At 58.4% G+C, this 133,352-nt stretch overlaps 9 protein-coding genes across 14 annotated transcripts in view; 6 read left to right on the top strand and 3 right to left on the bottom strand.

Moving 5' to 3' along the window:
* The window catches only part of PNPLA6 (patatin like phospholipase domain containing 6), a 24,351-nt gene extending 2,156 nt beyond the window's left edge, over window positions 1-22,195 (top strand). For both annotated transcript variants that reach the window (XM_004614783.2, XM_004614782.2), the window contains 30 exons: window positions 1-57; window positions 1,032-1,172; window positions 1,258-1,417; window positions 2,954-3,034; window positions 3,232-3,360; window positions 3,982-4,062; window positions 4,174-4,336; window positions 4,659-4,745; window positions 5,187-5,299; window positions 5,391-5,558; window positions 5,656-5,733; window positions 9,880-10,085; window positions 10,267-10,398; window positions 10,487-10,610; window positions 11,060-11,173; window positions 11,393-11,468; window positions 12,307-12,447; window positions 12,646-12,709; window positions 13,743-13,911; window positions 14,087-14,269; window positions 14,382-14,500; window positions 14,987-15,143; window positions 15,699-15,815; window positions 15,921-15,990; window positions 16,475-16,591; window positions 19,631-19,932; window positions 21,218-21,334; window positions 21,540-21,636; window positions 21,728-21,837; window positions 21,925-22,195. The exon at window positions 1-57 is cut by the window's left edge and continues 41 nt beyond it. In XM_004614783.2, the coding sequence (XP_004614840.1) occupies window positions 1-57; window positions 1,032-1,172; window positions 1,258-1,417; window positions 2,954-3,034; window positions 3,232-3,360; window positions 3,982-4,062; window positions 4,174-4,336; window positions 4,659-4,745; window positions 5,187-5,299; window positions 5,391-5,558; window positions 5,656-5,733; window positions 9,880-10,085; window positions 10,267-10,398; window positions 10,487-10,610; window positions 11,060-11,173; window positions 11,393-11,468; window positions 12,307-12,447; window positions 12,646-12,709; window positions 13,743-13,911; window positions 14,087-14,269; window positions 14,382-14,500; window positions 14,987-15,143; window positions 15,699-15,815; window positions 15,921-15,990; window positions 16,475-16,591; window positions 19,631-19,932; window positions 21,218-21,334; window positions 21,540-21,636; window positions 21,728-21,837; window positions 21,925-21,999 (3,748 nt within the window). In that variant the 3' untranslated portion in view covers window positions 22,000-22,195. The remainder of the gene's footprint in view (window positions 58-1,031; window positions 1,173-1,257; window positions 1,418-2,953; window positions 3,035-3,231; window positions 3,361-3,981; window positions 4,063-4,173; window positions 4,337-4,658; window positions 4,746-5,186; window positions 5,300-5,390; window positions 5,559-5,655; window positions 5,734-9,879; window positions 10,086-10,266; window positions 10,399-10,486; window positions 10,611-11,059; window positions 11,174-11,392; window positions 11,469-12,306; window positions 12,448-12,645; window positions 12,710-13,742; window positions 13,912-14,086; window positions 14,270-14,381; window positions 14,501-14,986; window positions 15,144-15,698; window positions 15,816-15,920; window positions 15,991-16,474; window positions 16,592-19,630; window positions 19,933-21,217; window positions 21,335-21,539; window positions 21,637-21,727; window positions 21,838-21,924) is intronic.
* Window positions 22,196-48,190: 25,995 nt separating this feature from the next.
* On the top strand, window positions 48,191-71,542 carry CAMSAP3 (calmodulin regulated spectrin associated protein family member 3). Of its 2 annotated transcripts, XM_055125040.1 has the most exons (19): window positions 48,191-48,419; window positions 55,867-56,120; window positions 57,037-57,159; window positions 57,261-57,356; window positions 57,532-57,564; window positions 58,487-58,534; window positions 58,846-58,984; window positions 61,968-62,107; window positions 62,218-62,311; window positions 63,615-63,669; window positions 63,752-63,825; window positions 64,088-64,157; window positions 64,281-65,763; window positions 68,322-68,461; window positions 68,563-68,843; window positions 69,878-69,977; window positions 70,213-70,325; window positions 70,461-70,579; window positions 71,017-71,542. In XM_055125040.1, exons 1-19 carry the CDS (start codon window positions 48,272-48,274, stop codon window positions 71,320-71,322), a joined length of 3,816 nt encoding a protein of 1,271 aa, XP_054981015.1. In that variant the 5' UTR covers window positions 48,191-48,271; the 3' UTR covers window positions 71,323-71,542. The 2 variants fall into 2 exon arrangements, with proteins under 2 accessions (XP_054981015.1, XP_054981016.1); XM_055125041.1 differs by lacking the exon at window positions 58,487-58,534.
* Window positions 71,543-72,877: 1,335 nt separating this feature from the next.
* XAB2 (XPA binding protein 2) lies at window positions 72,878-79,592 on the bottom strand. Its single transcript, XM_055125044.1, has 18 exons — window positions 79,513-79,592; window positions 78,785-78,933; window positions 78,419-78,542; window positions 78,062-78,259; window positions 77,513-77,647; window positions 77,263-77,427; window positions 76,364-76,508; window positions 75,950-76,101; window positions 75,746-75,865; window positions 75,266-75,397; window positions 74,907-75,152; window positions 74,224-74,386; window positions 73,954-74,144; window positions 73,747-73,869; window positions 73,466-73,637; window positions 73,250-73,379; window positions 73,055-73,164; window positions 72,878-72,966 (listed from the first exon to the last, which is right to left on the bottom strand). The coding sequence occupies exons 1-18, from the start codon at window positions 79,561-79,563 to the stop codon at window positions 72,896-72,898; spliced, it is 2,577 nt and encodes an 858-aa protein (XP_054981019.1). The 5' UTR covers window positions 79,564-79,592; the 3' UTR covers window positions 72,878-72,895.
* A 173-nt stretch (window positions 79,593-79,765) lies between these two features.
* On the top strand, window positions 79,766-81,689 carry LOC101556911 (protein PET100 homolog, mitochondrial). Of its 2 annotated transcripts, XM_055125102.1 has the most exons (5): window positions 79,790-79,907; window positions 80,418-80,569; window positions 80,680-80,766; window positions 80,896-80,928; window positions 81,530-81,689. In XM_055125102.1, the coding sequence occupies exons 2-5, from the start codon at window positions 80,483-80,485 to the stop codon at window positions 81,611-81,613; spliced, it is 291 nt and encodes a 96-aa protein (XP_054981077.1). In that variant the 5' UTR covers window positions 79,790-79,907; window positions 80,418-80,482; the 3' UTR covers window positions 81,614-81,689. The 2 variants fall into 2 exon arrangements, with proteins under 2 accessions (XP_054981078.1, XP_054981077.1); XM_055125103.1 differs by lacking the exon at window positions 80,418-80,569 and having other exon boundaries at window positions 79,766-79,907.
* PCP2 (Purkinje cell protein 2) lies at window positions 81,689-84,238 on the bottom strand. The gene is made up of 4 exons (XM_055125099.1): window positions 83,822-84,238; window positions 83,596-83,710; window positions 82,882-83,018; window positions 81,689-81,896 (listed from the first exon to the last, which is right to left on the bottom strand). The coding sequence occupies exons 1-4, from the start codon at window positions 83,822-83,824 to the stop codon at window positions 81,777-81,779; spliced, it is 375 nt and encodes a 124-aa protein (XP_054981074.1). The 5' UTR covers window positions 83,825-84,238; the 3' UTR covers window positions 81,689-81,776.
* A 4,290-nt stretch (window positions 84,239-88,528) lies between these two features.
* Window positions 88,529-99,560, top strand: STXBP2 (syntaxin binding protein 2). Of its 2 annotated transcripts, XM_004614778.2 has the most exons (19): window positions 88,532-88,582; window positions 90,476-90,525; window positions 90,702-90,783; window positions 91,344-91,420; window positions 91,725-91,803; window positions 91,898-92,001; window positions 92,263-92,411; window positions 92,563-92,647; window positions 92,735-92,865; window positions 92,966-93,073; window positions 93,392-93,449; window positions 93,566-93,631; window positions 93,724-93,804; window positions 94,515-94,653; window positions 94,968-95,077; window positions 96,111-96,206; window positions 97,026-97,111; window positions 97,224-97,381; window positions 98,457-99,560. In XM_004614778.2, the coding sequence occupies exons 1-19, from the start codon at window positions 88,546-88,548 to the stop codon at window positions 98,540-98,542; spliced, it is 1,782 nt and encodes a 593-aa protein (XP_004614835.1). In that variant the 5' UTR covers window positions 88,532-88,545; the 3' UTR covers window positions 98,543-99,560. The 2 variants fall into 2 exon arrangements, with proteins under 2 accessions (XP_054981031.1, XP_004614835.1); XM_055125056.1 differs by lacking the exon at window positions 90,476-90,525 and having other exon boundaries at window positions 88,529-88,582.
* An 11,506-nt stretch (window positions 99,561-111,066) lies between these two features.
* Window positions 111,067-114,203, top strand: MCEMP1 (mast cell expressed membrane protein 1). Its single transcript, XM_004614867.2, has 7 exons — window positions 111,067-111,160; window positions 112,101-112,190; window positions 113,004-113,141; window positions 113,287-113,337; window positions 113,437-113,583; window positions 113,777-113,839; window positions 113,966-114,203. The coding sequence occupies exons 1-7, from the start codon at window positions 111,067-111,069 to the stop codon at window positions 113,989-113,991; spliced, it is 609 nt and encodes a 202-aa protein (XP_004614924.1). The 3' UTR covers window positions 113,992-114,203.
* A 1,184-nt stretch (window positions 114,204-115,387) lies between these two features.
* TRAPPC5 (trafficking protein particle complex subunit 5) lies at window positions 115,388-118,051 on the top strand. 2 transcript variants are annotated; one of them, XM_004614776.2, is made up of 2 exons: window positions 115,388-115,472; window positions 117,440-118,051. In XM_004614776.2, exon 2 carries the CDS (start codon window positions 117,448-117,450, stop codon window positions 118,012-118,014), a length of 567 nt encoding a protein of 188 aa, XP_004614833.1. In that variant the 5' UTR covers window positions 115,388-115,472; window positions 117,440-117,447; the 3' UTR covers window positions 118,015-118,051. The 2 variants fall into 2 exon arrangements, with proteins under 2 accessions (XP_004614833.1, XP_054981073.1); XM_055125098.1 differs by having other exon boundaries at window positions 115,442-115,572.
* A 990-nt stretch (window positions 118,052-119,041) lies between these two features.
* On the bottom strand, window positions 119,042-125,975 carry FCER2 (Fc epsilon receptor II). The gene is made up of 10 exons (XM_004614775.2): window positions 125,954-125,975; window positions 124,468-124,575; window positions 124,155-124,208; window positions 123,558-123,620; window positions 123,296-123,358; window positions 122,971-123,033; window positions 122,785-122,874; window positions 119,771-119,925; window positions 119,458-119,564; window positions 119,042-119,231 (listed from the first exon to the last, which is right to left on the bottom strand). The coding sequence occupies exons 1-10, from the start codon at window positions 125,973-125,975 to the stop codon at window positions 119,093-119,095; spliced, it is 864 nt and encodes a 287-aa protein (XP_004614832.2). The 3' UTR covers window positions 119,042-119,092.
* Window positions 125,976-133,352: the final 7,377 nt, after the last annotated feature.

Raw genomic sequence — 133,352 nt, 5'->3', positions numbered from 1 at the left:
CACTACTTCCCGGCCACGCATGAAGAAGAAACTTAAAATGCTCAACATTGCCAAGAAGTAAGGCAGGACTGAGTGTGTGTGCCTGGCGCCGGAGGGGGTGAGAGGTGGAGCGGCCCCCGGGATGTCTCGGGATGTCTCGGGGATCAGCCCACACAGGGCAGATCTAAAGGTTCTTTGAAGTCCCTGGGCTGCCTTGGGAGCAGAGGAGCTGGGAGTCTCAGGGTGGCAGAGACCGGGGAAGAGCTTGCTCACTGGGCGCAGACCTCGGCAAGGAAGCTGGCACTGGCTTTTCTCTGATAGGAAGCTGTGCCAGAGATTTGCCTGTGCCAACAAGGCCATTTTCCGGGGCTAGAGCAATAGCACAGCAGGTAGGGCATTTGTCTTGCACGCAGCCAACCCGGGTTCTATTCCCAGCATCCCATATGGTCCCTTAAGCACTGCCAGAGGTAATTCCTGAGTGCAGAGCCAGGAGTAACCCCTGTGCATTGCCAGGTGTGACCCAAAAAGCAAAAAACAAACAAGGCCACTTTCCTAGACTGGACTCTAGGGCATCCTCTGACACACAAAAAAGTGACATTTCTGGGGCTCTGTCCTCATCTTGGAAAGCTGCTGACTTAGGTCTATCTCAGGGGCTTAGTGGAAAGGCCATCCTGGTGTTCTCATTGGGGATTTGGCCTTTTTTTTTTTCATTTACTTTTTGGTAAAATCCAGTTAGTAAATACCTCAGGCTGCGCCAACTATCTGCCACTCTGCCACAACGACTCAGCTCTGGACAATGTATACATGAGTGAACAGGAGTTACTAATAAAACTAATAAGACAACAAGTGGCAGGCCTGATTGGGAAGAGGGCCAGTGTGCTAATAAAACTTTTTTTGTAGAAACATGAGGCAGGCCTGATTGAACAGAGAGCCAGAGGCTGCTGCCCCCTGCACCATGTGCCTGTCAAGAAGGACCACATTGTGGGTGTCCTAAGGGTGCCTGAACATCCTTCTTGTTCCCTCCACATACACCTGTCCTCCCCTCCTCCCAGGATCCTGCGCATCCAAAAGGAGACGCCCACACTGCAGCGGAAGGAGCCCCCGCCCTCAGTGCTGGAGGCCGACCTGACCAAGGGGGACCTGGCCAACTCCCACCTGCCCTCCGAGGTGCTTTACATGCTCAAGAACGTCCGGTTAGTGTCGGGGTTCCACAAGGGGGAGGGCCCGGGAGCCCCCAGGGGCCAGCCTGACCTCGAGCATGCCTGGCCCTGCCCGCAGGGTGCTGGGTCACTTTGAGAAGCCTCTGTTCCTGGAGCTGTGTCGTCACATGGTCTTCCAGCGGCTGAGCCAGGGCGACTATGTCTTCCGGCCAGGCCAGCCAGATGCCAGCATCTATGTGGTGCAAGATGGCTTGCTGGAGCTCTGTCTACCAGGACCCGTGAGTGGGTACCCCAGGGTGAGGGGGCAGGGTGGGAGGCGCAGTAGGAAACCAGCAGGGCTGGGGGCCACGTGGGTTGGTGGTCTTTATTTATTTATATATTTATTTATTTGTTGCTTTTTGGGTCACACCCAGCGATGCACAGGGGTTACTCCTGGCTCTGCACTTAGGAATTACCCCTGACAGTGCTCAGAGGACCATAAAGGATGCTGGGAATTGAACCCAAGTCGGCCGCATGTAAGGCAAATGCCCTACCCGCTGTGCTATTGCTCCAGCCCCATGGTGGTCTTAATTTTTAAAAATTTTTGTTTTGGGGCCACATCCGGTGACAATTAGGGCTTACTCCTGGCTCTGCAGTCAGGAATCACTCCTGACGTGGGGTGCCAGGGATAGAACCCGGGTTGGCTCTGTGCAAGGCAAGCGCCCTACCTGCTGTGCTATCACTCTAGCCCCTTATTTTTGTGTTTTGGGGCCCCCACTTGGCTGTCCTCAGGGTTTACCACTGGCCCTGTGCTCAGGGATCGCTCCTGGAAGTGTTCTATTGACCATATGGGTTGCCAGAGATTGAACCTGGTTTGTCTGTGTGCAATTTAAGCAGCCACCTGCTCCAGCTCCATGCCTTTTTTTTTTTTTTTCTTTTTGGGTCACACCCGGCGATGCACAGGGGTTAACTCCTGGCTCTGCACTCAGGAATGACTCCTGGCAGTGCTCAGGGGACCATATGGGGTGTTGGGAATCAAACCTGGGTCGGCCATGTGCAAGGCCCTACCCACTGTGCTCCAGCCCCACCCCATGACTTTTTAATTTTAGTAAAGAACCGTGATTGATAAAGCTACTGAGGGTTGAGTTTTAGACATGTATTCTTTAGCATTAATTCCACCACTAGTGCCATCTTCCCTCCACTAATGTTCCTACATTTCCTCCTGCTCCCCAAGGGAGCCAAGGACTTTATAAATTTTTTGTTTAAATGTGTGCATGTGTGTGTGTGTGTGTGTATGTGTGTGTGCGCACATATGCGCCATACCAGGTTTGGGGCAGGAGACCACATCAGTTCCAGGTATCTGACCTAAATCTTCCACCAGCAAAACCTGCACAAGGAGCGCTTTGTGTTTTGTTTTGTTTTGTTTTTCTTTTTGGGTCACACCCAACGATGCACAGGGGTTACTCCTGGCTCTTTACTCAGGAATTACTACTGGCGGTGCTCAGGGGACCATATGGGATGCTGGGGTTCAAACCCGGGTCGGCCGCGTGCAAGGCAAACCCCCTTCCCGTTGTGCTATCGCTCCAGCCCCCAAGGAGCGCTTTGAATCTGCTCCCCAATGGCTGTGTTGGCTTTCTAAACGTGCAGACAGGCAGGCGGAGGGAATGTGGGGCGCTCAGAGAATCCGGGGTGCCGCTTTTCATGTGTCAAGGGGTTTAGGGACCATTGCCTTAGTGATCAGTAACTTACAGGGGAGAGGGTAAGGGGAACAACTCCAGGGGTGGGGGGGTAAGGGCGGGGGCAACGCAGTTCAGCAGCGCCCCCTGGTGTTTCAGGACGGGAAGGAGTGTGTGGTGAAGGAGGTAGTCCCTGGGGACAGTGTCAACAGCCTACTGAGTATCCTGGACGTCATCACTGTGAGTGGCCAGTCGTGGGAAGGCTGGATAGTGGGGGTTCTCCCAGTGTGGGGAGGGGTTTTGGAGGGGGAACCCCTGGGAATCCCTGTTGCTGCTGGTTATCCGTCATGGTCCCGTCTTCTGCCTGGGAGACTGGACTGGGAGGAGATTGCACGGCGGCACCCGACCTTGGTCCTCTCCACCCCATCCCGCCTCAGGGTCACCAGCACCCCCAGCGCACCGTGTCCGCCCGGGCTGCCCGCGACTCCACGGTGCTGCGGCTGCCGGTGGAGGCCTTCTCCGCCGTCTTCACCAAATACCCGGAGAGTTTGGTGCGCGTGGTGCAGGTGCGTGCGCCTCCCGCCCTGTGTGCGGTGTGTCAGCCTGGGGTTGGCACCCCGCAGTCTGCGGGTGGCCTACCCCCGAGCATCCCGCCCGCCTCCCGCAGCTGCCTCGGGCCCCCTGTCCCCTCTGCTTTCAGGGGTCTTTCAGGCCCTGCCTTTCACTGCCAGCGGCTTTTCGCCCGTCCAGGACCCACATTCTTTTTGCTGTCTTGGGTGGGGGGTGGGGGAGCGACTCTGGAGGTTGAAAATGGTTCCTTGTATTTTGGGGGGAGGGGGTGGAGGTAGACCATGCCATACCGGGCGTGGAATCATAGGACCTCCTGTATACAGATGTGCAGAGCCTGTGCCCCAGCGCTTTGAGCCAACCACCCCTTCCTACCCATTCTTTCTTGACCACGCCCAGCCACACCCTTCCCTGACCACGCCTCCACCTGGCCACACCTTTCCCATCCTCACCCCTGACCAACCCATTCAAACACACCCTCCCCTAACCACGCCTCTGACCACGCCCTTCTGGCCACGCCCCCTTAGCCACTCTGGGCCAAACCCATCTTGCCACACCCAGGACCACCTCCCCTTTTCTATCACACCCCCTGTGACCACGCCCCCACGCCCACTTCCCAGATCATCATGGTGAGGCTGCAGCGGGTCACTTTCCTTGCGCTTCACAACTACCTGGGACTCACCAATGAACTCTTCAGCCATGTGAGTTGTGGGGAGACCCCGTGCTGGTCCAGGTGTGTTGCGGGGGGCCAGGGGCGTTAGATGGCCCTGTCCTGCCCAGATCTGCCACTGAGGCCACTGTCCGCCCCGCAGGAGATCCAGCCCCTGCGCCTCTTCCCCAGCCCTGGCCTGCCTGCCCGCACCAGCCCTGTGAGGGGCTCCAAGCGCGTGGTCAGTACCTCGGCCACTGAGGAGCCCCGGGAGAACCCAGGCCGGCCGCCAGACCCCACCGGGGCCCCACTGCCCGGACCTGCAGGTACCCCAGCAAACGCCGGCTCCCAACACGTCTTCCCAGAAGTCCAACTCCCAGCCCCCATTCTCTCCCAGATTCCGATTAACCCGCCCCTTCCCTTCTTAGCTAAGTGTCCCCTGCCCCAGTTTGAGCGTGCGCATCCCATGAGAACCCCTGGACTGGGCCCCACAAACCCGTTGGAATTACTTTGCCTTGTCCCAGGTCCCCAGGGACTCAGAGCTTCCCCCTCCCAATCTCCCCACTCCGTCCCCCTCTCCATCCCTTTTTTATATCTGGCGACTTGGAGGCAGAGGGGCACAATCGCCTGAACCCCTCTCTCCCACAGGGGACCCTGTGAAGACGCCCACCTCCCTGGACACCCCTTCCGCCCCCCTGCTGAGTCGCTGTATCTCCATGCCTGTGGACATCTCAGGTTTGGGGTGCTGGATGGAGGGGGTGGGGGCCAGGCATCAGGCTTCCAGGGCTGAAGTGTAGAGCCCTCAGTCTCCTGGGGGGAGGGAGCCGAGCCACCCCCAGCGGTGTTCAGGGCTGACGCCTGACTTTGTGCTCAGGGATCACTCCTGGGGACACTTGGGGACCTTGTGTGGTGCTACAGGTAGAATTAAGGCTGACAGAGCTCCAGCCCTGCCTGTCTCTTATCACTGGTTTTTCTAATCTGAGAAATCGACCAGCCGACAACGATCCCAGCTCTGTGGGGCCCAGCGAGCTGTGGCACCAGCCGGGCTCCATTAGTCATGTCTGCAGGGAACACAGCCCTTGGCCCCAGGTGGAGGCCGTGCTGATGAGGGTCAGCCCTGCAGCCCGCACGGTCCTCATGGCTTGCACGCTGTTCCCCACCCCCTACCCCAACTAGGCTTGCAGGGCAGTGGCCCCCGCTCCGACTTTGACATGGCCTGTGAGCGTGGCCGCATCTCCGTGTCGCTGCAGGAAGAGGTTTCCGGGGCGCCCCCGGCAGCGCCCGCTCGGGTGAGACTCTGCCCTGTGCCCACGCCACCCCACGGTGCCCTCTCGGCCCCAGGGAGGAGCAGGGAGGTGACCCATCCCGCCGTCCCTGCAGACCCCCACCCAGGAGCCCCGCGAGCAGCCGGCGGGCGCCTGTGAGTACAGCTACAGCGAGGACGAGTCGGCCAGTGGCGGCTGCCCCTTCGGGCCCTACCAGGGCCGCCAGACCAGCAGCATCTTCGAGGCGGCCAAGCGGGAACTGGCCAAGCTGATGCGGATCGAGGTGGGAGCCCCTGAGCAATACCCGGGCTGCTGGGAGGGTGCAGAGGCTGGCAGGACCCCCGCCTCACCGCCCCACTCCCCTGCCTCGCCCTCCCCAGGACCTCTCCCTCCTGAACAGCCGAGTACTGCTGCATCACGCCAAGGCTGGGACCATCATTGCCCGCCAGGGGGACCAGGTAGGGCCGACCTCTGACCTCTCTTTGCTCTTCGACCTCTCTTTGCTCTTTGACCTCTCTGCCTCTCACACCTTCCGCCTCTGGACCTGTCACCCTTCTATCTCATCCCTAATACTTTTTCGTCTATTTCTTTACTTGGGGATCATGCCGGAAGTGCTCCTGGCTCTGTGCTCAGGGATCCACTCCTGGTGGGGTTCAGGGCACCCTCTGGCATGCCTTGCATCTAACTGAGGTCTGTGCAAGGCATGTGCCTTAAATCCTGGACTATCTCTCTGACCCTCTTTCTTTTATTTTGGGGACACCTCTGGGGGTGCTCAGGAGTTACTGTTGGCTTTGTGCCCAGTGATCACTCCTGGCAGGCTTCGAGGATCATCTGGAGTGCTGGGGATTGAACCCAGGTCTGCTGCGTGCAAGGCAAATGCCCTAGCCACTGTACCATTGCTCTGCGCACCCTCTGTTTTTTTGGATTGTTGTGGGGGCATCTCACCTGCAGGTGCTCTCCGAGGTATTAAGGTGCTGAGGGTCGAACTTGGGAGTGTTCATGTGCTAGGCGTGAGTCCCACTGCTTGAACACATACCTGGCCCCAGCCCTAACGCTGTTTGCCACCCCTGACCTTTCCCTTAATCTCTTATTTTATTTTCTGACTCCTTGGCATCACAGTCAGCGTTGACATTCTACTTCTGGTTGGCATTCTGCTTCAGCGGCCCTCAGTAAACACGTCCCAGTCAGAATTCAGTCCCAAAGGCCATGAACCAGCTCCAGGAGTTGTATTCCAGGAGGTACAGAAAGTCATATCTCCCAACCCTTCAACCCTCCAAGAAGGGAAACTGAGGCCTTCTAAGGGAAGCAATTTGGCCAGGATGGCACAGTCAGGAAGCACCAGAGGGAGGGTACCAGAGCGAGAAGACCCAGTATGATATATAGGTCTCACCTCCTCTGCGCTTCCGGTGTGAGCTCTGGGGGAATCTTCTCGAAAGTTCTAGAAAGTTCCTCAACTGGCAGAATGGCGGTTCTAATCATTTCCACCTTCTTGAAGGGTCTGGAGGATCCAAGAGGCTCAGTTCTGCGCTGTCTGAGGGCTTGCACGGGTGGCAGAGCCAGAGAGGGGTTGGGGATGGACCACCAGAGCTGGGGAGGGGGCTCCCAGAGGAAAGCCCCGGGCTTGGGTGGGGAGGGGGCCTGCTTATATGCTTAGATACTTGGCAGCTTGGCCCGTCTGATTCAGCCCTGGCCTTCTGCTGCTCATGGCAGCTTTGCAGGGCGGCAGCTGGGAGAAGCCATGCTAATGGTGGCATGTGGCAGAGGCAGCCGGGAAGGGAATTCTTGTCACTCTTGCCTGTGTGGGAGCCCAGCCTCCCAGCCTTTCCCTTCTGGACTTTTCCTCCAAGCCTGTGGTGCATCCCACCCCCAGACACTTTCACCACCCCGTTCTCCTAAGGCATTGGGCTATGCCCAGAACTTCTTTCCGCCTGCCTTTTCTCCCTGTTCTTGTGGGGGGTAGGAGGGAGGCACACACTTATTGGGGCACCAGAAATCACATCAATAATACTGGCTGTATGGCCAAGAGATAGGACAGAAGGAGGGTGGCTGGCCTGGCACACAGCTGACCCAGGAGTGATCCCTGAGTGCAGAGCCAGGAGTCAACCTGAGCACTGCTGGGTGTGGCCAAAAATTAAAAAAGTAAAATAAAAACAATGCTGACCAATGGGCTGGAGCAATAGCACAGCAGCAGGGCGTTTTCCTTGCACGTGGCCGACCCAGGTTCAATTCCTCGGTCCCTCTCCAAGAGCCCGGCAAGCTACCAAGAGTATCCTGCCTGCACAGCAGAGCCCGGCAAGCTCCCCGTGGCATATTGGATATGCCAAAAACAGTAACAACAAGTCTCACAATGGAGACGTTACTGGTGCCGGCTCGAGTAAATCGATGAGCAACAGGATGACAGTGACAGTGGCTGACCAATAGCCCTTGGAATGTGGGGTGGGGCTGGGGATGGAGCTCTTGTCCTCCTGCCTGAGAGTTCGGGGCTCTCCTAGTGAGCCCCCGCTGCAGGTTGGGACCTCAGATCCAGAGTTTTGTTTGGGGGCCACACCCAGTGATGTAGGGTCCCAGTGCAGCTTGGGGAACCACTGTGGCATACTCAGGGGACCATGGGGTGCTGGGGATCGAATTTGGGGATCCTGCATGCAGAAAGCCTGCACTCTGACCCCTCGAGCTCCCCTGACCCCTCGAAATTCCTGGAGATCAGCATTAGCAGCGTTGGGGCTTTCTGAGATCCCAAGAAGGAGAAATCCGCTTCCCCAGCGGAGACCAGAGGGCAGCCGGATGTGCCTGGTGCCCGTGGTGCTCTCAGAGGCACATGCCTGGGTTCAAGCCATAGGAACAGTGGGGAGGGCAGTCGCCTTGCACATAGACCACCCGGTTCCATCTCCAGCACCCCATAGGTTCCCCGGAGCCCCACCAGGAGTGATCCCTAAGCACAGAGCCAGGAATGTCTGAGCACCACCGGGTGTGGTTCCCTCCAAACAAAATAAAACCAGGGATGGAGCGATAGCACAGCAGGTAGGGCATTTGCCTTGCATGTGGCCGACCCCGGTTCGATCCCCCAAGCACTGCCAGGAGTAAGTCCTGAGTGCAGAGCCAGGAGTAACCCCGTGCATTGCTGGTATGACCCAAAAAGAAAAAGAAAAAAACCCAAAAAACCAAACAACGTAGCTATGTCTTGGGTGGTGCCGGTCGGCTCAGCATTCCCTGGTGCATACGGCCCCACCCGCTTCTGTGTTGGGGCATCCTGCTGGTGCATTGCAGGGATGGGGAGTCTCTCCCCCTACGGCGCCTTTAAGAGACCTGCCAGGGTGGGACTGGGAGGTGTTCGTTGGGCACTAGCCAGAGAAGACGTGGGTGCCCCGTCTGCCCCCCACAGAGGCAAGCAGCAGCAGTGAGGGGGTGGCAGCCCTGGGGAAGCCAAGTCTTGCCAAATCCCGGCTGTTTCCGGCAGCAAAGATGAAGTATCTAAGTCAGACCCCACTGGGCAGGTCTCTGAGGAAGTGACCACAGCGGCGGGTGTGAATCACCCAGGACTGGGGCTGATAAGAGTCTTCAGGGCTTGGGCTTGAGCGATAGGACAGTGGGGACGGCGCTTGCCTCGCACAGCCGATGGGGTTTGACCCCTGGAACCCTATAGGGTTCCTGAGCACAGAGCCAGGAGTGAGCCCTGAGCACCACCGGGTATGGAACCCCCCCAAAAAAAAAAGAAGCATTGGGGGTTGAGGACAGAGCTTGTGCAACTTTGTAGGGGTTAGAAGAAACAGGGGAGATCCATCCATCCATCCATCCATCCATCCATCCATCCATCCATGAATAAGTAAACAAACGAATCAATCAATCAATCAAACAAAAATCAAATAAAAAAAAAGAAACGGAAAAGCAAAAGAAAAAAAGGTAGTTTCTCGGAAACCAAAGGAAGTCCACAGACCTGGGGAGTGAGAGGGACAAAGGGGTGTTCATATATATTATAGTATTATTTACAACACTGTATTTATATCATATAGTTTACATTATGTATAACATTTATATTTATATTCAATTGTAGTAGCATTATATATAACACAAACAAGTTTAATATATTAAATATAGTATATAACATTTATATAATATAAATTATATAAATACTATTATAATGTAAATTATAGTAGTATAATAACTATTATAAATAATATAAATATAATACATGTGAACTATGTAGCTTATAATATGAATTATTATATAATAGTTATAGATTATTATATAACTGTTATATAAATATATTTCAATACATATTTTAAAATAATATATTTGAATATTATATTGTGATATAATATAAATTACATACAGAATAGTTTATATATATAAGCTAGATTTGGTTTCAAGGCCACACTCAGCAGTGCTAAGGGCTGACTCCCGGCTCGGTGCTCAGGATCACTCCTGGCGGGCCTCAGGGACCCTACAGGGTGCGGAGATCGAACCTGGGTCTGATGCATGCCAGGCAGGCATCCCGCCCTCGGCCCTGTGGCTCTGGCCTCCCCCTCAGAATGTGTTGCTCTGAGCTGGGGGTGTGTGTCTTGCCCAGTGACCATCTCCCATGACCCCGGGCCCCCGTGTCTCCGCAGGACGCGAGCCTGCACTTCGTGCTCTGGGGCTGCCTGCACGTGTACCAGCGCATGATCGACAAGGCGGAGGACGTGTGTCTGTTCGTGGCGCAGCCGGGGGAGCTGGTGGGGCAGCTGGCGGTGCTCACGGGCGAGCCCCTCATCTTCACGCTGCGTGCCCAGCGCGACTGCACCTTCCTGCGCATCTCCAAGTCCGACTTCTATGAGTACGACTGGGGGGACCCTGGTGCAGGGAGTTGGTGGGTGGCAGCACCCCAGAACCCTCACCTCAGAGTCCATCTGGTCAGGGCAGTTTTGAGTCCCCGGGTCCCCCCTCCAGGCCTTTTCCCGGGCCTGAGGGCTGTGCCCAGGAGCCCCCCCATCCATGCACCCCTCCCCCACCCGCAGGATCATGCGCGCCCAGCCCAGCGTGGTACTGAGCGCTGCACACACGGTGGCCGCCAGGATGTCGTCCTTTGTCCGCCAGATGGACTTTGCCATTGACTGGACCGCCGTGGAAGCTGGCCGCGCCCTGTACAGGTACGGGGGGGGGGCTGGTCCTCCCTCGCGGCCCAGGACCCTGCCCCGGACCCTTCCCTGTCCCCGGCTGACCCAGCCCCTCCCCCAGGCAGGGCGACCGCTCGGACTGCACCTATATCGTGCTCAACGGGCGTTTGCGCAGCGTCATCCAGCGGGGCAGTGGCAAGAAGGAGCTGGTGGGCGAGTATGGCCGAGGGGACCTCGTGGGCGTGGTGAGCCCCCACCCCACTGACCTCTGACCTCTCCCAGGCAACTCTTCCCTGCTTTTTTTTTTTTGTTCAGGGGGTGGGTTGTGGAGTTGGGGGCCACACTTGGCAGTGCTCGGGGCTGACTCCTGGCACTGCACTCACGGATCACCCCTGGCAGGGCTCAGGGGGACCCATGGGGTGCCGAGGATTGAACTTGGGGTGGCAAGTACCTCCCAGCCCCTCTTCCCAGCTCTTTTCCTGGCCAGTGGGGGCAAAGGCAGGGCATGATCCCTGCGCTGAATGGTGATTCCATCTCGACGTCTCCATCACTGTGGGGTGAGGGTGCCCAAAGAAGCCCCCTCCACGCCCCTTTTCCAGAGCTCTGCTATACAGCAGTACCTGGCTTCTGGGTGTCTGCCCCTGACCTGGGCTCCCGCGGCCCAGGAGCCCCGTTGACACCCGCGTTCCCCCAGGTGGAGGCTCTGACACGGCAGGCGCGTGCCACCACGGTGCACGCAGTGCGAGACACAGAGCTGGCCAAGCTCCCCGAGGGCACCCTGAGCCACATCAAGCGGCGCTACCCCCAGGTGTGACCCCAAGGGAGGCAAGCGGGTGTGAATGCGGCGGGGGGGGGGGGTGGGGGTCTGGGGTGAGGGGGTGGAGCCCTAAAGGAGGTGGCCACACCTGCTAGCGGGGACAGAGCTTTTGGGGAGCCCAAGTCACGGGGGACCCCAGGACTCTGGGAGAGGAAGGGAAAGTGGGACTGGCATAGTTGCTTCTCCAGTCTTATTGGACCAACGCTACAGGTTGTGACCCGCCTCATCCACCTTCTGAGCCAGAAAATTCTGGGGGATTTGCAGCAGCTACAAGGACCTTTTCCAGGTGAGAGCTGGCCTGGTCCATAGCATGCTGGGAGATGTAGTCCGGCACTTAGCCCGCTCGAGGGGCAGGGCTAAGCAGAGCAGAGCATGCTGGGGATGTAATCCAAGGCAGTCTGGGGCGGGGCAAGGCCAAGTGCATGCTGGGGAATGTAGTCCAGTACCCGGGAAGGGCCGTGGACCCAGAGCATACTGGGAAACGGGCGTCTGAGCATCCAGCTCTTGCTCTGGGGGTGTTTTGCAGTCTGAGGCAGAACCTGTTTTGGTGCTTGCTGGGGATGGGGATGGAGCTCAGGTTCCTGATCCTGTCAGGAAATGGGAGTTCTAGACCCAGGGCACCAGTGCTGGTGAGGTCTAGAGATGTTGTGCCAAGGGGCTGGCCATTAATAGGCGAGCTTGGTTGTTCTGGGTGTCAGGGCTTGCCTGGGGAACAAAGTCCAGCCCCTGGACAGTCTGGGACAGCGAGTCCCAGAGCACAGAATGCTGGGAAATGGAGTTGCTAGTTCACTCCTAGCTCGGATATGATTGTAGGGCAGCAGAATTTTTGTCTGGGGTCATGATTTTTGGCTTTTGGCTTATTTTGGGGTCACACCCAGAGATGCTCAGAGCTTACTTCTGGCTCTGCACTCAGGAATTATTCCTGGTGGTGCTCGGAGGTTCCCGGTATGGGATGCCGGGGATCGAACCTATGTCAGCTGCAAAAGCTCCCTCTCCACTGTATTATGGCTCCGGCCGCAAAGAACTCTCATTCGGACTTTTTCCAGTATTAGCTGGGGAACTGGGGGTGGAGGCGTCAGGACCCAGAAGTGCCCCGTTGATCTGATCTGTCGTGGTTTCCACAGGTTCCGGGCTCGGTGTCCCCCCTCACTCGGAGCTCACCAACCCGGCTAGCAACCTGTCGACAGTCGCGGTCCTACCTGTGTGTGCCGAAGTGCCCATGGTAGCCTTCACACTGGAATTGCAACATGCCTTGCGAGCCATTGGTCAGTGAGGGGGCGGAGCATGATGAGAGGGGCGGGGCATGGGTGGGCGGGGCATTGGGCATGTCAGTTGGTTGGCGATGGGGGTGTGGTCAATGACAGTGGAACCTTAACCCGTGGAATGTGCGGGTGATGTTCTCTGATAGAACTCCCGTGCCCCTCGGGCCCGGGACTTAACCTTGCTTCCTAATCTCTCCTCAGGTCCCACACTACTCCTCAATAGTGACATTATCCGGGCCCGCCTCGGGGCCTCTGCACTGGATAGGTATGCTGTTTGGGGGTGCAGAGCAGGGGGCGGGAGAGGGGAAGGGAGGACTGGTGGGGGCTTGAAGCCTAGATTCTTCTGTTTTTTTTGTTTTTTTTTTTCTTTTTGGGTACACCCGGCGATGCACAGGGGTTACTCCTGGATCTGCACTCAGGAATCATCCCTGGCGGTGCTCAGGGGACCATATGGGATGCTGGGAATCGAACCCGGGTCGGCCGCGTGCCAGGCAAACGCCTACCCGCTGTGCTATTGCTCCAGCCCCCCATGTTTTTATTTTGGGGTTCCCACCTGACTGTGCGTGGGGCTTACTCTTGGCTTTGCATTCAGGGATCACTCCTGGTAAGCTCGGGGACCCTCTGGGGTCTCACCGTTGGCCATGTGCAAGGCAAACTCCCTCCCCACTGTGCTTCACTCGGCCTCAACCTATGATTCATTTCTTTGCTTCTTTTTTTTTTTTTTTTTTTTTTGCTTTTTGGGTCACACTCAGCAGTGCTCAGTGGTTACTTCTGGCTCTGCACTCAGGAATTACTCCTGGCGGTGCTCAGAGGACCATATGGGTAGCTGGGGATCGAACTGGGGTCAACTGCGTGCAAAGCAAATGCCCTACTCACTGTACTATTGCTGCGGCCCCAGCGTAGAATTTTCTTTCTTCCTTTTTTTTTTCCTTAATTAGTTTTTGGGCCATTTCCAGCGATGCTCAGAGGTTACTCCTGGCTCAGCGCTCAGGAATCACTCTTAGCAGTGCTCAGGGGACCATATGGAGTGCCAAGGATCGAACCTGGGTCCTGCCCGCGTCCTATGGCTTGAACTCCCTGGATCCTAGGTTCTTCCGGCCCTGGTTCCAGTTCTAGGTGTGACCGGAGCAGTAGGGCGTCCACTCATTTCATCAATGGGTTGCCAATGCAATGAGTATTTCCCCGGAGGGCGCAGACTTGTGGGGGTCCCTCCCTACTCCACCCCTAGCAATGAACATTTGTTTTTTGGGGGGGACCCCAGAACAACCTCGAGATGACAGGCTCCACCCCCACCCCAGTATCCAAGAATTCCGCCTGTCCGGGTGGCTGGCCCAGCAGGAAGACGCGCACCGCATTGTCCTCTACCAAACGGACACGTCGCTGACGCCCTGGACCGTGCGCTGCTTGCGTCAGGCCGACTGCATCCTCATCGTGGGGCTGGGTGACCAGGAGCCAACACTCGGCCAGGTTCAGAAGGCCTTTAACTACCTTTCTGGGGCCCTGGGACCCCATCTTTCGCAAGCCAAGCATGCATCAGGCCATGCGTACCCTCACCATGGTCTGGGCAGATGGGGCGGAGCTGGGTGGAAAAGGCCCGGATTGGTGACTTCTGTTCCCCATATCTCCCCCTTGTTCCCCGTAGCTGGAGCAGATGCTGGAAAACACGGCAGTACGCGCGCTCAAGCAGCTGGTGCTGCTGCACCGGGAGGAGGGCGCAGGGCCCACGCGCACCGTGGAGTGGCTCAACATGCGCAGCTGGTGCTCAGGGCATCTGCACTTGCGCTGTCCCCGCCGCCTCTTCTCACGCCGCAGCCCCGCCAAGCTGGTGAGGGCTGGGGTTCTCTTAGGGGCTGCCTGTTTGGAGAGCTGCGGGGGTGACCCTGGAGGGGACCAAGGAGGTCCACGGGCTGCATCCTACACCATTTTACCCTCCCTAGCATGAGCTCTACGAGAAGGTCTTCTCCAGGCGCGCCGATCGGCATAGCGACTTCTCCCGCCTGGCGCGGGTTCTCACAGGCAACACCATTGCCCTGGTGCTGGGCGGAGGCGGGGCCAGGTGAGGGGTGGGGTCAAGTCGGATTGGTGGGACCTCCACGGGGGCGGGGGCAGTGTGAGGGGCGGGATCAAGTTGGATTGGTGGGATCCCACGGGGGCGGGGCAGAGTGAGGGGCGGAGTCAAGTCGGATTGGTGAGGCCCTCCCCGGGGTGGGGCATTGTGAAGAACCCAGTGGGATTGGGGGGCCCTCTTACAGGGGCTCCGCGAGGGGTGGGTTGGTAAGATTTGGGTAGCCCTGAAGGATTGGCTCATATTGGGGGACAGTGTCAGGGTGTTTTAGCAGTGGGGGTGGTTCTCGGGGAGGACCTGGGACAGGGGCTGAGGGCGGGGCTAGTGGAGAGGCGGGACCATACTTGAGTAAGGGTGGGGTTTGCCCCCAGAGCGAGGTCTGAGTCCAAAGCTATGGGTGCAGCCCCAGAGATGGGGAGCTCCTGGGATCCAGGCCGCAAGGATCCCAGTGGTTCACCAGGGCTCCTTCCCTTGTAGGGGCTGCTCCCACATTGGGGTGCTGAAGGCTTTAGAGGAGGCAGGGGTCCCAGTCGACCTGGTGGGCGGCACATCCATCGGCTCCTTCATTGGTGCCCTGTACGCCGAGGAACGAAGCGCCAGCCGCACCAAGCAGCGGGCCCGGGAGTGGGCCAAGGTGTGTGTCCCCCCCACTGCCTCCTGCTTCGTCCACACCCCCAGTTCCCCCCTCCACCCCCCTCCCCCGGTTCAAATAAACAGGCCCTAGGCCCAGAGAGATGGTATAGCAGGGAGGGCACAAGCCTTTCATTTGGCCCATCCAGGTTCAGACCCCGGCACCCCATAGGGTCCCCCAGCCCCGCCAGAAGTGATCCTGGAGCACAAGCCAGGATCTCAGCCCTGAGTACCCCCGGGTATCAACCCAAAAGCAAATCAAGCATAGGGGCCAGAGCGGTTTCCGGGTTGGATCACTGGCACCCCATATGGTCTTCTGAACACCACCAGGAAAGATTCTGGAGTGCAGAACCAGGAAAAAAACCTGAGCATAGCTGGGTGTGGCCCCCAAACAAATAAACAAGACAAATGACCAGGCCCCTTAGGCTGAAACCTGTGGGGACCCCACTCTTCATCCTGGCTCCCCACCCAACCTCAGTGGGCGTGTCCTCTCGTGACCACGCCCCCGAGGCTACCACGTGACATGACCGGTCTCTACCACCTCCTACCTCGATTCTAGAGGATGACTTCGGTGCTGGAGCCTGTGCTGGACCTCACGTACCCGGTCACCTCCATGTTCACCGGCTCCGCCTTCAACCGCAGCATCCACCGCGTCTTCCAGGACAAACAGATCGAGGTGCGCCGTGGCCCCCCACCTTGCGCCCTGCCTGGCCCCGGCCCCGCCCAGTCCCATCTCCAAACCCACAGGCGTCCCTCTCTCCCCCTCCCACCCCACCCGCAGGACCTGTGGTTGCCCTACTTCAACGTCACGACAGACATCACTGCCTCAGCCATGCGTGTCCACAAAGATGGTGCGTTCCCCACCCCCCCCACGCTCCCCGCGCCCCCGTCCCACCGCCAGCCCGGAAGGGCCACAATGATTTGCATGGGGTCGGGGCGCAGCAGGGGCGGGCACTGGGGACCGTTTGTTAACACGAGTGACCGTCAGCCCCGCGGCCTAATTGCCGGCCACTAACCTCCACCCACTAATGCCCCAGCGGCCCCCAGGTACGTGTGTCCCCCCCCGGGGTGGGGAGCCGGCCGCCGAGCTGGGTGCCTCATGCCCTGCCCGCCGTCCCCGCAGGCTGCGTGTGGCGCTATGTCCGGGCCAGCGCCTCCTACTGCCCTTACCTGCCCCCACTCTGCGACCCTCAGGACGGGCACCTGCTGGTGGACGGGTGCTACGTCAACAACGTGCCAGGTCAGCGAGCCCGCCCGCTGGGCTGGCCGGGGACCTCCGAGCGAGTCTGAGCGTGTCTGCGCGTGTCTGTTGTGTGTGTCCCCCCCAACGGGCAGGCTCGCTGTGGCGGTACGTGCGCGCCAGCATGACTCTCTCGGGCTACCTGCCCCCGTTGTGTGACCCCAAGGACGGGCACCTCCTCATGGACGGCGGCTACATCAACAACCTGCCAGGCAAGTGTCTGCCCGCCCCTGCCCCACCCCGGCCCTGACCCCCTGCGCCCACGAGCCCCCCCAAAGGCCCAGCCCTGGAGAGCCGCCCTCCTCCCCACTCCCTTCTGCAAGCCCACATCTGTCCCCCACAAGCATACACAGGAGCCCACCTCGAGGTGCCTCCCTCCCCTCCCCCCACCCCCAGCAGCTGGCACCTGCCTGCACCCTGTGAAATGAACCTGTGAACCGAGCCCTCTGGGCCTATTTTTAATTTTTTTTTTTTTTTTGCTTTCACCCAGCAATGCTCAGGGGTTACTCCTGACTCTGCACTCAGGAATTGCTCCTGGCAGTGCGTGGGGGACCATATGGGATGCCGGGGATTGAACCCAGGTCCCCCGCCTGCAAGGCAAACGCCCTACCCGCTGTACTAGGCTCCGGCCCCCTCTGGATATATTGTCAGGGACACCAGCAGCCGCCTGGCTGTGCCCGAGGCTCATGCCCCTGTCAGACAGAAACTGCCCGGTCTAAGGGACCAGGAAAATGGTTTATGGGAGCGGGAGCACATGCCTGGCATGCCCCGAGGCCCCAAGTTCGATCCCCAGCACCAGGTGCTCCCCTTGCCCTCACCAACACTGCTAAGTGGGACCCCGGTGACCCCCAGCACCGCCAGGCCCAAAGTGACTGTTGAATTTTCACCGCCCTGGTCTGTGTAGGTGGGGTGATCCCTCCCTGCACCCCTGGGGAGCCCCAGCCCCCCCCCAAAAAAAACTAGTGGCAGGCACATACAGCAAGTCGCATACAAGTGGAAGAGGGACACCTTTGTGCGTGGGTCCCAGCCACGCCCAGGCAGACCCGCCTACGTGCTCACAGAGGCTTCTGGGCAGGGCTGGGGCGTGGGGGGGGGAAGGGGCGCATGCGCAGAGGAATTGGGGCCCTGGGACTTCGGCCTCTGGCGCGGGCCCTGCGCTTTCGCGCACACCCGGCGCACACCTGCAGGTGGGGCGCCTCAGTGACCAAGGTAAGTGTTATCACCCTCTTCTCCCCCTTCGCTCCACCCCTGCTCTGGGTCCATGGGTTTCCTTTCTTTTATTCATCTCTTTTTGGTTTGGGGGCTCTACCCAGCGGTGCTCAGGGCTCATTCCTGGCTCTGCGCTCAGGGATCACTCCCGACGGGGCTCACGGGACCCACTGGGTGCCGGGGATCGAACCTGGGTCGGCGGCATGCAGGGCCAGTGGCTTCCCCTGCTATCCTGTCATTCCAACCCTAGGTTTGTGTTCTGAGACTTGAGGCAGCTGGGAGTGAATGGACGCACGGGATCAAGTTTCCTTGCCTGCCTGTTGACTGGGGGAAGGGGAAGAATGGCCAGTTCCTGATTGGGGGGGGGGAGGGTAGGGGTGAGACATTCTGAGAGCCACTGAAGCAGCCCCATCCACGTGAGCAGGCATGTGAGACGCTGGGAGGCATGCTCAGAAACCCGCGCTTAGCCGGAACTCTGCAGCCAAGCCTGAGACCCCCAGGTCCCATCCCAAGATGTGACACATGTGCAGGAGGGGGTGGGGGGTGGCGCAGGAGGACGCGGTGCCCATACACAGACAGGAGGCGTCTGGCAGTGACAGATGCCAGCAGGTCCTCTCAGGTGTTGGAGTTTGTGGAGGTCACGGGGCCTGGGTCTGGCTTGAAGCACCGGGCACCCCAAGTTCTTCCATGGCGCCAGCAGGGACATACCCTCCATTGGAACTGTCCTTCCACCTTCCCCCTCCCCCCATCCTTCCTCTTCCTACTCTACACCATTTCCACCCAGATTATTGGAGGGGGGGTGGTTTTTATTTTTTCTTTTTGGGTCACACCTGGCGATGCACAGGAGTTACTCCTAGCTCATGCACTCAGAAATCACTCCTGGCGGTGCTCCGGGGACCATATAGGATGCTGGGAATCGAACCCAGGTCAGCTGTGTGCAAGGCAAACGCCCTACCCGCTGTGCTATCGCTCCAGCCTCGGGTGGGGGTGTGTGTGCTTTTTTAGGTCACATCTGGCGATGCTCAGGGGCTCCTCCTGGCTCTGCATTCAGGAATTACTCCTGGCAGTGCTCAGGGGACCCTATGGGATGCCGGGGATTGAACACGGGTCGGCTGCGTGCAAGGCAGACTGCCCTCACTGCTGTCCTATCACTCAAGCCCTACCACCGAGATCCTTCTGTTACCTCATCTTTGTTCCCTGATCTGTTTTCTCTTCCCAAACTCTCCTTGACTCTTGTACTCTCTGTTCCCGTGTCTGTTTTTGTGGGTTGATTTTTTTTATGGGGGGTTGGGGGACACACAGCCGTACTGAGTTTACTCCTGGCTTTGCGCTCAGGGATCATTCCTCACAGGTTTAGGGCACCCTGTGGGACACCGGGGATCGAATCACATGTAAGGCCAGCACCCTCCCTGCTGTACTGTCACTCCAGCTCCTGTTCATTTTTTTGAGGGGGGGCGGGATGGAGGATGAGTTTGGGCCACACCCAGCAATGCACAGGGGTCACTCTGGCTGGCACTCAGGGTACCGCGCAGTGTCAGGGATCGAACCTGGGTCAGTCACAATCAAGGCGCATCCTTCCTTGTCATCCCCTTCCTCGGTCCCCTCTTCCTGTGCCCCTGGTGCCCTGCCCCCTCGTCTCCTGTTCCCGATCTGCTGATTCTAGCCACGTTGCTGCTTCCCCACGTGTCCACCCTTCCCTTTCATCCCTGCACCTTCGCCCCTCAGCCTCCATCGCCTCCATCCCTCAGAGCCCTGTTCTGGGAACCCCCAAGGTTCCCCCATACTCCCCCCGCCCGAAACCCTTATATCCTGGATTTCCACTTTTGTGCCATTCCCATGTCCACGTGGTGGTGTTTGCATGTCTGTTTGTCTTTCTGTATCTGTGTGTGTCTATGTGTCTGTGTGTGTGTGTGTGTTTGCACGCGTGTGACCATCCCCATACCAGTCTCTGTGGAGTCCGGTGGAACTGGCCTCAACCCGCCTGGGGGTGAGGGGGGGCAGTGGGGGGGACCCGGTCTGCTGACCTCGCCCTGGCCCCACAGCGGATATCGCCCGCAGCATGGGCGCCAAGACGGTCATCGCCATCGATGTGGGAAGCCAGGACGAGACGGACCTCAGCACCTACGGGGACAGTCTGTCGGGCTGGTGGCTGCTGTGGAAGCGGCTGAACCCCTGGGCCGACAAGATCAAGGTGCCCGACATGGCGGAGATCCAGTCCCGCCTGGCCTACGTGTCCTGCGTCCGGCAGCTGGAGGTGGTCAAGTCCAGCTCGTACTGCGAGTACCTGCGGCCGCCCATCGACTGCTTCAAGACCATGGACTTCGGGAAGTTCGACCAGATCTATGTGAGCCGGTGACACCGGCCCCGGGGCCAGAGCGGGGGAGCGGGTCCCAGGGCTCCCTTCCCAGAGGGGCGCCAGTTGGGAGGTGTCTGCAGGGACAGCGGCTTTGCAGGTGCTCTGTAGGGATTCACATAGGGTGGTGTGTGGGGGTGCTGGCTGGGGGAGGGTCATGGAGTGCCAGGATGAAACCTGGAGCTCTTTTTTTTTTTCTTTTTTTGGGACACACCCGGTGATGCACAGGGGTTACTCCTGGCTCTGCACTCAGGAGTTACTCCTGGTGGTGCTCCGGGGATCATATGGAACGCTGGGGATCGAACCCAGGTTGGCTGCGTGCAAGGCAAACGCCCTACCTGCTGTGCTATCGCTCCAGCCCCAACCTGGAACTCTTGAATGTAAATCGAGAGGGTCTGTTTGTGGTGCCAGGGATGATCTGGGTAATCCCTGCAGTGCTCAGGATCCTTCGGGGGTGTACCAGTGATGCTCGGGGGACTCTGTGGTGCAGGGGATCAAATCTGCTTGGCCAGGTACAAGGCGGGAGCTTTCCCTTCTCTACTGTCTCTCTTGCCTGTCTGCCCTTCCTCCCTCCCTCCCTCCCTCCCTCCCTCCTTCCTTCCTTCCTTCCTTCCTTCCTTCCTTCCCTCCCTCCCTCCCTCCCTCCCTCCCTCCCTCCCTCCCTCCTTCCTTCCTTCCTTCCTTCCTTCCTTCCTTCCTTCCTTCCTTCCTTCCTTCCTTCCTTCCCCTTTTCCTTTCCTTGCGGTGCTCAGGACTTCTTTAATCCTGGCTCTGTGCTTAGGGACCACTCTTGGTGGAGCTCGGGGAATTCAGTGGACTTCTGGGGATCAATCCAGCCCGGGTCAGCTGCGTGCAAAGCAAGCGTCCTCCCTCCACACTGTACTCTCTAACTCCAGCATCAGAGTTTTTGTTTGTTTGGCGGCCACACCCCACAATGCTCAGGGGTTACTCTTGACTCTGCACTCAGGAATCTCTCCTGGCAGGGCTCAGGGGACCCTATGGGAGGCCAGGGACTGAAATGGGGTCAGTGGCCTGCACGGCAAGTCTCTAACTGCTGGGCTATCTCTCTCGCCCCTCCAGCATCAGACTTGTGAGGGCTCAGGAAAGGGGTCGGCAGAGGATGTGCCTTCAAAGAACCTGGGCCGGGGAGGCGGGGCCAAAGTACTGCCGGGGTTAGAATCCCCGGCACTGCAGGGTCCTCCCCTCACCCCAGGTGTTGCCCCGCTCCCAAGAGGGCGTTTGCAGACCCCCACATCCCCTCTTGGGTCTCCCGCAGGATGTGGGCTACCAGTACGGGAAGGCGGTGTTTGGGGGCTGGAACCGCGGCGACATCATTGAGAAGATGCTCAGGGACCGGCGCTCCGCGGACCTGCAGGAGAGCCGCCGCACAGACGTAAGCCCGTGCCTCCCCGCGCCCCCTGGTGGCCGGCCGCGGGGCTGCAGGTCCCACCACCCCCACAGCCCCGCCCGGCTCCCTTCCCTGCTTCTGCAAACCTCCCTGGGGGGGGGGGCTCTCTGAGCTCCTGCAGCCGTCGCCTTCCCCGCCCCTGACCTCAGTCCTGAGACCCTCCTCCCCACGCGTCTCCCTCGCCCCCCAGCTCCTGGCCTTTCCCAGCTCCGGCTTCACCGACCTGGCTGAGATCGTGTCCCGCATTGAGCCTCCCACGAGTTACGTGTCCGACGGCTGCGCCGACGGTGAGAGGCGGGCAGAGAGGGGTGTGGGGAGGCGTCCCTGGGGCTTGGACTCCCCCCACCCCTCACCTACCTGCGCCCCCTGCATCGGCAGGAGAGGAGTCGGACTGCTTGACGGAGTACGAGGAGGACGCGGGCCCCGACTGTTCGCGGGACGAAGGCGGGTCCCCCGAGGGCGCGAGCCCCAGCACCGCCTCGGAGATGGTGAAAACTGGGGGTCGGGGATGGGGGGGAGTGTGGCGGGGTGGCGGGCAGGGGCGACGCACGCTCAACTCTGGCCCATCCCCGCAGGAAGAGGAGAAGTCCTTTCTGCGCCAACGGCGCTGTGCGCCCCCCGACGTGCCCAGTTCCTCGGCTGAAGCCTAAGGACCTAACACGGGCCCCCCAACTCCCACCCTGCCCGCGCACGCCCCTGGGGCGGGGTTGGGGGAGGGCCTCTGGGGTGGCGCGCGCCCCTCCCCCCGCTGCCTGCTGCTCTACCTGCGACCCTCGTGGGGTCCCCTTACTAAAAGGACATTGCACTGAGACCTTGGGTCCTCCCAATAAAGTTGCCCTCTTGGAAGCGGCCTCCTGTGATCTTGGGGGTCCACGGTGGGAAAGCTGAGCGCTGGCGCGCTCACCCGCTGGTCCACAGCTCCTCCCACCGGCGCGCTGAAGCCACCGCCCCTCTCCGTGCCTGGAGTGCTACTGGTTTCACCTGGCACTCCTCATTCTCCTGACTGGTTCCCACCACCCTTTCACGCGGGCTTTGCATGCACAAGGAAGTGCGCTAAATTCCCCCAGAGCTCGCCTTTGACTTGACTCCCCCCCCCAACACACAAAGCAACACAGCTCTGAACCCCAGCATGGAACCCTTTTGTCTGCTTAGCCAGAAGGGGGGCCCCCACGCCCCTTGTGCATTGCTTGGGAGCTTCCCCCTAGTCAAAAGAAAAAAAATGAAGGGCCCTAATGATGGTACACTTGCCTTACAAGCTGCCAGCCCCATCCGATCCTGGCACCCCGTAGGGTCCCCCTAAGACTGCCAGGAGTCCTCCCGGAGTTCAGAGTCAGGAGTAACTCCTGAGCATCACTGGGTGCGCCCGCCTCCAAAATTAAATGAATATAGGGCTAGGGGCTGGAGAGATTATACAGGGAGAAGGATTTGCCTCGCAGGTGACCAATCCTAATTCGATTCCTGACACTGCGTAAGGTGCCCTGAGCACTGCCAGCTGTGGGCCAAAACAATAAAAAGGAAAGAACCTGGAGCTGATAGAACAGCCTTGCATGCTGCCAACTGGAGATTGATCTCTGGCACCCCGTACGGCCCCTGGGCCCCGCCTGGAGTGATCCCTGAGTTGGGAACCAGCCCTGAGCACCGCCGGGCGTGGCCCATAAAATAACATGAAGGAAAGAAGAAAGGAGGAAGGGAAGAAGATAGGAAGTCTAAAGGGGGGGAGAAGTGAAGGAAAGGCTAAAGTGGGGGTGACAAGGATGAGGGCATCCAGGCCTGGGGAATGGCAGAGATTTTTTTTTTTTTGCATTTTGGTTCAGTTTGGGGGCCACACCCCACGGTGCTCGGGGATTATTCCCAGCCCAGTGCTTGGGGGTCACCCCTGGTGGTGCTCGGGGGAGTGAGGCCTCAAGCTCGGGGTTCTTGCAGAGTCTGTGCCGCAGCCCTTTGTTTTTTCCTTTTTTGCTTTTTGGGTCACACCCGGCGATGCTCAGGGGTTACTCCTGGCTTTGCACTCAGGAATTTCTCCTGGCGGCGGTGCTCGGGGGACCCTATGAGATGCTGGGAATTGAACCTGGGTCGGCTGCATGCAAGGCAAACGCCCTACCCACTGCACTATCGCTCCAGCCCCTGCCGTGGCCCTTGGAGCCCTCTCGTGGCCCTGTTTCCTTTGAAGGATTCACACTGAGGGCCACAGCCACAGCACAGCGGGGAGGACATGCTTGCATGCGCTACTGGCCCAGGTTTGATCCCCAGCATCCCACCGGGTGCCCCAAGTACCACCAGGAGTGACCCCTGAACATCCTTGGGTGTGGCCCCCAAACCAAGAACAGGATCCACACAGCGGGTGTGGAGGGCACCCTCCAGCCCGACACCCCAGGGAAATGCTCCAGCTTGGGGAGACAGTGAGAGCCTGGGCCGGAGTCAGGCCCCTGAACCCAAGTCCCTTCTCGCAAAATTCCTCGATTTCAGGAGCAGAACATCCACCTGCCCTCAGCCTTGACTCCTGGCCCGGTTCCTGCTGCTTCTGTACATTGTGACCCAATCTTGGAGGTTTCATGCAGCCCACGTTGACATTTCCGTACAGCCCCGAAGTCAGACCTGGGGGCTGAGGATGGGGCTCAGTGGGGGAACTTCCTGCTTTGCAGGTGCAAGGCCTTGAGTTTGACCCCTGGCACCGGCCCACATGCGGAGTGTGATCTGGGTGGTACTCCTCTTGGGGACCCCTGGTGCCACCACCAAACTGTGACACCTCCCCGTCTAGGGAGTATCACAAGTCTGCAACCTCTGTCCAGAGCAACAAAAACAAAGGAAAGGATGTCGGGTGTGTGTGTGTGGTGGGGGGGGTGTTAGAACAATGTATTATGGGATGGAGAGTCTGTCCTGGGATTTAGGCACTTTTTTTCCCCTTTTTGGGTCAGACCTGGCGATGCACAGGGGTCACTCCTGGCTCTGCACTCAGGAATTACTCCTGGCAGTGCTCAGGGGACCATATGGGATGCTGGGAATCGAACCCAGGTCAGCCGAGTGCAAGGCAAATGCCCTACCCGCTGTGCTATCGCTCCAGCCCCAAATTTAAGCACTTTTCTTTGCATGCAGCCAATCTGGATTTACTCCGACACCCCCATCTCCACCAGGAGTCACTCCTGGGTAGAGCAAAGATTAGCCCTGAGCACTGCTGATATGGTGAAAAATGACACAAAGTGGGGCTGGAGCGATAGCACAGCGGGAAGGGCATTTGCCTTGCATGCGGCCAACCCGGGTTCAATCCCCGGCATCCCATATGGTCCCCTGAGCACTGCCAGGAGTAATTCCTGAGTGCAAAGCCAGGAGTAACCCCTGCGCATTGCCAGGTGTGACCAAAAAAGAAAGAAAAGAAAAAGAGAAAGAAATAGAATGCATCTCTTCTTTTTTTTTTTTGTTCTTGTTTTTGGATCACACCCAACAGTGTTCAGGGGTTACTCCTGGCCCTGTGCTCAGGGATCGCTCCTATGCCAGGCAAGTGCCCTCCCTGCTGTGCTATCGCTCTGGCCCCAGGGAACATGCTTTGGTCCTTTGCAACTTGGACAGGTGACCATGGTCCGTGGTCCTGGTTCTTCCTTCCACCTTTCAGAGCAGCCGTGACCAGCCATTTCTCGCTACTGTGCTCCCCCGTCCCTCCATCCCCTGCGACCACCGTTCCTGGTTCTTCTACTGCTCTCAGCCACTCGCCCCTCCTCAGCAGGGATCACTACAATGACACAGCCTTCTCGGATAAATCCGGATAATCTCCCCTGCCTGGAGCCTCCTTTTAATCACCGTTAGTGGCAATATTCCTTTTTTGGTCATATAGGTTAACAGCTTTGTAGATTTTTCTGGGATTAGCATGTGGACATCCTGAGAAAGTTCCCTGATTTCTCTGCTCAAAACTCCCTCCCAGGGCTGGAGTGATAGCACAGTGGGTAGGGCGTTTGCCTTGCACGAGGCTGACCCAGGTTCGAATCCCAGCATCCCATATGGTCCCCTGAGCACCACCAGGAGTGATTCCTGAGTGCAGAGCCAGGAGTAACCCCTGTGCATAGCTGGGTGTGACCCAAAAAGCAAAAAAAAAAAAAAACCCACAAAAAACCAACAACTCCCTCCTGACCCATCCAGAAATGATTCCTGAGTGCAGAACCAGAAGTAAGCCATCAGCACCACTGGTATGATCCACAAACAAAAATTGGGGGGGAGGGGAGATCCTTAGGGATGCTCAGGAGCTACTTCTAGCTCAGGGTCATTCCAGGAGGGGCTCAGGGGACCCTCTGGGGTGCTGGATATTGAATCTAGGCCAGCCACATGCAAAGCAAACGCCCTCCCCATATACTAACTCTCCGGCCCCAGGCTCAGCATGTTTTTTTTTGGGGGGGGGTAGGTCACACCCAGTAATGCACAGAGGTTACTCCTGGCTCATGCACTCAGGAATTACTCCTGGGAAGTGCTCAGAGGACTATTTGGGATGCTGAGAATCGAACCCGGGTCGGCCACGTGCAAATCAAACGCCCTACCCGCTGTGCTATTGCTCCAGCCCCTCTCAGCCCGTTTTGAGCCGTTTCGCTGGCCCTCATCATGTCTACACTGATTATTTGGTCACAGTTGTCCTGGCCCTTCACTTCAGTCTGCCATCGAATGAAAGGTGGGGGCCCAGCCCCTTGCCCCCCAGATCCTCTTCCAGCCAAAGCTCTACCCAATTCTCCAGGGGACCCAAGTTCGGGAGAGTCAGCACCATGGACAGTGAAGAACGCTGTCCGCTTTTCTACCAAGGCCTCCTCTACCTTCCCCACATCCCAGCCCCCCTCAGATCCCCGCGGTTTGTGGGGGCACAGGAAGTCAAACATTCCAGCCAAGCAAGCCCTCCTCCTCCTCCTCCTCCACCCTCCATCTGTGCCTCCATCCTACTCGCCTTCCCCTCCACGCCCTCTTGCCCCCCAACCACACCAGGATTCTTAAACTGCATCGGTTTCTATCAGCAAGTCCTTTTATTTTTCCTCTGTTCTGTGTTTTTCGTAGTCGTTGTTGTTTTATTTGTTTTTTAGAGGGCCACACCCAGCGGGGCTCAGGGTTTACTTCTGGCTCTGAACTCAGTGATCAGCTCCCAGTGGTGCTTGGGGACCTTATGGGGTGCCGGGGTTTGAACCCAGCTGCCTGCGAGGCAACCACCCGGCCTGCTATGCTCTAGCTCTGGCCTCTTGTTTTGTTTCGTTTTTGTTTGGGGGCCACACCCAGCAACACTCAAGGACCCATGAGGCTCCGTGCTTAAAGATTTCTTCCAATGGAGCTTGGAGACCAAACCTGAGACTACTGTATGCAAAATCTATGCGTGTATACTGGCCAGGTGTGGCCCTCCAACCCTTCCCAAAGTTTTAAAATTATGCAGAGGGACTGGAGCGTTAGTACAGAGGGTAGGGCGTTTGCCTTGCACGCGGCCAACCCGGGTTTGATTCCCAGCATCCCATAGGGTCCCCCGAGCACCATCAGGAGTAATTCCTGAGTGCAAAGCTAGGAGTAACCCCTGTGCAACACCGGGTGTGACCCAAAGAGCAAATAAATAAATAAAATTATGCAGAGAGATGGAGAGATAGTGCACGGCATGTGACCAACCTGGGTTCAATTCCGAGCACTGCACAGTCACCCAACCCCCACCAAGAGTGGTTCCTGAGCATAAAGCCAGGAGTCAGTCCTGAGCACCACCTGGTATGGCCCAAACCCTCCACCAGAAAATACTGAGATTTCTGTTTGCTTACTTTGGGGTTCTTTCCACTTTCCACTGATAGTGGAGTGTTGAACATCAGACCTGGGGATCTCATGTGCAAAGAGTGTGCGTCTGGCCCTTTGAACTATTTTTTTTTTTTTTGCTTTTTGGGTCATACCTGGCGATGCACAGGGGTTCCTACTGGCTCTGCACTCAGGAATTACTCCTGGTGGTGCTCAGGGGACCATATGGGATGCTGGAAATTGAACCCGGGTCAGCTGCATGCAAGGCAAATGCCCTACTCGCTGTACTATCTCTCCAGCCCCTGTCTGTATTTATTCTTTTTTTTTTTATTTTTGGGGCCACATATTTTTTTATTTTGGAGGCCACAACTAATGGCCCGAGGCTTCCTCCTGGCTCTGTGCTCAAGGATCCCTCCTGGTATGGCTTGGCAGAGACCCTGTGGGTTGCTAGGGATCAAACCTGGGTCAGCCACATGCAAGGCAAGTGCCCTCCCCATTGTATTATCTCTCCCACCCCTATTTAATTATTTTTTGTTTTGTTTTGGGGGTATGAGTGGTGATGCTCAGGGGCTACTCCTGGTTCTACCCTCAGGAATTACTCCTGGCAATGCTTGGGGGCCCATATAGGATGCTGGGGATCGAACTTGGGTCGGCTGCGTGCGAGGCAAGAGCTCTACCTGCTGTACTATCACTCTGCCCCTGTTGTTTTAAATTTTTGAGGAACCTCCATTACAGTTTTACCATCGTGGCTGTGCCCAAAATCTGGGGTAAGGGACTCCCAAGCAGTGCTCAGGGCTGGAGGAGGGCACCAGAAATTCTCAGAAAACCGGGCTAGTGTCTCAATGTAAGGGTGTGGCACTGTTTGAGCCCTACGGGTAAGACATGATTCTAGACACGGGGATGGAGTTCAAGGCCTGCAGGCAAACCCCAGTGATGCTCGGGGGACAGTGATGACACTCGGGGCTCACACACACACACACACACACACACACACACACACACAAACACACACGCTCGCCTTCCTGATTTCTGGGTCGATTAGTTTTACTGCCACTAGGGGGCGATGCTGCCGCGCCAATCAGGTACCAGGCCCGGGAATAGAGGTGCCAGGGGCGGAGCTTGCCCAAGTTCTCGGAGAAGGTTGGACTTGCTAACTCTGGTACTTTTATTATTATTATTGTTATTTTTAAGGGGGTTGTGTGGTGGTGGGGGGAGGGAAGTGTCTTTTAAAATTGGGAAAATTGTACAATATGTAGGGCGTTGGCTTTGCCTGTGGCTGACTTGGATTCGATACCTGGCATCCAGTAGGTTCCCCAGAGCACCGCTAGGAATCATCCCTGAACACAGAGCCAGGAGTCAGCCCTGAGAATCACCGGATGTGGCCCTGGGCCGCCCCCCCCCCCCGGCAAAAAAAAATCAGCGGTTCTCAATTTAGGGCCCCCCTTGAGCTTCCAGGATAATCCAGGATTATCCCAAGAGGACGCAGATGAAAGAAAATCCCGTTAAGAGGGGCACAGAGACAGGGCAGGGGAGACTCAGAAACACACGTGTCTGAGAACTGATAAAGTTTGCTGATCAAATGCAGCTGAGCCTGCCCCCGCGTAAGGTCCACCGAGCACCGCCAGGAGAACGCCCTGAGCAGACAAGAGTCAGCCCCGAACACCGCAGGGTGTGTTCGGAAAATAAAACAAAAAGATTAAGAAACGCTGCTTAGAATAAACAGCATTTATGGGGGGGAGGGGAGGCACTTTTTTCATGATGTAATAATTACCCGGGTGCTTAGAAGAAGTTAAACAATAGAGCATCATAAAAAACAAGCGCAGGGGCTGAAGCAAGAGCACAGCAGGTAGGGCGTTTGCCTTGCCCGCGGCTGACCCGGGTTCGATTCCCAGCATCCTATAGGGTCCCCTGAGCACCGCCAGGAGTAATTCCTGAGTGCAGAATCAGGAGTAACCCCTGTGCATTGCCGGATGTGACCCAAAAAGCAAAATATATAATATATATATATATTTTAAAGTGCAGGGGCTGGAGCGATAGCACAGCAGATAGGGCATTTGCCTCGCATGCGGCTGACCCAGGTTTGGTTCCCAGCATCCCATATGGTCCCCTGAGCACCGCCAGGAATAATTCCTGAGTGCAGAGCCAGGAGTAACCCCAGTGCATAGCTGGGTGTGACCACCCCCCCAAAAAAAAAAGCAAGTGCAGGGGCTGGATGCCACAGGGGATTAGACTGAGATAGGTTTGATCTCAGCAGTGCATGTACCCCTGCCCCCCTCCCCAAGCACTGCCAGGAGTGACTCCTAGCACCACTGGGTGTGACGGCTCCCTCGCCAAATAAAAGGACTCCAGTTCCACTGGAAGTATAGACAAGCAAGAGGTGCTTCTTGGTGCACGGGGCAAACAGCAATGATAAGGAGAATGACTCATTCCAGTTTTCCCGCCCAGACATGACCATGAATGACACTTTCTTCCTTTGTTTCATTATGGTTCCCTGAGCCCCGCCAGGAGTAATTAATGAATGCAGAGCCAAGAGTAACCCCTGAGCATCACCGAGTGTGACCCAAAAAGGCCAAAACAAACAAACAAAAAAAAACAAAGCAAAAGACTCTGTTTTGGATCCAAAGAGATAGTACTTGCCTTGCACATAGCCAACTCGGATTTGATCTCTGGCATCCCATAGAGTTCCCTGAGCTTGCCAGAATAATTCCTGGCTGCAGAGCCAGACAGAGCCCCTGAGCATTGCTGGGTGTAGCCTCCCAGACAAAAATTAATAATAATAATAATAATAATGTAGCACTGTAGCACCGTTGTCCCACTGTTCATCTATTTGCTCGAGCGGGCACCAGTAACATCTCCATTGTGAGACTTGTTGTTACTGTTTTTGGCATATTGAATATGACACAGGGAGCTTGCCAGGCTCTACCGTGAGGGTGGGATACTCTTGGTAGCTTGCCGGGCTCTCCGAGAGAGAGAGAGAGAGAGAGATAGAGAGAGAGAGAGAGAGAGAGAGAGAGAGAGAGAGGGAGGGAGGGAGGGAGGGAGGAATCGAACCCAGGTCGGCCATGTGCAAAGCGAACGCTCTACGCACTGTGCTATTGTTCCAGCCCCAGCCAATAATAATAATAATAAATTATAAAATAAAGGCCCTGGTGGGAGAGAGAGAACTGAGCTGGCACAGGTTGGCATACAGAAGCCCTGATTTTATTTCCTGGCACTGCACAATTGCCACAAGCACTGAGCCAGGAGCAACTCCTGAGCTGAGAGTAGCTCTGTGGGTGTGTCCTCAAAACCAAAACAAGAAGCTAGATGTGGGGCTGGAGCAATAGCACAGCGGGTAGGGCATTTGCCTTGCACTCGGCCAACCCGGGTTCCATTCCCAGCATCCCATAGCGTCCCCCAAGCACCGCCAGGAGTAATTCATGAGTGCAGAGCCAGGAGTAACCCGTATGCATCGCTGGGTGTGACCCAAAAGGCAAAAAAAAAAAAAAAGAAGCCAGAGCTATAGTCCAGCAGGGAGGGTATTTGCCTTGCATGTGGCCAACCTGGGTTCGAACCCCAGTGTCCCATAGTGTCCCCTGATCACCACCGGGAATGATGCCTGAGCAAAGAGCCAGGAGTCAGTCCTGAGCATCACTGGGTGTGTCCCAAAACGAAAAACAAAACCAAAGCAAACCCCATAAAGACAAATAAATAAGCAAGCAAATAAATGAGAGTCCTGGTTTTGCCTTCATTGAAACTCAGAGGGTCGAAGTGACGATACAGCGGGTAGGACGCTTGCCTTGCACGCAGTCAACTGGGGTTCGATCCCCAGCATCTGTACTGTCTCCAGGGCCCGTGGGGATCAGAGAGCCAGGAGTCAGCCCTGTGCACTGCCGGGTGTGGCCCAAAAACCAAAAGAAAAAAGAAAAGAAAAGAAGCTCAGAGCCATGAGAAAGAAAAGATGGGTGGATCAGGCGACTTGAAACTATACCGAGCAAAAGCCCTAAGACCAACACTCCAAGGAAAACAAGCTTAATTACAGGGGGAAGAGCCTGAGAGATGGGTCAGCAGGCAGGCACTGGCCTTCCACACGGCCCACCTGGGTTTGAAGGTCCCCCACGCACTGCCAGGAGAGATCCCTGAGCACAGAGCCTGAAGCCCAAACCAAAAAAAAGTTTAAATAGCCCCTGAATGCCAGAGTACTATGGGCTGGGGAGAGGGTTCAAAGGGTGGAGGGTTTGCGTCCTGGAACCCCAAGTTTGGTCCCCAGCACTGCATGGTCCCCTGAGCGCTACTGGGAACAGCACCCAAGACCTGCTGGGTAAACCCTGTCCCCCCAAAAATAACTTCTCTAGGGGACTGGAACGATAGTATAGCGGGTAGCGCGTTTGCCTTGAACGTGGCTGACCCGGGTTTGATCCCCAGCATCCCATATGGTCCCATGAGCACCGCCAGGAGTAATTCCTGAGTGCAAAGCCAGGAGTAACCCTAAGCATCGCTGGGTATGACCCAAAGAGCAAAAAATAATAATAAATAAATAAATAAATAAATAAAGTAACTACTCTAAAAATCAGACCAAAAAAGTAATAACTTCTACAGGGCTAGAGCAATAGCACAGCAAGTAGGGCGTTTGCCTTGCACGCGGCCAACCCGGGTTCGATTCCCAGCATCCCATATGATCCCCTGAGCACCGCCAGGAGTCATTCCTGAGTGCAGAGCCAGGAGGTAACCCCTGTGCATTGCCAGGTGTGACTCAAAAAACAAACAAAAAAATAATAATTAAATTAAATTTTTAAAAAGTAATAACTTCTAGTATAGTGGGGAGAGTGCTGACCTTGCACACAGCCATCCAGGGTGCGTCCCTGGCATCCCATAGGGTCCCCCAAGTCCACCAGGAGTAATTCCTGAGCAAAGAGGCAGGAGTAACCCCTGAGCGTGCCTGGTGTGGCCCCCAACAAACAAACAAACAAACAAAAACCAAAGAAACCCACCTCGAGTGCGAGGGGAAATACTCGAGATTCAGGGTGTTTAGGGCCTTTGCCTGGCATGGATCCTTCTGTGTTTTGGGGGGGTTCATTTTGGGGTCACCTCCTGGGCTGTGCTCAGGAATATCTCCTGGCGGGCTCAGGGAGCCAGATGAGCTGTCAGGGACTGAAGCCAGGTGGGGAGCGCGCATGGCAAGCGCCCTCCCTGCTGCACTATTTCTCCGGCCCCTGACCCTGGCATCACACGGTCCCTGAGCACTGCCAGGATGATCCTGGCACCATCGGCCTCAGCCTAGCATCTGGAAGCCTTAGCACCCAACACCCTCAGATTGGTCAAGTATCACAGGTAAAGACGCCCCAACCTCCCTGAGCACGGTTTGGGAGGGCCCCCCCAAATGATATCGGAATTAGGGGTGTGGCTCATTGGTGGAGCGCGTGCATTTACGGATTGGATCCCTGGCAGCATGAAAACGCACCCCTGAGTTACATCCTCAACCGCCCCCACCCCCCGCCCGCCGTTGCCAATTATTTTGGGGTGCACCTCCCCAGGGCTGATGTTCAACCAATCGGGCTCAGTATGGAGAGTACCCGCTGTTCGGTGGAAAGAGACACTGGTCTGGAAAAAACATGTGCTGGCAGCCGTGGAAATCCGTCACTCTGTCGGGTGGGGCAGGTGTAAATCATGGAACATTTTTTGGGGGGGCGGGGAAGGACTCTGACGGCAAGGAAATCAAGTCTCGACCCAGCCGCCTCGACACCCAACAATCGATCCCATTCACAAATGGCTTCGCTCATAAAGAGGGGAGCGCGTGGGCGCCCGCCCGGCCACTCAGGACGCCGACGGCTTGTAAAAGCCAGAGCCGGGCGTGTGGGCGGGCACCGCGGGGGGCGTGGCGAGGGGCTGGGGGGCGTGGCGGGCTCTGGGAACCCGCAGCAGCCGTGAGAACAATAGCTCAGGGGCCGGAGGGACTTCAAAATGCTGAGCCTTTGCAGGATTTGCAGGCGGGAGCAGCCAGGTTCCATCAACCCCCGCCCCTCACTCCGACACTGCGTGGTCCCCCGAGCGCCACCAAGCGGGGCCCCTAAGACCGGAAAAAGAAAAAAAGATCAAACAACAATGGGTCAGATCTGTGTTTACAGACATGGAAAAATCCCACGTTCCCTGGGGGTGGAAAAACACAGTGGAACCTGGAGAAGAGCGAGATTCTGCCAACCGAGGGAGACGGACGTGCAAGCAGACGCATGCCTGCCACACCCTGGGTGCGAGTTGCAAAAAGCCAACGGAACTGTGGGTTCCCACTCCCGGGAGAAGTGACACGGCGGGAATGTGTTGGGGGGAACGTGTGTTTTCGTTCCTTTTTTTTTTTTTTTGAGGCATATCTACCGATGCTCAGAGGTTATGCTCCTGGCGGTGCTCGGTGGACCCTCAGGGATGTCGGAGATAAGAATCGGGGTCCCCTGTGTACAAAGCAAACACCCTCCCCGCTGTGTCACCATCGCTCCCGCTAGGAACTTGTGTATTTTCGCCTTGATTGTTCTGCTGCGAGGTCTATACATTTCAGAACTTCAGGGAAGGAGCGTGTGGTGAAATAAAATAGCTTTTGGATTGGGCCCGAACGATAGGACAGCCTGGAGGGCGTTTATCTTGCATGATGTCCACCAAGGTTCCATCCCGGCATCCCAGAGGGTCCCCTGAGCTCTGTCAGGACTGATCCTGAGTGCAAATCCAGAAGGAAGCCCTGAGCACCGATAGTGTACCCCCTTTCCCTTCAATAAGAATCTTTTTTTTTTTTTGCTTTTTGGGTCACACCTGGCGATGCACAGGGGTTACTCCTGGCTCTGCACTCAGGAATCACCCCTGGTGGTGCTCAGGGGACCATATGGGATGCTGGGAATCGAACCCGAGTCGGCCACGTGCAAGGCAAACCCCCTACCCGCTGTGCTATCACTCCATCCCAATAATAAGAATCTTTTTAAAATACCCTCTGGAGGGACTGCACTCATTTGTGGAGTGTGGGGTAGCATCACATGAGGCTGATACCCAAGGACGGTAGATACAAGGGCCAGGGGGATTGCCCCATAGCTGGAAGACTGCTTCATGAGCGGAGGGGAGAAGGCAGATGGAATAGAGAAGGGATCACTAAGAAAATGATGACTGGAGGAACCAGTTGGGATGGGAGATGCATGCCGAAAGTAGATAATGAACCAAACATGATGACTTCTCAGTGTCTGTGTTGAAAGCTATAATGCCCAAAAGTAGAGAGAGAGTATGGGGAATATTGTCTGCCTTAGAGGCAGGGGGAGGTGGGAAAGGGGGGATATACCCGGGATATTGGTGGTGGGGAATGTGCACTGGTGGAGGGATGGATGTTTGATCATTGTGAGATTATAACCCAAACATGAAAGCTTGTAACTATCTCACGGCGATTCAATAAAATTAAAAAAAAAACCCTCTGGAGGGGCCTGAGAAATAGTACAGTGGGCGGGGCACATGGACAACTCAGATTTATTTGGGGTGTTTTTTTTTTCTTTTTGGGTCACACCCTGTGATGCACATGGGTTCCTCCTGGCTCTGCACTCAGGAATTACTCCTGGCTGTGCTCGGGGGGCCATATGGGATGCTGGGAATCGAACCCGGGTCGGCTGGGAACAAGGCCAGTCCCCCAACTCAGATTTGATTCCCGACATCCCCTCTGCTCCCCTGAGCACCACCAGGAGTGATTCCTGAGTATAGAAGGAATGCCCAAACCCTTGAGCATTTGGGGTGTGGTCCCTAAAAAAAAAAGTACCCTTTGGAAACAGGATTCCTGTGTCCAGGGATGTCTCAGGGTGGTGTAGCTGCCCACTAAGCACAGCCCCCAAGCTTGACCCCTGGCACTGCCCCCACAGGCGCTGAGCGTGCTATGGCAGAGGACCCCCCCAGAACCTTACGGGGTTTTACTGCTAAGCCATCTCCCTTAGGCCAACATGATTTTGGGGTTGTCCCTTGGAAACTGTAGTAAAGATTCCAGAAGAGTTGCTGTGCTAAAGGGATGGCTTGGGGGCCAGAAAGATAGTACAGTGGGTAGAGCACTTGCCTTGCACGCTGGGTTTAATCCCTGGCTCCCTATTTGGTCCCCCAAGCCTCGCTAGCAGTGATCCCTGCACGCGGAACCAAGAGTCGGCCCTAAATACTGTGCGGCCGAAACACGGCCCTAAACACTTTAAATAAGAATTTAAAGATGTGGGGCTGGAGTGATAGCACAGCCCATAGGGCGTTTGCCTTGCACGCGGCCGGCCTGGGTTCAATTCCCAGCATCCCATATGGTCCCCCGAGCACTGCCAGGAATAATTCCTGAGTGCATGAGCCAGGAGTAACCCCTGTGCATCACTGGGTATGACAGCCCCCAAAAAATGGATAAAAAAGAATTTAAAGATGAAGGTGATTGGGGAGAGGGGCCAGCAGCAACACCATGCTCTGAGCTCCTTCCAGTTCTGTGCTCAGGAGAGCATGTGGTACCAGTGTCGAACCCAGGACTGGCCTAAGGAGCCAAAAGGCCCTGAGTTCCCATCTCTCTCACAGCCCCTGGGCCCTGAAACTCAACCTGTCTGGGGCGAAACTCATCCTCCGCCCCTCCTGCACCCAGTGGGCCCCTCATCTCCTGTCCCCATCTGAGCCCAATTTCGAAAGGGCATGATTTGAGTGTCTTCCAGAGACACCGCCGCCTCCTCCCCTCACCCTTGCCTCCATGTTTTGACAAGTCCTCGGGAGCAGGGAGATAGCTCCCAGGGCTGGTGACCCCTCCTTGCTTTTAATAAATAAGTTTTATTTATTTATTTATTTTTGCTTTGGGGCCACACCCAGTGGCGCTCAGGACTTACTCTTGGCTCTGTAGTCAGGAATCACTCCTGGGGGGACACAGGGAACCCTGTGGAGTGCTGGCATCAAACCCAGGTTGGCCGTGTGCAGGGACAAACAACCTACTAGCTGTACTATCGCTCTGGCCCCTGCAGCAACCCCCCCTTTTATTTTCTTTTTGGGTCACATCTGATGATGGTCAGGGGTTCCTCCTACCTCTGCACTCAGGAATTACTCCTGGCAGTGCTCGGGGGACCATATGGGATGCCGGGGATCGAACCTGGATTGACTGTGTGCAAGGCAAACTTCCGACCTGCTGCACTATCGCTCTGACCTCGGGAGCACCCCCCTTTGCAGGAAGGAGGCTGAGATTTGATCCCCAACATCACACTAGTCCCTTGATCATTGAGCAGAGGTAGTCTATGAGTACCACTGGGTGTGCCCCCCTCCAAAAAAAATGGGAAGTCAATTCTCTCTCTACAACTTTTTTTCTTTTTTAGAAACAGAGGGTCACACCTGGAGGTGTTCAGGGTCTATTCCTTCCCAGCTCATTGCTCTGGGGTCCCTCCTGGTGGTTGCTGGTGGGGTGATGGGGGTGGCCCTGCAGGGCTGGGGATCGAACCCAGGGCTCCTGCATGCAAAGCTACATTCAAGCCTTGGAGCTATCTCCCCTGCTCAGTACATTTTTATTTTGATTTATTTGGGGAGGGTACATCCCACAATGTGCAAGACTGACTACTACTGACTCTGTGCTCAGGAAGCACTCCTGGTAGGCTTGGGGGAAACCTATGGGGTGTTGGGATTTGAACCCGGATCAGCCCCATGTAAGACAAATGCCTTCCCTGCTGTCCTAGCTCTCTGGCTTCCAACTCATTTTTTTTTTTGCTTTTTTTTTGGTCACACCCAGTGATGCTCAGGGGTTACTCCTGGCTCTGCACTCAGGAATTACTCCTGGCGGTGCTTGGGGGACCATATGGGATGGTGCTTGGGGGACCATATAGGATGCTGGGGATCAAACCCGGGTTGGCCACGTGCAAGGCAAACGCCCTACCCGCTGTGCTAACGCTCAGGCCCCGCTTCCAACTCATTTTGAATCCTGTTCTCTGCACCCACCCTGCCCCAAATCCCAGCTTTAGGGGCTGGAGGGATAGCACAGCGGGTAGAGAGTTTGCCTTGCACGCAGCCGACCCAGGTTTGATTCCCAGCATCCCATACGGTCCCCTGAGCACCACCAGGGGTAATTCCTGAGTGCAGAGCCAGGAGGAACCCCTGTACATTGCCGGGTGTGACCCAAAAAGAAAAAAAAATCCCAGCCTTAGATTGTGCCTCTCTTCCAAGATCTTTCCGAGCCCAGCTGGATTGTACTGAGACCCCGGCTTCTCTGGCTGCTCTGAAATTCACTAACCACCAGACTCTTCCAAAAAGAGTCCCATGGGGCTGGAACGATAGCGCAGCGGGTAGGGCGTTTGCCTTGCACACGGCTGACCCAGGTTCGATCCCTGGCATCCCATATGGTCCCCCCAAGCACCAGGAGTAATTCCTCAGTGCAGAGCCAGGAGTAATCTCTGAGCATCATTGGTGTGACCCAAAGGCAAAAAAAAAAAAAATAAAACAACAACAACAAAAAGTGTTCCATGTCTGTGATCTGCATTCCTGAGGGAATCGGTCAGTCTGCTGGGGGACATGTGATGAGGTCTGGGGACAACTGGGTTGCCTCAATGAGGGGGACAATGCGTGATATCTCCAGGGGAGAGCTCAGGGAAGCTGCTGATCACTGGGATGTCCGGAACAGTCCTCACAAGCAAGACATGTTCTGTCCCCAGCCCCCCAGCACCCAGGGGGAGATAACCCAGCTTGAGGAGGGTCTCCCAGGCACCCCCACTCCCCAGCGCTGGCCCTGAACCACTGATTACACCAGGCCCCCATCACTGAGATAGGACAGAAGGAATCAACCCGAGAGGCTGAAACAATAGGACAGCAGGGAGGTTGTTTACTGTGCACGTGGCCGACCCAGGTTCGATCCCTGGCATCCCATATGGTTCCCCCAAAGCACCACCAGGAGTAGTTACTGGGCACAGAACCTATGAGAATTGCTGGATGTGGCCCCCAAAAAACAAAATAAAAAAAAGAAAAAAGGAATCAGGCTGCAGTGACCCTTTGATCACTTTTGGACTTTTTTTTTCTTTATTTTGGGTCACACCCAGTGATGCTCAGGGGTTACTCCTGGCTCTGTACTAAGGAATCACTCCTGGCGGCGCTCGGGGGACCCTGTGGGATGCCGGGGATTGAATCCAGGTCAGCTTTGCGCAAGGGAAATGCCCTCCTCGCTGTGCTATCGCTCTATCGCTCCGACCCTGGCCCCTGCCCCAACCGTTGGGCTTCTGTTTGGCCTCCTTTGCCTCCTCCTCCTCCTCCTCCTCCTCCTCCTCCTCCTCCTCCTCCTCCTCCTCCTCCTCCCTCTTCTCTTCTTCTTTTTTATTGGGGGGGCCACATCCAGCAGCAGTGCTCAGGGGTTACTCCTGGCTCTGTGCTCAGAGATCACTCCTGGTGGTGCTCAGGGGACCCCATGGGATGCCGGGGATCGAACCTAGGTCTTCCATGTGCAAGGCAAGTGCCCTTCTCGCTGTCTGATTGCTCCTTCCCCCTCTGCCTTCTTTTTATTGATTTCACTTGGGGGAAGGAGAGTCAGGTCAGGTCATATCCAGGGATTCTCAGTGCTGACTCCTGGCTCTGTGCTCAGAGCAAACTCCTGGTAAGGCTCAAGGGACCATATGGGGTGCTGGGGATCAAACCGGGCTTGGTGATGGTACAGCAGGAGGGATGTTTGCCTTGCACATGGCTGACCTGGGTTCAGTCCCAGGTCCCCCCAAGCCTGTCAGATGCCATGAATCAGCCCTAAGCACCCTTGACTGTATCCCTAAAACAAAAACGAAACAAAAATGAAACAGGCTTGCATGCATGCAAGGCAAGTACCGTAAATCCGGTCTTTTTTTTTTTTTTTTTGGTCACACCCAGTGAATCTCAGGGGTAAATTCTGGTTCTGCACTCAGAAATTACTCCTGTCGGTGATCAAGGGACCATATGGGATGCCAGGGATTGAACCTGGGTCAGCCACGTCAAACCCTACCCGCTGTACTATTGCTTCGGCCCCTGTAAATCTGGTCTTGCCCTCAACCCCCACAAATAAGCTTTCTAAAATAACTACTGGGGCCACACCAACAAAAAATTTTAAATGGTGGCTCTGGAAAGACGGCACAGTGGCTAGAGTGCTCCCCTTGCACACGGCTGCCGTGGATTGGATCTCCAACACCCCACTGGGTCCCCCCCGCCACATCTCCCCTGGAGTAATTCCTGAGTGCGGAGCTGAGGAGTCAGTCCTGAGCACTGTGGGCCCCCAAACCACAATAAATAAACAAATAAATAAACGAGGAGGCTGTTCAAGACCAGTTTTCATTTCACAGGAACGGTGAGCAGATTGGGTTTCCCTGAACTCGGGGACAGGTCGCTGTCTCGGCAACCGCCTGGCCAGCTGAGACATTTGTTGCAACCAACCAGCCTGGACTGATACATTATTAACAAGAGTACCTGTTGCATTCACATCTCTTCTGTTATCCCCCTGTGCCTACTTGCTGGCCAGCCCTCCTCCCTCCCTCCCTTCCTTCCTCCCTCCTTCCCTCCCTTCCTCCCTTCCTTCCTTTCTTCATTCCCTCCCTCCCTCCCCTCCCTTCCCTCCCTTCCTCCCTCCCTCCCTTCCTTCCTCCCTCCTTCCCTCCCTTCCTCCCTTCCTTCCTTTCTTCATTCCCTCCCTCCCTCCCCTCCCTTCCCTCCCTTCCTTCCTCCCTCCCTTTTTCCCTCCCTCCCTCCCTCCCTCCCTTCCTTCCTTCCTTCCTTCCTTCCTTCCTTCCTTCCTTCCTTCCTTCCTTCCTTCCTTCCTTCCTTCCTTCCTTCCTTCCTTCCTCCCTTCCTCCCCCCTTCCTCCCCTCCCTCCCCTCCCTCCCCTCCCTCCCTTCCTTTCTTTTCTCCCTCTCTCCTTCCCTCCTCTCTCTTCCCTTTTTTTTCTCGGGTGGGGGGGCACATCCAGAGGTGTTCTGTGCTCAGGAACTTCTCCTGGCAGGGTTCAGGAGACCCTATGGGGCGCTGGGGATCAAACCTGGGGGTAGCTGAATGCAAGGCAAGCGCCCTACTCATTGTACTAAAGGCTCCACCCCCCTCCTTCTTTTCTCTTTCCCTCTTTTCTTTCCTTTTTTCTTTTTTTTGATTTTGGGCCACACTGAGCACTGCTCAAGGCTGAGTCTGGGATCTGCCTCTGGGATCCCTCCTCCTGGTGGTGGGATCCTGAAGACCCTGTGGGGTGCAGGGGATGGACCCCAGGTTGGCCTTCCTGCCTGCATTTTTTTTTTTTTTTTGCTTTTTTTGGGTCACACCCAGCGATGCTCAGGGGTTATTCCTGGCTTTGCACTCAGGAATTGCTCCTGGCAGTGCTTGGGGGACCATATGGGATAATGGGGATGGAACCCGGGTCGGCCGCATGCAAGGCAAACGCCCTACCCGCTGTGCTATCGCTCCAGCCCCCCTGCCTGCATTTTCCTTCTGGCCTCTGAGTGAGTCTTTGTAAATTTCCTTTTTCTGGAGAGAAACTTTAATGGGTCACACCCAGCAATGCACAGGGGTTCCTCTTGGCTCTGCACTCAGGAATTACTCCTGGCGGTGCTCAGGGGACCCTATGGGATGCTGGGAATCGAACCCGGGTCGGCCACGTGCAAGGCAAATGCCCTCCCCGCTGTGCTATCTGTCCAGCCCCTGTAATGGCATTTTATACAAAGCCTAATGCTTTCTCACTGGAAAGAAGATGGGAAGTTTCTCTGACACCTTCCAGCTTTCTTCTCTCCAACCTTGACTCTGCCCCACACCTGCAGAATCTTGAGTGCCCCGGGCCTGTGGGCGGGCAGGGCCCCTCCTGCTGCCTGGAATGTCTCCCCTCCTACTTCTTACCCAGTCCTTCATTCCACTATGGGGCCCCACCTTCCCCAGCTCCTGGGCTGATCCATCTCCCCCCAGCCTGCCCCAAAGAGTTTGTTCTTAGGGTCTCAATATTCTGTTGGACTTGGGGGTCACTTTATTTCGGGGCCACACCCAGCAGTGCCCAGGGCTTACTCCTAGCTCTGCAATCACGGATCACTCCTGGTGGGCTTGGGAGAACCTGTGAGCTGGCCGGGATCAAACTCACTCAGGTCAATTGCATACAAGGCAAGTGCCCTACCCACTGGGCTATCTCTGTGGCCCTTATTACATCCCCTCCCCCCTTTTTTCCTCTCATGTGCAATGTCATTCATCTTTTTGTAGTGAATGCTCCAACCTGTGGGCAATTTTTTTTTTTTTTTTTGCTTTTTGGGTCACACCTGGTAGTGCTCAGGGGTTACTCTTGGCTTTGAAATCACTCCTGGCGATGCTCAGGGGACTATATGGGATGCTGGGAATCAAACCCGGGTCAGCTGCATGCAAGGCAAATGCCCTACCCGCTGTGCTATCGCTCCAGCCCATCCGGTGGGCATTTTTGAGGATTGAATTCTCAATCTCACACCTCTAAGATGAACACAGTACAACTAACCTATATTCCCAGGTTCCAAGTCTCAATGTATGTGTTTTTGTTTACTTTGGGGACCATACCTAGCAGTGCTCAGGAACTACTCCTGGCTTGGTGCTTGCAGAGATGGCGGGGGGCATTATTCCCAGTGGTACCGGGGGGACCATGAGGTTCTAGGGATCAAACCGGAGACTTTGCATTGAGTAGCATGTACCCACCCAGGGAGCCATCTCATTGGCCCCCAAATAGACTTTTCTTTCATTTTGTTTTGGGGGCCACATCCCTCAGTGCTCAGAGCTGACTCCTGGCTTTGTGCTCAGGGATCACTCCCGGTGAGCTCGGGGGAACTTAAGGGGTGCTGGGAATTAAACCCTGGGTCTGTCACACGCAAGGCAAGTGCCCTACCCCACTTCTATCACTTCAACGTCTGAAAATAGATTTTTATTATTTTTAAAATTATTTTTGTTTTGTTGGGGTTGCACACCTAGCATTGCCCAGGGCTGACCACTGGTTCTGCATTCAGGGATCACTCCTGGCGGTGCTCAGGGGAGCCATACGGGTTGATAGGGATAGAACGTGGGTCACCTGCTGTCCTATCGCCCCAGTCCTAGTTTCGAAATATTTTAGACTCCTTGAAGTCCCTGGGGGCCTGATAAGATCTCTTCACTCTGAAGGTGGAACTTCAGATCAAGGCAGATGGAAAGGTACCTGTGGGTGGGGCTGCCAGCTGGAAGATAGCACAGGGCCAGAGACATCTCCCAGGGCCAGAGAGATCTCACAGGGCCGGAGAGATTGCACAGGGCTGGAGAGATATCCCAGATCCGAAGAGATCTCACAGGCCTGGAGAGATCTCCCAGGGCCAGAGAGATCTCATAGGGCCAGAGAGATCTCACAAGGCCAGAGAGATAGCACAGGACTGGAGAGATCTCCCAAGACTGGAGAGATCTCATAGGGCCGGAGAGATCTCACAGGGCTGGAGAGATAGCACAGCAGTTATGGCACTTGCCTTGCCACTAACTCGGGTTCGATTCCCAGCACTGCGTAAGGCCCCCGGAGCCACACCAGCCGTGATCCCTGAGCACAGAACCACAGGAGTCATCCCTGAGCACTGCCAGGTGTTCTCGCCCCAAATAATAATAACAGTAATAATAATAAGAAAAAATTAATTAAGAATTTTTTTTAAGTAAATAGATTTTATTTAGAGGTTTCTGAGGGAAGGAGGAAGGGATAAGTGGAAAAGAAAAAACAGTAGGAGTAACGCGCTCAAGAGAGAACGCGGGCTTCTCCAAGGGTGGAGGAAGCTCTACACACATCCTAGCACTGGACACGAAAGCATGAAAGTACACATCTCAAGGGGGAGATGCGGGCGACACATGTGCTCAGGTACCACATGTGCTCGGCCACGTAGGCACAAGCACATGGGCTCAGGCAGCATATGCGCTAAATTAAGAATTTTTAAAAATCAAATAAGGATGCTGGAGGGGGGCTGGAGTGACAGCACAGCGGGTAGGGCATTTGCCTTGCATGCGTTCCGCCTGTGTCCGATTCCTACCATTCCATATGGTCCCCTGAGCACCGCCAGGAGTAATTCCTGAGTGCAGAGCCAGGAGTAACCCCTGAGCATTGCTGGGCGTGACCACCCCCCCCCAAAAAAAAAGGATGCTGGAGGTGGTGGTGTTTGCCTTGCATGCAGCTGATCCAGGTTCGATCCCTGGCATCCTCTAAGGTCTCCGGAGCAAGGCCAGGAGTGATCCCTGAGTGCAGAGCCAGGAGTAACCCTTGAGCATTGCTGGGTGTGTCCTCCTCAAAAAAAAATTAATTAAATAATATAAAGTAAGAAAAAAACATCCTGTTCCATGATGAGGGTGAAAGTTCAGGCTTTGCATGTGGCCGATCTGGTTTCTATCCCCGGCATCCCATAGGGTCCCCTGAGCACTGCCAGCGTCATTCCTGAGTATAGAGCCAGGACTAAGCCCTAAGGATTACTTCATGTGACCCAAACCACCACCCTCCCCCCCAAAAAAAAACCCACACAAAACAAAACAACAAAAGAAGAGCTCGGGCCCCCTCAGTGGGTCTAACTGATGATGAGGGCTGACTCCTGGCTCTGTGCTCAGGGATCACTCCAGGTGAGCTGGGTTTTTGAGAACTCTTTGTTGTCGTTATTTTTGTTTCTGGCCCACACCTGGCGGTGCTCAGGGCTTGGCTCTCCGCTCAGCGACCACTCCTGGTGGTGCTGGAGGGGCTCTATAGGGCCCGGGGATCAAACTTGGGTCCTGTGGGATCAAATCCAGTGAGCAAACCCCAGTGATCACACCGGGGCCAGGCCAGCGTCCTTCCCCCTGTACTTTGGCTGCAACCCCCCTACCCGGCCCCCCCCCAGGCTGGAGTATTCCAGGGCTTCACACACTCTCCTGCCCCCCAGCCAAATCCTGAACCCTTGAACCCTTGACCCACAAACTTACAAGTCACCTCCACCCCCAGCTTAATAACCCAGGTGGGGAAGGAGATGTGACAGCTCAGGGAGGGCCCCAAGACTCAGACGTGGGGGTGTGTGGGGGGGCTGGGGCCTGCAAGCAGGGAGCCAGTATGTCTGGAGCTCCTGGGCCCCAGGAACAGGCCCCGGGGGCCGGGCGGGCCGTGATTCCAGCCCGTGTGGGTGGGGCGGGCCAGGCGGTCCGGTTGGCCCAGTGTGGGGGCTGGGCCCCAGGAGGCTGCTGGCGCCTGGGGGGGCACTGTGCCCAGATGGGGGGGGAGGCACCCTCTGGTCTTTTCTGAGGAGGGCTGGGAAGGGGAGTGGTGGGGGCATCTGCAGACAGGACCCCCGTCCCAGGGAACCCACCCCTACGTCCCCCTGCCTCCCTCTGCTCCGGTCCTGGGGTCCACACCCATCTTGCCCAGGAAGGGCAAACACACCTGAGAGAGGCAGGACACCCGTGGCTTGCCCCAGTGTCCCCAACGGTCACAGCGGGGGGGTGGGGGGACTGGAGTCACAGCATAGCACCAGGGGTGTCAATCCCTGGCCCCCCCTTAGAGTCCCTGAACCCCACCAGGAGTGATTCCTGAGCACCTCTGGGTGTGGCCCAAAAATTGAAGGCTCACCCCAAAAAACAAAACCCACAGTCACCAAAAAAAAAAAAAACAACCCAAACACTCCAAAAAACAATAGCACAGAGAGGGAAACTGAGGCTCAGAGGGGTGAAAGGAGCGGGTTTGGGTCTTCCAAGGGAACAGAGGCAGGTACAGGCCCCACCCCTGCAACCTAGCACACACATGCAGACACTGTGCATACGTGTCCAGATGAACATACGCTGTCACACATGCACACCCAGACATGCACGCATCCCATGCGCATGCACATCACAGAGACTCACACATGCACACACAAAAACACAGAAAAAGACATGCAGAGGCTGTGTGTGCACAAGACACGTGCATACCACCTGCACAAGAACAAGACATGCACAAACCACATACAGTCACACTACACACGTAAGCATAGACATTCACACATGCACAAACTCACACGCACACACAAACACATGCATGCATATCCTTACATGTGCGCGCAGACACACACACACACACACACGCATACACACTGACCGTCTTCTTGTGTGCCCACACCCTGACTGGGCACATCCAGACACGCGGGCCCACGCCCCAACTCTGCTCCCTGGGTCTGGCCACACCCGCCCCTGCCAGGTCACGTGCCCTGGGATGTGCAGGAACAGTGGGGCCGAGGAACCCTAGCGTGGGGGCTGCTCATAGCCACTGCTTTTTGGGTCACACCCAGCAATGCGCAAGGGTTACTCCTGGCTCTGCACTCAAAAATTACTCCTGGTGGTGCTCGGGAGACCCTATGGGATGCTGGGAATTGAACCCGGGTCAGCCGTGTGCAAGGCAAACGCCCTACCCTCTGTGCTATTGCTCCAGCCCCTGCCAGTCACTTTCAGGCAGCAGAGGAGGAGGCCAAGTCTGGAGAAAAGCTTCCCGCTTTTTCTCTCATAGCTTTTGCTATTATTAATGCTATTATTATTATTATTATTATTATTATTATTATTATTGTTAGAGTTTGGGGGCCCCACCCAGTGCTGCTCAGGGCTTACTCCTGGCTCTGTGCTCAGGATCCCTTCTGGAGGGGCACCCTGTGCAGTGTTGGGGATTAAGCCTGGGTCAGCTACTTACAAGGCAAACGCCTTAACCCCTGGACCATTTCTCCAGACCCTTCATCTCACAGTTTTTAAAAACTTTATTTTTAGGGCTGGAGTGATAGCACAGTGGGTAGGGCGTCTGCCTTGCATGCGTCTGACCCAGGTTCGAATCCCAGCATCCCATATGGTCCCCTGAGCACCACCACCAGGGGTGATTCCTGAGTGCATGAGCCAGGAGTGACCCCTGTGCATCGCCGGATTGCCGGGTGTGATCCAAAAAGCAAAAAAAAAAAAAAAAAAAAAAAAAAAAAACCAACCCAAAAAACTTTATTTTTAGTGAAGCAAGATAGGTGTTTTTTTTTTTTTTTTTTTTTTTTTTTTGTGGTGGGGGGACTTTTTGGGTCACATGCAGCGATGCTCAGGGGATACTGCTGGCTCTGCCTTCAGCAATTATTCCTGGCAGTGCTTGGGGAGTCATATGGGATGTTGTGGTTCAAACGTGGGTCAGCCACGTACGAGGCAAATGCCCAGCCTGCTGTACTATCATTCCAGGCCCAGATTTTTTGTTTTTGTTTTGGGGTCACACAGAGTGATGCTTGAGGTTTACTCTTGGCTCTATGCTCGGGAATTACTCCTGGCGGTGCTTGCTCAGGGGACCCTTTGGGATGCCGGGGGTGAAACCCAGGTTGGCTGTATGCAAGGCAAGCGCCTTAACCGCTGTACTATGGCTCCAGCCTCAGAGGTGAGATAGTTTTTTAGTGACCAAAGCTTACTTACATGAGGGGAGATCATGAGAGGAAAATACGTTCCAGAGAGAATAGGTGCTTCTCTAGAGTGGAGAAAAAGCAACTCTAGAGAAAAACCAGCCAAACTCTTGTTCAAAGAAGAACACGGGCTGGAAAGAGCATCCCATCTCATAATTTTGAGTGTTTTAGCCACACCTGGCAATGATCAGGGCTGACTCCCAGCTCTGCACTTAGGAATCATTCCTGGCAGTGCTCAGGGGATCCTATGGAATGCCAGGGATCGAACCCAGGTCGTTCACATGCCTTAGCTGTTGTCCTATCTCTCAAACTGCCCATCTTGTAGTTTTATAGGGTCAAGGAAACTGGCCAGGGCTGGGGGTTTGTGGCAATATAACGTCTCGCCTGCATGATAATGAGATTGGGTTTGGTCCCAGCATTGCAGAAAAAACATTGGGGGGAGGGTGGTGACTTGGGGCCACACCCCACAGTACTGACTCCTGGCTCTGAGCTCAGGGCTCACTCCTGGCAGAGCTCAAGGTACCCTGTGGGTGTCGGGGATGAAACCTGGGTCAGCTACGTATACTCTTGCCACTGTATTATCTCTCTGGTCATACAATTATTTTTCAAATATAAGGAGGGCGGACCAGAGAGGGAGTAACAGAGGGAGTAACAGTAACTTGCCCTGCCTGGGGCCACATAGGGTCCTGCAAGCACTTCTAGAAGTGATCCCTGAGCACCACCTGATGTACCTCGACCCTCTTCCCCCAAATGAAAAAAGAGACCCGGGAGATGGCTCAGTGCACAGAGCATGCGCTGTACATGCAGAAGCCCTGGGTTGAGCCCTGGCTATGCACAGTGCCTTGAATATCACTGAGCACTGAGCCTGGAGTAGCCGCCAGCACTGCCATGTGTGACCCAGACACACACACACACACACACACACACACAGGGGCCAAGGAGGGGATTCAGTAGTTGTGTCTTTGTCTTGTGCCTGTGATGTCATTGCGTGGATTTGCCTCCTGTAAGGCAAGGCTCTTCCCATCTATACTATCTCTCCCTTCCCTTTGTTTTCTCTTTTCCTTTGGTTTTGGGGCCACAGTGCTGATTCTTGGTTCTGTGCTCAGGGCTCACTGTGCTCGCTGGGGGTCCAACCGGACACGGCAGGGTGTAAGCATGCACCTAAACCCTGTAGTGTTTCTTTTATCTTGGAGCCACACCCAGCAGTGTTGGGGACTCCTCCTGACTGAGCTCAGGGAACCCCACTTCTCCAGCGGTGCGGGGTATGTGTGAGGGGGGGCGGGGAGGAGGGTGTCCAACGCGGGGCCTCCCGCTTGCAAACCACGCGCGCCTTTCAGCGACCTATGAGCCACCTCCCCAGCCCCGGGCACCTCCTAAACACCCCAATCAGCTGCAAGCACCGTGGCACACGCTCCCTCTCGCCGCGGCCAGACGCATTGCGGGGGTGCGCGCGGCGGGAAGCGGGCAAGGAGGGGGGCGCACTCCCTCCTAAGGATACCCACTTGGCGGGGCACGCCGTAGCCCGCCGTCTACCCCACACCGATTCCCCTCCTGCCTCCGGAACGGAGCCAGACGCGCGCGCGCGCACACACGCGCTCTACCCCAGCCCCGCAGCGGGGGCGCGTTTACCCGCAGACCCACCCGGGGCCACCGCGGCGGCGGGGCCCGGCGAGGGGCACCCGGGCAGAGGGCGGGGCTCGGGGCGTGGCGTGGGTGGAGCTCACCTGGGCTCCGCCCCGGGGGCGTGGCCGACGCAGCGTCGCCGGCGCGGGTCAAGCGGCCGCACCTGGCGCGGCGGCGGCGGCGGCGGCGGCGGCGGGCCGGGCCCGGGCACGAGCGCGGCGCAGCGCGAGCGAGCGGCGGCGGCGGCGCCCGCAGCCCCGGTGCCGCCATGGTGGAGGCGGCGCCCCCGGGGCCCGGGCCGCTGCGCAGGACCTTCCTGGTGCCCGAGATCAAGTCGCTGGACCAGTACGATTTCTCGCGGGCCAAGGCGGCCGCCAGCCTGGCTTGGGTGCTGCGGGCCGCGTTCGGGGGCGCAGGTACGCGGGGTCCCCGGCGCCGGGGATGCGGGGCCGGCGGCTGGAGATGATGCTTTCTTAGGACGGGAGGGGGGTGCACGGCAGGTGCGGGGGGGCGGGGCGCCGGGGCCGTGGGAACAATAGCGCGGCCGCCCCGACTTGCCCGCGCCGGGGTCCCCGCCGCGCCGCGTCGCCTCTCGGGGTTTCCTGCTCGGCCTCCGGGCGCTGGACTTTGGCCGGGGCGGCTGCGGGCGCGCGCGCGGTGGGGGTGGGGCCGGCCTCGCCCGCGCGCGGGGAACCCCGGCGTTCCGGGACCCCCTCCTAGGTGAGCGGGGCGGGGTCTCGGGTCGGCCTGGGAGAGAGAGAGAGATGGTGGGGGGCGGGGATCGCTTTCCGCCCCCCTCCCCCCTCCCCAGGGCCTTGGCTGGCACGTCCCCCGCTTCTCCCCTTTACACACATAACGCTCCTGCCAAGACCTCGCCACCCCGCACTCCAGCCAGCCCGGACACGCACGCACACCCCGCATCGTCTGGCCCGAGCTGCGGGCGCCCCCTCTGCCCCCCAGGGAAACGCCTGGGAACCCCTCGTTGGCCTCTAGCGCCGGGGCCCGGGCAGCAGCTTCTGACTTATGGCCCCATTTTGCCAGAGGCGGGTGAGCCGCCAGGGAAAAGGTTTGGATGACCGGGTCCATATCGCCCGTCCACACCCCACCACCACCAGCGCCGCCGGCCCCAGGTGTCCCCCGCACATGTGGGAAGAAGTCGGGACGTCTCGAGGGAGAGGGTGCGGTGGGCCCCTAGGTGGGGCGGCCCCCGAGCCGGCGCCCCAAGGCGTCTCAGGCAGAGCTGAGAACCCGGGGCCTGGCCGAGGAACCAGGTTAATTAAGGTCCCCAAGCCTTGCCCCGGGAGTATTGAGGGGGGTGCCGTGGGGTGAGGACGCCCGGCCGTCCTCCCACTGGTCTTGGCAGGGCCGGGCGCCGCCCATCCCCCCCCTCCAGCCGCCTTCCCAGAGGAACCAGTTCTGGGTGTGGGTCCCCTGACAGCTGTCCGTGTCCGGTCGAGCTGAACCTTCTCTTTCTCTTTCTTCCTGTACCCTCCTTTTCCCCCAAACCCTGCTATGGGCTGTACTCACACCCAAGGATCTGTTGGAGGGAAAAAAAAATAGCAGGGGGATGGGGGGGTAGGGGGACGCACAAGGGGAGACATCCAGATGTGTCCCCTGCCCCTCACCTCCACCCGCTAGAGGGGACTGACCTCCTGGTTACAGATTTGAATTGGGGTTTGGAGACCACCGGAGCAATAGTACAGTGGGGAGGGCGCTTGCCTTGCACGCGGCTGACCCAGCTTCAATCCCAGGCATCCCCCCAGCACCCCAAGCTCCGTCAGCAGTGATCCCTGAATGCAGAGCTCTGAGCACCACCACATGTGGTCCAAAAACAACAACAACAAAAAAAATAGATTTAGTTTAGTTCTACCAGATCGGCAGAAGTTATCTCAAAGGCAGAGAAACTACTGTTTGCCCTTATGGACAAAGGCAGTCTGTCACCTTTCTCTTTTTTCCTTTTTTTTTTTTTCCTGGTGCGTGTAGGGGGGTAGTTGACTAATCAGCAGTGCTCAGTGAGACTGGGGGGCCCCTCCGGGAAGTCTCAGCCCCCCAGGCTGGCCAGTGGAACTAGAGGACCAGAACAGGGATACCTCTGGGGTTGCCGGGGTGATGGCCCTGGGTGGGGGGGCTACTGGCTGGGGTGCTGGGGGCCCGTGGACCCCGGGCTCAAACCCAGGTCAGGCGCATGCGTAACTCCTGTACTTTCTTCCCGGCCCTGGTCACCCACACGGCCTGGGTTTGGGGGGAGTGTTCACCAAGCACTCCTGATGGTTCTTAAAGAAGGGGACGCAGCGCCTGTGTCTTCCAATTACTGGGACTTTGTCCCTGATCTGGGAGCTGGTTCTCCTGCTCAGCGGACACGCCGGCTCCCTGCTCTGTGGAATTTCGATTAATCATCTTTTTCAGGGAAGAGGGCACTGCTAGGGGCCGTAGCTGGGCTCAGGGCTGACTCCTGGCTCTGAGCTCAAGAATCACTTCCGGCCGGGCTCTGGGGACCCTCCGCAGCGTGCCAGGGATGGAACCCGGGTCGGCCCAGCGCCAGGCAAGCGCCTTCACATTATCTTGCTGGCTCTGTTTGTTCCTTTAGAGAAGATACATTTCCTCGGGCCGAGGCGTAGTGATTTTTTTTTAATTCTTTTTTTTTTTTTTCTGGAAAGGGGGCGGGCAGCTAGCTCAGTCTGGGGACTTCTGGTCTAGTGGTTCCCAGGCTGGTGCTAAGTTGAGAGATGGTGGAGACCAGGGAGAGAAAGTGGGGTGTGGGCGGGGGACTAGGCGATTTCTGCATTGTGGTGGTGAGGCATGTGGGGGGGGGTGCCCCTCCAAGGGCTGGGGGTGGCCGGGTCTGATTGCACGTTTGGGAGGGCGGAGCTGAGGGAGCGCTGGAGGGAGACTCCGAGGGAGGCGGAGGGAGCCGTGGATGGTGTTTGCAGGTGATTGGATAGAGTTTTTGTGGGAAAGGTAGTTGGGATGGGGCGGGTGCCTGCAGGGCACATGTGAGGGGCTAGGCAGACCCTCGGATTCACACATGTTGGCATTAGGTTGGCATTTCAGGGAAAGTGACTTTGGCCTGGGAGATACCCTGGAACCCCGAATCCTTCGGAACCTCCGTGAGAGGGGCCGGCGCGATAGTACAGCGGGGAGGGTACTTGCCTTGCACGCGGCTGGCCTGGGTTTGATCCTGGGCATCCCATAGGGTTCCCTGAGCACCCCCAGAAGTGATGCTAAGCACAGTCGGGAGTCAGCCCTGAACACAGCCAGGGGAGGCCCCCACATCAAAACCAACAAGAACAAAAACACAACCGTCGTTCGTGTGGGTACAGCCACTGGGATCCGATCTCAGCTCCCTGGCCTCGGTTTGCTCATCTGTACAGTGGGGCTAAGAATAAGGGTCATGGGCTGGGGGTGGGGGTGGCACAGAGTGAGCACACATGTGTCCCCGGTGGGAAGTCCAGAGGCCCACGGCAGCAGCGGGAAGAAAGGAATCCTGGCGGAAATGCACACCCGGTGGTCACAGTATCAGCAGATTGTAGCTCTGGCTGGGCAGTTGGCGGGAAGGGCTGGAGTGCAGGCTTGGCATGTGAGAGTTCCAGGTTCCTGCCCTGGCATCGCATGGTCTCAAAAGAACTACGGGGAGTGACCCCTGAGCACTGAGCCTGGAGTAGAGCCTGGTATTAAAATATAGAAGGAAAAGGAAGCGAAGGAAAGAAGGAGGGAGGGAGGGAAGGAGGGAGTGAGCTAGTGAGTGAGTGAGGGAAGGAGGGAAGGGAGGAAGGGAGGGATGTCAGCTAAGTCTTGGTGCTGTGCCCTGGCCACTGCTGACCCCGTGGCTGTGGCTGCATCCCCATGTGCCACCAGTGGGCAGTCCAGAGTGGACGGAAGTCTTGGTACCTGGGAGAAGGTCCGGATATCTCATTCGTGTGAATGGCGTTTCTCCCCCTTCTATTTCATGTCAGCCCGGCACTCCTGAATGTTTCTCTGTGTGTCTCCAGATAGATACTGTTTTGTTGCACTGCACATGCATATTTTGTTGCATTGGAGGGGTCGTAGCATTCCCAGGCTGCCTGGGACCATGGTCCCCTCTGCAACCCCCACCTATGAGTTACTCCATGGATGTTCTGGAGTAACTGCGTTACTGAGTACGGGGACCGTGACGATCCTGCACCTCATGGTCTGACTGTTCTGCGTGGCTGTGCACCCCAGGGAACGGAATCGCCCTCTTCTTCCTCCTCCTTCTCTTCCTCCTCCTCCACGTTACATCTGGCAGTGTCCAGAGACACAGTTTGGTTCTACTTTTGTTTTAATTTTGTGTGTGTGTGGGGTGGGGGGGAACCACACCCCCAGTGGTGCTCAGGGCTCTGTGCTCAGGGATCTCTCCTGGTCTGGGGATTGAACCTGGGTTGGTTGCGTGCATGGCAAGCGTCCCTTCCTGCCGCACGGTCTGTCCAGCCCAACGGGGCCTTTTTGTTTCTAATCGGGGAGGTGGGATTCCCAGCAGTGCTCAGGGACCACTCCTGGCAGTGCTCAGGAGCCGCTGCTGGGTGCCAGGGATTGAATGGGGGTCGGTGGCTTGGCTGCATGCAGGGTGAGCACCTTCATCCCTGTGGCATCTCTCAGGCCCAGGTTTTATTTATTGGACTAGGGGCCACACCTGGCAGGGTTTTCTACATGGGAAGCATATGGTCGGCCACTTGAGTAACCCCCCCACACCCCTCCTGTCCCTTTTAATTTTTGGTGGGCGGGGTGTCTTTTTTTTTTTTTTTTTGCTTTTTTTGGGTCACACCCAGCGATGCTCAGGGGTTAGTCCTGGCTCTGCACTACTCAGGAATTACTCCTGGCCATGCTTGGGGGGAACCATATGGGATGCTGGGAATCGAACCCTGGTTGGCCTCGTGCAAGGTAAACGCTCTCCCCGCTGGTGCTGTCGCACCAGTCCCAGATGTCTCTCTTTTTGTCAGTATCCAGATTCTGGGCTTTCTCCTGGCTTTCACTCGGATTATTCCTGGTGGGGCTTAGGGGGACCTTATGAGTGCTGGGGATTAAACTCAGGTCAGCTGTGTGCAAGGCAAGCGCCTTCCTTACTGTACTATTGCTCTGGCATCTCAGAAACTCTTATTTTTTTTCTTTATGGGTTGCACCCGGTGATACTCAGCTGGTTACTCCTGACTCTGCATTTGGGAATTACTCCTGGTGGTGCTCGAGGGACCCTATGGGATGTTGGGGATCGAACCCGGGTCGGCCGCATGCAAGGCAAATAAATGCCCTTCACACTGTACTATTGCTCCGGCCCCAATTTTTTGTTTTTCGGTTGTGGGGGTCAGTCACACTGAGCCGTGCTTTAGGGCTTATTCTTGGCTCTGTGCTCCAATCACTCCTGGGGTCCCAGTGGAGGGGCCAGTGCAGTGTCAAGGATGGACCCTCCCCACTGTACTAGAAAGAAACTAGTTTTCCGGTCTGGTTTTGTTTGTGGGCCACGGCTCGGCTGAGCTCACGGATCACTCCCGGTGGGGCTGAGGAGTGGGGTGCCGGGGATCGAACCCATTGCAGAGGCACGTGTCCTCCCCGCAGTGCTAGAAACTCATTTTCATTGGGAACTCTGGGAGGGGGACCTGGCCGGGCCTGGTGGTCAGCAGGAGGAGGGGGGGAGGGTTTGAGGGTCGTGGGGGGTGCACGAGGCCCACAGCCTTGACATCCTGGTCTGAGCTCTCACTGAGACAGGGGGCACAGTGATTGGGCCACCTCCTCATGGCCCCTCTCCCCAGAAGACCCCAACCTTGGAGGCATCCGGGTAAGCGGCTGCCCTGGAGTGGCCGGAGGGCAAGATGGGACACTGGGAGGGCCTGGGGGAGGAGGTGCGAAGGGCGGGTTCCGGAGGCGCTGCGTAGAGAGCAAGGGGAGATACTGGGCCATGGGCCACTGCTGGCCTTGGGGCAGTCAGGGGAGGCGGGCATGGGCAGAAGAAGGAAGCCACGCCTGGAGTCTTGGTTTTTGCCCACACTTGGTGACTTAGAGCTCAGGGGTCATGCTTCCTGGTGGGGCTGGGCTGGGAGGGGGGTACTCTGGGGGATGCCCAGGGTCAAACCTGGTTGACGTGTCAAGGCAAGCACCCTCCTCCTCCCCCTCCCTGTACTATGGCCCAGCCCAGAAATTCTTTCCGGCAATGCTCAGGAATTACTCCTGGCCGTGCTCAGGGAACCATATGAGATGCCGGGAATTGAACCCGGGTCGGCTGCGTGCAAGGCAAATAAATGCCCTACCCACTGTGCTATCGGTCCAGTCCCAGGAATTCTTTCTTTTTTTTTTTCCTCGAAGGGACCAGAGACGGGGTAATAGTACCAAAGGTGGGGGGAGGCACCTAGGAAGGTTCAGTGTGGGTAAGGGAGGGTGCAGTAAGGTACCCTCCTGTGCAAGGGGTCACTGAGCCCGATATGGTCCCCCACTGGAGTGCCTGTAAGCAACAGAACCTTCATACTTCCATTTGTTCTTCTTCCTATTAAAAAATTAATCTTATTTTTGTGTGTGTGTGTGGGGGGTGGGGCACACTTGACAGTGCCCAGGGATTACTCCTGGCTCTGTGCTCAGGGATCACTGTATGGGGCTTGGGGAACCTTATAAGGTACCAGGGATCAAACTTAGGTCAGCTACATGCACGGTCTTCCCCGTATTATTACTATTATTATTATTTGTTTACCGAGAGTATCTTGCCCGCACGGCAGAGCCTGGCAAGCTACCTGTGGTGTATTCGATATGCCAAAAACAGTAACAAGTCTCACAATGAAGACGTTACTGGTGCCCGCTCGAGCAAATCAATGAGCAATGGGATGACAGTGAGAGTGATAGTTTGGGAGTCACTCCTCGCAGTGCTCAGGGCTTGTTTTGTGCTCACTCCTGGACTTGCTCTGGGGACTCTTTGTGGTGTCAGGGATCAAACTTGGGTCTGCCCAGTGCAAGGTCACCAACCCCCCTGGACTACCTATCACTGCCTTTTCCACGCTCATAGACCCCACCACCACCCCAGTGTGTAAAACGGCTGCTCAGACCCAATTGAGGGTCCTTGGAAAGCTCTCCCACCAGTTCCCTCACCCTCTCTAGGTCCTTCTCATGGTTTCCTCCCCCACATCCCTACCATCCTGGGGACCCTCCTTAACCCCCACAGCCCCAGCACCCTCAAGTGTTCTCCCACGCCACCCTTGCTAGTCTCCCTGTGGGGCTGAGATCTCCCCACGGGTCCCTACCCTCTCTGCTCCCACTGCCCCCTCAGCCCCCCCTGCCCCCCCCCCCCCCGCCCCTGGGGGCCTCCCTCTTCCACTTCCTTTCTTGGGCCCACCAAGCTCTGCTCACTCACACCCCCTCAGGCTCTAAGGCGCTGCCCTCCCCCCTACTTCCCCCTCCCCATTCCTGCCCCAGGCCACACAGCTGTGCCTGCCCCGGGTTAGCCCTGGAGTAGGGAGAGAGGGATGTGGGGTCCCTTTATATTTAAGGCCGGAGTTTGCATCCCAGGGGCCCCTTCCCAGATGCCTTGGGCTTCTCTATCGGAAAGCCTAGGAAAGCCTAGTTACGAGGCTACCTGCCAGTAGGACACCCCAGAGGCGCTAAGCTCTGGATTAAGCCCTATTGTTAATGTTATTGTCCTCGCTGGGGGCCTGGGGACCACTTTCCCCTGCACAGGATCCCGCCTTGCAGCCCTGCTGCCCCCGGGTCCCAGAGTCCGCCTACTCCCCCAGGCCCCGCGCTGTCTGGCCCCTTCCTGCAACTCTCCCTCGCTGGTGCCCGGCACCCATGTGTACCCCGCCCCCTTACGTGGAGGCCAGGGCAGAGGATGAGCTGAGGGTGCCCTGACCCGCCGTCCCCCGCCCCCTCCTGCAGAGCATGTGCCCTCGGAGCTGTGGGAGCCTTTCTACACCGACCAGTACGCGCAGGAGCACGTGAAGCCCCCGGTGACGCGGCTGCTGCTATCGGCTGAGCTCTACTGCCGGGCCTGGCGCCAGGCGCTGCCTCAGCTCGAGACCCCGCCCAGCCCCGCTGCACTGCTCACCCTGCTGGCGCGGAGGGGCACGGTGCCCGCGCTGCCCGAGCGCCCAGTGCAGGAGGCAGACCTGAGGCACCAGCCCATCCTCATGGTAAGCCCCGCCCACCAGCCGGGCCGCGCCCCGCCCCAGCTCCGCCCACAGGCCGGGCTTCTCCACCTGGAAGCCTAGCGGCTCTCTGGGTCAGGCTCCTCCCACTGGATCTGACTCCTCCCCTAGGGCCACACCCACCAGGATTGACTCCTCCCTTAGGGCCTCACCCACCAGTACTGACTCATCTTCTAAGACTCCACCCACCAGTCCTCTTGGCCCCACCCACCAGGACTCACTGCTTCCCTTGGGCTCCACCCACCAGGACTAACTCCTCCCCTTGGGCTCCACCCACCAGAACTGATTCCTTCCCTTGGGTTCCACCCACCAGGATTGACTCCTCCCCTCGGGCTCCACCCACCAGAACTGACTCCTCCCCTCAGACTCCACCCACCAGACTGACTCCTCCCCTCGGGCCCCACCTAACAGGACTGACTCCTCCCCTCAGGCTCTGCCTACCAGGCCTGGCGTCTTCTAAAGGTGTCTCCCATGGCCCTGAAAGACTGCCCACCTAGGGGCTGGAGTGATAGCACAGCGGGTAGGGCGTTTGCCTTGGACGCGGCCGACCCGGTTTGATTCCCAGCATCCCATATGGTCCCCTGAGCACTGCCAGGAGTAATTCCTGAGTGCAGAGCCAGGTGTAAACCCTGTGCATTGCCAGGTGTGACCCAAGAAGCAAAAAAAAAGACTGCCCACCTAGCCCTCAGATCCTAAATTTGTGATGACAAAATCTAACTCACCAGTAGGACTCTTCCAGGATCCCTCACCTGTAGCCTACAGTGAGACCCCGCCCATTGATGCGTAGCCCCGCCCCTCAAGCTCCTCCCACTCCTAGATTCCGTCCATCCGAAGCTCCTGGAGCTCCCAGGGGAGCCTGCCTGCCGCCCCTGGCCTCACCCTGCAGCCTTTGCCCCCACAGGGAGCCCACTTGGCGGTCATTGATGCCCTCATGGTGGCCTTCGCCTTTGAGTGGACAAAGACGCTGCCTGGTCCCTTAGCCTTGTCCAGTTTGGAGCACAAACTCCTTTTCTGGGTGGACACGGTAGGTCATTGCAACTGGACTGGGGGGCTTAGGTGGGGCACTCTGGGGACTGGGTGCCCCAGTGGCCAGAACACTGACCTCTCCCTGCCCTGCTTCCCCAGACCATCCGACGGCTGCAGGAAAAGACGGAGCAGGAAGCTGCCCAGAGAGCGTCTCCCGTGGCCCCTGCCGATGGCGTGGCCCCAGCACAGCCCTCGGTGAGGCTGGGACCTGGGCCAGATGGAAGACAGGCAGGCCTGACAGTGGGGGGGCCGGGGGAGCCCTGCAGGGCTGTGCCTCGCGGCCACGCCTGCAGCAGGGAGGGTGGCTGGAGTGACGCTCTCTCTGCCTCTCCCTCCCCTCCTGCTGCCCTCCTCTGCCTCTCTGCCTCAGTGCCCCACACGCTGGTACTGGAAGCTGGTTCCTGTAAGTGGGGCTCTCTGTCTGCCCCATCTGCCTGCACGCTTGTTGCTTTGTCTGTCTGTCTGTCTATCTGTCTGTCTGTTCCGCCTGCCTCTCTGCATTGGCTCATACCTCCGCCCCCAGCTGTGAGCAAAGTGGGTGGGACCCCAGCCCTGGAGTGTGGGGGGTCACCAGAGGAGTGAGCTCTCCCTTGGTAATGGAGGAGTCCCCTCCCCACCAACTAGATGAAGTGGGGTGGGGGGACCAAAATAAACCTTTGTGTAATCAATCAGTTCATCAATTAGCTCCTTTGTCCCCCTGAGCTCACCCCCAGCTCATCCCATATGTGAATCCTGAGTCGCTGGGCAGGGCTCACAGAGAAACAAACTCCTTCCATTCAGGCCCCCTCCCACCCCAACCCCCCCAAAGAGGTTGCAAACCCCAGCTTTGAAGCAGTCCCCGCTTTGGGGGGGAGGGGCTCCCATGCCCCAGTCCCGGAAGTGGAAGTGTGATAAGGTGACAGCGATCAAGACGAGTTGGGTGCCTTGGGGATGGGCCCCCCCCCGCCTTTGCTCACGAGGGGACCTCCTTCCCCTCCCACCCCCCCCACATCCTGGGGCCTGGGTGGACAGTGGGGGTGGGTGGGGTGTTCCGTCACCGAGTGCCTGCTTGCTCCCCTGAGCTGGGACCTGGGTCTTTGGGTGGGTGGGGGGCTGGTGAGGGTTCCCTGCATGGGAGGCTGCTGTTTGAGGGTCCCTCTGGGACCGGGCGGAGCTTGGGGTCCTGCAAGCCGGCCAGAGCACAGTCAGGGAGTTGGACCTCCAAGGGCTCAGGATATGGGGCTCCCACCCCGTTCCCCCTGACCCCTCGGAGGTGTGCCTGGGGACCCCAGCTAGTCAGCACCCCAACCCCCCGCCTGCTGACGGCTGCTCCTCTCCCCCCCCAGCACGCAATTGCCTTCTGTTTGAAGGAGTCGGGGAACAAACCCCCTATGGTAATGTATTCCTCGCCCTGGGCTGCCCGGGGGGGCCCCCCGCCCCCGCTGCTGGCCTGGCTGCTCTACGCCACCTGCCTTCTGCCTTCTGCCGCTACTGCCCACCCCTCGCTCCAGGCTGGCCCCCCATCCCCACTCTGGCTCTGGGATTAAGACAAAATGAGCAAAGACAAGATACCACCCGCCCTAGCTTCAGAGCCCCCGACTCTTGACGGAAACCCCCCAGGCCTCCCTGCCCAGCCTGCATGCCCTGGACCCTGGGGGCCAACCCGGCGGTTCCCCCCGCATCCTGACTGGGCTCCCATCCGCAGATTCGTTACCGGAAGGACCGCGCCGTGGCCCGCCGCGCCCCGTGTTTCCCCGCCGTGACCACACTCCAGGACTTGGCCAGCGGCGCCGCGCTGGCGGCCACCATCCACTGCTACTGTCCGCAGCTGCTACGGTTGGAGGGTGAGTGACCGCGGTCCAGGGGCGGCGCTGACCGGAAGTGCCAGTCCAGCCTGGCCCCGCCCCCTTGAGGCTTGGTGGGGTGACCCGTACGTGCTCCCAGAGGGGCCCCTCGTGTGGCGGAGGGAAACTTGGAAATTCAGCAAGAGGCAGACACAGGAGCTTATCAAATGAGGAGCTTATCCTCATTTTTTTTTCTTTTTTTGGGGGGGTCACACCGGTGATGCTCAGGGGTTACTCCTGGCTCTGCACTCAGGAATTACACCTGGCGGTGCTTGGGGGACCCTATGGGATGCCGGGGATTGAACTCGGGTCGGCCGCGTGCAAGGCAAATGCCCTACCCGCTGTGCTATTGCTCTGGCCCTCACATCCTCATTTAGGGGGGATAAACTTAACACAGATGAGGAACCCAACTGTTCTCTGTCCATTGGTAGGGAGTGGGATTCCTGCCACCGTGGCAGTGCTCAGGGGCTACTCCCGGCTCTGTGCTCAGGGATCACTCCTGGTGGTGCTGGGGGCCACACTGGGGTCAGCTACATGCCAGACAAAGACATTTTATTTGTTTTGGTCTTCAGCTTTGGGGCCAATCCTGGCAGTGCTCAGGGCTTAAGTACTCCTGCCTCTGTGCTCAGGATCACTCCTGGTAAGGTTCAGGGACCATCTTGGGTCCCAGGAATAGAAACTGAGTCAGCCGTGACCAAGGCCAGCGTCCTGCCTGCCAAATTGTCTCTCCAGCTCCTACTTGGTTTTTGGAACCCACCTGGAGGTGCTCAGGGGTTACTCCTGAGTCTGTGCTCAGGAAAATGCACGTGTTGCCAGGATTCCAGGCAGGCTCACTGCATCTAGGCCAGTGCCCAATCAACCTTTGTACTGTTTCTCTGGCCCTTCTTTGTTTTCCTGGACTCTGCCTTGTTGTGTCCTCCTCCGGGGATCCCCCTTCTCTTCAGGTCACCTTTGTTCTGTCCTCAGTGTCCACTGGTGCATCTCTTTATTTCGTTTCATCCCTGCACCAATTCATTTGCCTTTTATTGCACCGGGGGTGAATTTATCCAGTGCTCATCTTTTTCCTTCTGGTTTATTCGCTTTGCTTCATCTCCTCTAGCTCCTTCTGTTTTTGCTAGGTGTTGCAAAACATTGGTTATAAATGTTGTGTGGATGTACATGTGAGAATATGTATGTGTGTATACTGTATCACTGTCCTCCCATTGTTCATTGATTTGCTCGAGCGGGCACCAATAATGTCTCCATTGTGAGACTTGTTACTGCTCTTGGCATATCGAATATGCCACAGGTAGCTTGCCAGGCTCTGCCGTGTGGGCGAGATACTCTTGGTAGTTTGCCGGGCTTTCTGAGAGGGACAGAGGAATCGAACCCGGGTCAGCCGCGTGCAAGGCAAACGCCCTACCCACTGTGTGTATATTTTATGTGTGTAATGTATATGTTTGTATATATGTGTATATTTATGTGTATGCATGTGAGTATATGTGTATAAATGTATTTATGTGTATGTTTGTGTATGTGAGTAACTCAATGTGAGTGTACGTGTAAGTTTCTGTGTATATGTGTGAGTGTAGGTGTATATGTTGTACGTGTTTGTGTATGTTTATGAGTTTGTGTATACGTGTGTATGTGAAGTGCATTATGTGTATGTGTGTGATTGTATGTGTAAATGTCTGTGTGTGTGTTTATGTATATGTGTACGTGTGTATTTATGTGTATATGTGAGTGTGTGTATGTGTCTTTTGTGGGGATCGATCCCAGGATTCACTCCAGTAGGTCCTGTGTATCCCCACCAAGCTGTATTCCCATCCCCAATTTCATTGATATTTTGTTTTTTGGGAGTCACACCTGCTGCTGCTCAGGGCTTCCACCTAGCTCTGTCCTCAGGGATCACTGCCAGCAGTGATCAGGGAACCACAGGGATGCCGGGGATTGAACCCCACTCAACTCCGTGCAAGACCAGTGCTCTCCCCACTGTGCTGTCACTCTACCCTCTTGGTCTTCAGCCTCTTCAGTATGCTTCTTGGCGAGAAAAAAAACATTCTGTTTTTTTTTTTTTTTTGGGTCACACCCGGCGTTGCACAGGGGTTACTCCTGGCTCATGCACTCAGGAATTACTCCTGGCAGTGCTTGGGGACCATATGGGATGCTGGGTTTCGAACCCGGGTTGGCCGCGTGCAAGGCAAACACCCTACCCGCTGTGCTATCGCTCCAGCCCTGGGAAAAAAAATTCTTGAAGGAATAGAGCTTCGAATCCGTTGGTTTGAAAACTTTTCCCCGCCTGCAAGCCAGTGTTTGTTGGGACACCAGGGCTTCAGAACCATGCTGAGGCCAGAAAGATAGCACGCGGCTGACCCAGGTTCCATCCTCAGCACCCCAGAGGGTCCCCCAAGCCCTGCCAGAAGTGATCCTTGAGCACAGAGCCAGGAGTCAGGTGTGGCCCCTCCAAATAGTCAAGACAGAACAAAAACAAAACGGCCAGAGTGATAGTACAGCAGGGAGGGCGTTGGCCTTGCAGCGGCCAACCCAGGCTTGTACCCAATACCCAGAGGGACCCCCAAGCCCCACCAGGAGTGATCCCTGAGCATGGAACCAGGACTAAATTGAGCACTGCCCAGAATGCCCCCGACCCCAAAAAAGGACAGAAAATGAAAAAATATACCATTAAAAAAATCTGAAAAGCCCCATCAACTTGGGTCAAAGACACAGTTCCAAGGACATGCGTGCCCTGGGGTCGAGCCCTGTAATGCAGGTGTCCCCACTCACTCCCCACCCCCCCAGCACTGCCAACGCTGCGCTAAGGGCATTCCCATGTTTTGTACTTCAGGAAATTTCAGGGGTGGGGGTGGAGGTTCCGCCCCAGGCTGATGGCATGGCACCTGGGGCTTCCGGTCACCGCATCCTGTGGGAGTGGGAGGTGTTGCGGGGTCCCCAGGTGTGTCTCTGCTCCGACCAGGCCCCCCGATCTCCCCCATTTCCCCGCCAGAGGTGTGTCTGAAGGACCCCATGTCTGTGGCCGACAGCCTGTACAACCTGCAGCTGGTCCAGGACTTCTGTGCCTCCCGCCTGCCCCGGGGCTGCCCCCTGGCCCTCGAAGACCTGCTCTATGTGCCCCCACCCCTCAAGGTAATGCCTGTCTCGGGGCACCCCCTCCCCCGCACCCCGCCTCTCCCCCGACCTTGCCAGCTCTGCGAAAGGTCCCCGGGCCAACCCTGCCTCCCACGCCCCCGCTGCAGGTCAATCTGGTGGTGCTGCTCGCCGAGATGTTCATGTGCTTTGAGGTGCTGAAACCCGACTTCGTGCAGGCCAAGGACCTGCCTGACGGCCATGGTGAGCGGGGGCCCGAGGGTGCAGAAGGCCACGCCCGGCCTGACCCTTCTCTCTCTCTCTCTATGTCACATTTTTTTTCTGGGGCAGGCGGTGTCGGGTCCTACCAGGCAGTGCTCAGGGCTGACTCCGGGCTCTGCACGCAGGAATCACTCCTCACAGGGCTCGGGGGACCCTATGGGGTGCCAGGGATCGAACCCGGGTCCACCTCGGGCAAGGCCAGTGCCCTCCCCGCTATCTCTCGCAGGCCTGCTGACTGGTAGCTTAGCAGTCTGTAAATAGGAATGCTCAAACTCTTGTTGTTGTTGGTTTTTTTTTTGCTTTTGGGGTCACACCCAGCGATACTCAGGGGTTACTCCTGGCTGTGCACTCAGGAATTACTCCTGGCAGTGCTCGGGGGACCCTATAGATGCTGGGAATCGAACCCAGGTCAGCTGTGTGCCAGGCAAACGCTCTCCCTGCTGTGCTATCGCTCCAGCCCCCTCGAACGCTTATTCTTGGTATACCTGATCCTTTTTGTTTGTTTGTGTGCTCTGGGTTTGGGTTTGGGGGCCATCCTCAGAGGTGCTCAGAGGTTACTTCTGACTCTGTTCAGGGATCACTCCTGTTGGGGCTCAGGGGACCCTACAGAGTGCCAGGGATCGAACCCAAGGAAGCCCCATGCCAAGCCCTGAGACTCCCTGCTCCAGCCCCATCTTGAGTTTTTATTTTTTTTTGGGGGGTCACACCCAGTGATGCGCAGGGGTTACTCCTGGCTTTGCACTCAGGAATTACTCTCGTTGGTGCTCAAGGGACCATATGGAATGCTGGGAATTGAATCTGAGTCAGCTGCGTGCAAGGCAAACGCCCTACCCGCTGTGCTATCACTCCAGCCCCCAATCTTGAGTTTTGTTGGTTTGTTGGGTCCTGTCAGGAATCCAACCCTGGGCCTCAGGCGTGTAAGGCAAGCGCTCTCCTGTGCCCCATCCTGACCTGGACCATCTTTTTTCTTTTATTTTTTTTCTTGGTTGCACCTCGCCATGCTCAGTGCTCACTCCTGGCAGGGCTCTGGGGGACCCTGTGGAGAGCCGGGGATTGAGCAGGGGTTAGCAAGCGCTCTCCCTGCTGTGCTCTTTCTCCAACCCCCAGGCACGGTAGTTTTCAATCAAGTCACAATTTTCAGATTGCTCGGTTGCACCAAGCGCTACACCCTTGCCTCTGAGTCCCTGTCCTGCGCCCCCCCGCCCCGCCCCCTCCCCAAGCTCCGCCAACCCAGTTCTGTGTCGATCCATCGGGTTCTCTCCCCTGACCCTTTTCTCCTCCGCAGCCGCCTCCCCCCGGGCCGTGGACACATCCAACCCTCAGAACCGCAGCGGGGGCAGGTAACACCCCACTTTGGGGTTCAGGATGGGCAAGGGGGCAGAGGTCGGGGGGAACCCAATGGCTGAGTCACTTCCTTTTCAGTTCTCCAGTCTTCAACTTCCGCCATCCCCTTCTGACACCTGGTGGCCCCCAGTCTCCCCTCCGTGGATCCACAGGTGAGGGCTGGGGGGCATGTCTTGTCATGAGAGGACCCCCTTGCCCCCCCACACACTCACTGCTCTTTCCCGCCACTTGCCAGAGGCTGAGGTCAGGGGGGCCCTCTGGGCCATTTCACCTAGTGGCCTCAGAGGGTACCCCCCATCCCTCCAGCTGCCCACTCACATAATGACTCATCGGTCACTCACCCAGTCATACCCCTGGCTGGTCTCAGTGACCCCATAGTGGCCACTCAGTGACCATCCCCTGCCCCCTCCCCAGGCTCGCTCAAGTCCTCGCCCTCCATGTCTCATGTGGAAACCCTCAGCAAAGTGTGGAACCGGCAGCTCAGGTCAGCGCACCCCCAGGGCCCCCCCCCCGCCGAAGGTCAGGGCTGGCGGGGAGGCGACACGGCCGGGCTCCCGGGAGGGACCCCTGCTCATCCCAGGGGCTGACACCTCCTCCGGCCGCCCAGCCGTCCCCTCTCCCAGGCCGCGTCCTTCAGCACCCCCTTTGGCCTGGACAGCGACGTCGACGTGGTGATGGGGGATCCCGTCCTTCTCCGTTCTGTCAGCTCCGACAGCCTGGGCCCCCCTCGCCCCGCGGCAGCCCGGACCCCCGGCCCGCAGGCCCAGGAGGCGGCAGACCTGCCCAGCATCGAGGAGGCGCTGCAGATAATCCACAGCGCGGAACCCCGGCTGCTCCCCGACGGGGCGGCTGACGGCAGCTTCTACCTCCACTCCCCCGAGGCGCCCTCCAAGCTGCCCCTGGCCTCCCCGTCTGCCTTCGAGAACCTCTCCAAGTCGCTGCCCGACGGGCCCACCAAAGCACCCCTCTACTCGCCCCACCCCCAGAGCCCCGGGAAGGCCACTGGGGAAGGAGCCAAAGCGCCGTTGCCGGCACCCGCCCAGGGGTCCCCGAAGGCGTCGGCATCCACCGCCAGCAACAGCCCGGAGGTGAAGATGACCAGCTTCGCCGAGCGCAAGAAGCAGCTGGTGAAGGCCGAGGCCGAGGCCGGAGCGGGGGTCCCCGCCGGCTCCCCGGCAGCCCCGGAGACCCTGAGCTCTGAGATGAGCGAGCTGGGCGCCCGGCTGGAGGAGAAGCGTCGCGCCATCGAGGCGCAGAAGCGCCGCATCGAGGCCATTTTCGCCAAACACCGCCAGCGCCTGGGCAAGAGCGCGTTCCTGCAGGTGCAGCCGCGCGAGGCAGTCGCCAACTCGGCGGACGCCCCGACAGAGGCCGAGGCGGGTCCCACCCCCGGAGGCGAGCGGGCGGCCGGCGAGGGCCAAGGGGAACCCACGCCAAGACCCAAGGCGGTGACCTTCTCGCCCGAACTGGGCCCGCTGCCCGCCGAGGGCCTGGGGGACTATAACCGGGCGGTCAGCAAGCTGAGCGCGGCGCTGAGCTCTCTGCAGCGGGACATGCAACGGCTCACGGACCAGCAGCAGCGGCTCCTGGTCCCCCCCGAAGCCCCGGGCCCTGCGCCGCCCCCAGCAGCCTGGGTCATCCCGGGCCCCACGCCGTCCTCGTCTTCCTCTGGTCCCAAAGCCGCGTCCCCCAGCCCCGCCCGGCGCGCCCCCGTGCCCAGGCGCACCCCCGGGCCTGGCCCCAGCCCGGCGCCTCGGAGCCCCAAGCACGCGCGGCCAGCCGAGCTGCGCCTGGCGCCGCTGACCCGGGTCCTCACGCCGCCCCACGATGTGGACAGCCTCCCTCACCTGCGCAAGTTCTCGCCCAGCCAGGTGCCCGTGCAGACGCGCTCCTCCATCCTCCTGGCCGAGGGGACGCCGCCCGAAGAGCCCCCGGCCCGGCCAGGTCTCATTGAGATTCCGCTGGCCAGCCTGGAGGAGCCCTCGGCTGACGAGGAGGGAGACGCGAGTCCCCCGGGTGCTGAGGACTCCCTGGAGGAAGAGGCGTCTTCCGAGGGAGAGCCCCGGGCAGGGCTGGGATTTTTCTATAAGGTGGGTGTCACCCGCGCGTGTGTGGGGGAAGGCGCAGGGGGGTAGAAGGGGCAGGTCAAAGGGTAGGTAGAGAGGATACGCAGGTCTATGGAGATGGTCGGTGAACAGACTGAGGGGGGTGGGTGTGTAGGTGGGTGGGTGGATGAATGGGTGCATGGGCTAGTGGGTGGGTGGATAGATGCATGGATGGGTGCGTGGGTGGGTGAATGAATGGACGGATGGATGGGTGCATGGCTAGGTGGAAGGATGGATGGATGAGTGGATGGCTGGGTGCATGGGTTGGTGGGTGGATGGATGTGTGCGTGGGTGGGTGTGTGGATGATGATGGATGAATGGGTGGATGGATGGGTGCATCGGTGGATGGGTGGGTAGATGGATGGGTTGGTGGGTGGGTCATTGGAAGGTGGATGGATGAGTACATGGGTAGGTAGGTGGATGAGTGGGTGGGTGGGTGGCTGGATCATGGATGTGTGGGCAGGAAAATGAACAGGTGGGTGGATAAATGGATGAGTGAGTGGGAGGTGGGTGGATGGTGAGTATGGAGAAGCGGATGATGATGAGTAGGTGGATGGAAAAATGAATGGGTCAGTGGATGGATGGATGGATGGATGTTAGGTGGGTGGGCGTAGAACAGATAAATGGATGGATGGGTCCGTGAGTGGGTGGGTGGATAGAGGGATGATGAGTGTGGGTGGGAATAGTCAGACGGGCTGTATGGACCATTTGAAAGGTGGGGCCAGTGAGTAAAGGGTTGGCTGATGGGCAGACTGGGCCGATGGGAAGCCAGAGCTGGGGTCTTCCGTGGCATCTCCCCTGCCATTTTCTCTACCTCACTCCACGACCCATCACACACGTGGTGCTGCCAGTTCCCAGTTCGCCATGACACTCTCCTGCACCACAGTATCCAGCCCAGGCGCCGACTCCTGCAGCATCCCCTTATCTCTACACTACCCTCGCCCGCCACTCCCAGCCCTGGACCATTTTCAACTCACTCTTTTTATTTTTTTCTTGCTTTTTTTTTTAGGGGGGTCACACCTGGCGATGCACAGGGGTTACTCCTGGCTCTGCACTCAGGAATTACTCCTGGCGATGCTCAGGGGACCATATGGGATGCTGGGAATCGAACCCAGGTCGGCCGCATGCAAGGCAAACACCCTACCCGCTGTGCTATCACTCCAGCCCCTCAACTCATTCTTAAAGGGGCTAGAGCAGTAGTACAGCAGGAAGGGCACATGCCTTAAATGCAGCCAACTTTGATTCTGTCCCCAGCACCACGTGGGGTCCCTTGAACCCCACTAGGAGTGATCCCTGAATGCTAGGCCAGGAGTAAGCCCTGAGTGCCATGGGTGTGGCTCAGAAACCAAACTAAACAAAACCAAAACAAACCGTTATCAATTCAGCCTTCAAGAAGCAGGACAGCAATGGGCCCTTGTCACTGTTTAACCCCCTCCTAGACTTTGTTCCCCCTGGAATTCCTCCTACGCCATTCTTCTCAGTAGGCCTGGTCCCAGCCTCCTGCTGTTCCCCACCTCTTCCGTGTTGGTTCCAGCCCCAGGACCTTTGCCCTGGCTCTTTTCTCTGCCTGACACATGCTCTTCCTCCCTCCTTCCCTGCTTCTCTGGGGTGAACCTCTGGGGAGATGGACATGGGTGGACAGCTGCTTCTGCCTGCCTTCTCTGTGGCCAGCACCCCCGCCCTTTTGTGTCCCAGATCCAGCCGTGGCAGTGTGTCAGGCTGGTGCCCCCTAAATGCCTTTCAAGCTATGGTAATGGGTTGGGGGGTGGGGGTGGGCAGCAGTATGCGCTCCCTGCACCCCCTGGAATAGTTGTGGGCTGGGAGTGTCCAGGTTGGGGTGTCCTTGCTGTGAAAGGAGCTCTGACTGGGAGTAGCCCTTGGTAGACAGGATTCCCCTTCCCCTACTCTGGGAGTGGACCCAGGCAGGAAGTAACCTCTCACTGGGAGTATCTCTGCACTGGGAATAGCCTCGGGCAGGAAGTAGCTCCCCCCCATTGGAAGTAGCCTCAGATTGGGAGTATCCCCCCCCCCGCCCGCACAGGGAGTAGCCCCCCTCTGGGAGTAGCCTCAGCCTGGAAGTATTCCCCCCTCACTGGGAGTAGCCTCAGTCAGGGAGTAGCACCCCCTCTGGGAGTAGCCTCAGACAGGGAGTAGCCCCCATTGGAAGTAACCTCAGACTGGGAGTATACTCCCCCCCCATACAGGGAGTAGCCCCCCTTGGGAGTAGCCTCAGCCTGGAAGTATCCTCCCATCACTGGGAGTAGCCTCAGTCAGGAAGTGCACCCCCTCTGGGAGTAGCCTCAGCCTGGAAGTATCCCCACCGCACTGGGAGTAACCTCAGTCAGGGAGTAGCACCCCCTCTGGGAGTAGCCTCAGTCAGGGAGTAGCCCCACTCTGGGAGTAGCCTCAGCCAGGGAGTAGCTCCCCACTGGAGTAGCTCAGCCAATCTCCCTGGAGCTGGCAGGATTGACGATCAGCCACCCGATGGACGGGAAAGCGGGTGGGGGACTGGCTCAACTCATGCCTGTCCCCCCCTCCTTCAGGATGAGGACAAGCCCGAGGATGAGATGGCACAGAAGCGGGCCAGCCTGCTGGAGCGGCAGCAGCGCCGGGCGGAGGAGGCGAAGCGGAGGAAGCAGTGGCAGGAAGCGGAGAAGGAACAGCGGCGGGAAGAGGCCCTACGGTAAGAGCTGCGCTGGCCCCTGGGCCCCCCCCCCTCAGATCTCTGCTGTTCAGAACCCCGCCCTGCACCTGATGCTTGATCCCCTGCCCCTCTGTGTGCAGGCTAGCCCAGGAGGAGGTGACTCCCAGTCCCCAGGCGCCCCTGGTCTCTGTGGCCCCCGCTGGCCGGGGCCCTGCCGAGGAGGAGGTGGGGCCCCGGCGGGGCGACTTCACGCGGCTGGAGTACGAGCGCCGGGCCCAGCTGAAGCTCATGGACGACCTGGACAAGGTGCTGCGGCCGCGAGCCGCGGGGCAGGGCCGGGGCGGACGGAGGGCCCCAAGGCCTCGCTCCGGTTGCTGCGACGACTCTGCCTTGGCCCGAAGCCCAGCCCGTGGCCTGCTGGGTGAGACCCCTGGGGGCCCATGAGGAGGGGGTGCAGCTGGGTATGTGATGTGCCAGGGCGTCATCGTGGCTCGGACCTTGGCCCCTGCCTGCTTGAGAGGTGACTGGGGAGGGACCGGACTCCAGGACCAGAGTAGATGAGGTCCTGGGTTTCCTCCCTGGAAACGCAGGGTCCCCAAGTCTTGGTGTCAGTGACCCTGGTGGCCCCGAGACCCCACTGGGTCCAGCACGTGGCCCCCATTAAGTTAAATAGAGACAAGGCAGAGGCGATGGTACAGTGGGGAGGGCGCTTGCCTGGCTTGCAGCCGGCCCTGCTTCCATCCCTGGCACCCCATAGCATTCCCCCGAGTCCCGCCAGGAGTGATCCCTGAGCGCAGAGCCAAGACTAAGCCCTAAGCACCGCTGGATATGGCCCCCAAACTAAAAAATGTTAAAAGGAGAGACAAATAAGAGGGGCCAGAGTGATAGTACAAGGGGTAGGGGACTTGCCTTGCAAGCGGCCCACCCAGCATCCCATATGATCCACCGAGCACTGCCAGGAGTTACTTCCTGCGTGCAGAGCCAGAAGTAGCTCCTGATCATGGTCCAAGAAAAGAGTAAGAAAGACACCTGGGCTTCCAGGGCGGCTCCAAGGGCTGGCCCAGGCTTTGCCGGCCGGAGTCCTGGGTCCCATCCCCGGCACTGCCTGGACTGCTGCACGCCACCAAGTGTGGCCCCAAAATGGAACGAAAGAGACTCTTGAGGGGTTGGGGGTAGGGGGTTGAGCTGGTTTGAGTTTTCACCAGGGCGAGGTGGATGGGACCCCAGGGGCATGATTCAGGGTGAGAAGGGGCTTCAAGTTTGATAGTTGGTGACCAGGAAGTGCTTCTTCCTACAGTCTGGGCAAAGCCCCTTCCCCCACGGAGAAATGGGGGTCATTGTCGAGTGGGGCTGGGGGGCAGGCAGGGGTGTGCCTTGGGTGTGGCTATGCTGCTGGGGGGGACTCTGAGGCCTGGAGGAAGGGACGAGGCCTCACCCTGTGTCCACTTCTCCCAGGCTCTCGGCTCAGCAAAGTCTACTCCCAGTCCACCCTGTCACTTTCCACTGTGGCCAACGAGGCCCCCAACAATCTTGGGGTGAAGAGGCCCACATCTCGGTGAGTGTGGCCAGGGCAGGTAGCTTCTGAGCGGGTGGGACCATCTGGGCTCAGAGCGAACCCCATCACGTGCCTCTTGGTGGCCCGAGGAAGGCAGGGTTCATGCCAGGGCCCTGAGTAGACTTGGGGTACCCACTCATTCTGTGTGCATCTCCCCAGTGTCTTGTTCTGGGTAAGGTGGCACCCCGACCGGGGACCGCACGCCTCCAATTGGGATCCTGCTCCTTCCCCGCAGGGCCCCTTCTCCCTCGGGCCTCATGTCCCCCAGCCGCCTGCCCGGGAGCCGTGAACGTGACTGGGACAATGGCAGCAACGCCTCCTCCCCGGCCTCCGTGCCTGAGTACACAGGTAGGTGATTACCTGCCCGCCCGCCGGGCAGTTCCGGACTCCTTCTTGGGTGCCTCCTAGCCAGCTGTCCTGTGTATCCTGCTCCCCACTGCAAACCACCCCCTCCCTCCCTCACTCCCTTCCTCCTCCCCACAGGTCCCCGGCTGTACAAGGAGCCCAGCGCCAAGTCCAACAAGTTCATCATCCACAACGCCCTGTCACACTGCTGCCTGGCGGGCAAGGTGAACGAGCCGCAGAAGAACCGGATTCTCGAGGTGAGCCCCAGGGCTGGTGGGAGCAGGAGGAGGGGCTGCCTGGAAGGGGCGGAGCTGTGGTCAGGAGGGGCGGGGCCTCCAGAGGGGGCGGGGCTGACAGGAGCGAGAGAAGGGACTGCCTGCAAGGGGTGGAGCTGGTGAGCAGGAGGAGGGGCTTATTGGAGGGGCGGGGCTGGTGAACAGGGGGAGGGGCTTTCTGGAGGGGCGGGGCTGGCAAGAGCAGGAGGAGGGGCTTCCTGGAGGGCAGGGCTGACAAACTGGAGGAGCTACCCTGTAGGGGCAGAGGTGGTGAGGGAGGAGGGGCTGTCTGAAAGGGGCGGGGCCTATTGGAAGGGAGGGGCTTGCTGGAGGGCAGGACCTCTGGGACAGTAGTGGTGGCTGAACCGTGCAGCCCGGCCCCTCCTGCATACCTCCTCCACTCGCATCCCTGCCCCCAGGAAATTGAGAAGAGTAAGGCCAACCACTTCCTGATCCTCTTCCGGGACTCGAGCTGCCAGTTCCGGGCCCTCTACACCCTGTCCGGGGAGTCGGAGGAGCTGTCGAGGCTCACGGGCTACGGGCCACGGACGGTCACACCAGCCATGGTGGAGGGCATTTACAAGTACAACTCAGACCGCAAGCGCTTCACTCAGATCCCCGCCAAGACCATGTCCATGAGCGTGGACGCCTTCACCATCCAGGGACACCTCTGGCAGAGCAAGAAGCCGACCACGCCCAAGAAGGGGGGCAGCACCCCCAAGTAGCCTCATCCCCGGGCAGTCCGCGGGCCGGGCCCCAGGTGCTTCGGTTTCTCCCTGGGTCCTGTCTGTCCCCCTCCCCGCTGTCTGGGTGGGGCTGGAGTCCCCACCCCCTAATTTGTCCTGTCCTGCTGTGGGGGCTGAGCTGGGAGCTTCAGGGACTCAGGGCTCAGCTCGGTCCCCTGTCTGTCCTCCCCACCCTCTTGAATAAAATAATTTAAAGAGATCCTGCATGTTGGCATCAGCAGAGGCTGGCCTGGGTACCCTGGCAGCGTCTCCTGTTCGTGCCTGGGCCTACTGGTCTCTGGTCCTCCCCTTTGGAGGCCGTGATGGGGTGGGGGTGCCCCCCTCACAGTGCTCAGGGGCCACTGGCCTGGTGTCTGGGGAACACATGACAGCACCTGAGACTCTGCAAAGCCTGTGCCCCAGCCTCCTGAGCCGCCTCCCTGAGACCACCCCGACTCTGGCCCTCAGCTCTCACAAGGCTTTCAACCAGGTTCTCCTGCAGACCCATCTCCAGTCGCTTTCTTTGGTCACTGTCCACGATCTGGCCTTTCTGGGCCTGTTTCTGCCTCCGTCATGTCCCCTCAGATGGGGCAGGCGATTCCAGGCTTCTCCCCGCGCCACCTGAGCAGACCAACATCTCAGAGGTGCACCTGGGTCCCTGATCTCCGGGGCACTGGGCCTGCCACACCTCATGGCCTACCGGCCTGCCTCCCAGTCACCTCCCCTGCATCCCTCCCCCCAGCCAACAGTCGGTCTCCACACGCCCTTTGCCTCGCCTGACCCCAGCTGATCCCTGTCAGCCGTCCCCCCCACCCCCCAGCAGCCTGGGTGGCCTTGGTTGGGCACAAATCTGATTATGTCCCTCCTGCTTCAAATCCCTTAAGACTGGAACCTAATCACAGCTTGCTGGGGCTTAGGGCCACACCTCGGCCAGGCGCTGCTGAACGCGGGCAGCGCCCCACTCCAAACACAGCATCGTGCCAGGGCGCCTCCAAAGCCTCTTCTGGGGGCTGGAGATGTAATGAGGGGGGAGAGGGGACACTGGCCTTGCATGTGGCCAACCTCGGTTTGATCCCCGGCATCCATAGGGTCCCCTGAGCCCCGCCAGATGTTGATCCCTGAGCACCACTGTGACCCAAAAACCAAACCCCCTCTTCCTGAGAAGGGTGGGGGCCCTGGCAGGGAGAACAAACTCCAGGAGAGGAAGTAGATGGCTCTCCTAACTGGAGAGCGGGCAGGGAGAGGCAGGCGCTGCCCTGGGGACAGGAGCTGGCCAGACCTGGGTCGTGAGGGGCGGGGCGGGCGGCCCGCCCTCCCTCTCTGGGCTCAGGACTCAAGGAGGCCGCAGGCGGCAGCGACCAGCCTGGGAACTGGCTCTGCGGGGTGAGGGTGGGGCGTGGGCCTGGCCCCGTGCCCGGTGCTCCACCTCCCACACCAACCAATCTCGGGGTGGGGGTGGGGGGCTGGCCCGAGGCCAGGGCTCCACTGAGCTGGCAAGGCCTCTGGGCACCTGGGCCCGGCACAGGCAGGCAGGCAGGAGGCACAGAGCGTGGGGTACAAACAAACAAAGGTTTTATTGGGGTCCGTCTTCCTTCAGGCTCCCGAACACGGCGGCCGGCACGCTCTGCTGCTCCAGACGCACCTCTGGGCGGGGAAGGGGACAGGGGTGACCCTCCAGGAAGCTGGTTACCCCCCCTCTACACACACACACACACACTGGGCTGGCCCTCACCGTTGGGCTCCAGGTCCATCTCGTCGTCGTCGTCCTCCTCGTCCAGCTCGATCTCCTCGGGGTTGGCCTGCTGGGCCAGCTGGGCCAGCTCCTCCCGGGAGGCGTCGCTCCTGGAATGGGGGGGGGGGGTCAAGGACACGGTGGCGCTGGGCTGCATCCTGCCCTGGGCCGCAGAGGCGGTGGGGGCGCCCTCACCTCACAAACAGGATCTTGCTCTGGGCCCGAGGGGGCTGGTCACGCTCAGCCTCAGCCGCCAGCTGCTCCGCCCGCTGCTCCAGCAGCTTCATGTCGTCCAGGCCGCTCTGCCCTGGGGCCAGGTCGGACACTGCAGAGAGGGGGGACACGAGGGCTCAGACACGGACACGGGGTCCCTCCCTGTGCCCCCCACCCCTGGAAGGCTGTGCAGCTCACCCGTGCCCGTGGCGCTGCCCGACACCTTGAGCATCTGGGAGGCCATGAAGTTGACCTGCGTGTTGTACGTGGCCTGTACGCTGCGGCGGATGCGCAGCATCTCGCGGATGGTGTCCTCGTTCCCATGCCGCACCTCGAACTCCTTCCACGTCTGCCAGAAGGCCCCGGTGGTCTGTGGGGAACAGTGGGGGGCTTCCGTGAGCTCGGGGTGGGGCCGCTACTACAGCCGCCACCCTCCCTCCCCCGCCTGCCTGCCCGCCCAAGGGGAGCCCCAGGCGCACCCGGGGGTCGCAGATCTGCGAGCAGAAGCTGTAGATGGCGCGGGCGCGGTCGATCTCCCCGAGCTTGCACTCCATGTCGGCGAAGCGCAGGCACATCTCCCGCGCGTGCTCGTCTGACAGCACCTGGGGGCCAGGGCGGGGCTCAGTGGTGGGGGTTCCCATGGCTGCCAGGCTCCCCCCTGCCCCTCCCACCCCCGCGCCCGGCACCTCAATGGCCTTCTGGTAGATGCTGCGCGTGTGGGTGACGCCGTAGATCTCGGCCGCGCGCTTGATGTAGATGTTGAACATGTCGTACTGCTGCGCGGGCTCCACGGCGCGGGTGGCGCGCTCGTACACGGCCATGGCGTGGCGGGCCAGCCCCCATTCCTCCTCCAGCTGCGCGTACAGCAGGTACAGGGCTGCGGGGCGCGGGGCTCAGTGGCCGACCTGATGGAGCCCCCATCCCTACCCGCCCCCCGCACTCCCCGCCATACTCACTCTTGGCGTATTTGGGGGGGCAGCCATCCAGCGCCTGCTCGAACAGGTCCCGCGCCCTCTCCAGCTTGCGGCCCCCGTAGCGGGCAATGAACTTGGTCAGGTACGTGCTCCAGATGTCAGACACGTTGGGCCACTTGAACAGCGAGATGCCGCGCTCGTAAGCCTGGAAGAGAGGTGGGGGGGGTGAGGGAGCTGCCACCCCATCATCCTGGGACCCTCCCCCGCCCAGCCCCAGCTGTGCCGGCAGCCACCAGGCGAGCCGATGTGGGAAGGGAGTGTTGGGGGGTGTGCACACCTGCTTACCCAGCCCCCAGCAGACCCAGTCGGACCCTTAGGCGGGGGGATGGGCATCTCCCCCAGGGGCATGTGTTCACGTAAATCACCCCAAGGGGCTGTGAGTGCTGCCCCAGAGGCGGGACAGGGAGATCCCCCCACCACCCCAACACATGCACAGGACTTGCCCATGAAACCCTGATTGCGCGCCCACTCCCCCATTCCGTTCCCCAGTGCGGGTGGAAGCCCCCAGTGTCCGGGGTCATCTGGGCAAGGAATGACATCCAAGGATGACGAGACCCCAGGGTGCACGAGGTGGAGGCGAGCCCAGAGTGACAACTGGTGAGGACACGAGGCCTCGGCAGCAGCCTGGGGGTACGGCTCTGCAGAGCGCCCCCCGGCCCACCCACCTTGAAGCTCTCCTCGAAGTACTTGTGTTCCTCCAGGAACATGGCGTAGTTGATGACGATCTGGGGCGTGGCGATGCGCAGGTCCAGGATGCGGTCGTACACGGCCTTGGTGGACTGGAAGGTGCCCAGGCTCTCCTCCAGGTCGGCCAGCATGGACCACACCTTCAGGGACTTGTACACGCGGTTCTGCACCGGCTCGGAGCCGTCAAAGTACTCGGCACGGCGGGCCGGCAGCGCTGTGGCCTTCTGTGGGGGGGAGGGGGAAATGGGGCATCGGGGAGGACGGAGCTGGCTTCGGGCTCTGGCGCCAACCCCGCACCCCCTCCCCCGCCCAGCCACACCCCTGGGCGGCTGCTCACCCGCAGCAGCCGCAGAGCCTGGTCATAGCTCTCGTGCCGCAGCTCCAGCTCACCACACTCGCACCACACGCTGGCCAGGTCGTCCACCTGCTTGAAGCTCACCTTGGTGGCCTTCTCCAGGATGATGCGGGCCTGCGGGCACGGGAGCAGCGCTGAGGGCGGGCATCACAGCCCCCTGATGGCCACATTTCCCCTGGAAGATGAGGATCACACACGCACGTGCGCGCGCACGCACACACACACACACACACACACACACCCAGATACACACGTGCAGGCAAACACGTACATACGTGCAGATACACTCAGACACACATGTGTATGACTCGTGCAGACACATGTAGACACAGATGCACCCAGATACACAGACAGGCACAAGGATACACACACACAAGCACAGACATACATGTGGATACACTCCCGTGATCTCACACTCGGATACACACACGGATACACACAGGCGCGCGGGTGGGCACTCACGTCGTCCAGCTGCCCATTGTCCTCGTAGAACTTGGCAAAGGCGACCCACAGCGTGTGGGGCTTGCCTGTGGCCTTGAAGGGGTCAACGGTCTGCACGGCCTCCGTGTAGGTGTTGATAATCTGAGGGGAGGAGCTGGGTCAGGTGGGGGTGGGGGGCAGGCACAGGGAAGATGGGGGGGCAGCGGGACAGGGGCGGGGGGGCACCTCGCGGGGGCGGCCCTCATGCAGGGCCACGCGCTTGTGCCACTCGTGCACGTGGTGCGGGTTCTGGCGCAGCAGGACGCTGTTGAGCAGCAGGGGCCGCCGGCTGATGAGCTGCTCGAAGCGGGCCAGGCGCAGCTCCAGGTCCACGTCATCTGCAGGGGGCGCGGCCAGTGAGGCTGTGGCCGCCTCCATTTCCCTGCCCGCCTTGGCCCCCTGCCCCGCCCAGTGCACGCGCCCCACGGACCCCACGGTCATCTGCAGGGGGCGCGGCCAGTGAGGCTGTGGCCGCCTCCATTTCCCTGCCCGCCTTGGCCCCCTGCCCCGCCCAGTGCACGCGCCCCACGGACCTCAGACCTGCCCTTGTCCCAAGGGCCCTGGGAGATGCCCTCACCCCTACTCCCGCCCTGTGCTCACCCTCCTCCTCCCGGCCCAGCTCCGACGCCGTCTCCATCTTGGCCGCAATCATGCTCTCCTCGAACTGTGCGTAGCTGTCGAACACTTGGGTGAAGTCGCGCACGGTCATCACGGTGCGGACGGCCTCCTCGTACACATCCCGAGCCTGTGGGGACGGGCCGGTCAGATCCACAGGCGGCCACCCCACACCCACCCCACAGGACCCCGGCCCTGAGTTTGGCTGATTTCCCCTGCAGCGGCCCAAGGAGGGGTCTCAACACCATGTAGATGCCCAGGCCAACCCCTGTTGCCCGACCCCCTCACCCGGCTGCTTTCTGCGCCCACACCCCCTAGGCCAGCCCCAACAGCCCTGAGGGCACCCCCAAGCACCCCGACTCGCCACTCCCCGACCGGGCGCCAAGTCAGCCCACACGGGTGAGGGCAGTGGCAGTGACTGTGACAGACACGGCCACCCCCAGTTTGAGGAGAAAGGTACCCCGAGAATGGGGGGTGGAGGGGCAGTACAGCAGGGAGGGCGCTGGCTTGCACACGGCTAACCCATTTGATCCCAGGCACCCCATAGGGTCCCCCGAGCTCCACCAGGAGTGATCCCTGAGCAGAAGCAGGAGTCAGTCGTGAGCACTGCCGGGGTGGGGGGCAGAGAGAGGTAGGAAAGCAGGCAGGCAGGCCCCCAGCTGGGAGAGCTCCCCCAGCCAGGGAGAGTGAACCTAGGGCTGGCCCCAACGGGGCTGTCTGGGACCCCGCGCCTTCATGTACAGACCCTCAAGGAGTCGCAAAGGGTCCACCAGTGGTGGCTGGGGACAGGACTAGGGCTTCTCCTGCACGCAGAGCACCCTGGGTCTCGGAGCCCCCCCTCCTTCATGTCCCAGGGGGCACCGGCTTAGCCCGCAGCCCCGCACCTTCTCGAAGTGGCCGCTGCGGATGTAGTAATCGGCTAGCGAGCGCCAGAGCTTGCCCAGCTGGTCAGTGAAGCGGGTGAGGCCGCCGCGGATGATGGCGTCCACGTTCAGGGACTGCACCTTGTCGGGGTTCTGCGAGATGAGGTCGCAGAGCTCGTGCCAGAGCTGTTGAGGGCAGGGCAGAGATTCAGTCACGGCCGTGGGGCGGCGGGGGGAGGCGGTGACGGCGGGGCTCCCCACCGCAGCCCACCTGGTAGTTAGACTTGCCAGCCTTGGACACGAATCGCTCATCGTTGACCACCGTGGCCAGGCGCTGCGCCGCCTCATCCAGCCGGTCGCTGGACTTCAGGTACTCAATGTACTCCTCGGCGCTCTCGGGGCTCAGCTGGGGAGGGCGTGGCCGTACCCCCCGTCAGGGCCGAGGGGTAGCCTGGGCTGACCCAGCCTGGCCCTGTGCCGCTAAGCTCTGCCAGGAGCTCCTTCCTGCCCGTCTCCCACCCCTGTCCAGCATGGTGGGTCTCCGGGACTCTGGTTCACAACGGTACCCGACTGGCAGACGGGGACAGCCAGAACCCAGTCCAAGACTCCGCCCACCTCATTTTTATTTATTTATTTATTTTTTGCTTTTTGGGTCACACCTGGCGATGCACAGGGGTTACTCCTGGCTCTGCACTCAGGAATCACCCCTGGCGGTGCTCGGGGGACCCTATGGGATGCCAGGAATTGAGCCTGGGTTAACCACATGCAAGGCAAATGCCCTCCCCGCTGTGCTATCGCTCCAGCCCCCGGCCCCGCTCACCTTGAGGAAGCGCCGGTAGCCCCGCACGGCCGTCTCGGGCAGCGGATGTGAGCGCAGAAAGCGCAGGTACAGAGGCCAGATCCTCGAGTGCTGCGTGATGGGGAGCGCCCGCAGCGCCCGGTCAAAGGTGCGGCGTGTGTGCGTGACCCGGCCCTGGTCCATCAGGAACTGGCAGTAATCGAGCCACAGACGCGGCATCTGGCAGGGGAGGGGGGGTGGGCAGAGGCGGCCGGTGTGAGCTGCGGCCCCCACCCCTGGCCCAAGGTAGGACCCAGAAGTCAAAGAACGTCCTCAGGGACCAAGTCTAGATGCCGCTCCAGGCCTGCCCCCCCACCTTAGCCCACTGCGGCCCCCCACCTTGTGCATGAACACAAAGGCCCTCTCGTGGCAGTTGTTGACATCTTCATAAGCGGGGTCGGTGACACAGCGGTGCTTGACCTGTGCCCGGCGCGCCTTCAGGTACCGATACCAGAGTTTGTAGCTGAGGAAAGGCGGAGAGGAGCGCGGACCACAGTGGGTCAGCATCGCAGCCCCCCAAACTTTTATTCCCTGCTCCCCCCCGCCCTCCAGGTGGTGGTGCTTGGGCCCGGATGACAATTGTCAGCATGGGGCAGGGGGAGGACACTTCTGCCCACCTCCAGCTCTACCGGTCAGTCTGGTGAGAAGCAGCCCCAGGTGGGGGAACCCCCTCGGACCCCACAGGGCAGTTGAGGCGCTTCCCACCTGCAGGGCAGCAGCTTGAGGGCCCGCTCGTACAGCTGATTGAGCCTCGGCTTGGGGGCGCCCTGTTTGAACTCGATGTACCGGAGCCAGCACTTCACGGAGAACTGGTTCCGCATGATTTCCTCCTCATAGGGGAGGTCCTCTTCCTCCTGGGGGCGGGGGGGAGAGGGAAGTGGGTCGAGAGCGTTTGCCCCCAAAACCAGGGTGCAGGACCCGCCCTCCAGCCCTCCACCAGCAACTGGTCCTAGTGCCCATCGGAGCAGGCTCGCTAGATAACCCGAAACTGAGATTCTTCTTTTTTGGGGGGTGGGGGTGGGGAAGGTTGGGGCCACATCTGGTTCCGCGTTCACAGATCATTCCTGGCAGGCTCTGGAGTTAAATGGGGTCCCGGGGATCGAGCTCAGGTAGGCTACAAGCAAGGCAAACGCCCTCCCCGCCGTACTATCGCTCCGACCCCTGGCGGATCTTTTCTATATTAGTTCGACGACTCCCCCTTCCATCACGCTCCCTTGTCCACCCGGTTCGCCTCCAGGGCTGCAGTTTCCCAGGCCAGCCTGCTCCGGACATCACGGTCCCGCCTCTCTGGCCCGTTAGCTTTCCCCAAGTTTTCGGGCCCGGCAAAAAAGTTGCCTCGTTCCCCCAGGGAGGCTGGACTCCGGTTTCCTACGGCGTCCCTGGCCTCTCTGTCTCCCCCAAAAAGTCACCCTCGGCCCCATTAGCGGACTTACGAAGACGAGGTCCGACCGCTCGGTACGCGACGGTCGCGCCATCGCCACCATTTTCCGGGGTTTCCGGGCGAGAGTCGCGGAGTTTATACGTCACCCGCCCAAGACCCGCCCCCCAGAGCCAAGTCTACTTCCTATTGGCCAGAACCCTTTAGCCCCGCTCGGCCCTGCCTTGTTGACCTTCCGCTCGGAAGCGCCAGAGACCGGAAGTAGTGGGAAAGTGACTGAAGATGACGTCACGAGGGGCCTCCTCGACCAATCGGCTGCAGCCGTGGACCCCGCGAAATCCCAATGAGCTACTGTCTTGCTGGAGAGTTGGGCCTGGGGGGGGGGGGGGCGGAAGCGACTTTGGAAGGCTGGAAGCAGCTGAGATGGGGGTGAAGCTAGAGGTTTTTCGGGTCAGTGAACCCCAGGGCTGGGAGAGGGCGGGCAGGGAGGCTGGATTGGAGGGCGTCTTGGTGGCCCAGAGGAGGAGACCTAAAAGGGGGGGGGAGGTCAAAGAGAGAGCACTCCTGGAGAAGAAGGTGCAGAGATTGGAGCGGGACCTGGCGGGGCGGAGGGGTGCTAGCTGAAGAAGAGAGGGGCGATGGAGCGGGGGAGGGGGAAAAACTTTAGTCTCTGGGGGAACCCTTGGGCTTGAGATGGGTGTCATCAGCAGGGAATCTTAAATCCTCGGATTTAGAGAGGAATATGAAAAATGATTTCTCCCGTGTTTGGGAGGATCCCTCGTGGATCTGACTTGGAGGGATTGCATTGATGGTATTGTCATTGATTGCATTGATTGTCATTGATTACAGTAGAAAGCCGAGGGTGTGGTGCAGAAGGAAGGGAGCATTTTGAGAAGGACTTGGAAGGGGCTTTCGGGAGCAAGGTCTCTTGGATTGCACCAGAAATAGATTTTGTTTCAGCGGGTGCTGGGGGTGTGTGGCGGGGAGATCATACGCTGCAGGCTGTGAGACCCGGGTCCTCCTGCATGCCAGGCCTGCTCGCCAGCCCACTGAGCTCTCTCTGGCTCCAGAGAATAAACTCGAACACATCCAAGAGAGCTCTGGGGTTCCTGGTAAGGAGGCCCCCACGGAGGTGTTTGGGGGTTCCTGGTGGTTGGGCCTACACGTGGAGGTGAGGGATGGAGCCCTTAAGTTCTGCTTATCCCACCGCTTGCCCTTCCAGATGGTTCTCTACCTCACCTTCCCCGTGGCCATGTTCTGGGTTGCCAATCAGGCTGAATGGTTTGAACAGGACGTCATACAGCGCAAGGTGGGTGCGGGTACCCTTGGAGGGTCTGGGGGATGAAGGATCCAGGCCTGGGGGCGCCTGGGGAGCCCAGTAGATCCCCCCCAGGTCAGGCTTCAGGACGTGCCTGGAGCTGCGACTTTGTCCCCACAGAGAGAGCTGTGGCCTCCTGAGACAGAAGAGCATGTAAGTGACACCCTGCTCCTGCCACCAGAGGTATCCATGGCGGGGAGGGGTCCCCGTGCCAATATTGGCCCCAGCTGCAGCCAGGGACCTGAGAGCCCAGGGTTTAATTTCCAGGAAACGCTGTCTGGCCCATGACACTGAGCTTGCTTCTTCTTGATCCTGGTTCTTTTGGGAGGGGCGGCGTAGGAGAGATTGGGAACCACACCTGGCAGAGCTCAGGGTCACTCCTGGTGGAGCTCAGGGCACCCTACGCGGTCCCAGGGATTCTGGGAGGGGCCACCGCATGCAAGTCAAGTACTTTTCCTGCTGACCCATCTCTCAGGCTGCGAGCAGGCCCTGATTCTAACCAGCCTAGGCGTTTCTGTGCTCTGGCCATCCAACTCAGCTGGGAAGCTGGGAATTGGGGGGGCTAGGGTGGAGGAAGAGAGATCCGGGCCCTGAGCTCTGTGTGTGTGTGTGTGTGTGTGTGTGTGTGTGTGTGTGTGTGTGTGTGTGTGTGTGTGTGTGGCTTGTGTGTGTGTGGCTTGTGTATTGTGTATGTGTGGTCCGTCAATCCCCACCCTCTACTGTCTTTCCTTCCTACCACCTGCCCCACGCATAGCGCCGAGAGGTGGAAGAGTTTAAGACGCGGCTTCGGAAACAGCGGGAGGAGAAGCTCCTTCGGGCGGCCCAGCACAGCTCCTGAGGCCCTCGGTCTGCCCACCTGCCCACCCACCTGTCACGAAGTCACGCGCCAAATAATACACGTTCAGTTTCCTCGGTTCCTTGTCCTCAAGCCGTCCTTTATTATCTGCCTGTAGGAGAAGCCGGTTGGGGGGGACGGGGCCCGCCCAGCTTCCTCAGGCCCTTCAGGGGCCTTGGGTCTGGGGCTGGGGACTGCTGTTTCGACGGAAGCTGAGTGCCATCGGGTCCTGAGGCACAAGCAGGGGTTGGGGGCTCAGGGTCCCAGGGCGCTTCTGCATTTTGTCCTGTGGAGGAAAGGCAGGTGAGGGAGAGTGAGGTTAAGTAGGGATGGGGGGGGGGAGTTGAGTGCTCGTCCTTTCTCCTCCATCCCAGCCCCTCTTTTTCATGAAGAGGTGGGGGCTTGGGTCACACCCTGCAGTGCTCAGGGATGACCCCCTAGCTCTGCTTTCAATTACTCCTGGTGGTGTTTGGGGGACCCAATGGCATGTGCAAGGTAGGCCATGTGCAAGGCAAGTGCCCTCCCCACTGGACTATCTTTCCAGCCTCCGATTTTTTAATTTTCACAATTTTTTTTGGGGGGGGGGACCATACCCACTCAGTACTCATGGCTTACTCCTGGCTCTGAGTCAGGAATCCATTCTCGAGAAGCTTGAGGGACCTGATGGGATGCTGGGGATCTAACCCGGATTGGCTACATGCAAGACCAGCGCCCTCCCGCTGGACTGTCGCTCTAGCCCCAGCCCTCAGTGTTTCAGCTCCTCAGCCTTGACAGCAGCCTTTGGGGATGTCTCGAGGATCTCCCCAAAGTCTTTTTTTTTTCTTTCTGGGTCATACCCAGTGATGCTCATGGGTTATTTCTGGTGGTGCTTGCGGGACCCTATGGGATGCCAGGGATTGAACCAGGTTGGCTGTGCGCAAGGCAAATGCCCTCCCTGCTGTACCATTGTTCCAGACTCCCCCGCAAAGTCTTGGTGAGCAGCTACAGGTGCATTTTGCATCCGTGTGGGTTGGGGGTGGGGTGCGTGTCCTCCTGGAATGGGGACAGGGTCACTCACCCCGGACAGGGGCTGATCTCTGGCCCTAGCTGGAGTCTTCAGCCTCAGTTCTGACATTCACACATCCCCCTGCCTGACCTGGGCAGCCCCATCCAGGCTGCTGTGTCCCCCCGTTCCTCACTCAGGTGCCATATCGAGCAGAACCCTGCGGCCAGGGGGTCCCCAGGATGGGGCGCTGATGGAGGTGGGAGGGGGGTGGCGGGAAGGCACCCACCTTAGGGCCCACAGGCTGGAAGCCGGGCAGGGCGCTGATAGTCACGCGCTGATCGTCCATGCGACGGCCCTGGGTACTGGCCAACATGTCCATGAGATTGTCCATCTCGGGTGCAGGGCCACGCTCTGTTCCGGGGGCTGGCATGAGGGGGTGGAGTGTGCAGGTGGGCACAGACTCAGATTCCAGACCTGTCCTGCCGACCCACCCCTGCCAACTGGAGCTCCCATCTAGCCTCTTTATCCCCAGTCACTTCACCCAAGAAGCTCATGGGTCACTCTCCGGCCCTTTGCCCCCTCCCAACCTTCAGCACCCCCCAAGGCCACTCAAAGGCTCAGACGTTCAGTTTTTTTTTGGGGGGGGTCACACCCTGCAATGCACAGGGGTTACTCCTGGCTCTGCACTCAGGAATGACTCCTGGGGGTGCTCAGGGACGCTGAGAATATGGGACGCTTGTTATCAAACCTGGGTCGGCCGTGCTATATGGCCCTACCCGCTGTGCTATCGCTCCAGCCCCTCAGACGTTCTGGTTTAATGGGGGTCCCTTCCGAGTGCTACTCCCAGGAAACTCCAAATGCCCGAGGAACCCGCATCTCCCCATGCAAAGCCTGAGCTCCCACCCTATGGCTCATCATTGTGGCTCCAGACTCTCATCGCGGGTCAACCCGTTCACCCCCCCACCCACGCCCCTCACACCCACCCCCTGTCCGTGCTCACAGCTCTCGGGGCTCTGGCCCGGCTCGGCCTGCAGCTGGCATCGCTGCTCCTCCATGCGGCCGCCCTGCACGTGGCTGACCAGGTCGAAGAAGCCCTCCTGGTCCGGGGCGCCCGCCTGGGGACACACAACACCCCGTAGGTCCCACCAGCATCCCTCCCCCTCCTCAGCGCGGGGGTCCGCCCTCCCCGCGCCCCAGCCTGCCTCCACCGCTCCCTCCGTTCTCACCATAGACCCTTCCGCTCGGCTCGGCTGAGCTGCTACAAATGAGGCCGGCGGCTCCTTCCCCGTCCCCCCCCCCCCCCCCGGCTGACGTGGTCCCCCCTCGTGGGAGAGGCTGCGGAGGCGGGGAGGGGGGTGCAGGGGGAGCCGTGTCCTACTTCTGGGCCAGATGGGAGGATTGCCTGGGGGCGGGGTCACCCCTAAATCCTCGCACCAGCCCCCACCCCCCAGCACCTCCCCCGGGGTCCACCCTATCAGCCCTGACCTCTGTCCGAGCGGCGGCGCCGAGCGCACGAACCCCCTTTCCCAGGGGCACCTCCGCAGGCAGCAACTGGGTCAGGGGTCCTGGGAGACCCGCTAGCTAATTAGGTGTCCCACAAACGAGTTTGCCTCGGCTTTGGCGGCCTCCCCAGGAGTTGGGGGGGATGAGTGGGTGGGGCCTGTTTATGGAGCGCCCCCACCCCTGTCCCAGGCTGGCCGGCTCCGATTCATCCTTGTCACTACAGGAGGGGGTTGTCCCCCTGGACATCCTTATCCCAGTCTCATCCATGACTCCACTGGCCTCTGCTCTGGCTTTGAGCCTGAGAAAGCTTTTTTTTGGGGGGGGTTGAGTTGGGTTTTGGGGGGGTCACACCTGGTGGTGTTCGAGGCTTCCCTCTGGGTCTGCACTCAGGGATCACTCCTGGCGGTGCTATGGGGGCCCTATGGGATGCCAGGGATGGAACCGGGGTCGGCCGCGTGCAAGGCAAACGCCCGCCCCACTGTCCTATCGCAGTCCCCCTGAGAAAGCTTTTTAAAGGAGGGGGAGGGGAAGCAGGAAATACCCTCCAGGCCCGGATGCTGGGCTCCCGCTCATGCGCTCCCACCCAGCCTTAAGCCCCATCAAGATAATCCACATAGTTGTTCAGTGGCTGGATGCCAGGGACTGGGGCGGGGAGAGGTCGGGGTGCGGGGGCGGGGGGGCACAGTAGGCTGGGGAGGGCAGGTCACTGCACAGTGGGTGCAGGCCAGAGCGGGCCCACCCTGGACCAGAGCGATAGGACAGTGGGGAGGGTTTGATCCCCCAGAATCCCATATAGGCCCCCAGGTACTGCCAGGAGTAATTCCTGAAGGCAGAGGAAGGAGAAACCTCTGAGTACCCCTGAGCTTCCGAATGGGCCTCCCCAGTTCCTGTCATAGGGTAGTGGAAGGAAGAGATGGACACCCCTGGATCACAGAGGACCCCCCATCTCACCCCCCAGCCAGCTCCAGGGCTGTCTCTCTGGACCCCCTTTTATCTCTTCACTGCCCCCCCCCACAACCTGCAGACCCTCAAGCTGGGATTTGCTGTCTCCCCGTCACCAAGATGAACTGTCTCTGAGAGGTCACCTGGGGGGGTGGGCAGGACGGAGGGGAGCCCATGTCCTTGGGCTGTGCGGCTGGTTAAGCCACTGCCCCAGGATTTTTTTTTATGGGTCACACCTGACAATGCAGAGGGGTTACTCCTGGCTCTGCACTCAGGAATCACCCCTGGCGGTGCTCAGAGGACCATATGGGATGCTGGGAATCGAACCTGGGTCAGCTGCATGCAAGGCAAACACCCTACCCGCTGTACTATTGCTCCAGCCCCGCCCGGGGATTTTTTTTTTATGCTTTTTATTTTTTTAATGGCTGTCATAATTCCTGGAACCTGCTGGAAAGCCCTGGAGCCAGCCTACCCTGAATCCCAGGCTTCCTGTACCTCACTGTCAATCTTTCCAGAACACGGAATCGGGACTTCAGTGGGGATCCTTGGGAGTATTTCAATAAACCCCTTCCCCCTTCCGGCCTGATTCTTTTTTTTGGGGGGGGGGGTGTGCGGTCACAGCTGGTGATGCTCAGGGTTTACTCCTGGCTCTGCGCTCAGGAATTACTGCTGATTATCCTGACCATTCGAACCAATGGGATCGAACCCAGGGCAGCCGTGTGCAAGGCAAATGCCCTCCCCACTGGGCTATTTCTCTGGCCCCAACAGCTTGGTACTTCTCTTACTAGAGACTTCTTTTTTCCTTTTTGGGTCACACGCGGCAATGCTCAGGGGTTCCTTCTGGCTCTGCACTCAGGAATTACCCCTGGTGGTGTTCAAGGGACCACGTGGGATGCCAGGGATCCAACCCGGGTTGGCTGCGTGCAAGGCAAACACTCTACCCTCTGTGCTATCGCTCCAGCCTCAGTAGCGACTTTTTCTTTCTTTTTTTTTGGGGGGGGGTACACCCGGCGATGCACAGGGGTCACTCCTGGCTCTGCACTCAGGAACTACTCCTGGCGGTGCTTAGGGGACCATATGGGATGCTGGGATTCAAACCCGGGTCAGCCGCGTGCAAGGCAAACGCCCTACCCTCTGTGCTTTTGCTCCAGCCCCAGCGACTGTTTCTTTTCATGAGCCTATTTCTGGTCTTCATTCCTCTCCAGAGCAGCTTTCCTTAACGATATGGAGGTGGGTATCACTGGGGGTGTGGACAGGCACTCCCTGTACCTCCAGGATACCTTTCTGGAACCCAAACAAGTGTCTTCAAGAGATGAACAGGCCATATGCAGCATCTTGGTCCCCAAGCAACTGTCCCCTTGGAAGAAGGGACCCACGTCCACATGTCCCCCCCACAAATAATGAATGCCAACCTGGTACCACCCTGCTCCTTCCTCCAGTGATCTCGTTTCCCAGGGGATTTCCCTAACTGGGAGGGGGATAGAACCCCCACATCCACCTATGAGTGTGGGATCTTCGTCTGGCCTAGGGGCGGGTAGCCCTGCGTGGTCTTTGGCTTGTAGCTCTGAACTGGGACGCGGACCAACACTTGGTTCCTAGGGGACCTGACCTCCAGCATAACATCCTCTGAAACATTTTCTCTGCTCCTGTTTATGTGTTCTGAGAGGCTCGACTTAGCTTTTGCTTTTTTTTTTTTTTTTTTTTTTGCTTTTTGGGTCACACCCGGCGATGCACAGGGGGTACTCCTGGCTCTGCACTCAGGAATTACCCCTGGTGGTGCTCGGGGGACCATATGGGATGCTGAGAATCGAACCCAGGTCAGCTGCATGCAAGGCAAACGCCCTACCCGCTATGCTATTGTTCCAACCCCTCGACTTAGCTTTTTGAGGGGGGATCCAGTTGGCCCCAGAAAAGCAAGAATGACTGGTCCCCTCATAAAGGAGGAGGTGGGGGGATAGCAGGTACCCCCCGGGGTCAGGCTGGGGTGCTAAAGGTGACTTCAGCTTCTTGGGGCCTCCCAGGCGCCCTTCCTCTGGCCTCTTGTCATTCTACTTCTGAAATTTTTTTTTTTTTTTTTGCTTTTTGGGTCACACCCAGCAATGCTCAGGGGTTACTCCTGGCTCTGTACTCAGGAATTACTCCTGTTGGTGCTTGGGGAACCATATGAGATGCTGGGAATCGAACCTGGGTTGGTCGAGTGCAGGGCAAACGCCCTACCTGCTGTGCTATCACTCCAGCCCTCTGCCCCCTAAATCTTGATCTGGGGAGTGCAGAGACCTCTGCCTCCCAGCTAAAAGACAAAACCAGCACCGGTGTGTCTTTATAGATAGTGGGGCCTTTGCTTCCACGTCTGGTCTTATTCTTAGAAACTTATTAAATTTTGTTTTATTTTGGGGCCATCCCTGACGATGCTCAGGGGTTATTCCTGGCTCTGCACTCAGGAATTACTCCTGGAGATGCTCGGGGGACCTTGTGGGATGCCGGGGATCCAATCCAGGTTGGTCTGTGCAAGGCAAGCACCCTCCCTGCTGTACTATCGCTCTGGCACATCTCTTTACTAAAAAAAAAAATTCTTTTTGGTTTTGGGGTCATCCCTGGTTGTGTTCGCAGCTGATTCCTGCCTCTGTGCTCAGAGAACACTTCCTGCGGCCTCAGGGGAACATATGGGGTGTCAGGGATTCAACCCAAGTCATTCTTGTGAAAGGCAAGTGCCTTACCTCCTGTACTTTCTCTCCAGCGCCCAAAGCATAAGCATTTTGTTGTTTGGGGGCCACACCTGTGCTCAGGGCTTATTCTGGGGATCAATCCTGAGGACAAGGGGGACCCTATGCAGTGCTGGGGATTGAAATTTGGTTAGTCGCATGTAAGGCGAGTGCCCCACCTGCTGTACTATCTCCCAAAGCATAAGCGTTCTTCCCCGTCATTGACTCCAGCTTCAAATCTCAGTAGATCTGCAAGTCACACAGCTTTGTGTACTCGGGGAACCCCCTGAGCCTGGGGGTCACTGTCAGCCCCGCACACCCCGTCTCTGGAGCCTGGGGGGGAGAATGGGCCATACCTTAGCCGATTGGCTCAGCCCGACCCTCTCTCAGGCCTCTCGAGTTGATCAAATATTGCCCAAGCCTATAAATTCTTGGGGACAGAAGGTAAGTGGGTCACGGGTTTGTGGCTTCCCTCATTCTTAGCGGGGTGGAGACACAGCGCACCCCCAGACGTGGGACAACTTGGGGCAGGAGCTGGCATGCAGAGCGCCCCGCGATCTCGCCTTTCTCTCAGGACACAAGCAGGGGGAGTGTGTCTTCGGCGGAGTCGAGCAGTGAAGGGTGCATTCCGCCCGCATTCCGCCCTGCCCAGCCTTGCTGGGGCCCCTCGGGGGCCCGCGGGGCGGGGCCAGGTGCGCGGGGCAGGGGCGGGGCCCGAGGGGGCGGGGCCCACGTGGCTGACGCATCGGCCACGCCCCCACCTTGAGCCAAACCCGGAAGTGGCGGCGGCGCCCCTGGGGAAGATGGCGCCCTCTGGGCTGAAGGCGGTGGTGGGGGAAAGTGAGTGTCACCCCCCGGACCGGGCTGTCGCGTCTCCCCGTGGACACGGGAGGGCAAGGGGCGCGCGGATTCTGGGATCCGGGCGGGGAGTCGGGGGGCTGGTGGAGTTGTCGATCACCTGGTCCTCGAAGGGGCGGGCTGAAGGACGTGATCCCCGCGTTGGTCATCGCTGGGCTCAGGGGAGTGGGGGGTGGGGGATACCCCAAGGGGATCAGACTGGGCAGGGGTGGCCCGGGCGAGTGGAACCGGACTCCTGGGCCTCCCCAAGACTCCGGCCTTCTTGGACGTCTAGACGCCCTTGCTCTGGGAGCTTGCAAAACTCGGGGGGGTTCGTGGCTTGGGTTCCGGGGCTGCGGCTGGGGCATCCCCCCTACCGGTCCCGGTCGGAGCCCGGCGGGCCCGGGAACCGCGCGAGCTCGGGGGGCGTGTCCCCGCGCCGGTTCACATCCAGGGGGCCCCCCTCCTCAACCTCCGCCTTGCACCTTGCAGAGACGCAGCCCGGAGCAAGGGGAGGACCCCCAGGGGATCCAGGCCCCATGGGTTCTTGGGGGGCTGGGTGGAAGTCGCCTCCTTCCCCCACCTCCAAGAGTTCCGGCCACGGCTGCTGCTTCTTCCGCCCTGGCGGTCCAGATAACAGTGGACATGACCATGTGGCAGGCGGGGCCACCCCGCTCTATCCCCCTTTCTTCTCTATCCGTTCTCTGGGCAGTGCAGAGTGCGGCTTAAACCTCAGGCACCCCAACTTAAAAACAAGAAACCCTCCATACGGGGCTTCCCTGGACCCGGGAAGACCAGGGACTCCATTTGACAGATGAGGAGACTGAGGCCACCGTCCGGCATGGATGGCCTCAGGACAGACCACCAGAGGCCTGGATTCTCGTCCAGGGGGAATCAGGGGGCCTGGTGGAAACCTAGGGGGAGCTGGAGATGGAGAGCCTGGCTTTGAGGCAAACCCTGCTGTCCACTTTTTTCATCCTTCTAAAACAATGAGTTTTTTTTTGTTTTTTGCTTTTTGGGCCACACCTGGCGATGCACAGGGGTTACTCCTGGCTCTGCATCCAGGAATTACTATTACTCCTGGAGGTGCTCAGGGGACCATATATGGGATGCTGGGAATCCAACCTGGGTCGGCCGCGTGCAATGCAAAGGGCTCTACCTGCTGTGCTATCTCTCCAGCCCCAATGTGTTTTTTTTTTTTTTTCATTTTGGTTTTTTGCTTTTTGGTTTTTTGGTGGGGGGCAGATTCCCCATTGGTGCTCAGGGGCTCTGGGGGACCAGGCAATGCTGGTCTGGGACCCAGAAACCTCTCTAGCCCTAGAATCTCATAGATCTGCTGACTTAAGCCCCAGGCACTCAGCCGCTACAAAGCTGAAACTGTTGTGTGCACCCGGTTCCTTGGCTGTAACTTGCTTGAGGGTGGGATGGGTGGAGACCAGGAACTGCTCAGCGAAATTAGTGAAGGAGTAACCTAGAGTGCAGACCCCCAAGGCTTGGGGACGTGTGTGCAGTAAGGAATCACAAGATCCAGAGGCTTGGCGGCAGTGCCTGTACACCCCAGGGCACATTTCACATTCAGGACTAAGGGAAAGTTGGAGGGGGGGCAGGGGGGCTCCCTGAGCGACAGCACAGTGGGGAGGGCATTTGCCTTACACGGGCAGACCTGGGTTCAATCCGCGGCATCCCATATGATCCCCCGAGCACCGCCAGGAGTAATTCCTGAGTGCAGAGCCAGGAGCATCGACGGGTGTGACCCAAAAAAGCAATAAAAACAAAAATAAAAAATTGGGGACATTGTGTGTATGTGCGAGCGCGCGTGTGCCTGCGTGCGCCCCCCCCCCCAGCACGCCAGGGGATCCAGCCTTCTTCCTGAGCCCATCCCCCCCTTCCCCACAGAAATTCTGAGCGGTGTCATTCGGAGCGTCAAAAAGGATGGGGAATGGAAGGTAGGGAGCGGGGAGACCCTGGAGAACTCACCCAAAATAGTGGCTGGGGCGCGGAGTGTGGAGGAGGGTGTGGATGGGCTCTTGGGGCCGCCCTCCCCTCCTCCCCATGGGCTCCTGCGCCCGCCGCCCTGCCCCCTCCCCTCAGGCCTCTGTCCATGTACCAACTCCTCCGCTAGGTGCTCATCATGGACCACCCGAGCATGCGCATTTTGTCCTCCTGCTGCAAGATGTCGGACATCCTGGCGGAGGGCATCACCAGTGAGTACAGACACCCCCACCCCCACCCAATCCTTGCACCATCCTGTGAAGACTCCTGTGTGGACCCCCTAGTGTCCAAGATAGCCCAGAGCGGGTGGCCCAGTCGGCTCCATTGCCTACACGTGCACCCCACATGTGCCCCCTTCAGGAGCCCGTGTCCGCGGCTGTGGCGCCCCATGACCATCTCCCCCTCCAGGTGGACAGTGTGGGAGCGCCCAGAGGGCGGGGCTTCCTTTTTTTTTTCTCCAATCCTGGCGGTGCTGGGGGTGGGGCGGGGCGGCAACCCTATGGGATGCCTAGGATCGAACCCGGGTTGGCCGCATGCAAGGCAAACACCCTTCCAGCTGTGCTATTGCTCTGGCCTTCAGAGCGTGGGGACTTGCTAGAGGAGTCCCACGGACCCGGGAGAGAGCCACCGTGACTGTGGTTCTGAGCTGTGTGGCCTGTGGGGGTGTCCGGGAGGGCAGCCGGCCACTCCCTCATGGGGTCCAGCTCCCCAAAGCTGAGGCTGCTGCCCTCTCCCCCGCCCCTTTCCCCTCCCCTCCCTCCATCCCTGGTAGTCGTTGAGGATATCAACAAGCGGCGTGAGCCCATCCCCAGCCTGGAAGCCATCTACCTGCTGAGCCCCACCGAGAAGGTACCTGTCTGAGTGTGCTGTGTATGCGTGGGCGCTTCCATGTGGGATTGTGTGCATGGACGTGCATGCTTCCATGAATGCAGGCGTGTGCATGCTTAGATGCATGTGTATCGCAGGCCCGTGCACTCATGTGTTTGCACTCACACACCTTCACGTGCATTGTGTGCATGTGTGTGGGCATGTTTCCATGAATGCACGTGTGTGCCTATGTGGGGAGATCAATAGGGACCTGAAGGCCCTGTAGGGCTGAGGGGGGGGGGTAGTGGGCCCAGGTGAGATCTGGAAAGTGTCCTGCATCCCACAGTCCGTGCAGGCCCTGATTGCAGACTTCCGGGGGACCCCGACTTTCACCTACAAGGCAGCACACATCTTCTTCACTGACAGTGAGTGAGGAGCAGAGTACCTGGGGGAGGGAGGGGGTGTATTGAGATCTGCTCTAGGTGAGGGGGGCCTGACACCTCTTCTCGCTTCTCCCAGCTTGCCCAGAGCCCCTGTTCTCTGAGCTGGGCCGCTCCCGCCTAGCGAAGGTGGTGAAGACGCTGAAGGAGATCCACCTGGCGTTTCTCCCTTACGAGGCCCAGGTAGGGCCCAGCCTGGTCCCTGGGAGGCAGTTGGTGTCTCCGCACCTGAGGATCTGTGCCACCGGCAGCCTGCAGGGGGCAGCACCGAGCAGGCCTCCCGCACTTAGCCCTGAAGGTTATGGGGGGGGAAGTGGCAGGAGAGTGGGTTCTCCCTGACCTCAGGGAGAGATAGAGGCTAGCCAGGCTGGCTCCAGAGAAGCCCCCACCCTGGGAGAAGGGGGTGCATGCGCCCCTCACTCTGCACTCCTTGCCCCCTCGCAGGTGTTTTCCCTGGACGTCCCCCACAGCACGTACAACCTCTACTGCCCCTTCCGGGCCGGGGAGCGCGCACGACAGCTTGAGGCCCTGGCCCAGCAGATCGCCACACTGTGTGCCACGCTGCAGGAGTACCCATCTATCCGCTACCGCAAGTGGGGACCCCGCCCCCTTCCTGCTACCCTCTCCCTCCTCCCCTTAACCCCATCTGTGACCCCCCGTCCCCCCGCCCCCGTTGCCCTCACCGGCCGCCCACCCTGGAGAGTGCCTCCCGCCATGTCTGAATCTCCACTCATCCACCCCTAGAGGCCCAGAGGACACCGCGCAGCTGGCCCATGCCGTCCTGGCCAAGCTCAACGCCTTCAAGGCCGATACTCCAAGTCTGGGCGAGGTGAAAGGGATGGCCCCGGGGTGCGCAGGCAGGTAGGGGTGAGGCTTCCTGGGGTCTCCCTGCTCATTCCCCATCTGCCGCCTCCAGGGTCCTGAGAAAACCCGCTCCCAGCTGCTGATCATGGACCGGGCAGCCGACCCTGTGACCCCACTCTTGCACGAGCTCACGTTTCAGGCCATGGCCTACGACCTGCTGGACATTGAGCAGGACACATACAAGTGGGTGACCTCAGTACCTGTCCCTCCATCTTCCCGACCCGACCCTCCTTACACCTCTTCCTGGTACCCTGACATCCCCCTCCCCCAACTCCCTCCCCAGGTACGAGACCACGGGGCTGAGTGAGACCCGGGAGAAGGCAGTGCTGCTGGATGAGGACGATGACCTTTGGGTGGAGCTGCGGCACATGCACATCGCGGACGTGTCCAAGTACGTGCTCTGCCCTCCAGACCACGCCCACAAGCCCCGCCCACGAGACACAACAAAGCCCCGCCCACAAAGCTCCACCCCACAAGCCAGGCCCGAGGCCACGCCCCTAGAAAGGCCACGCCCTATTCCCCACGCCCTTCTCCCCAGGGCCTGGGCAGCCACTTGGCCTCGGGCTCTGGACCAGCATCCCCAACATCTCGTGCACTCCGGGTCTCTTCCCCTGGGCACCCCCTTTCTCCGCCTGCAGGATTCGCTCCACCGCCCGGCACCTAGGCCCAGCCTCCAACCTCACCTTCCCTTTCAAACCCTCCCTGGCAGGAAGGTCACGGAGCTTCTGAAGACTTTCTGTGAGAGCAAGAGGCTGACCACCGACAAGGTAGGGGGTGGGGCCTGGGGTGCACAGAGCAGCGTGGGAGAAGAGGCCCCCTCCCCTGCTCGCCTCCGCCCAGAGCAGGACCCTGACTGTGGCCTTAACTGCACCCTGGCTCCCAGGCCAACATCAAAGACCTGTCCCACATTCTGAAGAAGATGCCGCAGTACCAGAAGGAGCTGAACAAGGTGAGCGGGCCCTGGGGGGCCTGCCCTGCCCGCCTCCCTGAAGCCCACCCATGCCTGACTCAAGGTTGGTTCTCTGGTCCCCCTATTTGCAGTATTCTACACATCTCCATTTAGCTGACGACTGCATGAAGCGCTTCAAGGGAACTGTGGAGAAGTTGTGCAGCGTGGAGCAGGTAGGGTAACCTGTCGCGGGGGTACCTGGGCAGATAAGGTCCTACAGTGAGAGGCCTGGGATGGAGAGGTTCCTGTTGAGGGGCAGTCCAGAGGGAGACCTGGGGGCGGGGTTTAGAGGGAGACCTGGGGGTGTGGCTTTGAGGGGCAGGGTTTGGGGGAGACCGGGGGTGTGGCCTTGAGCAGGGTCTGGAGGGTGACCTGAAGGTGTGGCCTTGAGCAGGGTCTGGAGGGCGACCTGGGGGTGTGGCCTTGAGGGGCGGGGTCTGGAAGGAAACCTGGGGGTGTTGCCTCGAGGGGCGTGGTCTGGAGGAAGACCTGGGGGTGTGGCCTTGAGGGGCGGGGTCTGGAAGGAAACCTGGTGGTGTGGCCTTGAGGGGCGTGGTCTGGAAGGAAACCTGGGGGGTGTCGCCTCGAGGGGCGTGGTCTGGAGGAAGACCTGGGATGTGGCCTTGAGGGGCGGGGTTTGGAGGAAGACCTGGGGATGTGCCCTTGAGGAGCAGGCTCTGGAAGGAGACCTGAGTGGGTTGTGGTCAGTGAGGGCAGTCTCTGAAACCCCAGGACCTGGATAAGGGCTGGGTTTGCGCGGAGCAAGAATGGGTGAGAGGACCTGGCGGTCTGTGGGCAGGGTGAACCCTTCCTAGCCCGGGTGTGTCCCTGCCCTTCCTGGCACCATGGGGCTGATGGGCCCGCTGGACCCCCATGCCCACAGGACTTGGCCATGGGCTCGGACGCGGAGGGCGAGAAGATCAAGGACGCCATGAAGCTGATCGTGCCCGTGCTGCTGGATGCGGCGGTGCCGGCCTACGACAAGATCCGGGTCCTGCTGCTCTACATCCTTCTCCGGAACGGTGGGTGGGGCGGGGCGGGGGGGGCGTCACCGGGAACCCCACCCCCCAGTTCTCTTGTCCATGTCAGCCGGTTCACCGACCCTCAGATTCCCCTCTGCATGACCCTGTCACCCCTGCTGACACAGACACCCCCAAACCTCTAGCTCCCCCAAACTTGGCCCCCTCGCCTCCTTCCAGATGACCCCACAGCCTAGCCCTGTGGGGGTCCCTGTCTAGAGTTCTCTCTTCAGCACCTCCCCATGGGGCTGCATCCTGGGGCACCCCCAGACGGTGGGGCTCCCCCCACCTCCTTCTCCGTGCCGCCCCACGTGCAGGTGTGAGCGAGGAGAACCTGACCAAGCTGATCCAGCATGCCAATGTCCAGGCCCACAGCAGCCTCATCCGGAACCTGGAGCAGCTGGGGGCCACTGTCACCAACCCAGGGGTACGCGGGGAGACCGTGGGGCCCGCGCTGCTAACCCGGGGGGCGAGGAGTAGGAGGAGGTCGCGGTGGAACCACCATGGTGGGGGCGGAGGGCAGAGTGGGGGGTGGCAGCAGCACCACGTTGGGTTAGGGCCGTCACCCCCTGGGGTCTTGGGGGCCCCCGCACCCCAACTGGCACACCCAGCAGCTTCCTCTGCTCAGTTGCTCCTGTCTCTCTGCCCCCCACCCCCACCTCCCCGGCTCTCTTATGACCCCATGCCCCTGTCTGTCTCCTGCTCCCCCCACTCCGGGTCTCTGTACCCTCACTCTGGCCCCACCCTTTCTCCCTTCCACTTTGCTCTTCGCCCTTCCCCTCCTCTCCCTTGCCCTCCCCTCTTCTCCCCTTCCCTCTCCTTTCCCCTCCCCTCCTCTCCCCTCTCCTCCCCTTCTCTACCCTTCCCTCTCTCTCCCTTTCCCTCCTCTTCCCTCCCCTTCTCCTTCCTTTTCCCTCCTTCCCCCTCCACTCTCCTCTCCTCCTCCCTCCTCTTCTTTTCCCTCCCTTCCTCTCCCCTCCCTTCCTCCTTGTTGTTCCACTCCTCTCCTCTCTGCTCTCCCCTCCCATCTCCTTCCCACTCTCTTACCCTCTCTTCTTCTCCTCTTCTGTCTCCCCACCTCTCCCCTCCCTCCTTTCCCCTCTCCTGTGCTCCTTCCTCCTCTCTCTTCCTCTCCCTCCCTCCTCCCTTCTTTCTCCTTTAGTCCTCCCTTCTCTCCCCTCCCCTTCTCCTCTCTCCCATCTCTCCCCTCTCCTCTTCCCTCCTCTCCCTTTCCCTCCTCCCTTCCTCTCCCTGCTCCTGTTTGCTTTCTCTCTCTTCTCTCTGCCCTCCCCTCCACTCCCCTCCTCCCTGTTGCCTTTCATTTCCCTTTCCCTTTCTCCATCTGTATCTGCATGCGCCCCCCTTGTCCCCAAAGCCAGAGAAGCGCCCCCCTCCAGCCCCAGCCAGGACCTACCCCCTGCCCAGCCTCCCCACGGCCCCTCCGTGCCCCCTCCCCCTAGGGCCCGGCGAGCCCCAGCCGACTGGAGCGGAGGGAGCGTCTGGAGCCCACCTACCAGCTGTCCCGCTGGACCCCGGTCGTCAAGGACGTGATGGAGGTGCTGTGTGTGTGTGGGGGGGTGTTGGTCATGGACGCCAGACCCGAGCACCCCTAGCCTGCCTTCCCACAGCTGAGCCTTCCCTGCTCACGGCGCTAAACCTCCCCGTGGGCATCAGTGTGCTTGGGGGGCAGAGGGGGACCACACCAGGTGCCACCTAGAGAATTGGGGCTTGGAAGGAGCCTCTTTTCTCTCCGGCCCCTGAGTCTTTCCCATCCCCCAACCCCTTTGCCCCTCCTGGCCCCGCCTTGCCCCTCCCTATCCCGGACATCAGGGGCATGGCCACTGGACAGCAGGCCAGGGGCGTCCTCCTGCCCCTCCCATGAGCCCCCCCCACCGTGGTCCTCTCCCCCAGCCCTGGGATGTCTGGTGCCTGGGCCCGCCCCCACTCTCATCTGCCAGCTCCCCATGTCCCTCTCCCCCAGGCCTGAGATGTCTGGGTGCCTGGGTCATTAGGCGCTGACGGTGACCCCAAAGCTCTGAGGGCTCACTCTGGGGGGACCCCGGGAGGTGAATGGGATGGGTTTGGTTCCACCTTTTCATTTGGGGCCACACTCAGTGAGTTCGGGACACAGTGCTTGGGGCTTGCCCTGGCAGTTCTGGGGCTGCGACAGGGGTCCCCCAACCCCCCCTTCTTGAGGGAGGCCCCGGGCTGGTGGGTGAGGGGGGTGCACCTGGGATTCCGGGAGGCTGGAGATGGTGACTCCACAGAGGGTCCCCAAGGGGCAGGGAGGCAGTTTAGACGGTGACCTCGGCAGGGAACACAGGGCTGGCGTCCCGGGTCTGTGGCCTCCCCCCAGCCTCCGTGTGGACCCCCAGGATGCCATTGAGGACCGCCTGGACCGCAAGCTGTGGCCCTTCGTGTCAGACCCCGCCCCCACCGCCAGCTCCCAGGCTGCAGTCAGGTGAGGGCCTCGCCCCGCGCCGCCCCTCCCCCACGGCAGGGTCTGTGTTGAGGGCCGGGGTGAGGGGGGAGTGGAGTGGCCCTCCTGACCCCTGCCCACCTGACCACCCCAGTGCCCGCTTCGGCCACTGGCACAAGAATAAGGCGGGCATAGAGGCGCGAGCCGGACCGAGGCTCATCCTGTACGTGCTGGGCGGAGTGACCATGTCGGAGATGCGGGCTGCCTACGAAGTGACCAGAGCCACCGAGGGCAAGTGGGAGGTGCTTATTGGTGAGTAGCCCCCCTCAGGGCTGGAGCGATAGCACAGCGGGTAGGGCGTTTGCCTTGCACGCGGCCAACCCGAGTTTGATTCCTCCACCCCTCTCGGAGAGCCCAGCAAGCTACCAAGAGTATCCTGCCCACACAGCAGAGCCTGGCAAGCTACCCGTGGCGTATTCGATATGCCAAAAACAGTAACATCAAGTCTCACTATGGAGACGTTACTGGTGCCTGCTCGAGCAAATCGATGAACAATGGGACGACAGCTACAGCCCCCCTCAAGGGGGAAGCCCTTAGGGCTGGAACTCCAGGTGCTCAGACGAATGGGAACTGAATAACCTGAACCCCCAGAGTCAGCACCTTCTCTTGTTTTCGGTTTGGAGGACCACACCCAGCGATGCTCAGGGGTTCCTCCTGGCTCTGCACTCAGGAATCACTCCTGGCGGTGCTGTGGAGACCCTGTGGGATGCCGGGGACCAAACCTGGGCAGGCTGCATGCAAGGCAAATGCCTCCCCGCTGGACTATCACTTGGGTCCCCCAAGAACCAGCAACTTCTGCAGGGCTTGAGTGTGGGGCTCCCAGGAGAGGGAGGGCTGGGATTCTGTGTCTTGAGGGGCTGGGCCAGGGGCTCCGGATTGTTTTTTGTTTTTCTTTTTCTTCATTTGTTTTTTGCCACAGCCGGCAGTGCTCAGGGGTTACTCCTGGCGGGGCTCGGGGGTCTATATGGGGGATGGAATCGGGCTGACTGCATCCCAGGCAAGCGCCCTACCTGCTATACTCTGGCTTCGACCCCGGAGTCCTGAATTTGTATTTTTTTGTGTGTGTGGACACACCCAGCAGTGCTCAGAAGTAACTCCTGGTGGTGCTTGGGGGGGCCATATGGGATGCCAAGGATTGAACCCGGGTTGGCTAGGTGCAAGGCAAACACTCTCCCTCCATTTCCTTGGTTTTCTAAGGCTCTAGGCCTTCCAGTGGGATCAGGAACCGACTGGGGGGCGGGGGGTGATTTGTGTGGGGAGGAGGGTAGGGGAGAGGCGAGAGTGTCAGCGACACCCCTCCAACCCCCAACCGTACCCTCCTGCCCAGGCTCCTCACACATCCTCACCCCGACCCGCTTCCTGGATGACCTCAAGATGCTGGACCAGAAGCTGGAGGACATTCCTCTGCCCTGACCACCCCCCCACCCCCGCCCCCACCAAACACCAAGCTCCCTAGCCATTTGTGCCGCCTCTCCATTCCAGAGAAATAAACTCCCTTCTCTGCACCAGCCAACCCACTTTCTTTCCCAAGGAGCCCTCCCAGCCCCTCCTTTTGGCCTCAAGGCCAGCTTCCCCACTCACCTCTTCATCCTGCTTGAACACCTCCTGCCCTCATTACCTCCTGCCCCCCCTTTCCCACATCCCAAGGGACCCGGAGGGGCCTGGAGCCATGCTAGGTGCGCTCTAGGGCGGAGCCTGTGCCTGCGTGGCCCCGCCCACCCAAACCACGCACACCCACAAAGCCACGCCCATGCAGAACCACGCCCCGTCAGGGCCACGCCTTATCAAAGACCACGCCCACCTCAGGCCCTGCCTCTGTTCATCCTTTTTCACCCCGATGAGAAAAGGATGGGGTGAAAAAGGATGGCTCCTCATTCCCTCCGTGCAGGCCTGGATCCTGTGCCTCCTCCATTGGAACCGGAAATCTCCCCCAGCCTCTTGTCTCCTCTTGATAAAGGACCCCAGGCTTAGCTCAAGGCCCAACCCCCAGTTACTTTGATTAGCCGGAATGAAGGCTGTAGAGATTCTCTGGCCAAATTCGGTGCTAGGTCTTCAACCCTGCATTGGTGTTTTGTGTGAGCGGGGTAGGGCCACCCCTTCTGGGTTAAAACGGGGTGTGGTAGGAGAAGCACGTGAGGGATAAGGACACCCAGGACCCATCAGCAGATGCTGCGCTGACAACCCAGCTGTCTTCACCTGGATCTGGCCGCCACCGGATATTCACAGCGCCCTGGGCGACCTTGGGGGCCTCGGTTTGGGCTTCTATATCAGAACTCCCACCAGGTGACACCACCAAACCCCTGCGTTTGTAAATTATTATCATTATTATTGTTATTGTAATCGCCGGAAATACCTGGTTGCTGCTTACAATGCAGGCAAGTGTGTGAGTCACCACACACACACAAACTATAATAAACTAGAAGTGGATCTCTGTGCAAGTAAGATGGATATGGTGGGGGGACCTTTATCAGATACATGGTCACCCTGACAGTCGCTTGAACGGATCTTGTGGAAGCCATCTGGGCACTCAAGGAAGGCTTCCTGGAGGAAGTGAAACTTGTACTGAGTACGAAGATGAAGCGTTTGGGAAGGGAGTTGGTGGTGGTGTGGAGGGTCTAATTCAGAGGTTCTACTAGGGTCTTGGTGACACCTCCACACAAAGCCAGATAGATGCCTGGATGGGGGGATTTTTTTTTTGAGGGGGTCTACCCATAACTGGTGAAAACAGCTCAGGGGCTGTTTCTGGCACTGCTCAGGAGTGACCCTTGACAGTGCTCAGGGGGCCGCTTGTAGTGCTGGCGATTCCTATTAGGGTCCAGCTTCAAACACTGCCTGCAAAGACGATACAGAAATCATCCCTTCTGTATGATTTCTGTGGCCAGGGAGTGGGGTCGTTTTGTTTTCCTCTTTTGTTTTGGGAGCCACACTCGACCGTGCTCAGGGCTTCCTCCTTGCTCTGCATTCAGGGATCACTCCTGGCGGTGCTCAGGGGACCATATAGCGGGGCGAGGATCAAACCCAGGTTGACCATTGCAAGACTAGCGCCTCCTGCGCTGTGCTAGTTCGACTTCTGTCCCGGGAAAAGCCCAGGAAAAGCCCAGGGACTCTGCCTGGACCCGTCTGTGTAGGTCAACGTTGCGAACACCAGGGGGCGCTGTGGAACAGCTGCGGTTCCTTTGATCTCCCCGTCCGTAAACCTGTGCAGAGGTGGGGCAGGAGGGTGTGCGGGCTGGAGGGGTGGCCCGAATTGAAGGTGACAGGGAAGTAGCGGGAGGATCACGGAATAGTTATCTGTTTCTTAAACTGTCTCAACCTTTGCTCCTCATTTGTACCAAAATGATGTAATGTCTCCGGTCTTAAGGACATTACATCTTTCCGTTGGCTTGGTTTGGTTTGGGGGCCAGCAGTGATGCTCAGGGCTTACTCGGCGCTTGGCACTCAGGAATCACTCCTGGTGGGGCCTCAGGGTTCCCCTATAAGATGCCAGGCCGGCCGTGGGCAAGCCTAGCGCCCTTCTCACTGTACTGTCTCTCCTACCCAATAACTTTAAAAAAAATAAATAATAAATATTTGGGGTGGGGTGAGGCCACACCCAACTGTGCTCAAGGCTTGCTCTTGGCTCTGCTCAGGGATCCCTCCTGGTGCGGTTTGGGAAGTCAAGCACTGAACTCAGATAGGCAAGATCATAACCCCTTGGACTGTCACTGAAACCCTGTAATTCACTTTTTTTTTTTTTTTTTTTGCTTTTTGGGTTACACCCAGCGATGCACAGGAGTTACTCCTGGTTCTTCACTCAGGAATCACTCCTGGCGGTGCTCCGGGGACCCTATGGGATGCTGGGAATCGAACCCGAGTCGGCCGCATGCAAGGCAAACACCCTACCCGCTGTGCTATCGCTCCAGCCCCATGTAATTCACTTTTGATTGTATTTATCTACTTATTTATGTACTTGGGGTTTCTGGGCCACACCTGGTAGTACTCAGGGCTGATTCCTAGCTCTGCAATCAGGGATCATTCCTGGTGGAGCTCAGGAGCCCTATGGGGTGCCAGGAACCGAACCGGGTCTGCAAGCACCTGACCTGCTGTACTATTGCTCCAGCCCCCATAATTCACGTTTTAAATCCCCCACGTCCCTTTATTTTGTTTTTGGTTTGGGGGCTACAGCACGCAGTGCTCAGGAGTGACTCCTGGCAGTGCTCAGGGGACCCTATGGGGTGCTGGGATTCGAACCCGGGTCAGCTGTGTGCAAGGCCAGCGCCCTCCCTGCTTTGCTATGGCCCTGGCCCCTCCTCTGTTTCTGTTGTCGCTGCTCTTCTGTCAGCCGTGGGTGCACACTTGCTTGTGATGCTTATTTGAGGCAGGGGAAGCAAAGAGACTCTTGTGGTGGCACCAAGGATCCCCACAGTGATGCTGGGTATAGCTAAAAAATAATAACATTGGGGGCTGGAACGATAGCACAGCAGGTAGGGCGTTTGCCTTGCACGTGGCCGACCCAGGTTCGATTCCCAGCATCTCATATGGTTCCCTGAGTATTGCCAGGAGTAATTCCTGAGTGCAGAGCCAGGAATAACCCTTGTGCATTGCCAGGTGTGACCCAAAAAGCAATAATAATAATAATAATGGGCTGGAGTGATAGCACAGTGGGTAGGGCGTTTGCCCTGCATGCAGCCGACCAGGGTTCGATTCCTAGCATCCCATATAGTCCCCTGAGTACCGCCAGGAGTAATTCTAAGTACATGAGCCAGGAGTAACCCCTGTGCAACGCCGGGTGTCACCCAAAAAGCAAATAATAATAATAATAATAATAATAATAATAAAATTGGGGTTGGAGTTGTAACACAGCGAGTAGGACATTAGCCTTGCACACATCCAATCCAGGTTCGATCCCCGGTATCCCATAGGATCTCCTTAGCACTATTAGGAGTGTTCTGAATGCAGAGCCCTGAGCATCGCCAGGTGTGACCCAAACACAAAATTAAAAGAAGTGGGGCTGGAGTGATAGTACAGTGGGCAGGACGTTTGCCTTGCACAAGGCCGACCCGGGTTCGATTCCCAGCATTCCATATGGTCCACCGAGCATTGCAAGGAGTAATTTCTGAGTGCGGAACCAGAAATAACCCCTGTGCATCGCCAGGTGTGACCCAAAAAGCCAAAAAAAAAGAAAAAGAAGAAGTGTTAGGAGAATGTGGGCTGGAGAGATGATACAGTGGGGAGGGCGCTTGTCTGGTACACGGCTGACCCAGCTTTGATCTCTAGCATCACCTAGGATGCCCTGAGCCCTGCCAGGAGTGATCCCTGAGCACAGCCAGGTGTCAGCCCTGAGCACCCCTGATCCTCCTATCCCTGCCCATAATTTTTGTAAAATAACTTCTGTAAATCTTCAAACACAAGTTAACCAAAGGCTGCTGGCAAGAACATGTGTCGAAGGTGTCTGGGTGGAGGAACCAGCTCTGTGAGTGGGAAGGTTCCGTTTCAGCAGCGGCTCCAGAAGGGGATGTGGGTGACCCCAGTCCTGTTTTGAGGCTTCTTCGAGTTTCAAACCTGCAGGGACTGGGGGAAATAAAACTAAAGGGGACACCGAATACTTTTAAAAAATTATTCTTGGGTCTGGAGTGATAATACAGTGGGTAGGGCGTTTGCCTTGCACGTGGCTGACCCAGGTTTGATTTCCAGCATCCCATATGGTCCTCTGAGCACTGCCAGGGGTGATTCCTGAGTGCAGAGCCAGGAGTAACCCCTGTGCATCACCGGGTCTGACCTCCCCCCCAAAAAAAGGAAAAAAAAAGAAAAAAATTATTCTTGGGGCAGAAGTGATAGAATAGTGAGGAGGCTGTTTGACCTTAATGCTGTTGACCCGGGTTCGATCCCCAGCATCCCATAGGGTCCCGTAAGCACTGCTAGGAGTAATTCCTAAGTGCAGAGCCCGGAGTAACCCCTGAGTATCACTGGATGTGACTCAAAAAGAAAAAAAAATTCAGTGTGGGAGCGATAGGGCAGTGTGGAAGGCGTTTGCCTTGCACGCAGCCAACCCGGGTTTGATCCCTGGGCACCCCATCAGTTCCCCCTGAGCACTGCCAGGAGTGATCCCTCAGTGCAGGACCAGGAGTGAGGCCTGAGCTCCCACAGGTGTGGCCCTAAAGCCAGCAGGTAAGTCACTGGCTTTGCACACCTCCAACCTCTCTCCCAAAACCTGATTTAGCCACAGTGCATGGACGCCCCAGGTGGCCCATATCTGCAAATGAGGCCAAGGTCAAGTCTTGCAGAGAACTCTGGCCACGCTCCCAGGTGTTTCTCCCCTGTCCTGTCTGTCACTCAGGTAGGACCAGAAGGGCGTCAAGGATTCTCTTGGGGCCACCTGCCAGCCTCTATCACCATCCTGTGGTTGCCGGGCAACAAGCAAAGCCTCTGCTGACAGCCAATCAGAGCACAGGAGGCTTCCTTGTGGTCCATTTGCATCCGCATGTGGTAACAGAAGCCGAACTTCAGAACCATCCAGGCCCCACTTTGGGTCAACAACTCTTCAAGGGCAGAGAAAAACTCCCAGGACTGGGGCGGAGCTCTGTTATAGCGGGGAGGGCTTTTGGCTTGCATGTAGCAGACCCGGGTTTGATCCCCAGCATCCCATAGCATCCCCCAGACCCCGCTAGGAGTAATTCCTGAGCGCAGAGCCAGGAGTAACCCCTGAAGTGTGTAAACTTTGTAAAGTCTCCTGCACGCGGCCAACCTAGGCTCAATCCCCAGCACCCCATAGGATCCCCCACCTGTTAGCCCTGAACATAGCCCGTGTGGCCGCCACAGAACTGTATCTCCTGTTTGGTGACTCACGGTGGGCCAGAGAGCGCTCAGCTCCCATCATGGCATGGTCCTCCCAGTACTGCTGTGAGTGACCCTCCACCCCTCACCCCCAAACTTGGACCAACACGGGTTTTATCCCTGGCATCCCATAGGGTCACCCCAAGCCCTGCTGTGAGTTCAAAACGTGGGTGTGTGACACATTTGGTGGCCGAGAACCACCTCCTCTGCAGAGTAACAAAGAGATGGGGAAACACAGACTGATGGGCAGAATGGCCCGTTTAATGCAGAGCTGTTAGCATCCTCGCAGAGCACTGAAGGGGCCTGCGGTATAGGACTGCAGGTAGGGGTGACTGATTATTTACAGAGGTAAAGCATTTCGACGGAGACAATTCTCTTGGAGAGATTAATTCAAGGAGACATTCTGTCTCCCAGAGTTATACGGAGAGATTTGCCCAGGGTGACAAGTATTATATTGCTTTTCTCTTTCCATTTAATATATTTATTTTATATATATTATATATTTTAATATTGATTTGTTCGAGCGGGCACCAGTAACGTCTCTCATTGAGAGACTTATTGTTACTGTTTTTGGCATATCCAATACACACGGGTAGCTTGCCAGGCTCTGCCACACGGGCTCGATACTCTCGGTAGCTTGTCGGGCTCTCTGAGAGGGGCGGAAGAATTGAACTTGGGTCTGCTGTGTGTGCAAGGCAAACACCCTACCATTGTGCTATTGCTCCAGCCCATAGATATATATACATACACACACACACACACATATGCGCAACAGGTAGCTTGCCAGGCTCTGCTGTGTGGGCGGGATACTCTCGGTAGCTTGCCGGGCTCTCCGAGAGGGCCGAGGAATTGAACCTGGGTCGGCTGTGTGCGAGGCAAACGCCTTACCCGTTGTGCTATCCCTCCAGTCCATATATATATTTATTTATTTATTCAGGTGTAGATATATTTCAAAGTCAATCAACTCCCAAGTATTAGGAGCACAGCATTAATGTTTTTTTTTTTTTTTTTTTGCTTTTTGTGTCACACCCAGCGATGCTCAGGGGTTACTCCTGGCTTTGCACTCAGGAATTACTCCTGACGGTGCTGGGGGGACCATATGGGATGCCAGGGATCGAACCCGGGTCGGCCGCGTGCAAGGCAAACGCCCTACCCGCTGTGCTATCGCTCCGGCCCCATTAATGGTTTTTCTGTGTCTAAGCAAAGAACATTGCTCTATAGTAAAATATGAAACGGCTACAGGGGAAATAGAAAAGCAAGCAATTCACCGCAAATACAAAGTTCTCAGAATCACCAGTTTTGACTTATAAGTAACCAAGACTGACCTAGGGAATATAACAATGAGAGTTAAAGCACAAAGGAAAGGTTAAATATAAAGTCGGGAGATTAGGGGTGCTAGTCTCCTGACTTTATATTTAAGAGCACTGTAAGCTTCTCTGGGTGGGGGGAGGGGGGGAGAAAAAGGGGCAATTCACTGATGAAACCTAAAACACCTAGGGTTAATATCCAACACACCAGGTAATTCCTGAATGCAGAGCCAGGAGTAAACCCTCAGCATCGCTGGGTGTGACCCAAAAGCAGATAAACAAACCAACCCCAAAAGTTAAACCTATAAGCAATCCCATCCCTGCATCTAGTTCCTTGAGGTCAGAAGCAAGCAGAGGTGGGCATTGGGGGCGTGGTCAGGGCGTGGCCAGGCCTGGGAGGCGGGGTCTGGCGGGACCGAGGTCTGGGGGCAGAGTCAGTCCCAAAGGCGGGCGGGCCAGAGAATTCCGTCTTTAGTGGAGGCGGGGCATGGGTCATGCGCCTCTGCGGAGAGCTGGGGGTCACTCGTGACTGTCCCGCGACACCCCTTCCTCCCGCTGTGCCCTCCACCTCTCTTTCAGAGAACCGGACCTTCACTTCCTCTCTGACACCCACACTCTATGGACCGGAGAGGGAGGGGAAGGGAGAGCGTCCTTTTGAGCCCTCCCCAGGAGATGCTGGGTTATTTTCCCCCCCTCATCATAAAGTTTTATGAATGGGACAGGGACCTCCCTCTCCCTCCACCTTCTTTCTCGACCCCCAATACTCCAAGGCCCCCAAGTCTTCAGCATCCCTAGAGCCAGGGGGGAACCTCTAAATAGCTTCTGTCCCACACTCTGCCTTAGCGAGGTGACACCCCCACCCAAGGGTGGGCAGGAAGGTCTAATCACAAGAAATCCTGAATAGGTGCAACCTGGGCCAAGATGGGTGTCTACAGGGCTGCAAAAAAGGCTGTTTTGCGGGGCTGGAGTGATAGTACAGCGGGTAGGGCGTTTGCCTTGCACGCGGCTGACCAGGGTTCAATTCCCAGCATCCCCTACGGTCCTCTGAGCACCGCCAGGGGTGATTTCTGAATGCAGAGCCAGGAGTAACCCCTCTGCATTGCCAGGTGTGACCCATTTAAAAAAAAAAAAAAGGTTGTTTGCCGGGGCTGGAGCAATAGCACAGCAGGTAGGACGTTTGCCTTGCACGCGGCTGACCCGGGTTCAATTCCCAGCATCCTATATGGTCCCCCTAGTACCGTCTGGAGTAATTCCTGAGTGCAGAGCCAGGAGTAACCCCTGAGCATCACTGGGTGTGACCCAACGAGGAAAAAAAAAGGCTGTTTGCCTTTGGGGTCGCCTGGGACTTAGAACACAATATCATACATGGCCGCTGCTCAGGAATGATCCACTAGCTATATAATCACGTGTTTGGATACATGTTACATATGTAACCCGGGGCCATATGTACGCTGACATGCACACAGTTCAGCACTGTGGACACGCACACACATTGCCCATAAGAACACAGAAGTGCACCCACAAATACATAACTGGCTCTGTAAACTATTTTTTGGGGGGTGCTGCCACCAGGTCAACCTGTACCCACGGGTATCAGCAGCCAATGGTGTCTTCAGGCTTCCCAATACCCCAAAATTGCCGCTGTGCCTCTGGCCAGACCCCAACAACTTGGACCAGGTTTTCCCAGAAATTAAACAGCCAAAAGTTAGGGTATGTGGGAGCCAACCCACAAACCACCTCTGGCCCAGCTGTACAAGCTCATTTATTGGCCTTACTTCAGAAATACATAAATAAATCTCGAAAAAGATCAAAAGTCGCAGTTAATCTCAGATCTGTGCAAAGCTAAACAGACCAGAGTAAGTTAGAGGGGGGTGAGTCAGCCTGGTGCCCGCCCAAGCGAAGCCCCTGGCAGCCGCTTGCTCCCATAATCCAAAATCGCCGCCATGCCCCTGGTCTCCACCGTCTGGCTTGTGGCTCCTATTAATTTCTCTCCTATTAATATCTGCTGAAATTTATCTGCTGAAAATTTGAGTATGTGGGTTTCATGGCTGAAATCTCCAGGCTTTCTTGGGGTTGGGGTTAGCTACTTCCCCCCACCTCTCTGTACTTCCAGAAGCCTCAGCAGTCATACCCTCACCCCAAAGCTGCCACCCAGGTAAAAAAGCGACTCCAGCCTTACCTTCCTCATAAAAATACTGAATTCCCAGAACAAACATGATAACCTCTCAGTACCTGTACTGCAAACCATCATGCACAAAAAAGAGAGAGAGAGAAAGAAGGAAAGTGCCTGCCATAGAGGCAGACTGGGAGGGGTGTGTGTTGGGGGATGGTGGGAGGGAAACAGGGGCCATTGGTCGTGGGAAATGTACACTGGTGGAAGGATGGGTGTTGGGTGCTGGACTGAAACCCAACCATGAAAGCTTTATAATGCTCTATCTCATGGATATTCAATTAAAAAAATTAAAAACCACAACTCTTTTTTGGAGGGGATCATGCCCTAAACACCTGTTCTCAGGGATTATTCTGGGCTCTGTGCTCAGGAGTGACCCCTAATAGTGCTCAGAGATTTGATTTTTTTTTTTTTTTTGCTTTTTGGGTCACACCCGGCAATGCACAGGGATCATTCCTGGCTCATGCATTCAGGAATTACCCCTGGTGGTGCTCAGGGGACCATATGGGATGCTGGGATTTGAACCCGGGTCGGCTGCGTGCAAGGCAAACACCCTACCCGCTGTGCTATCACTCCAGCCCCAGTGCTCAGAGATTTGAATCAGTAAGATTCAAGGAAATGCCTTAGCTCCTGCTCTCTCTCTGAACCCTGAGTTTTTGGGGGAGGCCACACCAGGCGATTCTCAAGGCTTACTCCTGGCTCTGCACCCAATGATTTCTGTTGGGCTCAAGGTACCATATGGGGTGACGGGGATGGAACCCGGGATGGCAGCATACACACAAGTGCCTCCCTGCTGTGCTATGGCTCTGGCCCCAAGTCCCCTGAACAAAAATTTTTTTAAGTACGTTTGCTTTATTATGTATTTATTTATCTTGCCTTTTTGGGTCACACCTAGTGATGCTTGGGGACTCCTCCTGGCTCTGCACTCAGGAATTACTCCTGGCAGTGCTCAGGGGACCCTGTGGGATGCCGGGGATTGAACCTGGGTCGGATGCATGCAAGGCAAACGTCCTAAACACGGAGTGATAGGACATCCACACTGTCCTATCACTCCAGCCCCGGCCCCTGAAATTTTTTAATTAAACTTGTGGCTCCTATTAATTTCTCTAGTTGGGGGGGGGAGCAGAGTGATAGAACAGGGGTTAAAATAGTTGCTTTGCACATGGCAGACCCTAGTTGGAAATGGCCCAAACACCAAATAAAAATTATTTTCCTATGTTCTCTCTCTCTTCTCTCTCTTCTCTCTCTCCCACCCTCTCTCTCTCTCCCTCTCTCTCTCTCTCTCTCTCTCTCTCTCTCTCTCACACACACACACACACACACACACACACATACACACACACTCACATTCCTCAATGCTTGGGGCATTTTTTTGGGGGTGGGTCACACCCAGTGATTCTCAGGGCTTACTCCTGGTTCTGCACTTAGGAATTACTCCAGGCGGTGCTCAGGGAACCTTACGGGATGCTGTGGATTGAGCCTGGATCAGCTGCATGCAAGGCAAACGCCCGCCCCACTGTCATATTGCTATGGTCCCTCAGAGCTTACTCTTGGCTCTGTGCTCAGGGATCATCCTGGAGGGGCTCAAGGGGCCCTATGGAGTGCCGGGGATTGAGTCCGGGTCATCTGCACGCACGCAAGTGCCTTATCCACTGTCCCATCTCTCTGGCCCCCTTTGTCTATTTTTTAATCTCCCCCACCAATTTTTTTTTGTTTTGGGCCACACCCGGCTGTGTTCAGGGCATCCCCCTAGCTCTGTGCTCAGGGGTCACTCATGGCAGGCTTGAGAGGACCATACGGGGTGCCGGAAATCGAACCCGGGCCAGCCACGTGCAAGGCAATAGCTCCCCCCACTGGCCTATCGCTCTGGCCTCTGACTCCCCCTTTCAAGGTCTGATGAGGAGGCACAGTGTGGACAGGGTGGATCCGACACAGGCCCTTTCATTGGACCTGCATGTATGACCGCAGATGGGCACGTGGCCATAGGCTGTGTGCGTGTCTGAGGCGAGCGGATGTGGGCGACCAAGGGACATGTGTCTGAGTTGGTCTCCAGCGGGAGTGTCCAGGTTGAGGGGCCACTGCATTGTGGGGGGAGGCTAGAACGGAGAAGGGGGGGGTCACGGGTGCACCTCGCTCAGACAGGGATGTGGATGGAGGCCTGTGGTTTGCATGTTGCCTCATGCATTTCCTCGTCCTCCTGGTCCCGGGGCTGGGGTAAGGGGGGGGCTTGAAAAAGGAGAAGCTCTGGGGTGGTCTGGGGGTGACCCCTGATATAGCCGGAAGAAAGTGGGGGGGGCGTTGGGAATCCTGTCTCAGTTCAGCTGCCCCAGCCTGAAGTCGGGGTGTTCAGGGTACCCCAGCTTCTCTCTGGAGACTGGGGGGAGGTAGGAGGAAGAGGTTCATTTAGGTGTGTGCACACACATACTTACGTACACACATGTCCACACATGAGCACACACATGTCCACACGTATGTCCACACGGTATCTGGGGAAGCGCCTGAGCAGTCATCTTTGTTTATGTATTCATTCATGCCAGTGAAGTGAAACAGCTTTCTGCTTGTTTCTTGAGCCACATCCAGCCGGGCTTGGGGCTGACTCCTGCCTCTGTGCTCAGGGATCACTCCTGGCGGGCTCGGGGATAAAGCTTCAGGGTTGGCAGCAGGCCTTCCCGCCTCGACTTTCTCTCCAGCCCCCAAGTAGAGCAGTTTGTGGGAGTCACTTGCGCCACACCCAGTGCTCTGGGCTTACTTCTGGCGGTGCTCAGAAGCCCTTATTCAGTGCTTCGGATTTGAGTGTGTGTTTTTTGGGTTGTTTTAGGTTTTTTGGGGGTTTTTTGGCCACACCTAGTGGTGGCCAGGGGTGACTCCTGTCTCTCTGTCTCTCTGTCTCTCTCTCTCCTTTTGGGCATTATGGTTTGCATTACAGACGCTGAAAGGTTATGATGCATATCCCTTTACCTACTTTCAACACTCAGTTCCTGTCCAGAGTGGCCATTTCCAACTATTAATGTCATACTGATCCCTTCTCTATTCTCTATTCCGTCCCCCACACACTTGTAGTAGCTTCCAGTCATTGACCAGTTCTTTTTTTTTTTTTTTGCTTTCTGGGTCACACCCGGCGATGCACAGGGGTTACTCCTGGCTCTGCACTCAGGGATTACTCCTGGCGGTGCTCAGGAGACCCTATGGGATGCTGGGAATCGAACCCGGGCCACGTGCAAGGCAAACGCCCTACCCGCTGTGCTATTGCTCCAGCCCCTGACCAGTTCTTCTGGCCCTCATTTTCCCTGGCCTTGGATATTAGTATCTTTGTTTTGTTTTGTTTTGGGGCCACACCTGGCCATGCTCAGGGGTTTATTCACTCAGGATCACTCCTGGAGGGGTCTGGGGGTTCCCTATGAGATGTCGGGGATTGAACCTGGGTCTGCCATGTGCTCTACCCGCTGTCCTATCTCTCCAGCCCCTCTGTTGTATGATCTTCCTCAGGGGAGTTGGGTGGAGGCTGAAGATCTCAAAGAAGAAGCTCCAGGAACCCTGACCATAAAGGAGCCTCCTGCACCCGCCCGCCCCTTCTAACCCCAGCTTGCATCATCTTACTCAATGCTTTCCGGTGGGTGGGGAGAGGAGTGCGGGGAAGCCAGGAGACCATGGAGCCCAAAGGAAATCACAGGAACCTAGAGGGCAAGATGCAAGCATCAACTTTCAAAGACAAGAAACAGGGGGCTCCGGCCAGCAAAGAAGGTTCGATGTCTTAGGGTGGGTGTGTTGGGGTGGGGAGGAAAGGGTCTAATTTGGAAGGCCAGAGTGTGCATTTCCCCTGAACCCTAACAAGAAGCAGAACTCACTCCCTTCTGCTTCTCTCTCTCCTTTTTTTAATTTTGCTTTTTGGTTCACACCTGGCGATGCTCAATGGTGACTCCTGGCTCTGTGCTCAGAAATCACTCCTGACACTGCTTGCGGGGGGAACCCTATGGGATGCTGAGGATCGAACGCTGATGGGTCGCCACCTGCAAAGCAAATGCTCTCCCCAATGTTCTATTGCTCCGGCTTCTTCTGCTTCTTGTCCCTCATTTTGTTGTGCGTGGAGAGATTCTGTAATGCAACACCGCACAGTACAGCCAGGAGGGGCTGGCCTCGCATGCAGCCGGCCTGGGTTGGGTATGGGTTGGATCCCCAGCTTTGCAGAGGATTCACCTCCCCCCAGTGAGTCCCAAGAGGAGTGATCCCTGAGATCACTCCTCAGAATGATCTCAGAAAGAATAACGAGAAGCAAGTGGGGCCAGAGGGTTAGGACAGCAGGGAGGGCACTTGATTTGCACTTGCACAGCCGACCCGGGTTCGATCCCCGGCACCCCCTGGAGTCCCCTGAGCCTGCCAGGAGTGAACCCTGAGCACAGAGCCAGGAGTAAGCCTTGAGCACTGCTGGGTGTGCCCTCCCGCCCTCAATAAACTACTGGGTTGAAGAAATAGTACACTGGGGTTCGATTCCCAGCACCCCTTTAAGGTTCCCTGTCAGGGGTAATTCCTGAGCACTGAGCCAGGAGTAAGCACTATTGGCTATGACCCCCTTACCAAAAAAAGCAAGAAAGCAAGACCCCTGAGCTCCCTCCAGTATCTTGGTATCTTGGTATCCTGGCACCCTGGGCAGGCCCTGTTATCCCTCCCACACAATGCCCCGCAGCTGCAGACGACCCGGAGTATGAGAACATCACCTTGACCTTCAAACACTGGGACCAGTCCAAGGGCCGTGATAAGCTCCCCAAGAATTCAGGTAAGTCTTATCCCTCCTGCTACACCCACGGTATGGGGGGGGCAGGCAGAGCTGTGGGAACACCCCCCCACACACACACCCTTGGGCCTGTGACCCCCCCCCCCGCCATGGTAGGATGTCTGGGACAGGGACAGGATGTGGAGGCGGGGGGGTGGTGGTGCGGGGTTTGGCTGGTTGGTTTCCGAGTTGGGAGTTGACTGTGATTGGCAAGGTGCCAACTATGCCCAGGGGGTGGTGGAAGGGGCTGGTGACAATGGCAGGGTGCGGTAGCAACTTAGCTGAGGGTGCTGGTGGGCCCTCAAGAGGGACCATGACGACCAGTGATATCCATGGGCACTGTAGCACTGTTGTCCCATTGTTCATGGATTTGCTTGAGCGGGCACCAGTCACTGTCACTGTCACTGTCATCCTGTTGCTCATCGATTTGTTTGAGAGGGCACCAGTAACGTTTCCATTGTGAGACTTGTTGTTCCTGTTTTTGGCATATCGAACCTGGAGCCACAGGGAGCTTGCCAGGCTCTGCTGTGTGGGCGGGATACTCTGGGTAGCTTGCTAGGCTCTCTGAGATGGACAGAGGAATCGAACCCGGGTCAGCTGCGTGCAAGGCAAATGCCCTACCCGCTGTGCTATTGCTCCAGTCCAGTCCGTGGGCACTGGGGACAAAAGCTAAGGTCCCCACACACCAGGAGTCCTATTAGAGGCCATGCTGGTGGAGGCAGTCAGGGGATGTGGGGGCTTGGGTGACAGGTGAGGGACACGGGGTGTCAGAGTTGGGGCTGATGGGAGTGTTGATTGGGCCCGGATCTGCCCTAGGTCCGGCCCAGAAGGGACAGCCCTCAGCCCCAGCGCCGGTCCCTGTCTGGCTCTACCGGGCTGTTCTGAGCCTGTACATCCTCCTGGCCCTGATGTTTCTCTTCTGCATCATCCTATCCGCCTTCATCCTGGTCAAGAGTGAGTGGGACGATCTTCCCAGCTTCCTTCCGTGCTGGATGGTGGGGTTCGGGTGAAAGCCGTCAATCCCTCCCTGCGACCCCCCCTCAACAAACTGAACAGAAACACCTGCCACATGTGTTCCGTCTCCCCTCTGCGCCAACAGACTCTGAGATGTCCCGAGAGCTGCTGGAGTTGAAGATGGAGCTGAGTAACAGTGAGGGGGCGGAGCTGAGGGGTGGCGGTGGAATGGGGGGGGGGCAGGCAGAGCCGTGGGGACACTGCCCCCCCACACTCTTTTTCCTTCCATCCTCAGTCTCCAACACGTTGCGAGTTTGTCAGGAAGAGTGGAAGGCAGACCAGGCCCGGCTCCTGGACGCCATCCAGGAGACCCAGGAGTCCATCGGTGTGGAGTACAAAGTGGTCAACGGCTACAGCAGCAAACTGGACGGGATTGTCAAAGGTGCCCATTGGTCTCCAAAAGCTTCTGGTCCGGCTGGGTGCTGGGCCTGGACTAGTCGCCAGGGGGCGCTAGTGCTGCCCAACATCCCGCTCTTGGATGGAGCCAAAGGGGCTTTCCAATGAAATAGGGGGATGGGCCTTATCTGAGGTCCCCTCTCCCAGCTTCCTCTTTGTTTTCCCCTCCACTCCCCCAGACACAGGCTACATCAAGTCTAAAGTCAATACAATCTCCCAGAACGTGGAGAAGCTCAAACTACGTAAGTCGGAGTTGGGGAATGTGGACGAACGAGTGTGGGGGGGTCCCCAATATTTGACCCCCCAGCTTCACTCACAAGGGTGCAATCTGTCTGACCACGTGCTTTCATCCCTTACCCCGCCCCCAGCGCCTCCCAGCGCCCCCTCTAAGTAAACGAAGACCACCAAGTCCTGTGTGCTGGCCTGGAGACGACCAATTGTCCGGTGAAGATCCGTGATCTGCAATCTGAACTCTTGATTTTTCTGCCCGCATGTAATGAAATGCAATGCGAGGGTCTGAGTGCCCTAGAGAGGTGTGTGTGTGTGTGTGTGTGTGTGTGTGTGTGTGTGCACTCTCGCGCGCGCGTATGTGTATCGCCTGCAGAGTCCCGTTTGCATGCTACAAGCATTTCACCAGGGTGTGTATTTCAGCGTCCAGTAGGGGGCGCTAAGGGTAAATGTTAGTGTGCACCCACCTGTGTCGCCCCGCACAGGACTACCAGTGTCATATGTCAAGGTGGATGGCTCAGCTAGTTTGTGATCAGACCCCACCAATGTGTGCCCTGGTGACCGTGGGTGTTTGCAGCACGGAGGTGCGTGTATTTGCTTCTCCGTGGAAACGGAGACTGTGCCTAGGGGTGAATGTGCGCATAAACCCAGCACGCGGGAGGGCCTACTGCGGGAAAGTATGACGTCATCGCAGGTGTGTGCCTGGTCTGGTCACTAGCTGTCACTAGCCCGGTGCCCGGCTGTGTCTTCAGCGTGCCCATGCGTGTGCCCACTGACTTCTGCACCCACGTTATGAGATTTCGAAAATAAAAGTCAAGACCAAAACAAACGTGCCTTTCAGACCTGTTTTTCTTGGCCACGGAGGAGTTGGTGATGGTAATGGGGCTGTGGAAACAGAAGGCGGAAGAAAAGTTTTGCAAACGTTCCGGCTTGAAGAAATGGGAAGGTCACGCATGGGTGACTAGCTGAAAGGGAGGCAGGAAGTCTGCGTGGGCTCCTGGGTGCTCACTACTGGGGGAACAGTCCTCGTGATCATCACGAGGGTTCAAGTCTCCCTGCGTGTACGTACGTTTATCTAATCCTGTGCCCAGCTGATATATTTGGGGGGTGGTTGGGGGAGACACCCGGTCGTGCTCAGGGCTTACTCCTGGCTCTGTGCTCAGGGATCACTCCTGGCAGTGCTCAGGGAACCCTAGGGGGTGCAGGGGATGCAACCCGGATCTGCCGCGTGCACGGCACGCGCCCTCCCTACGGCACTATGCCTCCAGCCTCCCGCCAGTGCAGCTTTGCTCCTGAGCATTGCATCCACGAATACACAAAACCCTACGGCCGCTGCCGACGGCCCCTCGACGCGTGCTCTAGGGCGTGACTGTGCTCCTTTGGGCACGTAGACAGCGGTTCGAGGGCACACAGGTGACTCTGAGTCAGAGGCGTGCGTCCGAGGCTTGCAGGCGCGCGCGCGGCTCCCGGGAAGGCTGGGGTGGTGGAAGGAACCGCCGCCCTCAGCCCGGCCGCGAGCGAGGACACGCGCGCCCTCGTGTGGCCGTTGCCGGGAAGCGCCGCGCGCCGCGCGCACAGAGCTGCGCGCGCACGGCCTTTCACGGCGCCGTAAAGCACTTCGGCAGCGCAGAGGCCCGCGGTTCCCCGGTGAGACCCCTCGCTCGGCCGCCCGGTCCCCCCGCGGCCCGCAGCGCTCCTCCTCCTCTTCGGATCCTCCCTGCGGGTCCCATGCCCGCCCCTTTGCTTGGTCCGTGCCAGGGCGGGGGTCTCGGGTCCCCATCTTTCCGCGGCTTAATTCACAAGGCTCCAACTGAACCGGGTGCTTAACGCTCCTCATTCCCCCCCCCCGACTTCCCATCCCCCACCTTCAGGCCTCATGGGAGGGGGGCCCCGTGTCCACCTCCCCGGGGCCCTGGGGCCTCGGTTTGCTAGAGGCACCCCCGCCGATTCCATCCTTGGCGGCGGCTTCGCTTGGGTGGGGGAGGGGGCTGGAATCTCAGGCCTTTTGGGGTCCCCCCTCCAGCACCATCTCCGTGCAGAGCCCCAGAGTGGAGGTCCTAGCGCCCCGATTCTCTGCCCCTCCCTCCCTCCCGGTTCCAGATCGGCGCCCTCCTACCCCCTTCCGCAGCTGCGACTTGATGGCCCGGGGCTGGGAGGGTCCCGGCGCCCCTCCTCTTAGCTCCAGCCCCTCCTCCCGTTTCGTTTCCCACGCGGCTTCAGGCCCCCCCCCACCCCCCCCCGTCTCAGAGCCGCCCCCCAGGCCCGGCTGGCCACGCCCCCGGCCAGTCCACGTCGACTGCAGGTGCGCTTCGTGCAGTGCAGACGGTGCATTTACTGAGAAGCGCCGCCGCCCGGGGGGGTTCCCTGCGGTGTCTCCTGGGCAGCCCCCTGGACGGCAAACCCCACCCCCACCCCTTCCTGTCCTCGACCCCCTATTTCCTCCCCTCCCCTTTTGCCAGGGAGAGGCAGGGAGGTCTCTGCAAGAAGATTCGTCGCTCCCGGCGTCGCCTCCTTATGTCTGACCCACCCACCTCGGTTACTCCTGCAGGTGGCAGAAGGAGCCAGAACGTGTTTTATTATTGTTGTTAATTTATTATTATTATTATTATTGTTATTATTATTGGGCTGGCGCGATAGCACAGTGGTTGGGCTTTCGCCTTCCACGCGGCCGACTCGAGTTCAATTCCTCCACCCCTCTCAGAGAGCCCGCGCGGCAGAGCCTGGCAAGCTACCCGTGCGTATTGGATATGCCAGAGACAGTAACAATAAGTCTCTCAATGAGAGACGTTACTGGTGCCCGCTTGAACAAAATCGATGAGCAACGGGACGGCAGTGATTTGATTATTATTATTATTATTATTATATTTTGGGAGGGGCGCACACCTGGCTGTGCTCAGGGCTGACTCCTGGCTCTGGGCTCAGGGATCACTCCTGGCGGGTCTCTGGCAGCCTCTGTGGAGTGCCGGGGATCGAACCCTGGTCAGCCTCGTGCAGGACCCACTTTACTGGAGAGCCAGTCTCCAGAATTGTCTCCACTGCTTTTTTGTGCCCCAAACGGGAGGCTTGTCCTTTTTTGTTTTGCTTTGCTTGTTTATAGTTTTGAGGTCACACCCGGTGATGCCTAGGGCTCTAGGGCTTCCTCCTGGCTCTGCACTGAGGAATCCCTCCTGGCGGTGCTCAGGGGGCCTGATGGGATGCCGAGGATTGAACCTGGGTGGGCCGTGCCTAAAGCAAACGCCATCCATGCGGTACTATCTCTCCGGCCCTGGCTTGTCATTTTTTTTTGGGGGGGGGGATAGAGGTAATGGGGGGGAGAATTGTCTTTGGGGCCACACCCAGCTATGCTCAGGGCTTATTCTTGGCTCTGTTCTCAGGGATCACTCTTGGCGGTCCTTTGGGGGGAATCTGATGGGGTCCCGGGCATTGAACCGGGTCCGCTGCGTGCGCCCAGAGTTAACAGCATCCTTCCTACCTGGGCGTGATGGAGAGACACTTTCTGGCGTCGTCGGTGGGGATGGAGGGGGTGGGGAGGCCGGGTTGCCCCTGGTCTCCCACTCCCACCCCTGTGGGGTGTGCACCCCCTTCACCCCGACGTGTCCTGGTCTTCCCTGCAGGCGGCGGCATGGAGGCGCGCTTCACGCGCGGGAAGTCGGCGCTGCTGGAGCGCGCGCTGGCGCGGCCACGCACCGAAGTGAGCCTGAGCGCCTTCGCGCTGCTCTTCTCCGAGCTGGTGCAGCACTGCCAGAGCCGCGTGTTCTCCGTGTCTGAGCTGCAGGCGCGCCTGGCCGCGCTGGGCCGCCAGGTGGGCGCGCGCGTGCTGGACGCGCTGGTGGCGCGCGAGAAGGGCGCGCGGCGGGAGACCAAGGTGCTGGGCGCGCTGCTGTTCGTCAAGGGCGCCGTGTGGAAGGCGCTGTTCGGCAAGGAGGCCGACAAGCTGGAGCAGGCCAACGACGACGCGCGCACCTTCTACATCATCGAGCGGGAGCCGCTCATCAACACCTACATCTCGGTGCCCAAGGAGAACAGCACGCTCAACTGCGCCAGCTTCACGGCGGGCATCGTGGAGGCGGTGCTCACGCACAGCGGCTTCCCGGCCAAGGTCACGGCGCACTGGCACAAGGGCACCACGCTCATGATCAAGTTCGAGGAGGCCGTCATCGCGCGGGACCGGGCCCTGGAGGGCCGCTGAGCGCGGGAGATAAAGGCTGGCCGCTGCTGCACTCCTGCGTGATGTGCTATGTGTGTATGTTTTTTTTTTTTTTTTTTTGCTTTTGGGGGTCACACCCGGCAAAGCCCAAGGATTACTCCTGGCTCTGCCCTCAGGAATCACTCTTGGCGGTGCTCAGGGGGACCCTATGGGATGCCAGGGATGGAACCTGGGTATGGCCGAATGCAAGGCAAGGGCTCTCACCGCTGTACCTACCTACCACTGCTCTGGCCCCGTTGTTGAGAATCCTCTAGCCCTGGGGTTGCTCCACGTTTTCCCACCCTCACACCCCCTTCCGGCCTCCCTGCCCTTACTGGACGTGGTCTCGTAAGTCTCAACGCCCGCTGCAGACCAGAGGTTGACCACACTGTAGGTGGTGGCGGGAACAGACCCCACAGAGGAGGGTATGCAGGCTGTAGAGAGGAAAAGGAAGCTATTTCTTCCCAGTTTAATTTGTGTGTGTGTGTGTTGGGAGCATATGGGGCGTGCTCGGGGGTGGGGGGGGGCTTGGCTGTAGGATTGTGAGGTTGGCACCTGGGGCTGGCACCTGGGTCTCCCGCAGACAAAGTCTTGCCGAGCCCTGGGAGCTTGCTCCAAGCCCACTGTCCCTGGAGAGCCAGCAGGGAGGAGATGGGCAAGTGAGGGTGGGTGCGGGGGTCCTGGGGGAGACGGGCAGTGGGAGAGATGGGGTGGGGGGGTGCCGGGGGAGGTGATTTACTGCCAGCTCAGAGGATTCGGGGGGCAAGAGCCTTGGGTGCGCCACCCTGGGGGTTACACCAAGACAGGTGGGAAGGGAGGGGCTCTGGCCTCGTAGAGTGGGTTTGGAGGGACGGGGAGGGAGACCCCAATGTTCCGAGTTCTGAGGAAGGTTCTTGGGGAGACAGTGCGGGTGGGAGATAGTGGGTGGGAAGAGGCGACCCCCCCCTGGGGTTCTTTTCACCCCATCCGGGGCCCCGGGACTCCCTGGAGACTGGGACTAGGGGGACCTTTGGGGGCAGTGCTGGGCTGCTCTTGAATTAGGGTGCGGGTGTTTGGGGGGCTGGCTGGGGGCTCGGGCGGGTCAGCAGGTGGCCAGCCTTTCACACACCCAGCTGTCCAGCCGGCTGGTGCAGTCCACGTCGTTCCACATCCCCGAGTGCCCCATCACCACGCAGTCCTCGCTGGGTTCCTGGTTGTTGGGCTCCCCGGGGCCCCAGTTGCTGGAAGGTGGGGGGACGGTTTCCGTCAGGCCAGAGGGGCCCCCACCCCCTCCTGCCGAACCCAGGACCCTGGATTCCCACCCTCAAGCCTGCAGCCCCTCCCCCCTCTGCCCCCCTGCCTGCACCCCAAGCCCCACCAGCTCCCTCACTGGCCACCCAGAAGCTCACCAAGCCCAGGCCGGGGGCGGGGTGGTGCTTGTGGGTCCCCACTCTCTGCCCCCCTCACCTGTAGTCCAAGGGATTCTCGTCCATCCAGACAAACTGTCCCTCCAAGTCCAGGTCCCGGAGGCCGATCCACGTTCCAAATTTACTGCCGTGCGGGGTGAGGAAGTCCTGGGGGGCAGCAGGGAGGACTCTTGTGGTTTTATCCCCCGCAGGGTGTTTCCCTGCCCCCCCGCAGCCCCCACCCCCCCCAGCCCAGCAAGGAGTGACCCCTGGGTGCAGAGCCGGGAGTCAGCCCTGAACACCACGGGGGGTGGCCCCCAAACAGAGACCCGCTGCCTCCCAGGGTCCCCCTCCCGCATGGGGCTCACACCCACCTGCTCCTCCTGGCTGTGGATGCTGACCAGCTGCCCCTGCAGGGCCCGACACTCGTTCCGCGCCTGCAACCACTTCTTGGTGGAGCCCTGGCCGAAGTAGTAGCATTTCCGGCGGAAGTTGACCCAGTGCTCTGGGCACCTGTTGCACTGGGAGCCTGGGGTGGATGAGGGCCTCAGAGGGGGCGTCTCTCGGGGGCTCCAGCACACCCAGCCCCAGGTAGACACAGGGATCCCCTTCTTTGGGGGGGGGCAGAACAGCTGGGCCAGGGCCAGCAGTGCTGGGGGCCTGGGCCTGGCTCTGAGCTCAGGCCCTGGGGGGTGTGGGGGGATGGGGGGTGGGGGGACATAGGTGCGAGGCAGGTACTTTCCCTGCTGTCCTGTCTCTCCGGGCCACCTCGGTCGCCTTCTTGGCTCGATCAGTGCGTCCCCCTCCAGGACCTCCCCATAAGCACCCCCATGGGAGCCCGCTGCCCCTCCCCCCTCCCACCTGGAGTCACCAGCCCGGTCACCCAACCTCCCCTCATCACTTGCTCAGTGGCCAGCAGTGCCCACACTGCCAAGGACCCGGCCACACCCGCTTCCATCACCACCAACATCCTTAGAGTGGGTGCCCACCGGCTGCCGGCACTCCCCCCCCAGCCCCGCCCCCAGTGGCATCCCCTGGACGGCCATGCGACTGCTCGCACCCCTCTCCCCTGCCCCAGTACTGTCCACTTCTCCCACCTCACCCCCAGGGCCAGCACTCTTAGAACCAGCCACAAGGTTTTAGGAAATGAGGAGGGTCTTCTTGGGGATCACATACAGGGCAGGGGGCTGGAGGCTGGATCCCAGGGGTCTCAACCGGACTTTTTCTGTGTGTGTGTGCTTTTTGGCTCACACCCGGTGATGCACAGGGGTTTCTCCTGGCTCTGCACTCAGGAATTACTCCTGGCGGTGCTCGGGAGACCCTATGGGATGCTGGGAATTGAACCCGGGTCAGCCACGTGCAAGGCAAACGCCCTCCCCGCTGTGCAATCGCTCCAGCGCCAGCATGGGACTGTCTTGGCCTCTGTTCTCTCGCCTCCAGTTCAGCCAGTGTCATGGCCCTCTAGTATGTCCAGGCCAGAGCTCAGATCCATGGTGACTGCACAAATGCAGACTCCCTCTTTTTCGTGGTGGGGGGAGGTGGGCATGGGGCACACTCCAGTGTGCTCAAGGTCCACTCCTGCTCAGGGATCAAACCTTATTCTCCAGCATAAAAAGCCTATGCTTAGGTCTTTGAGTCACCTCCCTGACCCCTTAAATTTCCTTTCCATTTTTTTGCGGGGGGTGTTGCACACCCATCTGTGCTTAGGGATCAATTCTAGTGATGCTCGGGGGACGCTTCGAGGTGCTGGGGATTGAACCCTGATCAGCAGCCACGACCAAGACAAACGCCCTCCCCTCTGTACTATCCATCCAACCCACTTTTTGTTATTGTTCTTACTGTTTCTTTTGGCTGCATAGGGTGATCGATGCTCAGGGTTTATTCCTGGCTCTGTGCTCAGGGGTCACCCCTGGCAGGGTCCAGGGGACCATATGTGCTGCCAGGAATCGAAATCGAACCTGACCTGAGTGCAAGGTCAAACACTTTAACTCATGTACTACTTCTTTCTTTCTTTCTTTCTTTCCTTCTTTCTTTCTTTCTTTCTTTCTTTCTTTCTTTCTTTCTTTCTTTCTTTCTTTCTTTCTTTCTTTCTTTCTTTCTTTCTTTCTTTCTTTCTTTCTTTCTTTCTTTCTTTCCTTTGTGGGTCACACCTGGCGATGCACAGGGGTTACCTCTGGCTCTGCACTCAGGAATTACTCCTAGTAGTGCTTGGGGAACCCTATAGGATGCTGGGAATCGAACCAGGGTCGACCACATGGAAGGCAAACGCCCTGCCCGCTGTACTGTTGCTCCAGCCCTTACCATGTACTATTTCTTTAGTTTCTCACAAGCATTTTTAAGGGAAGGGGGAGAGAAAGGAAACAGAAAACGTGGGGAAGGTGCCTTAGATGTGCATCACCTGTCTGGAATCAGGAGTTTGAACACAGCCATTGGTGCTCAGATCTTCCACTCACTGCTTCCGTCCCCCGAGTGGAGAGACCTCAGCAGAATTTCTCCCTGAGATCCCCCCTGGCCCACCGTGTCCCAGGGGACAGTGCTCTATCGCCCCAAGCAGAGATCCTTCCTCATCTCTGCCCCAAGGGGCATTAGGGGTTTCCCAATGGTGGGGTGGGTTGAACTTCTGGGCAGTGACCCAGCCCCCTCCCAGTTAGAGACCCAGGTGGTCCCCTCCCCAGCACCATCGTGACCCCCCCTAACTTCCCCGCCTGGCTGGGTCAAGACAGTGCTGGGAGCAGGCTGTGGTCAGGGCTGACCCTCTACTGAGCTGCACAGGAGAATGGCCAAGTGCGACTCCCCGGCGATGTGGTTCAAGGCGTGAGCACAATCCTCCCACGTGGAAGACCCTGGGTTCGATTCCCCGTGCCCCCTTTCCCACCTCCACAAACACCACCCAGGTTTGAGCACCTCCAAACAGGAGCCTTGCCAGAAGTTCTCCACAGGAAGGGAGCCCCCGGAGCCAGAGCAATAGTATAGGGGTACAGCGGGGGCGGGGGGAGGCGTTTGCCTTCCACACGGCTGACCCCAGGTTCAATCCTTAGTATCCCATAAGATCCCCCAAGCACAGCCAGGAGCAATATGTGAGTGCAGAGCCAAGAGCAAGGCCTGAGTACCACCGGGTGTGCCCCCACCAAACAATAAAAACAAAGGAAAGGGGGGGAGTCCTACCTGCCCACCCCAGGTGACCCGAGAGATGCCAGGAGGTTCAGAAAGGGCGGTGCCGGGCGCCCCCTAGCGGCCGCGTATCAGAACTACAACGCTCCCTGCTACCTGAAGGCGCACACACGCGCACACCTGGGCTGCCCAGGGAACGCAGTGGTGGGGGGGCGGGGCGGGGGACGGGGGAGGGGGTCCCGCGCCTGTCCCAGTGGGGCACAGCGCACACACCCACCGTTGGCCACACGCAGCTCTATCCACAGCTTCTCCACTTCCTCCTGGAGCTTCTCCATGCGATTCCAGACACTGGACATCTTGTTCAGGGCTGGGGGGTGGGGGGGGTGGGAGTGGGGGCTGCGTCACCTGCCAACAAGCGCCCGCGCCCCGCTGCCTTCCTCCCTCTCTCGCCCCCCAGACTCACCAGCGGACTTTAGATTGCTCAGATCCTCTTGGACCCCATCCAGGTTCCGCGAGAACTGAGAGTCTGCACGTGGGTGCGACGTGGGATCGTGATCAAGAGTGATGCCCCCCTGATGCCCCCCCACAGCGCTGGGGACGCCCCCCTGCCCCATCTCTCGTTCTGATATTTCTTTTTGACGTTTTGTTTTTGTTTTGGGGTCACATCTGGCATGCTCAGGGGATCTGTGCTCACCACACTACAGGTGGTGCTGGGGGGGGGACCCTATGGGGTTCCGGGGATCCAACCCGGGTCAGCCTCGTACAAAGCATCCGCTGCCCTGTCTCACCCTGGTGTTTCATTGTCTTCTGTTCAGCTTCGATTTTCTCCATATTCTGCAACATGCGGGCAGCTGTTTTTTTTTGGGGGGTCGGGGTATGTCCGTATAAGCAAGTATTTAGGGTCACCCCCTCTGCGCCCGTGGCCTCCCTCTTGGGTGTTTGGGGCCCCTGCCTTGGCACAGGTGGGAGGCGTGAAGGGTCGAAGGCGCTGTACCCCCATGTTCGCCAGGTGCCCCCCCACTTCTCCCCTCACTGCCCAAGGTCACTCACCCTGGGATTGTTGGGTCATCTGGTGGTCCTTGTGCCTTGCCAAGTCCTGGGAAACCTGGGAGACTGGGAAGGGGCGGGACCGTGAGACCACGCCCATTGCCACGCCCCCACGCGAAAATCCGACCCTTGAGCCCCGCCCCCAGGTCTCTGCTCTTTTGTGCTTTGATTTGGGGTCCCGACATAGATAGATGCTCAGCAAAGTGCCGGCTCTTCTGCGCAACCACAAATCCTCTTAATTAAGCAAAGGAGCAGCTGGATTGGATCCTAAACTCCCGGGCAGCCTTGGGGCTGCTCCCAAGTTTCCACCTGGAAGTCAGGAATTAACGTCCGTTCTGCGGCGGGTGTGGGGTGGGCGGGCTCCAAGGCTATCCAGAACATTCTAGAGTCTCTCCCCCTCTCGAGAGTCACTAAGGGCTCCTCTCTGGGAATGGGGTGGGGGGAATCCAGTGGACTCTCAGTTCTGGGAGGACTCTGAACCCTGTTCCCTCTCCCCTGTCCAGTGTGTTTCGGTGGCACAAGCAGGAAAAGAGACTGTGCCCTTAGTGCCCCCACCCCCACCCGCTGCCCTCACCCCTCCCCACGCGTCCGTTTTCCTACCGTTGCGGGCAGCCTTTTCTTCGAGCTGCTTCATCTCCTGAACCGTGTCCCAGTCTGGGGAGCAGACGGAGCGGAGGGGAGAGGTAGGGGTTTTGCACCAGCACCCCCTCCCCAGCCCCTAGAGGGACAGAGATTGGACTGACCCTTCGGGAGGTACCTGAAGGGTGGGAGAAGGGGTGCCAGGTGGGGTGCAGGGCACAGGAAGGAGTTAGTGGAGACAGGGCAAGAGAACAATCTGGGATTTCAGGGTATGGATTTTTTTTTGGGGGGTGACACCCAGGATGGGGCTCCCTGGGGCTGGGGCTGTCCTTACGCCACAGGAGGAACAGGGTCAGCAGCCCAGCGCAGAACGAAGCCATCAGCAACCCCAGGAGCACCAGCGTCAGCCCCCGCCGGCAACATGACCTCTTTCTGGAAAATTCTACAGGAACCTCTGTGGGGAGAACAGAGGCTACAGGGTGCGCCCGGATTCTGATTTCTCCCATCCCCCAGAGCCCCGACCTACCCTCTTCCTGGGATCTTGACTTGGGGGCCCCCCCAGATGATGAGAACATGCGGCTCCCAGGGGACCCCCAGGCCCCCCACCGCTGGCCGCCCCGCACTCTCCTCTTGCAGGTCCCAGAGTGGCAGGGAGCCTGAGCAGCTGTGTCTGTCCCTGCCACTGTCCCGCGCTCTGCTGGCGCTCTGGTGATGGCCACAGCCTGTGCCCAGGACCCTCCTCAAACGCCCCTTCCCTGCACACGAAACTCCAGGTGTCAATATTTCCCTCTGCTCTGCTCTCCTGCACGACCCCCTCCTCGGGCTTTTCTTTCTTTTAGACCTTCCCAAACAGTGCTCCAAAGACCAGGTGCTGGGCTGGAGCGATAGCACAGCGAGTAGGGCGTTTGCCTTGCACACGGCCGGCCCGGGTTCGATTCCCAGCATCCCATAGGGTCCCTGAGCACCGCCCGGGGTAATTCCTGAGTGCAGAGCCAGGAGTAACCCCTGAGCATCGCCGGGTGTGACCCGAAAAACGACAAAACAAAACAAAAAAACCCAGGTGCTTCCCCCCCCCCCCACCATCCTCAAATATTTTTGTCAGCTGGGGCTGCCGTTCAAAGCAAGTGGCCCAGGCTACAGGGCGGGGTGGCGGGGAACCCGGGCTGTGCACTGGGGACCACACAATGCCAGGGATGGAGCCAGGGGTGAGCCGCAGGCGAGCTCCATGCTCTCTCTCCAGCCCCACCGGGCAGTGCTCAGGGGCGACTCCTGGCTCAGAGCTCAGGAATCGCCTGCCCTGGCAGTGCTCCGGGAACCATGCGGTGTAGGGGATTGAACTTGGGCTTCGCACATGCAAAGTGCTGCAACCCATTTCTTCACCTAACCTATGCGACCCCTGCTCCCCCCTCCCCCACCCCCCGCCCCTCGAAGTCTACCTTGCTCCCTGCCCACGGCCGGGGGGTCCCTCCCTTCTTGCTGGCAGTCACACTCCATCCTGTTGAACCCCACTGCTTCTGAGCCTCGTTCAAGGGGACCGCAGACTCGTTCAGCCTCCAGCGCTCCAGCCGGAGCTGCCTTTGGGGCTCTGAGTTGAGTCAGAGAGGGAGGAACCCATTGGCGTCCCTCCCCTGCCAGGCACTGAGCCAGGGAGACCAGGGTGGTCTCCCCGCCCTTCCCCCTCGCTCCAGCTTTTCCTAGAAATTCATTCTTCTTTCCAGAGAAAGACATGGGGGAGTCCCTCCCTTCTCCACTGGGGGGAGGGAGGAGGCCTGCTTGTCACCTTGGCCCAGCGGTGACAGAGAATCAGAGAATCCACTCACCTGAGTATGAGTTTTCCTCCATGGCTGCCTCGCTTGGATGCTCCCAGTGGCGGGGAGATCACCACCTGCCAAGGTGTTCTGTCTGCAGCTTGCAGCTCTGAGATCTGGGCTCTAACGAGGGTTTGGAGGGAAATGTCAGACTCCGGGTGCAGGGGCTTGAAGAGCTCGGAGATACCCTCCTCCCCAACCGTGGATGGCATTTCATCTGCCTCCTGGAGCCAAGGTGGCGTTCAGCCCAGAAGGGAAACTGGGGACCAGGTCATAGACTGGAGACCCAAGGTGGGTGCTCTGAAGTCCCTGACATGCACCCAAACACATGATCCTGGCAGATGATGGAGCCTGGAAAGCTCCAGCATGGTAGGGGGGCTAGGGGCCCCTGTATGGTCTGGGCAGTGTGTGTGTGTGTGTGTGTGTGTGTGTGTGTACTGGGGGGAGGTGTTTGTGACCAGGCCTAGTGCAGAGTCTGCCTCTGTCTACCCACACACAGCTTTTGCGATTTGCCACCAAAACCACCTTCCTTCCTTCCTTCCTTCCTTCCTTCCTTCCTTCCTTCCTTCCTTCCTTCCTTCCTTCCTTCCTTCCTTCCTTCCTTCCTTCCTTCCTTCCTTCCTTCCTCTTTCTTTCTTTCTTTCTTTCTTTCTTTCTTTCTTTCTTTCTTTCTTTCTTTCTTTCTTTCTTTCTTTCTTTCTTTCTTTCTTTCTTTCTTTCTTTCTTTCTTTCTTTCTTTCTTTCTTTCTTGTTTTTGGGTCACACCCTGCAATGCTCAAGGGGTTACTCCTGGCTCATGCACTCAGGAATTACTCCTGGTGGTGCTTGGGGGACCCTATGCCATGCCATGTTGGGGATTGAACCCAGGTTAGCAGCGTGCAAGGCAAACGCCCTCCGAGCTATACTGTCACTGCAGCACCCCTCCAACCCCTGGGAAAGTAGTTTCTTTAGGACACCTCTTATGTCCCATCAGCCACACACACACACACACACACACACACGTACACACATACACTCAAACACACATGCTCACAACATACACACAGTCATACACACATAGTCACATAGTCACACAGTCACACATGCAAACACACCCACACCCACACACAACACACACTCACAACACAAACACACACACACACCTCCACACACGCACCTTACCTGGGTTCCCAGCAGTGTCTGTCCGGGGCAGCGGGCCAGGGACAGAGGCCAGAGGCCACAGGGCTGGGCGAGGTGTCCAAGATGAGAGACGTTTTCTTCTGCGCAGTTGCCACCGTCAGCTTCTCTTTTTGCAAAGGTGGTTGTGGGTCAGCGAGCCGGATCACTGGGCTCACTCCTCCACGCTTCCTGGCTCGTGAAACCCCGGCTATTCTTACCTCCATGGCTCAGGTGAGAGCACTGAGGGGTAGAGAGGAGAGTCCCCCATCTCCAAAGATGTGCAGGAGGGGGAAAGTCAGGGATGAGGAGGGGAGTGGAGGGGTGGAGAGGGGTAGGGAAGAGGGGAAAGGTAGGGAAGGGAAGGGAAAAGAAGGGAGGGGAGGGGAGGGGGGAGGAGGGGAGAGGACAGAAGGGAAGGGGAGGGGTGGAGAGAGGTAGCGAAGGGGGAAGGGAAGGAAAGGGAAAGGAAGGGAAGGGAGGGGAGGGGAGGGTGGAGAGGGGTAGGGAAGGGGGAAGGGAACGGAAAGGAAGGGAAGGGAGGGGAGAAGAAGGGAGGGTGGAGAGGGGTAGGGAAGGGAAGGGAAAGAAAGGGAAGGGAAGGGAGAGGAGGGGAGGGGAGAGGTGGAAAGGGGTAGGGAAGGGGGAAGGGAAGGGAAAGGAAGGAAAGGGAGAGGAGAGGAGGGGAGGGGAGGGGTGGAAAGGGGTAGAGAAGGGGGAAGGGAAGGGAGAGGAGAGGAGGGGAGGGGAGGGGTGGAAAGGGGTAGGGAAGGGGGAAGGGGGAAGGGAAAGGAAGGGAAGGGAGGGGAGGGGAGGAGAGGGGAGAGGAGAGGAGGGAAGGGAGATAAATAAGGGAATAAAGCACCTGGAGAGGTTGTACAGCAGGGAAGGCATTTGCTTTGCGAGGGGCTGACCCGGGTTCCATCCCCAGCATCCATATGATCCCCCAGGCGGCCGGGAGAGAGGCTGAGAGAATAGCGGAGAACAATTCACGGGAAGGCAGAAAGGACTGATGTGAAGTGACTCTGCTGTGATGCATGACCCCAGCCCCCTCCCCACGTCAGAGAGGTGACAGGAGATCGAGGACACAGGAGAGTGGGGGGTACTGACCCGCTCGTGGGCCAGGGGTTGGGGGGAATTATTAAGATCCTGGTAGTTTCTGGGGCTGGAGCGCTAGCACAGCAGGTAGGGCATTTGCTTTGCACGCGGCCAACCCGGGTTCGATTCCCAGCATCCCATAGGGTCCCCGGAGCACCACCAGGAGTAATTCCTGAGTGCAGAGCCAGGAGTAACCCCTGTGCATCGCTGGGTGTGACCCAAAAAGAAAAAAATAAAAGACCCTGGTAGGTTCCTCTGGCCCAGAGGCGTGAATGACAAGGTCTGAGCTGAGGGCGTCACACGGGGCGGGGTCTCACGGCCAGGACACAGAAGGGCCAGCAACATGTGCAAATGCCCTCTCAGGCCTCGGCGGGGCTGCAGGGAAGACGGGGCGCCCTTCTTAAGGCACCCCCACGCCCCCACACCTCCAGCCCGGGGCCTTCCGGGCGCACTGCCCTTCTGGCTGGGTCTCCGCCAAGCTTCTATCAGAGGAGGAAGAGCTGGGGGGGAGGGGAACCTCTCAACCGTGATTCTGGGGACACACACAGACACACTCCGCCGCCCCTGCGAGATGCGGAGACCCTTCCCTCTCGCTTCTGCAGAATGAATCTTGGTCTCTTGTATTTTTTTTTCGGGGGGGGGGGACAGGAAACCCGACTAATGTGGGTCCCCATCTATGAGTGCGGGTTCTTTCAGGCTTGTCTCAGGAGAGCCTAGAATACCCCACAGCCGGGGTCCCCAAGGACTAACTCCCCACCCTGGCAGTCCCCACGGAGACCCCGGCGTTCAGCTGCGCTCGGCTGCCGGGGGCTGATGGGGTGATTCACTGATGGGAGTTCGTGGAGCTTTGGACCCCCAAGTCCTGGGCTGGCCCCCAACCCCACGGGGGCTTTTCCCCACAAGCACTGGGTCGAGGGTCTGGATCTTGGCCAGGGGCTGCAGCTCTCCGGACCCCCTTGGGCCTCAGTTTACCCCAGAAAGGAAGCTACAGGCCTTGGCTGGCTGCACCCTGCAAGGGGAGTCTTCTAGCCTCTGGCTGGGGCCCCAGCTCTGAGGAAGTGAGAATTCTGTGGAACTGGGGGGCTCCACAAGAGCTGCTGACGGTGGTGGGGTGAGGGATGGACTGGAGGGTCCCAGGCAGGCAAATGGACACACTCACTCACTCACACACACACACGCACACACACACACACACACACACACACACACACCACAATGTATCAGTCACCCTCCCACGGTGACGGGTCCCCGGTGGGCCTTCCCCGGCGGCCACAGACACATCAGCGGACAATGACCAACAACCCTTGTTCCCAATTGCACAGACCAGACGCAGGGGAGACGGGCGCCAGGGAGCGGGGTGACGAGGGACTGGGACGCGGTGAGGGGACACTGCACCAGGGATTCAGCGCAGGCCCAGGGAGTTGATGGCCATGGCAGTGCTGCAGGGGTGAGACAACGCGGGGCGGGAACACAGTGAGCATGACCACCTACTGGCAAGGGAACAGGCCTGAGCCAGACCGAGCACTAGCAGAGGAGCAATGGGCAAATATGATGGGGGCCAGCGCCCCTTTGCTACTGTCCTTTGCCTCTGAGGCAACGTCTCTGAAGCTCTCTGGCCTCAAGGAAAACACCCGAGTGTTGTCAAGGGGGCAGCGCCGCCCAGATGGCTCAGGGGCAGCGTCAGGGTCATCCAACCCAGAGCACAGACACACACAGACACACAAAGCACACTCACACACACAGACACACACATGCAGAGACATCACAGACACACAGATACAGACACACACAGACACACACAGCCACACACAGACACAGACACAGACAAACATGCAAACACACACAGACACACAGACACACAGACACGCACAGACACAGACACACAGACATACACAGACTCACACACAGACACACACGCAGACACAGACACACACAGACAGACACACAGACACACACAGACACAGACACAGACATGCACGCAGAAACACACAGACACAGACACACACAGACATATACAGACTCACATGCAGACACACACCACACAGACACAGACACAGACCACACAGACACAGACACACAGACACACAGAGACTCACACGCAGACACACACAGACACAGACACACATGCAGACACACAGACACCCACAGCACAAAAAAAGCACACATACACACATACCACAGCAACACAAGATAACAGGCATCTGTAAAACACACCCACAATGTTCCCACCACACATAGCTTCCCCCTCTCCCCACCCAGACACAGATACAGCCACTCCTGACACCCAGGGACAGACCCACACCCCGGAGATGGTGACCCAGACATGCAGACAGAGAGAAAGAGGTGAGGGGGAGAGAGGAAGAGGGTGAGGGAGAGAGCGGGCAGAGAGAGATGAAGAGAGAGGGGGAAAGAGAAAGGGGGAGAGAGGGAGGGGGAGGGAGAAGGGGGTGAAAGAGATGGTCAGAGAGATAGGGAGAGAGAGGCCACTAGATGTAGGATAACATCGCTTTGTCCTTTCTCCCTTGTCACCAGGAGTTTAGGTTTATCCGGTCACACCCAGCACAGTGCTCCCGAGTCACTCTCATTCTTTTGTCTATCTGTAACCACTTCTCTATGCTCTCTTCCTTAACCAGTTAATCAGCTTTCCCCCCTAATCAGATTCTGTTAATTTGTAAGGTCAGATCTTTCTAGGACACTGAACTTGTAAGTTAATATTGCCTTTCTCCTCTCCTTGTGTCTTTTGAATAGTTTACTTTAAAGCAATGTCCTTTTTTATGGACAAAGGAAGACAGTTGTTATTATGCTTTTGTAACTTGGGATTTAATTGGCTTTGAATATTATTCATTCCCGGGCATCTGCTTTCTCGACTTAAGCCTCAGTTGCCCTTAGCTCCTAGCACCCCAAAAGCAGGGGGTCCTGATGAGGGACTGAAGGGACCCAGGGCAAGCTGTGAGCTACCCTGGCATCAATATGGGCCAGGCCAAAGCGCCACGATTCTTAACTATAAGTTACGAGCTTGATCATGGACAAATGCTGTCATGATCCAAAAGCAATGATGAGACTAGGACCCTGTTAGGTATAGGAAAGACTAATCTGGCCTGAGCACTGTAGTCTGAGATAGAGATGGCCCCAGGAGAGCAATTTTATAAGGTTAATGCACCTCTTACTGTGTCCATACAAAATGATTAATATTATGAATACTTATATGTTTGTTGGATAAGGAGAGGAGAAACACACCCATGGGATTTTGCTCTTGGGTGGGTCGTCCTTCTGAAAGAGAATCTGTCCTAGAAGCAGCATCCCCTGAAGGAAAGAACTTTACCCCTATTGATTGTGACCACAACTATGTGTAAGCGCCAATGCCTCAAGCTTGGGGATTTAACCAGGCTGTAAGAGTGGGCTGGAGGGTTCCATATGGAGAGTCAGGAGGAGGAGAAGGAGAGAGGCAGAAGGAGAATGAGGAGAGATCGAGAAGGAGAATGAAGCAGCATGGGGGAGGAAGAAGCAGGAGGAGAATCAGAGGAGAATGGAGATGGGAATGGAATAAACTGCAACTGAGACCAACCAGCCTGGCCCTCGTTCCTCCCTTCGCCCATCGTCATCGACCTCCCCGGGGTGGGGGAAATGGCATGAGACTACCAAACGCAAGTGGCGGGTTTTGGGTGGGGGAGAGATAGAGCCCTGCTGCCCCTTTTTTGTGTTTACACAACAAGACATGCACACAGCCATGGCAGGGATGTCACCTCTGGCTGATGCACCTGATGCATCCCACACACGCTCCTGAGAGCTTCAGACAACGCCGCAGCACTGAGCAACACACAAGCAAACCCCAGGCACACTGTGCAATGCGGCCAGGCCCCCAGCAGCTCCCAAGACACGGGCCAGCAACTGCAGACACACACGCTGCAGGAAGCAATGCCAGCCCCCCCCCGCCCCGCCTTCCAGAACCCCAACACGTCCTAATGTCTCCAGGCATAGAGAAAAGCTGAGTTTTCATTTATACTTTTTGGAGCCATGCTCTGAAGTGCTCAAGGCTGACTTCTGGCTCAGTGCTCAGGAATTACTCCTGGTGGTGCTCAAGGGACCCTATGGGATGCCGGGGGTTGAACCAGAGTCAGCTGCGTGCAAAGCAAATGCCTTCCCTCTGTCTTATCTCTCTGGCCCCTCTTCTTTATTTTGTTTTAGTCCTGGAGGCACTCGGGATCACTGCTGGTAGACTGGAGGCACCCAGGGATCAAACCCAGATCAGCCATATGCAACGCCAGTGCTCTACCCACTGTACTATCTTTCTGGCCCTAAACTGATGCTTTGGAGGTTAACCTGCTCACTGAGTCTGTGAGTTGTCCAGAAGCCAGAATGTTCCTGGGCTAGATCAGGGCTTCTGTCTGAGCTGCAAGGCTGGTGCACTCAAAAAGGGACTTGGTGTGTGTTTGTGTGTATGTGTGTGTATTTACAGCACTGCAAGTTTTCACCTTCTCATTGCTTAAATTCTGCCTCAGAAAGGAATTTCCAGGGGCACCTTAGCAACCCTTGAATCCAGAATCAATTCAGTCAGTCACTCCCCCCACCCCAAATTGGACCAACATTCACTGGAAATTCTGGGAGAGCCCCCAGATCCCCAGAAGAGAAGCAGGAAAGTTTGGGAGTGCAGGGTGATTTCAGAGCAAAACTCCCCAGTGGATAGAGCCAGACCCTGGACCCCCTCAAATGGGTTCAGCCAGGTCAGCCACAGCTTAAGGACCTCCAGCCTCCATACCTTCTAGTACCTTCTGCCTGCACAGAAGGCTCAGGGCCCAGAGAGACAGTGCAGGGGTGCAGGTGCTGGCCTGGCATGCAGCCAAGTGCAGTTCGATCCTCAGGTTTCCCCAAGCATTGCTGAGTGCAGACCTGGAGGCCCATATGAGCACCGCTGGGGTGGGTCACACAAGGCCCACAAGACCTGAGCCAGCACCTCACCATTAGCCCAGTAGGGTGAGAATTGCCTGGAGTGAACCCCGGGGCTCTTGGGCACTGCTTGTGAGGCCCTACTCACCCCCCTCCAAAAAAGGGGAGAAGTTTCCCCAGCGTGTGAGGACTGTATCTCATTCATCCTAGCCGCACCCTTTGCACTCCAGCCCTCCTACCCCGTGGAGGTGACTGACCCGCATTTGGAACCTTT

The sequence above is a fragment of the Sorex araneus genome, chromosome 2 (genome assembly GCF_027595985.1).
Source record: "Sorex araneus isolate mSorAra2 chromosome 2, mSorAra2.pri, whole genome shotgun sequence".
Taxonomy (NCBI): domain Eukaryota; kingdom Metazoa; phylum Chordata; class Mammalia; order Eulipotyphla; family Soricidae; genus Sorex; species Sorex araneus.
Note: the sequence above shows the minus strand (reverse complement) of the source record. Positions and strands in the feature narration are given on the sequence as shown.

What these genes read in the sequence shown, in the direction of transcription:
- XAB2 (XM_055125044.1), bottom strand. Translation starts at nt 79,563, where the DNA reads ATGGTGGCGATGGCGCGACCGTCGCGTACCGAGCGGTCGGACCTCGTC. An exon ending in TCTACCAGAAGGCCATTGAG is followed by an intron (nt 73,870 to 73,953) that starts GTGCCGGGCGCG and finishes CCTGGCCCCCAG; the next exon opens with GTGCTGTCAGACGAGCACGC. An exon ending in GATGGACCTGGAGCCCAACG is followed by an intron (nt 72,967 to 73,054) that starts GTGAGGGCCAGC and finishes TTCCCCGCCCAG; the next exon opens with AGGTGCGTCTGGAGCAGCAG.
- FCER2 (XM_004614775.2), bottom strand. Translation starts at nt 125,975, where the DNA reads ATGGAGGAAAACTCATACTCAG. An exon ending in GAAGACAATGAAACACCAGG is followed by an intron (nt 123,034 to 123,295) that starts GTGAGACAGGGC and finishes ACCCACGTGCAG; the next exon opens with ACTCTCAGTTCTCGCGGAAC. An exon ending in AGAGCTGCGTGTGGCCAACG is followed by an intron (nt 119,926 to 122,784) that starts GTGGGTGTGTGC and finishes CATCCACCCCAG; the next exon opens with GCTCCCAGTGCAACAGGTGC.
- MCEMP1 (XM_004614867.2), top strand. Translation starts at nt 111,067, where the DNA reads ATGGAGCCCAAAGGAAATCACAGGAACCTAGAGGGCAAGATGCAAGCA. An exon ending in TAAGCTCCCCAAGAATTCAG is followed by an intron (nt 112,191 to 113,003) that starts GTAAGTCTTATC and finishes GATCTGCCCTAG; the next exon opens with GTCCGGCCCAGAAGGGACAG. An exon ending in CGTGGAGAAGCTCAAACTAC is followed by an intron (nt 113,840 to 113,965) that starts GTAAGTCGGAGT and finishes CCCCGCCCCCAG; the next exon opens with CGCCTCCCAGCGCCCCCTCT.
- PCP2 (XM_055125099.1), bottom strand. An exon ending in GGGCCAGAGCCCCGAGAGCT is followed by an intron (nt 83,019 to 83,595) that starts GTGAGCACGGAC and finishes CCCTCATGCCAG; the next exon opens with CCCCCGGAACAGAGCGTGGC. An exon ending in TCCAGCCTGTGGGCCCTAAG is followed by an intron (nt 81,897 to 82,881) that starts GTGGGTGCCTTC and finishes TTTCCTCCACAG; the next exon opens with GACAAAATGCAGAAGCGCCC.
- STXBP2 (XM_004614778.2), top strand. Translation starts at nt 88,546, where the DNA reads ATGGCGCCCTCTGGGCTGAAGGCGGTGGTGGGGGAAA. An exon ending in CCACTGTCACCAACCCAGGG is followed by an intron (nt 95,078 to 96,110) that starts GTACGCGGGGAG and finishes CCCTCCCCCTAG; the next exon opens with GGCCCGGCGAGCCCCAGCCG. An exon ending in TCGTCAAGGACGTGATGGAG is followed by an intron (nt 96,207 to 97,025) that starts GTGCTGTGTGTG and finishes GTGGACCCCCAG; the next exon opens with GATGCCATTGAGGACCGCCT.
- LOC101556911 (XM_055125102.1), top strand. Translation starts at nt 80,483, where the DNA reads ATGCCAGGCCTGCTCGCCAGCCCACTGAGCTCTCTCTGGCTCCAGAGA. An exon ending in AGAGAGCTCTGGGGTTCCTG is followed by an intron (nt 80,570 to 80,679) that starts GTAAGGAGGCCC and finishes TTGCCCTTCCAG; the next exon opens with ATGGTTCTCTACCTCACCTT. An exon ending in AGGACGTCATACAGCGCAAG is followed by an intron (nt 80,767 to 80,895) that starts GTGGGTGCGGGT and finishes TTGTCCCCACAG; the next exon opens with AGAGAGCTGTGGCCTCCTGA.
- CAMSAP3 (XM_055125040.1), top strand. Translation starts at nt 48,272, where the DNA reads ATGGTGGAGGCGGCGCCCCCGGGGCCCGGGCCGCTGCGCAGGACCTTC. An exon ending in CAGAACCGCAGCGGGGGCAG is followed by an intron (nt 63,670 to 63,751) that starts GTAACACCCCAC and finishes CTTCCTTTTCAG; the next exon opens with TTCTCCAGTCTTCAACTTCC. An exon ending in TCCCCTCCGTGGATCCACAG is followed by an intron (nt 63,826 to 64,087) that starts GTGAGGGCTGGG and finishes CCCCCTCCCCAG; the next exon opens with GCTCGCTCAAGTCCTCGCCC.